This window comes from Ursus arctos, unplaced genomic scaffold, assembly GCF_023065955.2.
Source record: "Ursus arctos isolate Adak ecotype North America unplaced genomic scaffold, UrsArc2.0 scaffold_4, whole genome shotgun sequence".
In the NCBI taxonomy this organism is placed as follows: domain Eukaryota; kingdom Metazoa; phylum Chordata; class Mammalia; order Carnivora; family Ursidae; genus Ursus; species Ursus arctos.
In genome coordinates, this window is record NW_026623056.1 from 77,522,104 (window position 1) to 77,666,282 (window position 144,179).

The 144,179-nt window shown below is 38.2% G+C and overlaps 1 protein-coding gene, 1 long non-coding RNA gene and 1 pseudogene across 2 annotated transcripts; 1 reads left to right on the plus strand and 2 right to left on the minus strand.

Moving 5' to 3' along the window:
- Window positions 1-11,812: 11,812 nt before the first annotated feature.
- Window positions 11,813-111,705, minus strand: CYYR1 (cysteine and tyrosine rich 1). Its single transcript, XM_026517882.4, has 4 exons — window positions 111,244-111,705; window positions 106,016-106,118; window positions 26,171-26,328; window positions 11,813-14,843 (listed from the first exon to the last, which is right to left on the minus strand). Exons 1-4 carry the CDS (start codon window positions 111,314-111,316, stop codon window positions 14,659-14,661), a joined length of 519 nt encoding a protein of 172 aa, XP_026373667.2. The 5' UTR covers window positions 111,317-111,705; the 3' UTR covers window positions 11,813-14,658.
- On the plus strand, window positions 49,317-71,382 carry LOC123000317 (uncharacterized). Its single transcript, XR_006408260.3, has 6 exons — window positions 49,317-52,129; window positions 52,398-52,569; window positions 54,174-54,233; window positions 64,398-64,439; window positions 66,682-66,922; window positions 68,583-71,382. It is a non-coding gene; the product is annotated as an uncharacterized LOC123000317 (long non-coding RNA).
- On the minus strand, window positions 91,697-91,797 carry LOC113257309 (U6 spliceosomal RNA; annotated as a pseudogene).
- Window positions 111,706-144,179: the final 32,474 nt, after the last annotated feature.

Consider the following 144,179-nt stretch of genomic DNA (forward strand, 5'->3'; position numbering starts at 1 on the left):
ACAGGCTGTATTTTGCAGGATTCTGGAAGTCCTGTAGTAGCAAATGAGGTCCAGGATGGGGAAGTACCATTTATTAGATTGCTATGGCCTGGAGAAATCATAAATATTTTAATTTTGACATTGATTCATGTATAACTTCACGATTGGCAAAACTACTTTATTCCTGGATTACTGTAGGACTCTGCTCTTTATGCAGAATTATCTAGAAGACTGTTATTGCCTTTTTCTTATTTAAACATTTTCCCTAACTATCCTAACATATTGCTGTTGTCTAGTTTAATATTTTATTGTTTATATGTATTTTTTTCTTTTAAAATTCTGCAGAGATCTTGAGGGTTTTTTTAAATGTATAACATATTAGAAAACTAATATGAACAAAGTAGACACCAATTTTTACAGTTTTCATTTGTGCTACCAACATTCAGGACTGTCCCTTCAAAATTAGTTAAAAATTCACATCATTTTGCAGATGTCCCCTTCCTTTATCTCTTTTTTGTAAATATTGACTCATCCCTTTGTCCTGGTCAAAAGGAAATGTAAAGCATTGACAGAAAATTCAGATTGGTTTCCATATTGGTGAAAGTCATGCCCTGGGAGATAACTGGGTGAAGGTGTCTGCTGGGACCAGGTGCTGTATCAGAGATAAAAGAGTCCTTTCACTCTCCATCTCATCCACAGTGTACATAAAAACTGAAACTGAAGACTAAGTGATGAATTGCAACAGAAGCCCAAAGGGAAGGATATGAGTCATTAAGATTGTTCAAACACGTATAATCATCCACTTGGAACTCCAGCCATGGAAAGACAGCTTCTGTGACCAGCCACAGGATCACCATGGGTAGCTCTTACAAGCAAAGACTAAATATGGAGGTATTTCCTTGGTCATTAGAAATTTATTCTCACTGGAAGACTTTTTTTAGGACTATAAAGTGATACATTTACAGCTTCTAGATCTCCAAAATGGTAATAATAATACATACACCCTGGGATTGGAAAATTCAATGTAATTAATTGTAAAGTACTTAGAACAGTGCCTGGCACCAAAAAAATTATGATGATGTAAGGTAATAGATTTCTAAGGATCATTTCATTGAGAGTCTTTTTATAGTCGTATTACTGCTTTTCAGAACTTGGATAAGTGCACTGTTGCACTCTATACATAACAAATAATAACAACACAAAAGTTGGTAGCCATTTTAAATCCTATTTCCAGCAGTTTTCCTTCTTTCTTTCTTTCTTTCTTTCTTTCTTTCTTTCTTTCTTTCTTTCTTCCTTCCTTCCTTCCTTCCTTCCTTCCTTCCTTCCTTCCTTCCTTCCTTCCTTTATTTCTTTTTTTTTTTTTTTTGCTTCATTTCTGAATATTCAGTGTTTTGGTTTTTTTTTTTTAACATACCCCAAAGAAATGGCAATGTGAAAACTATGACATCTTACTTTAGTAAAAATGCCTTTAGTGAATCCTTTGGACACTGCTTCTGAAGTTTAAATTACATTGTAATCTGTTCTATGGGAAATATGATTTATGAGGCAATTCTTTTCTGATATTTGGTTGGTATTAGCATCCTTTCTTGATTAAAACTCTCCACAGTGTAGGGACAGAGGGAACATACCTCAATATCATAAAAGCCATCTATGAAAAGCCAACAGCGAATATTATTTTCAGTGAGGAAAACTGAGAGTTTTTCCCCTAAGGTCGGGAGCACAACAGGATGCCCACTCTCACCACTGCTGTTCAACATAATACGAGAAGCCCTAGCCTCAACAATCAGACAACGAAAAGAAATAAAAGGCATTCAAATTGGCAAAAAAGTTAAACTTTCACTCTTTGCAGATGACATTATAATTTATGTGGAAAACCCAGAAGACTCCACCCCAAAATTGCTAGAACTCATACAGGAATTCAGCAATGTGACAGGATACAAAATCAATGCACAGAAATCAGTTGCATTTCTATACAATAACAATGAGACAGAAGAAAGAAAAATTAAGGAATCGATCCCATTTACAGTTGCACCAAAAACCATACTGTACCTAGGAAAAAACCTAACCAAAGAGGTAAAGCATCTGTACTCCAAAAACTACAGAACACTTATAAAAGAAATTGAGGAAGACACAAAGAAGTGGAAAAACATTCCATGCTCATGGATTGGAAGAATAAATATTGTTAAAATGTCTATGCTACTCAGAACATCCACATATTCAGTGTAATCCCTATCAAAATACCATCAATGTTTTTCACAGAGCTGGAACAAATAATCCTAAAATTTGTGTGGAAATAGAAAAGACCCTAAATAGCCAGAGGAATGTTGAAAAAGAAAACCAAAGCTGGTGGCATCACAATGCCAGACTTCAAGCTCTATTACAAGGCTGTTATCATCAGGACAGTACAGTACTGGCACAAAAACAGATACACAAATCAATGGAACAGAATAGAGAGCCCAGAAATGGACTCTCAACTCTGTGGTCAACTAATCTTCAACGAAGCAGGGAAGAATGACAGTCTCCCGATGGAAAAAGGACAGTCTCTCTTATAAATGGTGCTAGGAAAATTGGACAGCCACATGCAGAAGAATGAAACTGGACCATTTTTTTTTACACCATACATAAAAAATAAATTCAAAATGGTTGTAAGACCTAAATGTGAGACAGAAATCCATCAAAATCCTAGAGGAGAACACAGGCAGCAACTTCTTGCTAGACATGACTCTAAAGGCAAGGGGGAAAAAAAGCAAAAATGAACTATTGGGACTTCATTAAGATAAAAAGCTTCTGCACAGCAAAGGAAACAGCCAACAAACTAAAAGGCAACCTACGGAATGGGAGAAGATATTTGTAAATGACATATCAGATAAAGGGCTAGTATCCAAGATCTGTAAAGAACTTATCAAACGCAACACCCAAAAAACAAATAATCCAATCTAGAAGGGCAGAAGACATGAACAGACCTATTTCCAAAGAAGACATACAAATGGCCAACAAACACGAAACAATGCTCCACATCACTTGGCATCAGAGAAATACAAATCAAAACCACAATGAGATACCACCTCACACCAGTCAGAATGGCTAAAATTAACAAGACAGGAAACAACAAATGTTGGTGTAGATGCGGAGAAAGGGGAACCCTCTTAAATTGTTGGTGGGAAAGCAAGCTGGTGCCACCACTCTGGAAAAGGGTATGGAGGTTCCTCAAGATGTTAAAAATAGAGCAACCCTATGACCCAACAATTGCACTACTAGGTTTTTTCCCCAAAGATACAAATGTAGTGATCCAAAGGGGCAACTGCGCCCCAATGTTCATAGCAGCAATGTCCACAATAGCCAAACTGTGGAAAGAGCTGAGATGTCCATCGACAGATGAATGGATAAAGAAGATGTGGCGTGTGTGTGTGTGTGTGTGTATATATATAAACACACACACACACACACACACACACACACTCACGGAATATTACTCAGCCATCAGAAAGGATGAATACTTACCATTTACATCAATGTGGATAGAACTGGAGGGAATTATTCTGAGTGAAATAAGTCAATCAGAGAAAGATAATAATCATATGCGTTTCACTCATGTGGAATATAAGAAACAGGGCAGAGGACAGTAGGGAAAGGGAGGGAAAACAGAATGGGAAGTCATCGGAGAGGGAGAAAAACCATGAGAAACTCTTAATTATAGGAAACAAACTGAGGGTTGCTGGAGGGGCAGTGGGTGGGGGTGATGGGTAACTGAGTGATGGGCATTAAGGAGGGCACACAATGTGATGAGTACTGGGTGTTATATGAAACTGATAAGTTATTGAACACTACATCTGAAACTAATGATATACTACAAGTTGGCTAATTGAATTTGAATTAAAAAAATCTGGCACATAGTAAATGCTAAGTCATCGGCTATTGTTAAAAAAAATGAGCTCAATTTTAATCTGAAGAATTATAAGAGTGCCACTCCCCAACTGGCATGTTGTCTTGTTTCACTGAGTCAGTCAAGATGAGCGTGTTCATTTATTTGAGTGGACATGTATTAATACTGTGCTTAATAACACAGCCCAGCTATATCCGGATTGACATAGATCATCAGTTAAAATCTATGACACTACAGCCTTGTATCCAGTTCGGGGACCCCTATCTTGGATTATGGACCCCACAGAGAATATGCTGCTCACTCTAAACTCTCTTTCTCTAATTCTTCAAAAGAGACATTTAACAAATCTGTGACAAGGTATATAAAAAGGGTACAAAATAGGTAACAAAAGGGGCAGAGGTGAGAATCCGTGAATTCTGACTGGAGAAACATCACACCTCTCAGATGAGCAGGAGTCCACAGAAGAAGTCAGAGGCTTTTGAAGAAGGAAGTTTGTCTTGTGTGTTCAGGTGGTGGTGAGAGACCCAGGGAGGGGGTCTCCAAGTGCATTTTCACAAACAAAGCTGAAGGAAGTAGACTTTAAACTACTTAATTCTTCTGAACTGCCTTCCAGTTCTTCCCAAGTCAACAGAGAAAATAATACACAAGATGTGTGATAATGAAGACACTGACTTACTATAAGATACAAAAGTGGGAAAGTTGGATCATTTGGTTCTATCCATTCTTCAGGTCGTGGAAGTAGGATGAGATCTTATATACTTATTGCCTACAACCAAATGTGATTCAGAAAATGATTCCCCTGCCTCCTCTCCACAATGAGGTGTGTCAGGCAGCACACACTCAAAAGCTGCTCAAAGCTGGGTTGGAAGAGGGGAAGCCGAGCTGTAATGGGAATCAAAGTGTCTCATTGGACTTTTTTTTTTAAACCATGTATTCCTTAAGCCATCCAGAGAAGGCAGAATTCCCAGCACATGTTTCTGCAGTTCCAAACATTCCCTTGGATTTGTTTTCCATTTTTAGTGAAGGTCTTTAAGATTAGGTTAAGTGGCAGCTTGATCCGCTGAACACTCATCTGGAAACTTGTCTCGGAATTCTTTTCCTGATGGAGATTAAATATCTTGGAACAAGGTTGAAACAAAGGTTAGAACTGGGGCCACGTTAAGACTTGTCCATAAGGTATGTGGTGTGTGGTTTTCTTCATTCCGTGCCAAAATGTGGTGTGCTTTAGTGCAGCTCATAAATGAATTTCATGAGAAACACAAACGTGGTGTGTCTCTGTTCAGTATTCCTGGGCGGCACTCCCCCAATTAGCATGGCCCTGTGATGGTCACTGGCTCTGCTCTACCCCTGTCAGTTCACTAAAAGCTATTTGCTCACAGCCAACCTTGGCCCTGCAATTCCTTCAGCTGTTGAGCTGGCATATTCTTGTTAGAGGGAAGATTGCCTGAACTCCAAATAATGGACTTACAGAGACTGAGATAAAATATCCCTGCTGTGGTAGGCTGGCTACTAAGATAGCTAATGCTCTCGCCCCGCCTCCTGGTATTTGTGCCCTCATGTAATCGCCTCCTCTTTTGTGCAGACTTGACCTAGTGACCTTAATCCAAGGAACTGAATATGGCCAAAGTGATGGGATGTCACTTCCAAAATTGGGTTTGTAGTCTGTGAGTCCCCTCTTGCTGGCCCAATATTTTGCTAGCATGTTCTCTCACTTTATGGCTGTTGTTGCTTGCTTGCACTGGGGAAGCAAGCTGACATAGTTCAAGTTGTGGGTAGTCTCTGACCAGTAGCCAGTGAGTAAATAAGGCCCTTATTCCAAAAGCCTATAAGGAATAGAATCCTGTCAACAGAATCCTCCATGAATGTGAGTGAGCTTTGAGGCAGACCTTCAGTTGCACATTGACATGACCATGGCCCTGTGGGAGTCCCCGAGCCAGAGGACCCAGCTAAGTCACACCCAGGTTCCAGGCCTAGAGGAACTGAGATCATTAATGGTGTTGTTGCAAGCGGCTAAGTTCTTAGCTAAGTTGTTACACAGCAATGGTATTTATCTGCTTATAGAAGTGGTAAGGCTCAGAAGTGGGAGTACAATAATTGGAAAGAGAGTAGATATATATATATATTTGTGTCTGTCTGAGTCACCAACCCAGATAGAATCTTTATGACAGATGTTTTCAGTATACTGTTTATAATCATTGCAACAACCTGGCAAGGGTGGTGTTATTCACATATTTTGGATAAAACTGAGGTTATGGCAACCGAGTTACTTGGCTCAGAACACATAGCTAGAAGGTGACAGAGATAAGAGAGAAACAAAGTCTCTCTTACTCTGAAGCCTTTGATCCTTCCTCTGCCTTAACCATCATAGGTGTCGAGGGTGGGGTGGGGCTTAGGGTGGAAATCAGAATCACCTGAAGATGTTTTTTAAAGCTTGTTTGGTGCTTTCCTTTCTGGAGGTCCTGACACAGTTTGAAATGAATCATACCACACGGTGGGGTTGTAGCAGAAGAGCATTGAACTTACAAGTTCAGCAATCCCCCTGGCAGCTTGGGCCTATAATTAGAAAATTAAAATTCCACATTTCAACTACATTCTGACTGAGGATCTGGAAGTCCTTAGCAGCTTCCGTGGCGATTAGTAAGATGATCGTGTGACTTGGATGTTAGGTTGTTTTAATTAAGTTACAAATAAAAAAAAATAGCTCCCAGAGTTCCACTTGTGATGGGCTCCACATGGTCTGATGCATCCTAGATTCTACCTCATGTAGAGTCAAAAGTTGGCGAAATGGGTTTGGCTAAACAAGGACAAGTTGAGAGTAGAATGAATGAATGCTAAGTGCTGCTTTCATATGGTGGCAGGAACAAGATTATAATGGAAATAATGGAAGAGCACACTTCAGTGATGACCTTAAGAAGATATGTTTGGCCCTGGATGCTCTTAGAGTGGCTTTTAGAACTGAGCAGGGCAGCTCAGCAGAATGGAGTAGACTGTGAGCTATCTCACCAGCTCCTGGGCCAGGTCCAGTGTCCCTCTTCTAGATTCAGCCCTTCAGCTCTTGCCATAGCTTCTCTGCTTCTGGCCCTGAGAAGAGACTGAGTGGGCTTCTCAAGCAGATCATATTCTTACTTCCACAGCCGTGGCCTCATCACCCCTATTTGTGGAAGACTTCACAATTAATGACAAAGTGCACAGTTTCTTCCGGACCAGATGACTGTAGTACTGCTTCTTTACCTCCTTCCTGCTACCTTGTTGCATTTTGCATAGATTTTTCTAGAGCAGCATTGCCCAGTAAGCTAGCCGCTAGTTACGTGAGGCTATCGATGTAGCATTTGAAATGTGGTTAGTGAAACTAAAGAAGTGGATTTTTCATCTAATTTAATTTTGATTTATTTAAATTCAAATAACCATATGTAGTTGGTGGCTAACATGTTGGATAGCACAATTCCAGAGGCTGTCATCCTTATGGTATTCTTTTGTTAATTTATTTTTGGCTAATATTTATAGAACATTTCCTGTGTTCCAGGCACTATACTTAGAATTCTGCACATATTCATCCAATTTTCACAAAACCTGATGAACCTCATTATAGTATTTACATTTTCAGAGCAGAAAGTTAAATTTCATGGAGATGAAGTGGCCTGTCTCCCACAATACAGGCAGAAGACAGGATTCAAAATAAAGTCTATCTGGCTTCAGTCCTGTGTTTCTGTACAAAAGAATGAGGCTAAATCAGCAGAAATGAAGGATGAAACAAAATGAGCACAAGACAATTAAAATAGAACCCTTGTTATAATGAGTTAATTCATTTTAATGCTTATTGTAAACACTGGCCACAGAACACACATTAGTTTTTAAATAACCATAATTCAAAGCTTTCACATTATATACTATTTTCCTTCAATATGGATCATCTATGAAAATATCAGTGAACTCCAAAAGTCTATATAGATAATGTGCACATTTATGCTCTTGTGACACTAAAGGCAAATAGGAAAAATAGTCATCGCTTGTAGATCTTTGGGTCTGTGCTATGTCTTAAGGGAAGTCATAAAACAACTCAAAGGAGGAATGGTGTGGACGCAGATGGCTCCCTCTGTGGGTAATGTTTGCAGAACATAGGAGGTATTCAATAAATGTTTATCGATGGCAAAGATGACGAGAATTCAATTTGCACTGGTCTTTTCCTCTCCGTTTTTCTTAAGGAATTTATGGCTCATTTGCAGCCAACATTGTGAATGTCACAGAGACCCCCACATTTTGAGTTGCAGGGCTGCCATGTAATTGGATCTGATCACACTTACAGAAGAGAGAGAAAGCATATGTACTGTTAAAATTGTGCTAAAATTCCAGTCCCTAGAATAGGCTGGAACTCTTGAATGCTTTGTGTCCTTATAAGTCAGAAAATCATCAGTACCTACAAATCAAGCAAGTCATTCAAAACAAATCTAGCTTTTAGATCTCACTGACAGCTAGACCACATTTCGGTCAGATCAGTGTATTTGAAAGAAAATATGGTACATATGAACTACTAAGTTTCCTAACTACAAGGACAGGAACTATAATTTTATACCTTAAGACATTTCTTTTGATTATTTTATTCAGCAGAATTCTTAGCATCTTTTTGGAACTTCACTGAATTATAATGATGATGTTAGATTAAACATTTTAGATTTAATTGCAAAGTGACATAAAAATTTGAACATCTCTTCCCAGTATTTGTTTAGGCATGCAGTGCAGTGTTTCAGCAGACTTGTAATAAAGATCTTTCTAACCAGCTACTAGCAAGTTGTGTTCATCACAGTGTTCTTTCGGTGAAGAAGTGATACACAGTTTTGTTGTTGTTCAGTTTTATTGAGAAATAACTGACATGCATCGCTGTATAAGTTTAAGGCATACAGCATGATGGTTTGAATTACATACATTGTAAAATGATTACCGTTGTAGGTTTGGCTAACATCCATCTTCTCATATAGATACAAAAAAATGCAGGTAAAGAAGAATAAAAGAAAAAAATGTTCTTCTTATGATGAGAACTCTTAGGATTTACTTTCTTAACACTTTTCCTATATATCCTACAGCAGTGTTAACTCTAGTCCTTATGTTGCCCGTTACATCCGTAGTGCTTATGTATCTTATAACTGGAAGTTTGTAACTTTTGACCACCTTCCTCTAAATCCCACTCCTTCCACCCTCCACCTCTGGTAACCACAAGTCTGATCTTTTTATCTATGAGTTGTTGTTTTCTTTAAGATTCTACATATAAGTGAGATCATATGTTATTTGTCTTTTTTTTTTTTTTTTGTCTTATTTCACTTAGTATATTACTTTTAAGGTCTATCCTTGTTGTCCCAAATAATAGGATTTCCTCATTTTTTAATGGCTGAATTACATTCTTTTGTGTAAACACACACACACACACACACACACACTACAACTTCCTTATCCATTCATCTATTGATGGACACTTAGTTTGTTTCCATCTTGGCTATTGAAAATAATGCTGCTGTGAACATGGGGTACAAGATACCTTTTTGAGGTAGTATTTTAATTTCTTTGGATATATTCTCAGAAGTGGAATTGCCAGATCATTTGGTAGTTCTATTTTTAACTTTTTAAAGATTCCTGCATACTATTTTCCATAGTAGCTGTACCAGTTTACAGTCTCACCAGCAGAATCTTTTATGATCCTTTGAATTTCTGTGGTATCAGCTGTAATTGTGTTGATTTGGGTCCTTTCTCTTTTTTTTTCCTTAGTTAGTCTGGCTAGGGTTTTGTCAATTTTATCTTTTCAAAGAGTCAACTCTTAATTTGGTTTATATTTTCTATTATTTTTCTGTTCTCTATTTCTTCTCTAATATTCACTATTTTCTTCTGCTAACTGTGGGTTTAATTTTTTCTTCTTTTTCTAGTTCCTTGAGGTATAGAGTTAGGTTGTTTATTTGGGATCTTTCTTGCTTCTTAATGTAGGCATTTATTACTATGAGCTTCTCTCTTAGAACTGCTTTTGCTACATCCCATAAGTTCTGGTGTGTTGTGTTTCCATTTTTGTTTGTCTCAATAAACTTTTTTTTTTCCCCTTTAATTTCTTCTTTGATCCACTGGTTGTTGAGGACAGTGTTAATTTCTATGTGTTTGTGAATTTTCCAGTTTTCCTCTTGTTACTGATTTCTAGTTTCACACTATTGTGATCAGAGAAGATACTTGGTAAGAGTTCAGTCTTCCTGAATTTGCTGAGACTTGTTTTGTGGCCTAACATATGGTCTGCTGTAGAAAATGTTTCATGTGCTCTTGGGAAGAATGTATATTCTGCTGTTGTTGTCTAGAATGTTCTGTATACATCTGTTATGTCCATTTGGTCCTATATTGTTGTTCAAATCCACTGTTTCCTTATTGATTCTCTGTCTGGATGATCAATCCATTGTTGAGAGTGGGGTATTAAAGTCCTCAACTATTACTATAATACTGTTTATTTCTCCTTTTAACTCTGTTAGTTTTTGCTTTATATATTTAGGTGCTCTTATCTTGGACACTTAATATCTTTGGATGTATTAGCACTTTTATCATCACATAATGACCTTTGACCCTTTTTTTAAAAATACTATTTCTAAAGTCTATTTTGTCTGATGTAAGTATATCAGCAGATATCCCTGCTTTTTTGGGGGGGGTCACAATTTGCTTCAAATGTTTTTTTTCTGTCTGTTCACATTCACTCTCAATCCATGTGTGTCTTTAAAGTGAGTCTCTTTTAGGCTGATATTGTTGGATCTTGTTTTTTAAATCCTTTCAGCCATTCTATGTCTTTTGATTGAAGAATGTAATGCATTTACATTTAATGTAATTATTTATAGGCAAGGGCTTACTATTGCCATTTTGTTAATTTTTTCTCATTCTTTTGTAGATCCATTGTTCCTTGTTTCTTACCCTGCTGTCTTTTTTTTGTGTTTTGATTTTTTTGGTATCAAGATGCTTTGACTTATTTATTGTCTTCTTTTGTGTGTTTACTACAAGATCTTCCCTTGTGGTTACCATGAGGCTTGCATAATATATCTTAAACTTATAACACCATTTTAAACCTATGTTAAGACTATTAATAAATAGAATTTTTATACTTTACATTTTTACTTCTGCCCCTCACATTTTAGATTATTGCTGTTACAATTTATTTCTTTTATATGGTGTAATAACAGATTATTGTATTTATGGTTATTTTTGCTACATTCCTTCAGAAAATCTTTAAACTAGAGCTGTGAGTGAGTGATGTATCACTATTACCATATTGCAGAATCCAGTTACAACTATATATTTGCCATTGCCAGTGAGATCCATGTTACCTTTTTGTGTTTTTATTTCTTCCAAGGTAGGTCTGGTTGTAATTAACCCCCTTAGCTTTTGTTTGTTCAGGACAGTCTTTATCTCTCCTTCATTTCTGAAGGACAGCTTTGCCAAGTATAGAATTTTGGGTTGACAGTTATTTTCTTTCAATATTTTGAATACAGCATCCCATTTTTTCCTGGTCTGAAGAGTTTCTGTTGAGAAATCCAGTAATCTTATGGGCAGATCCTTGTACGTAAGTTCACTCTCTCTCCTCTTGCTGCTAGTAAAAAATATTATGTTCTGGACTTTTGACAATATAATTATAATGTGTCTCAGTGTAGCCCTCTATCCTTAGGTTTAACCTGTTTGGGATTCTTTAGGCCTCATGGATCTAGATAACCATTTCTCTCCCCAGGTTCAGGAAGTTTTCAGCCATTATTGCTTTAAATAGACTTTCTGTCCCTTTCTCCCTTTTTTGCTTCTGGAATTCTTATGATGCAAATATTTTTTCTTTTAATTGTTCTATAATTTCCGTAGGCTTTCTTTGCTGTTTTTAATTTTTATTTCTCCTTTGGGTAATTTCCAATGTCCTATCCTTCAGGTTGCTGATTTTTTTTTCTGCATGTTTGAGTCTGCTTTTGAAACTCTCTGTTGAAATCTTCAGTTCCTTTATTGTATTTTTCAACTCTGAGATTTCTTTTTTTGTTTTTTTTTTATGGTTGCTATTTCCTTGTCAAACTTCTCCTTCTGTTCATGCATTGTTTTCCGAATTTTGTTTAGTTGTTTGTCTCCATTCTCTCAAAGTTCACTAAACTTTTTTTAGAGAATTGTTCTGAATTCTTTGATAGTTTATAGATTTCCATTTTTTTTAGGGTCAGTTGTTGGAGCTTTATTAGTTTCCTTTCATGGTGTCATATTTACCTGATTTTTCATGATCCTTGATTTCTTGTATTGGTATCTGAGTATTTGAGTAATTAACCTCTTTTTCCAGACTTTATAGGTTTGCTTTGGCAGAGATAGCTCTTCACTAGGCAGCTCATTTTGTTTTTCTGGGTGTGTCTGTTGGTAATGTCTTTGGGCAGGCAAGGCCTGCTGTTATGGACTGCTTTGGGCGAGGCAACTACTCAAGTTCTGAGGTCAGGGATGCAGTATTGTGCCACTGGCTAAAAATAGTTGGATATGACTGCTGGCTTGGGTCCCTATCCAAGTGGGGTTGTAGGATGGGGTCCTCACTTGCCTTAGTCTCTGTTCAGACTTACTAGATGGTTGGGACCGGGTCTATATTCAGTAGTAGATGGAGTTATGTTCCCTGCTTCCCTGCTCTGGCAGGGCAGCAGCCAAGGTTTGGGGCCCATAGAGATCATTGTGTGGGGGCTTCAAATCAGGCCTGAGTGTCCACTGTATTCCCTGGTCAGGTGATGCTCTGCAGATGGGGGAAGCCACGGGCTGTGCTCCCTGTTGAAGCACCACTGTATGTAGGGCTGTTAGATGGACTGTGTGTTTCCTGTGTGCTCTGGTTAGACTCTCTGGTCAGATAGCTGAAGGCTATATTCAGCAATGAGCAAGGCCATGAATTAGATTCTTTTCCTGTGTGCAACAGAAGAAGAAGCTGTAAAACTGGTAAAGCTTTTTGTTGTCTTACCTCAAGAAGACCCACGCCTTAAGTTCCCTGGCCAAATGAGGCCAATGGCTCTAGAAAACTACTGGCTCTATCTGCTCTTCTCTCAGCTCAAGTGCCACCCTGTCATAGTTATATTTCCAGTGGCTGAGCCCTGCAATTCTAGTGGTATGAGAGAGTAGGGGTGCTCACAGAGTGACTCACAATGCTGGGGGGGGGCAGTGCTGGTTGCTCCCCCTTGGGTTCTTTTTTCCACTGGAGGAACTGGAGGCTCAGGAGACACCTGCCCCCATGGTGCTGCACTGTCCTGGGGAAGGGGCAATACGATCAACATGCAGTCACTTCTCTTACCCCTCTAATACAGTCTGTCTTTGTCTCTGAATTGCAGGGTGGGGAGGGTTCTTCAGCCTCAGTCCTGCATTCTAGGATTCTCTCAGTGGTGTCTTCTTTTTAGTTGTTAGTTGTTCTTCTTGTGAAGCGGAACAAATTCAGGAATGATGTATGTTGCCATTTTGGTGACATCACTCTCCCCCAATATTTTGTCAATGTAAATTTTAAATACATGAAAGGGCTCACATAAAAATATAAATGTTAAGGTCACTTGCAGCAAAATACAGGACATTAGAATCATTTAGCAGAAAAGTTTATACTTGAAGGTAGGCACTTCATAACATTTGGATTTTGGCGAAAGGCAACAGTTTGATGTCAATATCTTAACCTTTCTATTAACTGCATATATTTTTCAAGGGAACAGATTTTCAAAATATTACAGAAGAGAAACAAATCTGTCTAAGCTACATATGAATGGAATTCCACAGAACAGAATACAAATTTTATTCTCCCTTTTTCTTTTCATAAACTGTTATATATCTTCACCGTCAAGTTCTACAGTTTTACTCCCTGATGTAAAATCCCATGGGAATATGTGGCTTCTAATCTTTCAATCTGAAATGAAGTATCTCTTGCTTGGGGAACCTGATATAGTTTTTTTTTTCCCCCACAGTTGGAATAACCTTTGTCATAATAAAACACTAATTAAAGCCAGATGATTTTTAGGTAGCAGTAGCTAGCACTGAAGGGTTCTTGGCTTCGAGCAGCTGTTGAGTCCCTTTGATCCTGTTTTAACTGTAAAATTAAATAGATAAGATTTAACTATTCTAGTTGTTTTCATTCTTGGAGGCATAGAAATTTACTTTACACTTACCTAACCCATGAGCAGAATGTTTGGGGCCCAGTGGACCCATCTACCATTTGATTTAGCTCTCCTTTCTAGAACATGTCTCTACCAGATAGATTCTGTTTGAAGTCTTGGTAATAAGGAACTTCACAAAGCAATCTAGTCAATAAGGATGCTCCAGCTCCTCTTTCTTATCCTGAAACCAAAGTTCCTTGTTCTTACAGAAACCAAAGTTCCTGTAGCTTCCATCCAGTGCTTTAAGCAGTGAAAGGCACAGAGTAGGCTCTCATGCACTTGAACAGTATTTATTGATGAATAAAAGAATGAATAATTCTAGTTCTGACTTTTAAAGCTACACAGAATATGGTTGTTTCCTTATGTGTCCAGGCTGTTCTCCTCCTCTCTTACATCATTCTTCTCTTTTCCAGGATCAGCATTGCAGTTTCCTAAATAATATGATTTTCATATGTTTTGTCTATCTCATTACTCTTCTCTGAGTGTGCTTGCATTGATCAGTGCATCTCTTCAAGTGTGGTACCATTGACCCAAACAGTACTCCAGATGGGGTCAGCTCAGAGAAGGGTAAAAACTCAGTATTTCTTAGCCTGGATATTCCACTTGACATATTGTTTGACCCAAAAAAGTATTCCTTAGAGCAATCCTTTCCTGTTTCTGAGTAGAGGCATTCTATTCCAGGCAAGATCTCTGATTGGCACATATTCTGTTCTGGGAGAAGGATTGTTTCCTTGAATTTCCAGGGTAAGGAGGGGGTGGAGAACGCTGTGCTGAAGCCTGTGGGGTTGGGGAGTAGGGAGGTGGCAAGTCGGCACAGTATTCCATCTCATGGTCATAACTATAGGGGGGTGGTGCCACTGAAAAAGAAAAAGTAAAGGGCATCAGGCATTTAGCAAATATTTGAGTGTCTACTATGTTTAAACCACTGGGCTGAGTACTTTGGGACGGGACATAATGTTTGCCTGTGGAAATCTTAGTTTTATTGGGTTGAGGACACATGTGTATGAAAGAGCAAGTGCTACAAAAAGTGGTACCATGGGCCAAAATGTTTAGAATTGGTTGCTTAGGGAAAGTTTCTTGAAAATATGATGCTAAAGGGGCAGATAAAGAGAAGACTAGGTTCTAATTCCAGATTGAACAAAAGTGCAGAAACAGGAAAGCACTTTTGTTGAAACCAGAAAGTACATGGAAGGGGGAAATGGGAAGAGTGTTGAGAACCATCATCCTTGTGGGCTTTGACTATCACATAAGGAATGTGTGATGTGCAGTTACCAGAGATTTTTTTGAATATGCTAGTGAATATGCTTTGGGAAGGTGATTTTCTCAGCAGTATGGATTGAAGTGGGCAGAAGAAAAGGAGAGGTGATGTAATAGCATATGTGAAGGATTACAAGGTTCGCGTGGCATTTGAGGGGGGAATCATAAGAGACCTTGAGCAGCTGAGTGCTTCGGTGATGACTAATTAGGTACAGAAAGAGGTGGAGAGTGAAAGAAGGTGTCCAGGTATTGGGCACCCTTTATTGGGCTCCTGTAACTTAGAAGGTCATGGAACCATTATAGGAATAAGAAAAAAAGTGAGGGTGGGCAAGCACATTTATGAATGGGAATGAAGAACTTCATTTTCTAAATATTATTTGAAAATTTTTCTTTAATTATTTTTTTACTGTAATGTATGTCAGTGTGTTTTAAATCACATTTAGTACACTTCATTTTGACTATGTATGGATGTCAATTTTGTAGTGATCTCAATCCCATGTCAAGGGTTGGAAGAGAGGTACCCCTTGAGTATTCCATGTCTTCACGAACCAATCATTCTGTAACATCTGAGCAACCCCTCTGATGATTTGCCAGTATATGAATTATCATCAAGATCATGATTCTAGTTGGAAATTGGCATGCCTTAATTGCTTACTATGAATGTAACCTAAATCACAAGACTAGTGGATGCAAATAAATGGTCAAGCTTTTTAAACATTAGAATGGCAGAAAAGATCAAGCAACATTTCAATTAACTTTTTTCTAAATTGTCTTCTAGGGATGGCTGGCTGACTCAGCTGGTGTCATGTGACCCTTGATCTCAGGGTTGTGGGTTTGACCCCCACATTGGGTGTAGAGATTACTTAAAAATAAAATCTTAAATAAATAAATAAATAAATAAATAAATAAATAAATAAAATGTCATCTAAATTGTGCTCTTACCAATAAGATTATGGTAGTGTTCTGATCACTGTGCATGCACAAACATAGGGCTTCATCCTATATGCGAGCACGAACAATGTTTTTTCTGGATTCCCTTAACATGGCTTGCTTTATCAGGAGCTTGATGGTTTGAACCACTTACTGATCTGCCTGTACTCAGGGATGTGAGGACATAGAATTGGGTCACCTGAGAAAAGAGCAAAATGGAGACAGAGAACTGGGTGGGATGTCCTCTGAGGACTGCTCTACTGAGCAAAGGCTTTGCAAGTCTCCAGTGGGCTCTATAGTCCAAGGGCTCATGACAGAGGACACAGCTGTATCCAGCTTCTCTAAAGCTGCTTTCAACACTTGAGGCTGGACTATCAAAAGCTTTGTTTTCTATAACAAAATGGAACAACTCCTGTGGAGTCTAAACACACTGTCCCTCTGCATTACACCCACTCCTTTGCTTCATTATATCCAGGAGGACAGAGACAAAGAGATTTAGAATATAAATATACTTCATCCAAGCTGAGAAATACAGGCTCCATGTAAAATAGGAAGTTACAGCTGGATACCCATTGAACAGTTTCTTATAAGCATGTGGTTTTAAGCTGTTTTTATGTTGGAGCTTTTCTCTGCCTCCCACTTGCAGAGCACACGCTGAATGATTCTACAGATTGACTTTGCATCATTCTCTGTCATGAAGCCGTGGTGTCTATTTATGCTTTGGTAACAAAGCGTTTATATTTTGCCATCTGCATTAAAACTGCTAGAGGACATTTCAGTGAGATTCCCTACGGTTTATACAGCTGCATGTTGAACATGAAAATTTAAGATATGATTAGATTCATATAGCCTTCTACTCATATAGCCTTTGAATTTTAATAAAGTGATAGTATAATGCAGAAGAGCAATACTTTGAGGACTATCCATCATGAAATAAACATGGCACATCTTTTATAGTATCAGCTACTGGAAGACATTTTGCAATCAGACTTGTGTAACTGTGGACTGTGCTATCCTTCCTTCCTGCAGATAATAAGGTTTCACTAGGAAGTAAACTCTCAAGGTATTAGTTTTAGAAAATTCCTGATTAACTCTAAGAGGTTTTGTTCTTTCTTAAAGGTCAAATCATCTTTCAAAGAAATATGGATGAGGCTGGAATATGGTACCTTTGAAATTCTTTCATCATCAATATTCCAGCTCTCTGATTTAAGTAAAGCAAATATGCCATTTATCCTTAATGTCATTATAGTTTTCTACAATATTACAAAATTTAGGGATGCCATGAAATTCATAGAAGAAATTTAATTTTTTTCACCCACTCAGGCCAACATCTCTGAAGCAAACATAAAGGGAAGATGCACGGTGTTACCAAAACCTATACAACATTCTTTTTAAAAATTTGGAAACAGAGGAAAATCATCCATAATTTCGCCACCACGATTTAACAAATAATATCTTTATATAATCCCTTCTAGTCATTTGTGGTTTTTAATATCCTTGTTGTGTAAAGTGAGTATATGCGTTTTTACTTTGGATTCTAACAGTCTTTTTCATTCTGCTACATATTTTTCATAAACTTTATTGTTAATGGCTGCATATTATTCTGACTGTTCACTTATTTTGAGATTAACAATTTTTATTATTATAAATAATGGAAAGATGATTATCTTTTTACACATAGACTTTTTAATTTTTATTTTGAATTAGTTCTTTAGAATAAAATTCTTATCATCAACTAGCTGGTTATCATTTAATATTTTGGTAATTTAACAGTAAAAAAATAGCTCTTTATTTTACATTTCTTTGATAGTAGCTGGATTTGACATTGTTCTACAACTTGTTTACTGTCTGTAGTTTACTTATGTTTTTCATTTTTAAAGATTTTAATGATGTATTTATTTGTGAGAGAGAGTGGGCGGGGGTGGGGGTAAGGGCTAAGCAGACTGCACTGAGCATGGAGCTGATGTGGGGCTTGATCTCATGACCCTGAGATCATGATCTTTAGCTCATGACCTGAGCCAAAACCGAGTCAGACATTCAACCAGCTGAACCACCCGGGTGCCCCTCCTGTTTGTAGTTTATATTGGGTGATTGTTGCTTGTCTTGGACTGGTAATTTAAAAACTAGAATCTAATTAGAATCAAAATATAATTAAGATAAGATATAAACAAGTATACAAAAGTATGTATCTTTTCTAGGTATCTTTCTAAAAATAACTGTCGAAATGTTTAATTATATTATTTTTACCTTATTGACATACCAAAATTTAAAACTTGCATCTAACAAAATATATGGTTATCTTTTTGATCTCCTCTATTGTTAAACTTAAAAATTTGTCTTCTCTTTTGGATATCTGATTCATAACCCAACTATTTCTGAGCTTTTTTCATTTAAATTTATATATTTAAAGCTTCCTTATATCTGTTCTTTTATTTGGTGTATTTTTGGTCAAAGTTTATTTTTCCTAAGTTTTAAATTTTGCTTAAACCAAATTATCTATACGGTTTCTTAATCCTCATTTTTCACAGTGTTTTGTTATCTCTCCTTTAGTTTGTAAAATTTTAATGTACTAGTTCTGTCCCAATGACCAAGGCATATCTTTTTATACCAACACCTCATTTTAATTATTATTGATTTTAAATGGTTTTAATATCTGGTAGGACAGGAGAATTGCCATGACATTTTTTTAACATGTTTAAAAAATTTTTTTATTGAGCTATAATTGACATATAACATTGTGCAAGTTTAAGGTGTACAACATGTTGAGTTGATATATTTATATACTACAATATGATTACCACCTGTTTAATTAATTAAACAAGGAGCCCATTAGACTGAGGTGGCTCATTGTCATGATAAACAAATCAAAATGTAAGCCTGTAAATGCTTCAAAGTTACAAAATCAAAACACTAAGGACAACCAATCACAAATTACCAACTAGGCTTGAAGCTATAGCCAGTGAAATAATTTCCTTTCTTTGCTTCTACATTTTCTCTGTATACGGCAGGGTACTCCTAACCACTTCCAGTATGGTGCTGTCTGATTCAAATCAATTTTTGCTCAAATAAACTCTTAAAAGTTCTAGTATGCTTCAATTTATCTTTTAATGCACCTTAGCGTTAGCTTATGACATTTTTAAAAAGATCTGTTCATTTACTTTAGAGAGAAACAGAGAAGGAGTGGGAGGAGGGGCAGAGGGAGAGAATCTTCAAGCAGACTCCCTGCTGAGCACAGAGTTCCACGCAGGGCTCGATCCCACAGTCCATGAGATCATGCCTTGAGCAGAAACCGAGAGTCACTAGGGAGCCTCTGCCTCTCCATGGGCTTCTGCTGGTGAAGTCCCAGGAGATAACTTGATTTCTGCACTTCTCAAGACACAAGTATTCTGTTCTATTTGGAACATTGTAGGATATTTATCCTCATAAGTTTTTATTTGACCTAGTCAGATTGGGTATCTATTCTTGGCAACTAAGGGGTTTCTGACTGGAATTGTCAAAGTATAATTACTAAAAAACAAATAAGGAAATCATATGATTACCTCTACACTTTGAAAAGATAATTCTGGATTCTCATGTGCATTTATTAAATTAAAGTTTAAAAATTGTGGAAAAAAAAAAAAAAAAGAAACCAAGAGTCACACGCTCAACCAATGGAGCCACCCAGGCATCCCTAGCTTATGATATTTTTAAAGACAACTTCTAATATTATTGCTAGGAGCAAACCTTCTCCTCCACCCTCCCCCAAACCACACTACTCACAATTTGCCTGAACCTTACTCAGAGCAGAAGCCCACAGAGCTCCCAGCAAAACCTCCACTGCCTCCACACCCACCACAAAGACCCAGTCCTGCCATTTCTCCTCAACAGTGGCCTAAGATGCAGTTCCCAAAAGGATGATATTATTAGAAGCTATCATTCCCCTTCCCCTCAGATAACATCAAGACAAGTCTAGTCATGTTTTACGTTCCTCTGTTACCTTGAGGACAAGCTCTTAGACGTCTTTCATTGTAGACTCTAACTCTGGAAGGCTTTATACACATCAAATCTCATTAATTTTCTAAACTTTCCCCACCCACTTTCACTGTGTTCAGGAGACCACAGTCTGTCATCAGAAAAGCCCTTTGTATCCTCCCCTTTCCATCTCTTCACATGTGACTCTAGCTCAGAATATGAGGAAGTCCTCTTCTAATTGTGTCTGTTTTCCAGAGAAATGAGATCTACTGGGAGTGAGAAAAGCAAGGGTTTTTTTGAGCTTTAAGAAGAGAGAAGAATGCATGAGATAGTTGTGAAAATTTTCTATTTTCATTAAAGTCAGATTTTTCTCCTGAGAGGGCAGCTTCCTCTGCAGCAGCATTAAATCAGAAATATTCTTTCCTCCCCACATCCTACATCCTATAGGGCAAGAAGGTGCACTGGGTATTTTCTGGGGTTCTCATACCCATTTTTCAAACGATGGTCTGTGTTTTCTCCTTAAAAACCTGAGCTCTTTTGTAGCACACACCACGAGATTATACTACTTTCTACTCCTCCTTGTTAATACCTGTGGTCTGCTCTGCCCTAGACTCTCATTCATTGATGATTTAGCATCAGGCCCATTATCTTTCTCTGCAACATGGCTTCTATTAGCATTCTTGATGATTTCAACATTCATAGATTGAAGTAAATTTCAAGCCCCAAGATGGAGCTTGCTCCTGCCCAGGGTGCCACAGCAGCAAACTAAAACTTAGATGACTTTCATGTCCCTGTGAAGCTCCACTTGATGGGAAACTTAGTATATCCAGTCAGCTAATCCCTAAACATCAAGCCAACTCTGAGCTCTATACTTACTTCCTGTTCCTTCTCACCCCAAACAAGGTTAACTATGTGGCCCCAGCCAATCAGATATTTCCTATTTTTCTCTTCTTTGTTTTTTCACTCTACCCTGTAAAAGCTCCCTGCCTTCCACCTATTTTGCAGTTCTCTGCACAAAGACCATCCACTTCATGAAGTGTTAAGCAGTTTGTTTGTATCCCCTAAATTTTCTCTAATCATTTTCTTAACAACCAGACTTTTTTGTGTTAAAAATCTTTTTCTCAACCTTGTTGTACCTATGTAAATCTGACCACCACTCTTGATCTTTCTAGAATACACATTTCAATATATCTTGAATCTCACCTAGATTTCCAGTTTTACTGATGACATTTTAAAAAGTTAATTTAAACTGATGTCACCTCTTTCCTGTCTTCATGTCTTTCTTTATTCAGCTTAGATTTATGGTCCATCACTAAAATTATATCTGTGTATTTATCATCAATTTTCTTATCTCTTTTTCTCCCCGTTACCTGACAAAAGTCCAATCTTGATTAAATTCAACGTTTTGGCTCTCCCAGACTTGTATCTAGGAGCTTCATGTGCCTAGAGAAAAATGCACAATCATACTGACTAATCTCATTTTCAATGAATGACTATATTCTTAAATGTGGAGACTCTTGGCATTGCTTGGAAATTATTCATACCTGTAGGTATTTCACCACCCCTCCATTCTCCGAGATTCCTTACCTACAAGCATCTCCTCAACCCACTTTTCAGGAGAAGACTTGCTTCTAATTTCAGGAAGAATATAAGCACAATCAGAAGAGCATATCCTTGTATCACCAAATCCTTTGGTGAGTAAGTGAAATTCTTCTCATGTTCAGTACAAATATTAATAAGGCCCCCCTCATTTGTGAATTCAGTGATGCGAATAGAATTTTTATTTCTTTTTTTAAAGATTATTTATTTATTTTAGAGAGAGAGAGAGCATGCACATGTGCATGAGTGGGGGAGGGGCAGAGAGAATCTTCAAGCAGACTCCCCACTGAGCATGGAGCACTATTCAGGGCTTGGCCCCATGATCCATGAGATCATCACCAGAGCCAAAACCAAGAGTTGAATGTTCAACTGACTAGGTGCCCCTAGAGTTTTGATTTCTTAATGAAATATTTCCAAGAGATTTTAAAGACTACAGGTCAGTTATTTTATAGAATGTTCCTTAACCTGGGTTTGTCAGATCTTTTTTCATGCTTAGATTCAGGCTGTGAACTTTCAGCAGAATCCTGCACATATGAAGTTGTGTCATCCTCAGAGTTATTAATACCCAGGAGTGCAAGATGTCCATCTGTCCTTTAGTGATGTTAATCTTTACCACCTGGTCAAGATGTTGTCTGGTTTCTTCACTGTGTAGTGACTATTTTTCCCCTTATAACTAGCAACAAACCTGGGGGTAGACACTTTAAGACCATCCAAATGGCCTGCCCCACTGCAACCTCTCCCCCCAGATTTAACACCCATTAATGATTCTTGTCCCAAACTTTTCTTATAATGGTTTTAAAATGATGATTTTTCCAGTTCCACAACTCCTTTCTATATGTATCCTTTGTCATTTTTTTGTTCCCAAGAACCTCCCCTTCTTCTTCATGGTTTACCTAAATCAATCTATATCTATCTATCTATCTATCTATCTATCTATCTATCATCTATCTCTCTCTCTTTCTCTATCAGTCAATCACCAGGGTCTCAGTAATGTACTTCAGATCACAAATTTCTTGATAGCATTGCAATCTCTTGTTTTCCTTTGGTTGTCATTTGATTTTTATATTTTTGCCAAGCCCTCTGTTATGGTCTTTCTGTATTGTTTTCTTTCAAGTGTGTTTCATCCAAACCTATTTTTTTTAAGAAAGGGTTAATGTGGTCACTTTTCTTTGTTTACAGTGAAGTTCTGGAGAGTAGTGGGTGTATAATATTTGACAAATAATTTTTATTTTCACACTAACGGTTTTTAAAATAATTATAATTAAACAAGACACTGTTCATTCTACCCAACATGGCAGGAATAACAAACCGTTTTGGAAGGTCACTGTCTAACAAATGATCAGTGTAGCAGATGAGCTTTTCCAGTAATCTCCTCCCCAGTGCACAGTAATAATATTCATTGTAGGTATCTCCACTGAGCACTTTCACCAAGGCTTTCACCAAGGAATATGACCTTGGCTAAATTATTTTCTACTCATATATGTGGCCCCCAGGCTGAAGGACTATACAATAAACTGGGTTGTTATCTCATTTATCACAAAACTAATTAATTAATGTGGGTAAAATATTTTATATTTCCACAGATGAAAGATTTTGAAAAATATTCAATACTACTGTGTGGTTTTTTTTTCTATCTTTTAAGTAAAAGCTTAATTAGTGACTTCGAGAAGGAAATGAGAAGTAATCAAGCACATTATGCTTTTTTAAGATCTAGCTTTTTTGTAGTAAAAATGCTTCCACCATAAGGTTTATTATGTTTCTCGCATTATTCAGTTCCCAGAACAATGCATTTACTGAAAATGTAACATGCTGCTGTGATCTGCCAGTATAAATGATGCCACTCTAAAGTTTAAAAAACATGTTTCCATGAATGAAATAGAAACCTCCAACCCAAGGAAACATAAGCCCTCACATTAAAATATTTTGAAACTTCTATTCTGATTTTATAAAAAAATATTTTTTAATGTTTTAAAATGTCTAATGTTTAATTTTAACTAAACTTTTTATAATCAAGCAAAAGTGTATCTGGAATTTTATCTACAGAGGGCTTCTCCTTGCCTTCTCTCCAGTTAATGTCTCTGTCTGACTCTCCTCTGTTCTCTTGAGTTATGGGTTGACCAGGTAAAAATAGGGAGATGTGAAGAATAAAAAAAAAATTCCCCCTGTTTTTTCCTTGTACCTTAGTTATAACATCATTACACTAATCCCAACAGTATTTTTAGTAAGTTGGAAAGATTCAAAATTGTGAATTGCTTTTGTAGTGAGTAAAAGCTATATATTCTAGGGTGAAATTTAAGGTAAATTCTCTAGGTTTTGATATATAACTCAATCAGATCTTGTCATGAGTTGTGTTCTTCACTTGTTCAGCTATGTCTGCTGAGTGCCCATTATGTGCCAGTCCTGGTATTATACTTGGGACTTGGGTGGTGACCAGAATAGACTACGATCCCTGTCTTGTGGTGCTAGGAGGAAGAGATGGACAGTGAACAATAAGTATAACAATTGGACAAACTATATGGTACCTTAGAAGATTAAAAGCACTCTGAAAAAAATATATAGAGTAGAACAAGGAGGACACAATGGGGAAGGACATAATACAATCTTAAATAGACCTGAGCAGGCCTCCTTCAGGAGGTGATCTTTGATCAAAAAGTTGAATTAAGTGAGAGAGTCCATGTTCTAAGCTAAGCCCTAAGATGGGAGTGTGCCCTGTTGTGCTCACGGAGCACATGGAGTGTGTTTCTGTGTTCACAGGAGAGTGTAACTGGAGGCAGAGTGGCAAGAGGGAGTAGAGAAGGAAATGAAGCCAGAGAAATAAACGAGGAGCCAATTCATGCATTGCCTTGCAGGCCCTGGTCAGGACTTTGCTTTTTACTTTGGATAAAATAGGAACCACTGGCTTTGACTCTTCTCTGGAGAACATGGAAAGCCATTGGAAGATTTTGAACAGAAGAATGATATAATTTGACATCTACTTTTAAAAGGTTCAGTCTGGCTACTAGGTTTAGAATAGACCCTTTGGGGGGCCAAAGGTGACTGCTGGAAGAGCAGTTAGAATGTTATCACAAGAATGCAGGTCAGAGCTGAGGGTGGCCCCACCAGGGAAAGAACAGTGTGGACTGTGAGTAGTCAGACACTGTACATACTTTGAAGATGGACCTGGAAGTTTTCCTAGTAGGTTGCATGTAGGTTTGACGGAGGCGAGGAGTCAAGGATGACTCAAAGGTTTTTGGCCTGAGCCACTGGAAGTCCAGAGATGCCATCAGTTGACAGGATAAAGGCTGTGAGTGGAGGAAGTTTGGGGGGATAATCAGAAGTGCAGCATCGAACATGTTCAACTTGAGATAGCTATGAGACATCTAAGCTGAGATGTCCAGTAGACAGTGGGATCAAATGCATATGAAATTCAGGAAGGATGTTCAGAATGGAGATTTATAATTTTGGGAGGCATTAGTGTATAAGTAGTACTTAATACCATGAGACCAAAAGATATAACAAAAGAAGTAAGTGTAGATACAGTCTAGAAAAAGACACAAGACTGACCTTTGAAACACTCCAACATGAAGATATTGGAAAATGGGAAGAACTGACAAAAGAGGAACAGGAGAAGTGATCGTTCTCACATTCATCTGGAATTTGCTCCCTCAAGTTGAAGATGAAAGGGAAAAAGTTAAGAGAGGAAGGAAGTTATTAGGGAATTGATACATGGGCAGATTGCGTGTAGAAGGTACCTTCTTTTTCACAGGGGCTGAGGAAGGACATGACTGTGGACAGCAAATTATCTAAGAATACGTTAGATTTAAGGTTTGACTCCTTTTTATATGTCAAATGATACATATACAGACAGGCTTAGAAAACACTACTGAGCAATTAATGCAAAATGCAGTATTTTGTTTATGGAGTCGGATATATTCAATATATTTATATATAGAACTTCTAGCAGATTCTCAACAAACACCTGACAAATTATCAATGTATTACCATTGCTCTTTGTTGAGAATTTTCATATTATATTAAAACTGTTTTCTTCGCATACAGAGGACACATAAAAACGTTATTCAATCGTTTTTTCTTAAGAGTTATGTACCTATTAAATCAGATGCCAGTTTGTTAAGACATGTCACTTACACTTTCTCTATAATTACTTCTCAGAACTCTGGCAGTAGACACAGTGGGTGTGGACTGTCTAAAACTCTGGCTGATTGGGAATTGTAGTCAATAAAACATGCCTTAAAAATATGAATACCTTTAAATGTGAGCTAGATTTTATTACTCGGATCTAAGTAATCTCCATTGAAAGCTAGAGCTTCAGTCTATGTTAATTTAAATGCCCTACATTCTTGGAGATCATTGCAGTGAAAGTCTTCAATGTTTCCTCTCTCTAAGGAGTAGAGCATAACTAACAAATCTTACTCTTCCTTCAGAAGGAGTGAGCAGTTGTGCTTACCAGGATAGGAGGAGATGGCGTTGATGTGGGTGGTCCTGATGACGCCCACCCGGGTCCCACGGTTGTTTTTCATACACATACAGATACATATGGCAATTCCAGCGATGACCCCCATAATGAATACAATTCCAAACACTATGCCAGCAATTGCCGTGCCCCTAAAAAAGGAAGACAAAAGTACATTGAAAAGGCTCATAGGCGTTTCAAATACAGCCCCATGACTGTAAAGCAAATCTTCTTAAGGATAATGTTAAAAAAAAAAAAAAAAGATAATTCCCTGAATCAGTCAAGTAAATAGTCTTGTGTATTTCAATAGATAAGAAAAAGTTATAAGCTTTCAGGGATTCCTCTTCCAGTACAGTAAACCTATCATTCAGATTCTGATTTTAGAAATCCATGTATTTATACAAAACACAATTATTCAGATACGCTCTCTAAAATAATAATTAAAAAACCATTCTGCTGTTTACTTAAACAGCAAAGAATTTATCTATTGTCTGTGAGCACACATTTACTGAAAACAACTTGATAAATGCCAAAATATTAAATAAAATTTAACATTTATCTTTATTAAAACTCTTCACAAAGTAGAACTGGAATTTTTTTTTCTTAACAGAACAGAGAAAAACAAACCAAATGTTTTAAAAAAATTATTCAGAAAACAGTTGCAACAAATGGTATTCTCATTAAATTCAGGAACAATGCAAGCAAAACCTCTGTTCTATTAATGTTATGTTTTTCTCCAGAAGGTTTTATCTCTCACAACAAAATCATAGAAAGAAGAAATACTGCATGAAAGAGTCAACATTGTCATTATGTGTAGATAATATGTTTTGTAGAACTCTATGTTTATCCACATTTGGGAGAGAAATGGAGAAATCTTTGTGAAAAGAAGTAGATTTTCAGCCAGCAGTATCATTTCTAGCAGTGCTTTCTGCTTTCTGAGGAAATACAACACATGTGGGCACAGATAATGCCAATATACTGTTGCTAGTAGCAAGATATCAGAAACACCATAATATCCAAATGACAAAAAAGAAAAAAAAATAATGATACACAAGAGAATGAATCCTATACAGTGATTAAAAAGGATGAAGAGGTCCACATGGATTGAGGTGAAATGTCCATGATACATGGTTAACTTAATAATAATACTACAAATGAAAAGGCAAATATTAACGGAATACCAGTATTAATAGAATGATTACAAGGAGAAAATTATATTTTTATATTTCAAATTTTCAAATGTATATATAGTGATTATCTTATAGATATGGGACAATGAAGAAAATTTTTATTTTCTCATTTGGGTACCCCCCTCCCCAGAAGTAACAATTTCAACTCTTTCAAACATTGTTTTAGTACTTTTTTTTTTTTTTTTAAGATTTTGTATATTTACTTGAGAGAGAGAGCACAGGAGCATGAGCAGGGGAAGGGGGAAGGGCAGAGGGAGAGGACCAGCAGACTCCCTGCTGAGCTTGGAGCTTGATGCAGGGCTCAATCCCAGGACCCTGAGATCCTGCCTGACCTGAGGGGAAGTCAGACACTTAACCCACTGAACCACCCAGGCACCCCTGTTTTAGTAACTTTCTTCCTATTTCTCAGTAATACAATTACATTTTTTAATTTTTATTTATTTTTTTTTTAAAGATTTTATTTATTTATTTGACAGAGATAGAGACAGCCAGCGAGAGAGGGAACACAAGCAAGGGGAGCGGGAGAGGAAGAAGCAGGCTCCCAGCAGAGGAGCCTGATGTGGGGCTCGATCCCTTAACACCCGGATCACGCCCTGAGCCGAAGGCAGAGCTTAACGACTGTGCCACCCAGGCGCCCCACATTTTTTTATTTTTTTAAATTTTGTATTATCTATTGGCTCCTCTTACAGTATTTGGGAATTTAGATCCCAAGACAAACTTTATCCTTTCAGAATTTATATGATCCAAGCAAGGTGCCATGGTTACCTTTCATATCTCTTACACTCACTTTATTTAAGGAATTTCCATGAGTTCCCATCTTTCCACACGTCTGTTGTTACCCCCCTTCAAAAGTCTTAGAAATTTTTCAAGCAATTTTCAGAAGTTCTTAGCATTTTGTTTTTACTGCTAGTATTATGAAATTGCATAATGCACTTGGATTTTGGTTTTTTTAAATTATTTTTCCAGTCCCTTAGGATTTTTCCTGTCTGGAGACTCATTCTTCAGTTCTATAAACTGTGCCATAAATGGATAATTTCCTTTCCACCATTTTATCTGCTTCTCTTTCTGGAAGCCTATTCTGAAAGAACTTCCAGGATGACTTCTCTAATTTTCCTGATCTCTGTTTTCTTGAACTACTTTCTGGGGGAATTTCATTGACTTTACCTTCCAAAGTTTTGTGAAACCTCTCACTTTCAGCTATCATATGTTTAATTTCTGTGTGCTCTATCTTATCCTCCAAGGTACCCACCTCCCTATTTTATAGTGTCCTGTTTTGCTTTCATAGATATAGTTTCTCCTTGTAATCCCTGAAGGTACTAATGATATATATTTTTTAAACTTTCTCTGCTTTTTGTATTTCTTCTGTCCTGTTTAGGTTCCTTTTTATTGGTTATTTTGGTCTGTTTCATGTTTGACATTTTCCTTAAATGTCTGGTGATGCTGAATCTTCTGCTCTTTAAAAAAGAGGCACAGAAGAGCTGCTTGGAAGTTCACTGTGGCCGGCTACCATTGCACAGGTGAAATCCACAGTCTAAGAGTTCCCATGGTTTTTTTTGTTGGGGCTGTTCAATTTTCCCCTTAAAAAGAATCCTCCAGTTTCAAGTACAAGCCAGCCTGACACTTTGCCGGAGCCTAGGCAAAGGGTGTGAACCTTATTTTACCTATAAGGGTATGAACTTCCATAAAATCCTGATGCCCTTAGCTCAGGGACTCCATCTCACTCTGCTGTGACACTGGAGCCATTCAGAAGCAGTCTTCAGTAACAACGTTTTTGTGGTTTAAAAGCATGATTTCTAAAGCCAGACTGCCTGGGTTCCAACCGTTCCTTGTGCAAGTTGCTGAACGCCTCCCACCCCCTAATTTTCTTATTAATTAAATGAAGGTCAACCTGGTGCTTATCTTACTCTCCTCTCAAATTTCGTATCATGAAATAGCTGTACTCCTGGACTCGTTTGTCAGAGAAATAATTTCTTATTTTTGTGCCATATAAATATCTATCTTATGCTTTTCTAAGACAGGTCTGTAGTTCTCATCTCGAACCCTTGGGGCCAGATCTATCTCATAAGTCAGAAATTTTAAGGTATTGGAAAGGGAGTATAGTACATATACCATATTTTGTAGGGTACTTCCAAGGCCAGCATCCTGAGCACACATACATTTACATGTCCACAGGAAAGGTGAGAATATTAACAGCCGTGGATGACATAGAGACCAGAAAAAAGCCCCAGGTTCCTTTGGATCCGGTCTTGCCACCAAGTCAGTTACATAAAACATTTCACTTTCCAGCGTTGGTTGGTTGGTTGTTTTTGAGGATTTCAAAATTGCAGATAGGGAGTTGTGACCCTGTATTTGTACTTTTCACAAGAGATTTTCTTTTTATGACTTTTCCACTCTTAAAAAAACTGATACTGCTAAGAATTCCAATAGACTCTTTTAAAATATTCCTACATGCATTTTAACTATGTAAGTAAATTATGAAAGCAGAAAGTGAGATATATTTGGGTGTGCTGCTATTAGTAATTAAAGAATGGCAGAACCCAGTAGCTTAATATATAAGCCTTTTCAAAAAAAGAGAGATTTATCAAAGGAGATCATTTGGAAGAAGTAAACCAAAAGTAATTTGGAAACCTTTTTATTGTAATTTTGAGGTCCAAATAAGATTGATTTGGAGGGCTTAGTTTATGTTCCAGAAATAATTAATGGCCCAATTATTCAGGCATAGAGTTTCCAAAGTAAGTGTTATGGAAGCTGTTACGATATCAAATTGGGACATATTTATATTCATTAATTCATTTTTTAAATAGAGGAAAGTAGGAAATTAGTCACATTTTGTTTTCCTGTTGGCAGCTCCAGCAAAAGTGCCTGCTTATGAGGTCAGTAATGAGGTTGCAACTAATGTGTTAAATGAGGTTTATGATTAAATCATGATTTTGGTGTCCTTGATCTTTTGATACCCATTAGCAACTGTAAATTAGTTATTAAAGACATAGCAAGTATAACATTTATAGCATTTTTTACTCCATTATTAATTAAAGGAAACAATAAACAAACAGTAACCTTCTGGCATATAAATAATTTGGTTTTGTCAACTGTTGGAAAGAGAGAAGCTATTAACTTGAGAACTTTGGCGTCATAAAAATCTTGAAAAAAATGTAGGGAATGTACTTTTTTTGAAAGAAGGGACTGCAGAGTGTACATATTTTCCTTTTTAAGATTTTATTTTGAAATATTTACAGATTCACAAACAGTTATAAAAAGAGTATAGAGAGGTCCTGTGTATCCTCCTCCCAGTTCCCCAGTTCCCCCCCAATGGTTACATCTTAGGTGTACTACAGTACAACATCAAATTCAGGAAATTGACATTAGTGTAAAGTGTGTGTATCATTCTGTGTCATTTGAACACATGCAGAGATCATGGGATCACTATGGGAAGCAAGGTACAAAGCTACTCCATCATCAAAAAGATTTCCCTTGTGCTACTTCTTTATGGTCACACCCACCGTCCTCCTCCCCGCCATTAATAACTGTTTGAATCACTACTCTGTTCCTCATTCTTGTAATTTTGTCATTTCAAGAATGTCATACAAATGGAATCGTATAGTATGTGACCTTTTGAGGTGGACTTTTTTGTACTCAGCATAATGCCCTTGGAATCTATCCTAGCTTTTGTGTGTACTAATACATTCCATTTTTATTATTTCGTGGTATGGAGATAGCAGTTTGTTTACCCATGACCTATTGCAGGACATTTTGGTTACTTCCAGCGTTGACTTTTGCAGATAAAGCTGCTAGGAACAATCATGTACAGGTTTTTGTGTGAACATATGTATTCATTTCTCCGGGATAAATGCCCAAAAGTGGGATTGCTGGGTTCTTTGATAAGTATATGTTCAATTTTTAAAAATGCTGACAAAGTATTTTCCAGAATGGCTGTACTGTTTTATATTCCCTCCAGTAGAGTATGAGACATCCAGTTTCTCTCTATCCTTGCCAGCATTTGGTGTTGTCATTATTTTTAATTTTAGCTGTTTCAACAGGTGTGTAGTGGTAGCTTGTTGTGATCTTAACATACATTTCCCTAGTGGCCAGGGAGACTGAACATCTTTTCACGGGCTTAGTTGCCATTTATGTATCTTCTTCAGTGAAATGTCTCTTCATGCCTTTTATTCATGTTCTAATTGGATTGTTTGTGTTTTTACTATTGAATTTTTGAGAGTTCCTTATAAATTCGAGATAGAAGTTTTTTATCAGATACATTGTTTGCAAACATTTTCTCAGTCTGTGGTGTGTCTTTTCATCGTCTTAACAGAATCTTTTGCAGAGAAAAAAGTTTTTAAATTTTCATAAAGTCCAATTTTTCAGGGTTTTTTTATGGACTGCTTTTGGTGTCATACGTATGAACTCTTCACCACGCCTTAGGTTCTGAAGACTTCTCCTATGTTTCCTTCTAAAAGATTGATGTTTTATATTAAAACCTATGATCCATTTTGGTTTAACTTTTGGGTAAGGTGGCAGGTTGAGGTTGAGGTGGATTTTTTTACCCACGGATATCCAGCTGCCCCAGTACTATTTATTGAAAACACTATCCTTCCTCAATTGCATTGCTTTTGCACCTTTGTAAAAAATTAGTTGGCTATGCTTATTTGGGAGTATTTTTGGGTTTTGTATATTCTCCTGTTGTTGAATAGGGTGTTTGAGAAATGTTGATTAGCTTCAGTTAGTTGTTCAGTTCTTCTGTATCCTTGCTGATTTTCTGTCCAGTTGTTCCCTAATTGTTGTGGGAGGGATGTTGAAGTCTCCAGCTATAACTGAAGATTTGTCTGTTTCTCCTTTCATTTCCATCAGTTTTGCTCTGCCTATTTTCCAGCTTTTCTGTTCTGTGTGGGCTCCCCACTTGACCCTTGCTGGTAGATATTAGGGTGGGACTGTATTTTTTTTTCCTTAGGTGTTTGGCTGTAGTCAAATTGTTATTATCTACAAGTTTTCTATCTTGCTAGGCTGCCTCTTTCTGGGTGCTGCCACTGGAGAGATTAGGGTCTTTTGGGGGCTTTTATTGTATGTGCCCATTGGTGTTTCTGGGTTACCAATTACCTCCAAGTCTGGGATAAATAGGGCAAGAAGAAAACTTAGGGAACTCACTCTTGTGTTCTTTAGGCCATGAGATCCTAGCTGATCTATCCTCTTCTCTTCACCTTTTAGACTTTTCTCGTTTGTTTTATATATGTCTAGAGTTTTACAGTTGCACTTAGAGGGAAGGATAGGAAAAAGTATGTTACTCTGATAATGTATTTTAAAAAAATAAAATACTGCAAAAAAAGGTATTGTTTAAAATCATGAAGTGTTTTTTAAAGATTTATTTATTTTAGAAAGAGAGAGAATGTGGGCGTGGGGGCAGAGGGAGAGGGAGAATCTCAAGCAAACTCCCTCCTGAGTGCAGAGCCCAATACAGGGCCTGATCTCAGGACACTGAGATCAAGAACTGAGTCAAAATCAAGAGTCAGATACTTAACTGATTGAGCCACACAGACACCCTGTGAAGTGATTTTTTTAAAGTAAAATATAGAAACACCTTTTTAGAAGAGATGAACACTATGATAAATATCCTTATAAAGACACAGCTGTTAATATTACACTTGGGTTTTCAGAGCAAAAATAATATGTCATTCACATACATAGATATGTGATTCCAAATCTTTTCCTATTCATATTGAAGGTGCTCAAAAAATCTTTAATGAATTAATGAATTAAGCTACCTCACTCACATTTATTAAACTATTATGGAAATATTACCCACAAAATTCTTTCTCTGTAATGAAAGTATTTCTTTGTTTAATGGCAATATAGTTGACATACAATGTGACATTAATTTCAGGTATACAACATAGTGAGTAGACAGCTCTGTAGTTATGCTGTGCTCACAAGTGTGGCTACCACCTGTCACCATACAATACTAGCACAATACCATTGACTGTGTTCCCTGTGCTGTGCCTTTTATCCCTGTGACTTACTCATTCCAACACTGGAAGCCTGTACCTCCCACTCCCCTTCACCCATTTTACCCATCCCCCATCTCCCTCCTCTCTGGCAGCCATGAGTTTGTTCTTTGCATTTATGGGTCTGTTTCTGCTTTTCTTGTCTGTTTGTTCATTTGTTTTGTTTTTTAGATTCCACATATGAGTGAAATCAAATGGTATTTTATCTTTCTCTGCCGGACTTACTTCACTTAGCATTCTATACTCTAGGTCCATCCATGTTGTTGCAAATGACAAGATCTTATTCTTTCTTGTGGCTCAGTAATATTCCATCGTATGTATATGTATATACATATATAAACACATAATATACATAAATATTTGATATACATATTATATACAGTATCTATAAATACAAATATATATATCAAGGAATCTTCATACTATTTTCTACAGTGGCTGCACTAAGAGAGCACAAGGGTTCCTTTGGCTCTACAGTCTCACCAACACTTTTATTTCTTGTCTTTTTTTTTTTTTAAGATTTTATTTATTTATTTGAAAGAGAGAGCATGAGCAGGGTTAGGTGCAGAGGGAAAGGACGAGGGAGAAGCAGACTCACTGCTGAACAGGAAGCTCGGTGACATGGGGCTCCATCCCAGGACCCTGGGACCATGACCTGAGCCAAAGGCAGACGCTTAACTGACCGAGCCACCCAGGCACCCTATTTCTTATCTTTTTTTTTTTTTTTAAGTACTTCTTTATTTAAGTAATCTCTACACACAACATGGGGCTCAAACTCACAACCTCAAGATCAAGAGTCACACACTCCTCCAACTGAGACAGCCAGGAGCCCCTATTTCTTGTCCTTTTGATACTGGCGATTCTGACAGGTGTAAGGTGGTATCTCGCAGTGACTGATTAGTGGATGATTAGTGATGTTGAGCATGTTTTCATGTGTCTGTTGGCCATCTGTAATATAGTGGAAGTATTTCTCATAGGAAGCTCTTTATTATTAAATTAAACCTGAAAGGAAATTTTTCTTGAGAAAAGAAAGAAATCTAACTTATTTTTGATGCTGTTAATTTTTTTACCTTTAGCTGCTGATTTCTGGATTATAAAGCACAATTTGGGTAAATTTGTATGCAAAGAGAATTTTCTGTTCTCAGGAAGCTCCTGCAAAACTTTTTATGAGTTCTAAAAAATTTCAGAGGTAAATTGTCTTCTCATGGTATTTTAATAATTGTCTGTGGGGCGCCTGGGTGGCACAGTAGTTAAGCGTCTGCCTTCGGCTCAGAGCGTGATCCTGGCATTATGGGATCAAGCCCCACATCAGGCTCCTCCGCTATGAGCCTGCTTCTTCTTCTCCCACTCCCCCTGCTTGTGTTCCCTCTCTCCCTGGCTGTCTCTATCTCTGTCAAATAAATAAATAAAATCTTTAAAAAAAAAGTAATTGTCTGTAAGCTTAGTATTAAACAAAAACATTCCATTTTCTTGGTTATATACAACAATTAATAGGCAGAACTTCAAGGTTGTTAAAGCAAATTACTCTTTTTAATTATCCATTATAATCATTTATTGTGGTGAATGCTTTTTTACTCAGTTTAGTCCAGGAGTAAGCAAATTAAGACAATGGGCCACATGGGGCCCCCTAGTTGTTAAAGCAAATAAGGTTGTATTGGAATGAAGCCCAACTCATCTGTTTACATGTTGTCTGACTGGTTTGGTGCTATGTCAAAGTTGAGTAGTTGTGAGACCACATGCCTTTAAGGGCTGAAGTATTTACTCTCTCATCTATTGTAGAAAAAGTGTCCTGATCTCTGATTTGATTCACTTGCTAATAAATTAGGTTGCCTTTCCCTAGATGACTTTTTCTAAAAAGTTATGTCACTAATGATTTTATAACAGAGCAAGTGGTTGCATAGGCAGAGCAATTTGTACTGAAAATCTAACAGTCTATGGTATTTGGAAGATCTTTTAATTCTGTTAATTAGAAAGTCACAAGAATTGCAAGGCTTAAATATTCTTTTTGATTACCCCCACTGACAGTCACTGTAGTACATTTCTGATGCTACTCCAATACAAAAATTCCTCATGCTTTGTGGCATAGTAAAAAATAAACATTTCGTCTTTGTCCCAGGTTCCTGGCACACAGCTCTTTTAAAATCCTTAGAATCTCTGGATTGAGAAAAGTGTCTTTTGTATGCTAATGAGATAACTGGTGACTGGAGGCCACTTAGGTGTAACAGGGCTGGTCCCCAGAAAGACCTAAGCACTATTAATGGGTTGGAATTTTCAGCCCCACTTATAACCTCTGGGAAAGGGGGCTGGGGCTGGAGATTAGTTAATCACCAATGGCCAGTGATTTTATCATGTGCACACAAGGAAACCTCCATTAAAAACCCCTGCATGATGGGGTTCAGAGAGCTTCTGGGTTGGTGAACACACTGTTTTGCTTTGGTGGGGGGAGCACCTGAAGAAGGCTTGGAAGTTCTTGAAGTTCCATATCCCTCCCGCCAAACCTTGCCCCATGTATTTCTTTCATTTTATTGTTCCTGAATTGTATCCTTTATAAGAAACTGGTAATAGTAAGTAAAGTGCTTTCCTGAGTCCTCTCAGGACTTTTACTGTGACCTCTAGTATTGATTGAAACCTGAAGGAAGGGGTTGTGGGAATCCCTGACTTTGCAGCCAAGTTAGATGGAAGTGAGGGTAACTTGGGGACCTGATACTTGTGACTGGCATCTGAAGTGAGGGCAGTCTTTTGGGACTAAGCCCTTAAACCTGTGGAGTCTGATGCTGACTCCAGGGACTTAGTGTCAGAATTGAATTGAATTGTACGACGCTCCATTGGTAAGAGAATTGGTTCCTGTCAGGAGGGAGAACACCCACATGCTTCCTTCTCTGTTCTCCCAAAATCTTTTTAAATGTCTATTAGTGTTTGTTATTTAGCTCCATAGGTAGAAAATTTGTACCAAAATGAGACTCTGTAATTAAGATATTAAATGTATTTGTAGTGGCTCTAATGATACTATGAATCTGTAGTTTATAACAAAGCTCAGAGATAATATATTTCATTCCATGAATAGCTTTTCGTAAGCAAAAAAATATTCTGATAATGTTGCAGTTGGTGAAGTAATGCAACACATTTTTAGGCTCAGCATTGCTATACAGCAACTTAATACAAATATCTTCACATGGTTTTACAATTAAATAATGTTTGAGGTAAATAAGAGATGTGAAAGAATACTACTGTAATATTTCCCTTCTTCACTGACACAACCAACTTACAAATGCATTTTATAAAACAGCATAATACAAAGGACTTATGAATAATCTATGCAATAATTTAATTAACACCAGTCCTAATAAAATAGGAAAATAAAAAAGGGACGCAAATATTTGATGCCTGTATAAGATGCAAGCAGAATTACAGAATATTTCCATTAGGAGAAACTTTGCGTATGGACAAAAGAGTTTTTAAGAAGTACGTAAAAAAGAAGTGAGAGGAAAAAATTTTTTGCTTTCTAGAAAAAAAATGACCACAGTTTCAAAAGAAGAGACTGAAAATGGGTCCATTTCCTATTATAATGAAAATGTGCACGTGAAGCTGAGGCATTTTTATGTTTTTATTAAAGAAGGGAATACTAAGTAATCCTATTTATTTCTGATAATCCATATGTGATGAATTAAAGCAATGAAAAAAATATTCCAACTACAGTGCTGAAAGTAAAATGCACACATGAGCAGAATAAAACTTGGCAAAATTTTTTCTTCAATCCATTCCATTTACTCAATAATTGTTCTTTTAGCCAATGCATTAAAATATTGTAGTGCAATATTTTCATGTTCAGAAGACTTAAAACCAATATCTTATTCTAAACCTATTGGCAATTGATAAGGTATATAATTTAGTAAAATTCTGAATTCCTTAATTTAAAAATGATGCATTTTCCTCTCTGTTGCTTTACTAAATTATTACAGAATGGTAAGAATAGAAAAACAAACTCAATGGAGTATGGTTTTTCAGTATAAGAGTATTTACTTCTGTAACTTCCATTCATAACAACAGGACCCCTGATCTACCTCCATCTATGTCTGTATCTCCCCCTAGCTACATATGTATCTATACATAAATAAGGCTACTATAATTTCAAGTGGTTAAATTATTACCAAATATTGTTATAATCCCTAAAATGCTGATTTTAGGAGGGTAGAAATATCAATCCATAAGATTCTCCCAATAAATCTTATGACTTGCAAAAAAATCCTGCAAAATTCAGATATGCCCAAGGTGTTTATTTTGCCTTTTTTCATGCTAGTCCTCTTTACTAACTTCATTCAACATATCCTTGGCGGGGGGGGGGGGGGGGGGACTTTACAAGTAATTTTTCTGTTATCCTCAGAATAATAAAATTAGAAATTAATGTTTCTCTAGTATGTGCTGCTGAAGTGAGCCCAATGTTTCTTTAAATGAATAAATTTACCTGATTTACTGACTCAATCCCTGTATAGATAGTTGTCTTCCTCAGTATCTGTTTTCTACATTTCCCTTGATAAAATAATTTTTTTTAAAAGATTTATTTATTTATCTGTTTGTTTGTTTGAGAGAGAGAGAGTGCGCACACACACAAGCAGGAGGGGCAGAGGGAGAGGGAGAGAGAATCTCAAGCAGACTCTGCACTGAGCAGGGAGCCTGTCCTGGGGCTCTAACCCAGGACCCTGAGATCATGACCCGAGCCAAAACCAAGAGTCAGATGCTCAAACCGACTGTACCTCCCAGGCACCCCTCCCTTGATAAGAGAACTGCTGATGGTCAACTGGGTGCATGCCTACCTGAAATAAATACTATTATATTCCAGATACTCTTAAAGCTAGTTTTTTTTTTTTTAATTGATAAAATTCTGGAAGGTAAGTTGTAAGTAAAATATTTTGTGACATCTCTCAAGAAACCTCCTTAAAAGATTGCTGGAATGGGCTTTTTGTCCTTCCATCCTACCTTCCATCCATCCTGCTTTCTGAAATGAAGACAGCCCTCCTAGGGATGGAGGGAGGTATGAGTTTGATGGACATGCTGTATCATCCTTGAGTTGCCTATCTCTGGATTTCCTTTACACAAGAGAGAAACTATTTTAAAAATTACATTAAAACCTTTGTTATTTGTTTCTCTCTCTCTTTCTCTCTCTCTCTCTCTGTGTGACATGATGCTTGATCTAAGCTTACCTGATACAGCTCCTTTGCCAAGATTACAGTGTAAACAAAAAGAAATCTTTAATATGGAATAGCAGTTTAAGGAGCATACAGATACTCTGAGATCCCCATGAAAAGATTCCAAAAAAAGCATACCAAAACTAAAAATGCATGAGACTGCATGCAACTTCGATTAAATTGGGATCATTCATCTTACATCTTATGTAGAACTAAATTTGTATGAAACAGTGAGAGACCTTCGAGAAATCTCTACAATGCCTAGACATCAAAGAGGATACAAAATGAGAATAACAAATGGTCTTGAATGTGTTGTGACTGGTAGGGTGATCTCCACAATAACATTTTGTCACTGGAGTTCAGTGGTAAATGATTTGATTGATGAAGAAAGCAAGAATAATTCAAACCAGAAGGTACCCTTTGAGAGGTGGTTGGTTTCCAGTTATCTCCACTGACCAAATTTTCTGAACCAAGTGCCCAATTCCTATAGTAGATTTATAAAGTGAGTTCAATGAAGATCAAATTCATGCACTAAAATAATAGTAATATTAATAATAATTTGTAAATCTGAATATACTTGATTTTTTTTTTTTTTTGGAAAAAAAGCAATCTGATGGATGATTTCCTGAACCGTATTACTTGATATGTTCTGTATACTGCATGGATTCCAAGTGTCATTATCTGATTACCTGCCAATAGAGCCTTGGGATAGCACAGCATAATGTACTGTCGGTCAAAGTCTAAATGCAGCAATTCATAGTTACAAGAGTTTCTAGAACCTTTTTCATGCAAATACGTGCACATGTTTCATTTCATTGTTTATTAGACACCAATATTTAGAAAAGTAGTGTTGATCCTCACTTAGATCAGTTTATTTTCCACTCATGCCCTTGAGGTGTTTGATTTAGTTCTCAGTCATCATGCCTGCAATTCTAAATGGCAGTCACTAGATAACAACATTCTTTATTCCACTCATGAAATAGGTACCGAGCCTCTACCATGTGCTAGCCACTATTCTGGGTGCTGAGATAAACTTTGAGTGATACGTGGTACCTGCCTTCAAGAATTTTAGAGCCAATCTCTAGGCATATAAGACTAAGACAAGAAAATAATTATAGAATTTTATCGTACTCAGCAAAAGAGAACAGTTGTTTTTTTTTTTTTAAACAATATGAGTGTCATACACTAAAGAGAGCAGTAGTGATTTCTTAATACCTCTTAGCTGCATATAAAAGGTTTTTGATCTGCAGGGTACTGTTGTGAAATAGAAACAGATCCACTTGTTTTGCAGGTGAGAAAACCAAATCTGTGAGAGGTTAAAATAAAGATCTTTTAGCCAGTTTCATGGTAAAGAATAGAGCTCAGCAGTCCTAATTCCCACAACAGAGCTGGTCCTATTCCAGCAGACTGCCTGCTCTCATTCTCTCATCCATTCAACCAATGTTTGTGGAGTCTCTTCACTCTGTTAAGCGCTAGGCATATAAAGATGAACAAAGTCTCGACAGAAGGCAGAGAGGGAGAGGAGAGAGAGGATTCCTGGAATATGTGGAAAACTGAAGCTCTGACGACTGACTGAATAGGGGAGTAAGCGAGAGGCCAGAGTGCAGAATGTCTTTTGTGTGGGCAATGGCCCCTTGCTGCACCATATGCCGTTCATAAAAATGTGTTGAAATCATGACTCTAGGAGATATGCAATCGTAAGCTAGACTTAAATAGATACAGCCACTGCACACAGGTTCTCCTGCCTTTTGCCTTTCAAAACTAAAAAATTTCCAATTGCTTCTAGATAAAACACTCTCATTTATAATGCTTTGGCACAGTTCACCCTTTGGAAGTAACCTTTGCTGAAACTTCATACTGAGCTAATTACCTTAACTTGCTTATGATAATTACTTTAGGCAGGACTATCATTCTGTTTCTCTACCTTTTTAAGTCATATTTTGAGTAGGAAAAAAAAATCACAAACGAGTTTTTAACAGTGGCTATAAGGATTTCTACTGAAAATCTGTTTGTTGAGATTTGTGTCAGATGTAGGAGTTGAATCTGATTATGAAAATTCATAGTAACCTGTTTTCCTTTTCATTGACTCCAGCATGGAGAGTTTCAAATAAATGTGGAAGCTCACACAGTTATTGACGGGCAGAATAGCAGCTACCCTCCAACCCTAGACATTTAACATTTAATGTTCCCATAGGACTTGGGTGGACGTTGGCAGTTGTAAACCCTCCCAGATCCAGATTAACTGCTGAAGCAGGTAATAGACCTTGATAATGTAATGGGTCCTTGGCAGTGAGCCCACGTGCTGCCCAACCTTGTGTTTCTTCATGTGGTTCTACCAACTGCTAGACTCTACATTGTCAGCTGACCTTCCCACCCAAACAACTGGGATCCTCTTCCTGGACCTTCGCAAGTCCCCACCCTCAGCTGAGACAAGCCTGCGATTGATCATCATCTGCTGGGGCCAACTCCTGTTTTAGGCCTGCCAGTGACTTGCCAATGATTTGCTCAGTTCTGACATTTATTACCTGCAACAGCTCTCAGGAGCCTGGGACTGCCCAGACCCAAGAGCTGCTGTTGGATCACACCTCTCTGAAGGCCTTGCTCACAACTCCACCTGTGCTAGCCTGATGTAGTTGATCAGAAGTGTTACACTTTGGCTTGCTCATAGGATCTAGCCTCATGCTTATTTCCGTGATTCTTAAAGTCATTCACAAGCAATACATTCTTATCATTCCATCAATATCATTCTCTCTCACTGTAGGTGGCTGCCTCTACATAGGTTCAAACAGTTTCTGAGTTTTTTTATGCCTTGCAATTATCCATGAGAGGAAAACTGATTTCAACCACATCTCATTCCAGTACATACAATTCCAGTGAAGGAATGTGATTGGCCCAGCTGCAGTTGGGGACCCACCTCTAAGTGGGTCCACAGCCCAGAATACCACAATTGGCCTACCTTGAGTCAAATACTTGTTTCCAGACCTTCAATATGTAACCAATGGGGAAAGACATGGGGGAAAGAGGTCAATTCAGGAGCAGAAGCAAGGGGTTTGGCATGTGATGACACAGATACTCACATACACTTTAACTTTGTGTAGTTGGCATTATTAAAATTCCAGGTCCACATTTGAATTTATGGATATGCACTACAATTATAAAGAAAGAGACAAATACTCCCAAATCTCAGTTTTGTCTGTCCTCCACCTAAATATATAATTGGTGCCACAAAGTCAAAGAGGTAACTTCAGGCAAGTTTGCAGGTATAGAACTATAAGGATTTCTAGTGGCCATCTATCCTAGCAGACCCGATTCCAAAAAAATCATTTAATCTCAAGGTTGGAAAGAATCATAAATTATGCAACATCAAACACCTTTTGGTGTCTCTTCTAGCTTAGATATGATGTTGGAGATTCAAGAAATACAAAGACTGAGGAAGACACAGACACGCATGTAATTATAATGCACGGCATTATGTGCAAATGGGGAAGCATAGACCAGATTCTATGAGAGCAGAGGACAGTATCTAATGCAAATGTGATAACATGTGTGCTGGCTTGTGTGAGTTGAGATTGGGTGTATGTGAGAGTGTGAATGAAAGAGGGTGTGGGTATATAAGTGTGTTTGGGGGTGGATTCCTTAAGGAGGTAAACCCCTTCCAAATTTTAAAGGAAGATCAGGACTTGGGGCACCTGGGTGGCATAGTCAGTTGGGCATCCAACTCTTGGTTTTGGCTCAGGTTGTGATCTCAGGGTTGTGAGATCAAGCCCTATGTTGGAGTCTGCTTGGGACTCTCTCTCCCTTTCCCACCCCCCCCCAAATAAATAAATAAATCTTTTTAAAAAAATAAAGGAAGATTAGGACTTAAAGGGAATTGAGGGGATTAGAACAGAAGGACATTTAAGATCAAAAGAACAACATATAAAGGCCATAGGGATGTAATATATCATGATATGTTTAAGAAATCATGAAAAGTCAAGGGCTGCTGGAATTGAAAAGAGGTAAAGCTGGAGAGTGAGCCGGGGTTTAGGGGGCAGATCGGGAGGATTTTGATGACACTCTCAAGAACTTGGCCTTTTTATTGGAATTAATGGAAAACAAGTGAAAAGCTGTGAGCACGAGTCAGTCTAAGAGTAATGTGGAGTGGAGTTACTAGGTACCAGACTGTGACCAGGTAGTCCTATGAGATCATTGTAGTTATCTGGGCAAAAGATGGTGAGGGACTGAAACTGACCATGGTGGTGGGGTGAGGAAGAAGGTGGCGAGGAGGGGGTTCAAGAACAACCTAAAAGGTAGAGTTTGCAGTACCTTAAAGTCATCAAGTTCAAACTCCAAAAGGATTATCATAATTCTGTTCCCCCCACCAGTCATCCAAACCTTTTGGACATTCCCAGGACTTAAAGATCATTGAATCTGGAAGCAGCTTATTCCATTGTGGAACAATACCCTGTAAGTGTGTGACACTTCAGTGGGATTTAGTTCACCAGAACTCTTACCTCTCCCAAAGAAGAGACCTGTCATAGGGAAGAAAGGAAGGGTCCAGCCCAGAAGGTGCCATGTAGAGGGCAGGGGATAAACTTTCCTTACCCTTGTTGACTACTGGTCTGACTTTAACAACGTGTGTTTTCCAAAGATGAATATGTTTATAAAGGCATGTCTACTCTTTAATATTGTAATACATAAATTTTTAGTATAATGAACATGCATGGATAGGAGGTTTGCTTTATTTTTATAATCAACGAACTCTTAATTATCCTTCTCTGAAACAACTGTCCTTAAACCTCTGTAAAATGTATGGTAAAAATAATAATCTTCGAGATATTTTTAGATTGCTTCATGAAGTCTGATCTTCTGATTCAGGTCTTTGTGCAGTTAGAATCTAATTGGATCAGATGGTGCCAGAGGTCCCCTCCAGCTCCCTACTACCACAGCCAATTAGCAGAAATTCCACTTTAATAATACAGCTGCTGCAGGTCAAGCAAAGGAAAGCACACCAGAGGTGGAAATCTCAGCCTAATGAACATTGAGAAAAGATGAGAAGAGAGTTAAATTTCAGTGTGATAATTAATTACAGTCCAACAAGAACAGAATTTTATGAATATTGGCTAATTGTAAGTTAAGCCATATTTATTCACACAAATCTTTCCTCCAACATCACCTCCAATCTGAGATGGAAAGAGAATATCTCTTTTCAGTATTTCTTATCTCACTTATTGCCAATATAAGCAACAATCTCAAGTCTATGGAGATGTAATTAATCGTCAAGGTAGTATTACATATGTTACATAAGTAATTATGACTGCATGTACTCGTTCACATTATCTAGTCAGCTCTTAATTAATTATTTCTACTTCGGATAGATATAGTTTTGTCTTAAGCATCCTGACAAAAATGCCTATACCGTGATGCAATAGTTACTACGGAAGATATCTTACATGATATTTTTTTATAAAGAGAATAAAAGATTCAAAAATCAGGGAGATTCTGTGCATTTTTAGGAGTAGCTGTTATAATGTGCTGGAATGTTTCACTGCATTCTTTGAAATTCCAGTAGGTCAGGGGGCTACTCACTTTTACAGCCATGCAACTTACAGGGAGGAATTATGCCTGGTTTGAATGTCTTCACACCATGGTTTTGTCTCTTTTGCATGTCTCAGGCCAACTGCATCTTGTCCCATCTATTACAACAGACTAAAGGGAGGAGGAGTGGCCTCAGAAATAACAATTCTCCTATCGGGAAGAAGAAAATTAGCCAATATAAACTGTGTAGCCTGGCAGAATAAAGCAAACTATACTTATTCAAGTAGCTTATATTGCCTGTGTGGACAGGCAGAATAGCAAATTACAGTGTAAGTGATTACTATAGGTTAAAGATTCTTCTGACAAATCAATGCTGATTGGGCAGAAGGAAGCAGATTTAATAAGGAGGAACCCAGTCACAGGGAATTAAGGGAGTAATAATCTTTAGTTCTGCAGATCACCTAGGGCAGGCAAGTGTGGGCAGCAGGGTTGCTGTAAAAATAGCCATGTGCTCCTTTACATTTCCCAGCTTCTCCTGCATCTTGGAGGGGAGGGACTGTGTGAACAATTCTTCCCAACAGAATATTAAAGGAAGTGATGTGTCACTTCCTGTCAAGGTTAGTTAAGATTTGGTGTTTCTTCCTCACCTTCTACTACCTCACCTTCTACTACCCCTCACCTACTACTACCTTCTACTACCCCAGCCTGTCTGTGTGACCAGAAGCAAAGGATTCTGGGATGGTGAGCCCACAGTATGGAAGGAGTCACTGAGTCATGATTTGGGAGAGGCACACAGGTGAGCTGCTGTTGTGATCAAGAAATAAAATGATGTTGGGCCAAGCCACTGAGATTTCAGGTTTTATCAGTTTCTGCACAGCCTAACTATCCTGATTAATGCATTGGTGTGATTCAGAACACAGGATATGAATTCAGAATACCAGTGTTTAAATCCAGTTTCCATTATTAATGAGCTCTGTGACTTGACCTCTCTAAAATTGAATTTTGGGGGCAAGAATCTTGTTATTAGAATGAGACACTGTAAGGAGTTTCAACTCAGGAAACAAAATGAAGTCCCTTGGTGGGCCCTGGAAATACTACATTCCAAGAGAGATGAAACTTCCAAGGACCCAGATGTGCTTATCAGGCTCCCAGAATTAGAGAGCTGAATAAGCCCCACAGGGCACTTGATTTGGTATAGAATATGAAAGCCAATCTCATTTTGTCTTGGAATGAAGGCTGTAGTCCTCAACTCTGGATTCACATTAGACTTAAATTAAATCACAAAAATACTGAGGCCTGAGCCCTAACCCAAATCAATTAAATCAGAATCTCTGGGGATGAGATCCAGATAGTATTATATTTTTAAAGTTACCCTAGTGGTGTTAATATGAGCCAAAGTGGAGAATCAATGACTTAGAGTAACAAAAAGGGTCTAGAGCTGCTTAAGGGCTTTCTGTCTCAGTTGAAATTGGTTCAGAAGGTGAAGGTCAGAGCCCAGGGGGAAAAAGTCAGGTGGACTTAATTATGTGGAACGGAGAAAACAGGTGATTTTAGCAGCAATTTCTCTACAAAAAAGAGATAGCAGTTTAAGTCAAAACATTTCCATTTGCAAAGCTTACATGGAAGGAATATTGTTATGAATACTATTATTATTGTCTTTTCAGCCCTCATTCTATTTCATATTCTCAAATCTACCAAATGCACTTCAAGTGTAAGAAGAAACCACAAAATTAATATTTAACATAGAAAAGTATTTCTGATTGGTAATATACAAAATTAGTAACAAAACGTTACAGAAACATAGACATTAAACAATGCTTGCAATCTTTTCTCCTCATGTATAACCATTAAAAGATATCTTTGACCATGAAAATAGACAGATCACTGCTTCCCAAATGGGGAGAAAGCTTGGCCCAGCAACCTAAAAACTGCCAGATTGATTCTGACCATTGTTTATCCAGTGCCCTATTCTATTTATGATCTAACTCACATTTAGCAAGGAAGATCAGTTTCCTACCAGGCGTGAATGAATCTTAATAGAAGGTGTCCCTTAATTTCCTTTAGTCATTTATACCTGTTACTCAAATTTCTCCTGTTTTTGGACTGCTAAGGTTCAGTGGGATGACAAACGTGAAAATATCTGCTGGTGATGACAGGTATTGATTGGACAGAAACATACTAATTACTTGCTTGATATGGTAGAAAGGTTACTGAAGAATACTCAGTTTAGGTACACTAAGTTGCATTGGCCTAAGCTTTCTCTTTTTTCTTCTTTACTTGAAATCAAAGTCAAGAGTCTTAATAATTTTGAATGGTCCTTAAAATATTCACATATCTGCTCATATTTAATTTAACAATGATCGTTTCCCATCAATGTACCCTCACGAGGAAATCCAAGTCATAAAATTTTTTTAGGGAACCACACCAATAACTGATTTCATGTAAACAATTTGAGATTATGCCAATCAATTCACCATTTCATGATTTCAAAGATTGTTTCATCAATCTTCTATCACTCAAGTCATAGAACATAAAATAAACCCTTTAACAAGAATTTGGGTTTTATTCTATAAGACAGACAAGGTCATTTTTTAAAGCAAATCAGCCTAGCAGGAGTGCTGTGAGAAGCATGCCAACAGAGAAAAATAGTTATAGAGCCTTTCGGCTCTATTCCATAAATCTTGACCTCTTTTTTCCCTTCTGCTACTAGTGGATAGTTTGCTTCTCGTATCATTCCCTAAGGGAAGTTCTAACACCACATGAGGCTAACAAATATAATTTGGTTTTTTACTATTTTAAGTTCAAGTTATTAAAATGCCATGGACTCAGTGAAGTGTGGCTCATGTCATTTGACAAAGCTGAGAAGGAGTCATACATACTGCCCCCCCCAAAAAAACAATATTATGACAGTGTGAAACTGATAATTGCTTTTGGGGGGATCAATCAATTTAAGATCGAAGTGCTTAAATATTATGTTTCAAAACATAAGAAATACACATTCTTTTCTACACTGAAAGACACGCGAAACCTGGGTTTTTCAGGAGACTCAGGTGTAAATATTGGTTTCATGCTCTCCACTGAATTAGAACTCTGAATCGAATCTCACACTGACTTCCCTTATTTCACTTGTGTCATATAATTTCATTTGGTTTGAAATTTCAAGCAGCTAAATTTGTCATCAGCTTTACAAGATTTCCATCTTTTACATTTGATAAGTTCTTGAAAAAGAGTAAGGGACACACCTCTTCATGTGTTCATCACATACGGATGAAGTACGTATTCAGGTGTGTGTCTAGGAGCTGTGGACACAACGTTGACCTGGAAGGTGTATGACTGGCCTCTCTACCAGGGAAGAAAGACAGCTAAACAACCAGATAGTAAGAAATATTAAGGAAGTGATAATTAAAATTATATCTGAAAGGTGAGTTAGCCACCTTTCAGAAAGTACTCAGGAAGTACTCAGGAAGAAGAGATGACCCGTGGGAAAGCAAGAGAGAGAAAGGGCATATTTTAAGAGAGAAAAGTTCAGTAGAACAAGCATTGTATACAGTTTTGATGGCAGGAAGCTGTCTGACTAGTGCAGATGAGTTTGGTGAACTTAACTGGGATGAGATTATGAAGGGTTTTGAAAGCCAAGGTAAAAGGGAGACTGTAAAGCAAAAGGGTCGGTTGCAGGAATAGTGTTTCAGGAAGATGTCAGAGAATAACGTATCAATCACAAGAGGCCAAAATGGAGACAGGGATGCCAACTGGGAGGTTGCAAAAGAGATGAAGGAAGTCACTGCCAAGTATAGTGGATGGAATGGTGCTCCCAAAAAGATATGTCCATGTCCCAATTCCCAGAACCTAGGAACGTTATCTTATTTGGAAAAGTCTTTACAGATGTAATTAAATTAAGGATCTGGAGATCAAGAGATCACCTTGGATTATCTGGATAGATTCTGAAATCCAATGGCAAGTATCCTTATGAGACACAGAGAGGAGATTTGACAGAAGAAAAGAAGGCAATGTGACCATGGAGAGACAGAGGTTTAAGCATGAGTCCAAGGAATGTCAGCAGCCACAAGAAATCAGAAGAGGCAAGGAAAGATCCCTTTTTACAGCCTCCAGAGGAAGCATGGCTCTGCTGGCACCTTGCTTTTGGACTTCCGCTCCCAGAAATATGAAAATAAATTTCTGTTGTTTTAAGCAACAGTTTTGGTAATTTGTTATAACATCCACAAGTAACTCATACAACAAGGCAAGAGAAAGACCCAGGAGGAGGGAGAGAACACAGTGCATTCGGGACACTGCAAAAGGCCAGGAGAGCAGGATCCAAGGACATTCATGAGTGAGAGGCCAGAAATGAGGTTCGAGAACCAAGCAAGAGATTATATTAGTGAAAAGCAGCTGGGTCTGAATGCACATGGAATGCCAAAATATCAGTGAGTGGATCAGACCGGTGGAAGAAGAATCATGGTCTTGAAGAATGGGAAGAGAAATTGGGAAGGGAGGAAAAAGTAACGAAGGCAATGTTTTCTTGGCAGAGGAGGGGTGTATGGCAGTGCAGGGAGGGAGGGGGAAAGGGCTGGGGATAGGGAATTTGCACCTCAGGCAAATACAGAACCGTGTTGTAGGGAAGGAAGCCCTTTCTCAACAGACCGTTCTGGACCCTGGGAAGTCAAAGATCAAGGTGCTAGCAGATTTGGTTTTCAGTGAAGGTCCTCTTTCTATCTTGTTCCTGTCTTTCTTCTCACTGTATCCTCACATGGCAGGGAGGGAAAGCTCTAGCGTCTTCCTTTTCTTAGCATGACAGTAATCCCATCCTGGGGGCTTCACCCTCATGACCTCTTCTAAACCTAATTACCTCCCAAAGGCCCCACCTCCTAATATCCATATATTGAAGGTTGGGACGTCAACATATGAATTTTGTGTGTGTTGGGGGCAGGGCACAAACATTCAGTCCATAACAGTTAAGGAATTGACTATCTGTGGACCAGTTGTGGGCCATGTAGGATAGAGTCAGCTGGGAGCTATTCTAGGTCCTAAGAAGACCACATGGGGGCAACAAGGCTGTAATAGGGGAGGCTGTTAAGTCTGTGTATGGAATGGTTGATGGAAGGCCAGGAGGTGGTGCAGAGAGGAAGGGACAGTGGCCACCTGAATGAGATGCCAGCCAGTCCACCAAACCAGCCGGGGTGAAGCTCTAACTCCTAGAGACTTCTGTTAGAGGGGCCCAACACAAGGTAGGAGAGCCAGCTAAGCATCAGGAACTGACAGAAACTTCCTGTGCCGTTCTCTTCACTCTTCTGTCCTGCAGCTTTCACACTGGTGGGGCATGCACTGGGAGGAGGGGACCTGCTGGGTGGGAAATGAGTGGGAAAAGAGATCGGTTGTCCACCTTTCTCCCTGTGAACACAGGCGACCTACCAAATATTGTCCTCAGCTAGAAGATGGGGACAAGCCTGGCCTGAAGTCTAAAATGTTCACATCTTAGATTAGACATTTAAAATTTTCAGAGAATGCTTTGGACTTAGAAGACTTAAGACTAAGAGTGAGCAGGAAAGTCACAGATCTGCCAAATTTTCAGCCAGTGCAGCGGGAAAGCTTCCTGTAACAAGGTAGTGGGATAGAGTTGAATTTTGCTTATCTATGAAACATCATGTTTGTTCAATGCACTGTTCAGACGTTCAAAGCAAAGGGCAGACATTTCCTCTGAGAAATCCTGGTAATCGACGTATTTCCTCAGAATACAATCGATAAGGCGGCACAGGACCATTCTGAATAGATGCTTCCCCTATTCCCCAGTGCTAGATTTAGGCTACACAAATCCTGGTGTGGTTCTTAAACAACGTTTTTCCTTCATTTTGTGACATCTTATAATTCATAGAGAAATTTCTGTACAGAATGCATCACATACAGGTTCCATTTGTTCTCTTTGGCCAAGAGAAAAGTCCGTAACCAGGTATATACGAAAGACCCAGGATTGAGAGGTGGAATTTAAAATGCTTTTGCAATCCAGTCACACAGACTCTCCTTTTTCCTCTTGGTTCCCCACTTACTCTTTTGGTCTCATTCCCTTCATCTGTACAGTGGCAGTAATGGATCTCAATTTCATTTTGTTCTCTTGATGGATGGATTCCCACAGTTAGACCAAATGGAAATATGACTAGTAATCCCACTTATCTGCCTCTCTGAAGTACTGGAAGAATTGATGATGGACTGCAAAATGTACTGAAGATGAAGAGCACACCATGAAGAGAGTTGATGAGTATTATTAAAAAGAATCAGCAGATAAGTGTATTTTAACAAATGTGGAAAAAATCATACAGCAAAGGATCTTGGCTTGCTAGCCCTAATATCTCAATGCATTAGGGTAGAGAGGAATATGCATAATATCTAGGGAGAAAAATAAAAGCAATACCACAACCTGACAATCCCAAGACCATAAACACATTAATAGTGAAATATTCTTTGCATCTTAAAAAATCCAGCTAAATTTTTAAAACAAGGCACTGGTTTATATACCCAAGATATAATGTGTGCCTTGAGATTTTAGAATAGTCTGTAGGAAGGCAAGGGACCAAAGACAAAGATGTTCAGAAATAAAACCAAGGCAAAGAGATCAAAGATACTTACCTCCAGGATTCAAAATGCAGCATGGGCAGAATTCATTTGCTATGTATAAATTTGATAACTGCTTTTTTTTGTTATTGGTCTTGCAAAAAGAGATGAAATGGAGATATGAATATTGCTTGCTTTGGAGGATAGTCAGGGAGCAGACGAAAACGCATAGCAAGTTTGACAGGAGTAAGTTACATTTATAGAGCAATGAGAGAGGAGTATGTTATTTATGAATTTGAGTATTTTAAAAGAAAGTTAAAGTCACTGTTTCCTTCCTTTACACTAATTATTCCAAGCTGTAAACCCTCTAGCAAATAGCAAATGGTTAAATTATTTTGGCCCTTAAAAAATTTCTCTTGGTCTTTGCACGTGTAAGGATTAGATGCTGCAGTGCTGTCTTTTCTTTGAGAGGGCTTTGATTCCTTGTATACATAAAAGAAGTGTCCTAAGTCCATTCATGATATATTTAACTCCAAGTTTATATTCTTTTCCATATTGTTTGTCTTTATGTTGTAATACACCAGTGAGCTGTAGCTAACGTTAAAGCTAAGACATTTAATTTAAATTCTCTAATCTTTAATACCATGTGGAACCGGTCGTGCTGTACTCCTGTAGATTAATATTTTTTATGATAAATTTTTTCTTTTTATTCTTTATTCACATGTGCTAGTTTTTTCCCCAGATGTTTATATTTTTCCTTATGAATATGGTCTGAGTATATTTACTCTCATTAAACGTGTCTATTTTATACTTGATTCTGGAAGTAAGTGGACAAGGAAAATAAAAGTAGGAGTAGGTAGATTCTAATTTCAGTAGGGTAATTTTGTCACCATTAAGAACACTTGGAAATACTATCATAAGAGAATATTCAGGGACCTCATTTATTTAGGATTCTAGGGAGATAATTTGGCATCTGCTCCTGTGTGGTTGGACATACATTCAAATATTTAAGTCCTGCCTTCGAAAACTGCTTATTTCAGTCTTTAAAAAAAGAAAAAAGTCACTTGAGCATTTGATCAAATTGAATCAAAATTATATTTTCAGAGTATTTTGGATCACATCTTATTGATAAAAATGTAAATGTTATTAAACAAGTCCCAAACAAATAACTAAGAATTTCATAGTCTGATTTAAGAAATTCTAGATTAAAATCTTTCCTTTTAACTTCTCTAAGACATTAGAAAATTCTGATATATATATTTCAAATACATCTACATTTCTTTCTGAATTCTTCCTTTCCTCAAACTAACCATCTCATCTCATTTATGTTCACTTTTGTGTCCTTTGCAGTAACTGCCGGGAATCCTGTTGCCTGGAGACCACTCTTGAAGAACAGCCACTGCCATGGCCTCTTGGAGATTTAAGACATCTAATAAGGAGCTGACAGAAATCATCAGCTTGCCCCTGAGAAAGTAGCATTTTTTAAAAGTCACAATAAAGCATTTGTCTGGATATTACTTATTTCAGGTAATCTTTGCAACTAAAGTGTAGGATACAAAGGAGAAAAAAAAGTACCTCTGGAAAAAATCTAGATTTTACAAATCCATGCAAAAAGAAGGTGGGGCAAAAAAAAAAAAAAACCAAAAACACCTAAATGTGTACTTTTTTAAAAATGGAAGAACCTTTCAGTTCCCCCCACATTGCTTATTTATTCTAATTTTTAAAACTATTCTGAAAGGCTCCATTTTTAACTGTATTTTTAGCTCTATTATTTGTCTATTAACATTCTCTTTAGCCCAGAGGAATTTTGAAGCAGCAAATTCAATAAAATGACATAAGGTCAACTGTGAAAAAAAATCAATGATAAAGGAGATAAAACACAGCTACAAGAACGCCATATCGCAAAATCAGCAAAATGGAATGGCGACCTACAGAATGGGAGAAAATATTTGCAAATCATTTATCTGGTAAGAGGTTAATATCCAAAATATTTAAAGAATTCATATAGCTTAATAGCAAAAAAGCTAATAATCCAATTAAAAATGGGCAAAGGACCTGAATAGACATTTTTCCAAAGAGGATATTCATATGGCCAACAGGTACATGAAAAGGGGCTCAACATCATTGATCATCAGGGAACTGCAGATCAAAACCACAGTGGATATCACTTTATGCCTGTTAGAATGGTCGTCATCAACATGAAAACAGAAATGCTGGCATGCATGTGGAGTAAAGGGAGCCCGCACGCACTGCTGGTGGGAATGTAAATTGGTGCAGCCACTATGGAAAACAGTATGGAGGATCCTCAAAAAACTAAAAGCAGGACTATCCTATGATCCAGCAATTCCACTTCTGAGTATACACAAAGGAAATGAAATAACTGTAATTAATGCTGTATAGTATTTTTGGAAGTTGATAACAGAGTAGGTCCTAAAAGTCCTCATTACAAGGAAAAATCTTTTGGTAACTATATGAAGTGATAGATGTTAAAGAATGATGGTATTATAGTAATTTTGGAATCTAACAAAATAATACAGATAAATAGTAAAAACAAACAAACAAAAGAACTGTATATCAACTTGGGGCATTCTTTTTTTTTTTTAAAGATTTTATTTTTCGTTATTTTTAGAGAGAGCAGAGGGAAAGGGAGAGAATCTCAAGCAGACTCCCTGCTGAGTGCGAAGCACAAGGTGGGGCTTGATCTCATGACCTCTGAGATCATGACCTAAGCTGAAATCAACAGTTGGAAGCCCAACCAGCTAAGCCACCCAGGCACCCCTTGGAGCATTCTTAATGAGGTCCTAGAGTCCCGCACATCTTAAAAGTGTCCAGGAATTAAGAACAGATAAATATATGGTGGAAGGTGTGCCCTGCTTAAAAAGTTAAGAGGTATTTGAGTCATATTTTGCATTTTTGAAAGATAAAATATTTTTAAGATGTCTATCCTCAAAGGAAAAAATTTCTGTAAACTGGAAATTTTATGTGAATTAAAACACAGCTCAGGGATGAAATTAGAAAAAAAAATGGCCCTTCTTTCTAAACGTTTATTTTCTTAAAGATTATTTATTTTTTTATTTGAGATAGAGATAAGAGTATGAGCAGGGGGAGGGGTACAGGGAGAGGGAGAAGCAGGCTCCTTGCTGAGCAGGGAGCCCCGACACAGGGCTCCATCCCAAGACCCTGAGATCATAACCTGAGCAAAAGGCAGATGCTTAACCAACTGAGCCACCCAGGCACCCAACATTTATAGTTTTGATGCTATTAATTACAGTTTGTTTTTCATCCAATGCATCATGGTCACCACGGTATGGTAAATTATTTAGAATTAATATTTTCTCCAAAAAATCTGTATCCCCAAGCATGTAAAAAGCAATACAAGCATGAGTTGCAATTAAGATGTTCTTCTCCATGAGAATTTGGAAGCTGCTGGGAGGTGGTACATTCCAGAGAGCTTTAGGTTGTGGTTTGATAACAGACAGAACTAAATTTCTGCTATATTTCATGATGTGACCATGCATCGGCTGTTCAACTTCACTAAACTTCATTTTCTTTCTTTTTTTTTTTTTTGCAGGAAAAATGCTTGTATTTATTGTACTTAACTCCTAAGGTTTTACGAGGATGAAATAAGTAGGTATGTAACCAGAGTCCCTGGCACTTTGTAAGTGCTTAATAAACAGGAGTTGTTATCATCATCATTCCTATGAAGTTCTGAGACTGAGTGTGAGGGCAATCACAGAGCCACATAGCTAATTGTGAACTGCTGTTTAAGAAAATAAAAGGAAGTTATTGTCTGCTTAGTGCCATACAAAGTACATTCTGAAGAAAGTAGGCTAAGATGAACAAAAAACAAACAAAAATGTTTTAATGCTTTTTGTAAATGTGAGAGAAGAAATGGAGGTAATACTGCATTCGGGACTAGTTTTTCTTGGGAGAAATACAAAATCAAGGTCCTGCACAGTTCTCTCCCACCTCTGTTTTGTTGGCTTGTGCCCATTCATCCTTAATACACCACCCACTCCCCACTAACAGTCACTCTTTTGCTGATGATATGAGGCTTTCAGATTTCCTTCCTAATCTAGGAAAAGGGCTTATGAGAAATTCAAAGCCCTCATTCTGTCCCCTAACTAGACTTGATTCATAATCCATTGTCTTTACTTCACTCACATTCAGTGTCACCTTGCCTCTAACCGACAGTCACCCTGTCATCAACATGCCCTTCATCTAATTAATCTGCACTATGTTAAGTATTCTCCAGACATGAACAGCTTATGAACTGTGACATTCCTCTGACACTTAGGGGGCTTTCCCTCCACTGTTGAGTTAATGATGTGTCACTGCATTTTTGGATTCACAAACTCTATAAATATTATTCTCAACCCTGATGGCATTGTGTTTTCCAAAGCGTCCTGCGCCAACGCTAAGTAAGGAGACAGAGGAAATCAGTTTTAAACAGGCCGGGAAGGTGAACTGTATGGGCAGCTACATTTTCAAACTCGACTTCCCCAGAGAAGATTTTCTGGTCCTAGTTTGAGTTAAATCATGATGTGACAGCAGAACGAACTTGGTGCTCTTGGTCTGAAGCGGCTTTCCACGTGTTTCTATCATCAGTGTGTTCTGTGTTCTGAGTCTTACCTCAGATATCTGACCCAGGTGCCCATGCTGAGAATCCTTCATTCTAGGGAAGAGAAACTGGTGCAAAAGGTGCATGAACCTTTGTAGGCTCCCTACCCCATCTAGGTGGGTGCTCACCTGCTAAAATGCCTCTGGCCCCTCATTTAAACCCTTGACCACTAATAACTCTATGGGCAAATGAAGCCCATAAAAGCAAAAGATTAAGGTTTATAACTAATCACAGAGAAACTAGAATCATTTCCAATATTATCCTTTTCATAACAGTGCTAGAGAGCTCTAAGCTTGGATTTTGCCACTTGCTGCATGAAAATAGGAACACTATAATATTACGACTGGGAAAAAAAAATCAAATAGTTGCTACAAAAACCCTCAGCCCACAGGTTGCTGTGATTTTCACTTGAGTATGCGCAAGGGTTCATTTTACTTTCGACTTAAAAATTCACACTCAATTTTGACAAGAGACGTATGACTCAGATCTTTACAGTACCAGTCCTGTAAAAACAGATGACTCAGCCACCAGTTATAACAGCAGATTATTGCAGTATTCATCCAGACATGCCTTATGCCGACTAGAGAGGGCTTTCAAGTGAATGAGGCAAAAACAGCAATGTCCCCATAAAACATATGCTGTCCTGTAATAAGGGGGGAAAAAAAAGAACCAAATATAAATACTAAATAATGTAGTATCATTGAAATGGAATCCCTTAAAAAAATCAGGCACCTTTACTTTTCCCATTGTTTGATTATTAATTTTAGAATAGCTGCTCTCTTAAATCAAATATATTTTTACACAAATTTCAGAATTCAGATCCCCGCATGAACCAAGAGACCAGAGGCTGACTTTTCTCAACAGGTTTCCCCTTCATAGCCAAAGCATCCACTGCGAAAGAAAATGAGGTCAGCCCTAAGAAGAATGGTAATCATTCAATAACACCGGCTGTAAGCCAAAGAAGAATTACAAAAATAAGTCAAGCTGGTGCAATAAAAAGCCCAAAAGACCCCCCAAAAACTGACTAAGAACAAGGTCAAAATTAAAGTGCTGTTTATTTTCAACTCACCCATCAAACTGCTGAAAGAAATTACTACATTTTCCCTCAAGGAGGAAATGAGACACGATGCCATTTTCTACCCATTGAGCATCATAGAATGGGCATAGCTTCCTCTTAATTATGTTAATGCCAGGCAACAGACCAGAATGGGAAAGTTATCAACTCATTCAACATGGACTGAGCACCTACCATGTATCTGCTATTCCTCTGAGGGGCTTGGCATGCAAAGGGTTGTGTGGTGGGGGTGACAGGGGTAAGTTCCACGTCACCCCTGAAATAAAGTTACAACTGAGGGGCCCTGGAGGCGGGGTCAGGGAAGCCTTCGCAGATGGCATGACGTATAAGTAGAGGCTGAAAGCAGTAGGAATTTGCCAGTCAGACAAGGCGAGAAAACATTCCAGCAGAGGGCATATGATGTGCAAAGTCACAGATACGTGAAGTAGCTTCGGATGTTTGGAAAACAACCAGTGTTGTGTGGCTGCCGCAAAAATCGCAGTCTAGCTGTGACGAGAAACGTGGCTACAAACGCAGGCAGGAGCTTGATGGTAAGGGATCTGTAAGTCCAGGGAGGTCAGCTCATCCCTTGCAGAGAGGGGAGTGACAACCAGATTCGTGTTTTAGAAAGGTGCTTCCTGGAGCTGTGTGCAGTGAGAGAACGGGGCCTGAGAGATTTGTTAGGGGCTGTTGCGGCAATTCATATGACAGGGTATGAGGGCTGGATTTGAGGACAGGGAGAGAGGGGAAAGGGTGCATTTGTGTAGGACCAAGAACTTTTTAGAAATGGTTACCAATCTCTGGGGTTTCTGACTTGAGCTACTGGGGTCATGAGTGTTTTCTGAGCTGAGAACAGGAACACAATGGGCATAAATTCTGGAATGGGCTGATGTGGATGGGGAATGGTTCTATCTTTGGAGACACTGAGGCAAAAGGTGTCTTTTGAGTGTCTAGAAGGAAAGGACAAAACAAAGAGTTTGTAAGATTGATGTATCCATTCTGCCATTATCTAGGACACTCCAAGTGCCAGTTTCATTTGCTGTGAAATTATATGCAACTATTTTTGATGATTTACAGTGGAGGATCAGGAGAATAAAGACTCTTGCAAGGATTTGTTTGATAGCTTTATGGCAAGTGTTTCAAATAAGGGCACTGCAGCCTAGGGTCTCACTGGGAACCTTGATAGAAGTCTGTCACCATTATAATTTGCAGTATGAGTTAACACCACCAGCATTGGTTTGGTAAGGATTAGTCATGGATCAAAACCACACATCCTGAAGTCAGGATTATATTGCAACAACATCATCCATCATAAATAACTGTTTAGTGTCATAAATAGGCTTTTAGAAAACAATCCTTTAAAAATGTAAATTAAACTATGTCACTACACACTTCCCGGTGGCTCTCACTTTCCCCCAGAGTAAGCGCCAAAGTCCTTGTAATAACCCACAAGGCCCTCCATGATGCACTGCCTTCTCCTTATCTCTCTTCGTTTCTCATTACTGTCCTCCCCTAGTCACTGTGTACCAGCTCCACTGGCACCTTTGCTTCTCCTCACATGTGAGACACTTCACAATCCCTTTTGCTGAGAATGCACTTCCTATAGATTTACTACACGGCTTTGAGTTATTGGTCAAATGTTATCTTTTAAGTGAGTCCTTCCTTGCCCATCGATTTAAAATTGTGGCAACTAAATTTTAACCAATCCCTATTACCTTCTCCTGCTTTACTGTCCCGATAGCACCAAAGAGCAGTTTTTGTACTTCCTCTGAACATCATAGCGGGAGATAATGTAAACGTGTTGACAGCAGCTGTAGACAGGATTGAGATGGGTTGTATTAGAATAGGCTGAGCTTATGCTGCCATGACTAACAAGCCCCAGATCTCAGTGACTTAGCTGAGAAAGTTTATTTCTTCCTCAAAGTCTGCTCAAGTCAGGTGACTCATTGTGATGGCTCTTCTCCATGCAGTGACTCAGCGATCCAGGCTCTTGACATCTTTTGGCCCCACTCTCTCAACATATGGCCTCCATGTTTGCTCCCAAAGGGATTGTGTTGAAAGGATCCACAGAGCCTTTCACTTAACTCAGGCTAGAAGTGACATACAGCGCTTTTGCTCACGGTTCAATGGTCAGCTAGTCCTATGGTCTCACTTAACTATGAGAAGGCTGGTTGGGAAGTGTAGTCTTCTAAGTGCCCTTCAAGGATAGGAAACCTGGACATTGGTGCACATTCCTCAGATTTCACACAGCAGCCAGCTCTGGAATGATCTTCTTAAGATGTAGCATGAGCAATGGAGAGAGCACAGGAGTAGGATCTAGCAGAGCTGAACCCAGATCTGGTTGAACCAATCACTACCTATGTTACCATGAGTAGGTCAGTTTTTACCTCTGGGTCTCTGTTTTCAAATCCACAAAATGGGGAAAATAATACATAGCCTGCTTGTATCAGAGGGATTTTTTAGTTTCAGCTATAAAAGTTTGCAAGCAGAATTACCAAATTTAGGCTAGTATTCAAATGCAAGTACATAAATAATGCAGTATGAAACCTAGAAAGCCTGCCTGGATGAGCTATAATGAATTATACTGTCTTCCATCAACTTTGTTAGAGCTGTAGAGAATGGTACCATTTTCAGTCTTGCTTGCTTAACAGCTGTGACACCTAAGCAGGGAAGTAAGGAGCTGTTGACGTATCAGCATTGGTGTATTTTCTATGTATGGAGCATGAAGAAAATGCAAAGGAAACTGTGAGGTATGATAAACATTACATATGATAAACATGAAAGATTACCCAAAGCATGAGTTTGCAGCCTCTGAAGACACTTTTGTGTTATCACTGCCTTCAAGAGTGAATGAATCCAATATTGGCTGCTCGTGTGGTATCTTATGCTCTGTTGCTGGAGGGTGTCCTCCTGGATCAGCTATTATGCAACAAAGCCAGCCCTATGTTCCAAGGATTGATGCGTAGTTAGAACAAGGTATAATATTGACCAGCTATCACCCATTTGAAAAATTTCATTAGAATGTATTTAAGCATATATCAAAGTCTTTTAGAAACATGACTTTTTATAGATTTGGGTAATTAAGGAATATATTTGTTGTCAGACTTCAAAAAGATACTGAATTTATACATAATTATTTTGTAAGTCACCTCCAGATTGTCAATAATGGCAAAATGTTAATGGTAATGATGGTAATGGTATTCTCTTTATCAGTTTTCTAGATGCAAAAAAATCTTATCAAAAGCAAGTCTAATCTTTTAAATCCATGAAATGTGAAATACTCAAAGGTGTGAATTCTACTATTAAAATATGCTTTGGGTTCTCTGGAAAACTCAGTGGAATCTATAGCATTAGGATAGAAGGAGTCCAAGTCACCTGTTCCAAACCAACAATCTGTCCCTATAGAGAACTTCTTTTTGACTCAACATGCCATTTATTTTCTGAGAAAGCTCATTTCACTTATTTGTATCTATATCTGATGGAATAGTATTTCCTGCATTAAGCAGATTTGCCTCTGTCATGCCTCCACCCATTATTCTAGTTCAGAAGATGCTTTTTTGCTGCTAGTAACAGTACTGTACACTCACTAAACATTAGGAACATCCTGACTGTCATTTAAAAGTCACAGATTGAAAGCCTAGAATATTAAGAGTCCAGAAACCAGTCAGTACTATGGTAACCAAGACACAAAAATCCATATAAGAAGCTTCTAATTGAACTTTGTCATGGAAGTTTTCTGCCTAGTCATTGGCCCACATAACTCCACTGTGATGAACAAAAGAAATGGCTCCAATAAAGCCAGCTGCAAATAGATACCCACAGCCACGTGCCGGAACGCAGACAGCATATCAACAATGAGATACAGCCTTCTGAAGCCGAAGGTCACTGAACCAAGATTTCTGACACATATCCAAGTGTTGGCTTTTAAAATGGAGAGTAACAGAAAGCACAGTGGATTTTATAGGATGTTTTATGCAATGTTATGATAAAATAGGAACAGGTTATTGCAGAGCGAATGTTCCTTTGTTTCCTTTTGCCAACAACTTCTGTGCACTACCGCCTTGACCCCAGGGTCTGGGTTACTTCCCACCCCCCACAAAGATTACAACCTTGAGAATGATTGCTTTTCTTCTTTTCTTCTCTTTAGACACTTCTGCCATCCTCTTTTATAAAAGACATTCAGAGAGCCGGTCACAGTGCCAAGCTGATGGTCATACATTGTGTGGATGTTTTTGAAATAGCGAGTGTAGGAAAATAAATGGTCCAGGTCAAATGTCCCTTTCTACACGGCAGTTCAAAAGCGTGTCAAAAGTAGCCCACATGCACACACAGACACAGACACAGACACGGATACACGCAGCTTGAACTACGGTCTCTTATCTCACATCTGTCTCCCCATGAATCTACTTCTTGTTCAGATTTGACAGTATCATGCTTGTCTTTAATAAACACCATCAATGGTTTTCCTCCATGGCCTGCGTATCATTCACATTGAGTCTAGATTGGGGCTGGCAAACAATAACCTGAGGGCCAAATCTGGTCTGCTGCCTATTTTGTATGCCTTTTTTTTTTTTTTAACATTTTTAAGAGGTTGGAAAAAATCAAAAGAATAATATGTTGTAAAAATCAAATTTCAGGGTCCATAAATAAGGTTTTATTGGAACACATCCATATTCATTTATTTACATACTGTCTGTGCCTTTTGAGCTCAAAAGCAGAGCTGAGTACTTGCAACACAGATCACATGGCCTGTGAAGCCTAAAATATTGACTATCTGGCCAAATAAAAGCAGAAGTTTGCCAACTCCCAGCGTGTGAGAATGGACCTCCTGGGGTTGGATAGTGCCTAGCCTGTGTGGCTATATCCTAAATCTTGATCTCTAATACTCATCATATGAATACTCATCTCTAATACTCATCTAATACTCATTCCCTAGCCAGGCATTTAAGATTTTCCCTAAGCTAGGCCCAGACCAGGTTCTCTCCAGGCTTCCCATCCTCTACTTACTCTTTTCTTGGTGCCCTATGTCTGTTTATGTTGCTTCTGTGTTCTAGCCGTGTGCTCTCCTTTATCTGTTGGTTGATATCCAACACTGAAAGCCCAGCTCAGACGTCACTTTGAACATGGCCGCTCAGAAATGTGCCTACCTAATCTGATTTCCTGCTTCTATGAATTCGCACGGGGTTTGGACGTTCTCTGACACACTTCCCGTATCCTGCCTTGCACTATACCTCGTCATGCACTTGTGTTATTTCCCCTGCTTTGTCATACAATCCTTAAGTGTAAGGACTTGCCTTAGTTACCTTTGTACCTTTTAAGAATGGTGCGGGTGTGGACAGGCCTGGTACAGATTCCTGTAGACTGAGAGACTAGCGCCAGGAACCATGCCAGGCCTCTGCACACACACAATCACATACTTCCTTAGTTGCAGGGTCCAAGGAAATTCCAGTGGCATGGCAAAAGACCCACGTTAGTGCTCTAATAAAGCGGCTGTGGGGAGGGGTGGCTCAGTTCCATAAAAACAAACAAAATCTTTGAAGGGCACAAGCCCAGGACCCAATCCAGAATCAGGAAATACGTTGAATAACAGGCCCTACACATTGGCGACATTCAATACATGTAGCAAGATTCCATTCACCAGACCAGGATCCAGAACAACAGAGCCAATAGGAAAGGGGATAATGTGAAGCAGTGGAGTTTGGCCAGGAGAAAACAGGAGCCAGGTCTGAGAAAGACCGTGGTTCTAAAGAGGTGATTGGGCAAAAGTCCAAAGACAGAAATCACACTCAAGGTCAGAGCTAAGCTGCTACCAGGACCACGACTGGAGCTGCGTTCTGAATATTGGGTAAGGATTCCTTAAATTATTCTTGCTGAGGCTTAGACGTAATTCTAGCACAGAATTCTAGCATAGCAGGGAAAGCTATGAAGAAGGCTTCAGTGGCCCTAGCAGTGGGGGAAGACAAGAGACCCGGAGGGAGGGACAGAACAGCCTGGGAAAGGCCAGGGTAAGAGGAAGCTGAACGAGCACTAACCACCCGTCAGGCCTGTGATAAGGCTTTTCCCTACAGTATCTCATTTGGCATGTGCAGGAGCTCTGCGAGGAAGCAGCACATCCCCATTTTACAGAAGAGGAAGTTGTGGCTTAGAGAGATTATAAATAATTAATGGAGCTGAGGTCTGAAAGCAGACGTGAATGAACCCAAACCAATTCCCCCTGTCCCCTAGCACAACACGTCTTACTTCTTCAAGAAATATCTATTAAATGGTAAAGATAGAGAAATTATAAATGGGCTGTCTTTTTACCACGCAGCATGGCAAATGGGAAAACACACGTGGCTGTGGCCTGTCCTATCACGGGCCCATTGAACTCACAACTCACTCACGGGTACTGTGTCCCACAGGCCAACATGCACATGAAGGAATCTAAGAACATACTGGTTGCTCTCCTCAGTTGCTTTGGATTTCTGGCCTTCCAAGCCTTTCACAGATTGTCCAAACTTCATTTCCAGACTTATTTTAGTTTGCTCGGTCTTCCTGGGCTACCAACTGTCTTCCACTGAACCCTCGTCCACCTTATTCCCTGCCTGTTCCTCAGTAAAACCCTCCTTGATCTCTTTATTCAGAAATGCTGTCTCTTTCTTTCCTCCACTTTGACAGCATTTCTTTCTATGCCATTTACGTGGCACTATACTTGATCTGAAATAAGACTTGCATACATACCTAAACTCCGAGAACTTTAGCGTTTGTGTACATCTTTCTACCCACCCCCCACAGTGCCTTAGAATGGCCTTCATGCAAAAGGTGTTTAAAAATAAAAGTCCTAAAGAACAATGTATACATGACATTTCACTTTCTCACACTCCTCTACCTGGGCATTTTTTCCCTCGAAGGTTTGTTCCCACATTCACCTTATATTGACTTGGTTCTTTCTGGTCACTGGAATTCTTTAGAATGAAGCAGTTGTATGAAATGGGAGAAGATGGCATGTTGAAGGTAGACTATGGCTCTGTTTTATACCACCTGCAAAGCCAGTGTGAGGATCTGAGTCTAAAAGTACTTCTCACTACCATCGGATGTACAGACTTATTGGCATACAATCTGTTTTTCAAAGTCTTTAACAAAATACTGATTTGATCTTATGATCACGTGTTCTTTCTAGAAGTACTATTTAAATAACTGTATAATTTCTTTTGTTATATAATTTATATCATTGTGACAGTCTGAAAGTTCGCAGGGGCCCCTTGAATGCCAGTTTGGACTACAGGGCAAGACTTAAATTTAAGACATTTAAAAAACATATTAAAAGGGATTTTTTTTTCTCATTTGATAAACATTGATGCATTTATCAATGGACAGTCTAAGGGTCCTAGATTATGAAAAAATAATCTTGAGTTTGCAGTGATTACAAGAAAATTTACTACTCAAGCTAAAAATATGAAATATAGTCTTCTGGAAAGTGCACCTTAAATATATTAATGACAGAATATCTAAGGATGGCTTCTGCTGGATGATAAGTTCTCTAGTTTTGATATGTTTACAGAGGCTTCCCAAAATGTAATCAATTTTTAATTATCTGTGTAAATAGACAAAAGTAGCTATGTATGTTATGTAGGATAACGGTCAAGCTTAAAGCCACTTATATTGCCTTCTAGAATGTGTTAAATATTTTAAGGGGTATTGCTTTAAAATTCTTTGCTTAACTTAATATTAAGATTATTCTACAAGCTAGCAAGTAACGAAGGGATTCTAGGGAATAATAAAAGAAATGTTAGCCAGGATTTAAGAATTCACTAGGATAATCTATCCAATTATAAGTTTGACTGCGATTGAGGCTAAAAATAATGTACCTATCAATAAAATGAATTACAAGAAAGAAATAGAACACCCTGTATGGGATTATCTGAGCCAATTCTTTCTAGAATCCATTTTTTACTTTTCATGTTATTATATGCAGTTTTAATATGGTATTACTTCTAATCTTTCAAGTACTGCTGTCAGATAAACCTAATTATTTCCTAGAAGTGGCTTATTCCTGAAAGAAAAACGCAGCAGAAAACTTATTCACCCATTTAGATATATTTAGTTTACATTAAAATATTTTGTTCTTTATTCTTTCGCAGGAGAGGACTCAGGTGGATGAGGAATCAGACATATTGGCAAAGGTAAGAGTAAGGGTGGGTAGAGGAGGGGGAGGGAATCCCCAAATTTGAGATGGTCTAGACAATTCTTCATTAAACCTCTAAGAGACCCCAGAAAATTTTCACACAGGCACATACAGGTATTTCTTGGGGACTGCTATGGACTTGAGAATTTGTATCCCCTCAACATTCATATTTGAAGATCTAATCCCAATGCAATATATTTGAAGGTGGGGCCTTTGAAAAGCAATTAGGTTTAGATGGGATCATGAAGGTAGAGTCTCCATGATGGGATTAGTCCCCTTAAAAAAAGAGACCAGAGAGCTTGCTCTCTCTCCACCGTGTCAACTGTCTTGCTAGCAAGAAGGCAGCTGTCTGTAAATCAGGAAGAGAGGCCCAACAAAGCACCCAACCATGCTGACTGATCTTGGACTTCCCAGTTCCTAGAACTGTGAGAAATAAATGATGATTGATTAAGCTACCCAGTATGGTATTCTGTTATAGTGAACTGTACAGACCATAACCTGGAGGAATGTCAGTGTTCCTCTCACGTGGCCCTGAGTTCTTGGCTGACAACATCAGTGAACCTTTGTGTCACAGCACCTGTGCTGACTGCACACAATTTGCTGAAGACATTGGATCTTTAACTCTGTGGGTGGGGCCATTCTCTGTGCATTTGTGAGGGCAATGCCAAGACAGTGTCTGGTCCTATGAACTCAGGTCCTAAGTATCTGCAACCATCTGAGATCCAATCTAGACACCTGACATGGTTGTTCAGGACACTAACTTCTTGAAGTTATTGTTTTAATTTCATTTGTGAAAAGAAGATATTATGCTATTTTATTCTTTATAGCTCCATACTTTATGATGCTCTCGGACTATTATCCTCCTAATATTCAGCTTTCTGACACACCAACAAATGGTTCCATTTAGTTCCTCATCAAATGATTACCTTAAGAAAGGAAAGGGCTCAGGATCAGGTGTCACTCTGAGTTCAAAAATTAAGCAGTAATTTACATTCTTGAAGGATCATTGAAATCCTTGCAACAGATGTCTTTTCTCCCCAGACTGAATAGATTTGGTAGAACCATCCCTGTTCCTTTACTCAGGGCTGTCTGTGATCAGTGGCAAACATTTTATTATAGATCCTAAAGTCAGAGGCACCATCAGTTAGTTTTTGTAAAGGATCATGTCTTCTTATTCATTGTTGTATCCTCAGGATGAATTAATATGTAAATCTTAGACTGTGTAGTCGATCCATTCACTCATTTGATTCAACAAATATTTATCAACAGCCTACCATGTAACAAGTACTATTTCAGATGTTTGGAATACATTATTATGATACTTGTCCTTGAAGAGATTACATTTTGGAAGGAGTAGGGGAACAAGCAATAAACATAATAAAGTATAAATATTGTCAGAAGATACTAAGTTCTATAAGGAATAAAAGAATAAGTCAGCAGGATAAGGAAGATCAAAGGAAAGGATGCAAGTGAGTTGACACACAAAAACTGGAAGGTGGTGAAGGAGCTGGCCAAGCAGACACCCGGAAAAGGACATTTCAGGCAGGTGGCACAGCCAGCACAGGAGCATAAATTGTGTCTCATATACTCAAGGAAGTCACTGTGGCTGAAGGAGAGTGCCTCAGGGGGAAAATGATAGGAGATGAGGTCAGAGGTTAAGAGGTCAGGTCTAGAGGGACTTGCAGACCATTTAAGAACTTTGCCTCTTGCTCTGTATGGACATAGGGAACTGTTAAAGGGTTCTGGGCAGAGGACTGACGTGATCCAGCATCGGGTTTTGGAAGGAATTCCTCTGGTTGCTGGGCTGCGAAGATACTGCCAGGAGGGAGGGTAAACTGAGAAAGTGAAGTAGGAGACGATGCAGTAATCCAGGTGAGAGGTATTTTCAAGAGCTGAAGTCAGCAACCTTGCTTCTCCATGAATTAACCTATCAATGCTATCTAGCTGACTGAAATTACTTTATATGTATATTAAAGAAATCTAGTTAAATAGATACAGCTCTGCCAATACATTTTTACCTAGAGACATGCTCAGGTATTTTCTTAATACATTTTGTAAGCAGGTAGTACACTGAATGGACATTAAATTCAAACAAATTCCAATAAGAACCATCAGGACTAACTCATCTGAAAGGAACATTCAAAGTCACATCAATTGATAATAGCTAATAATGGCCCTCTTTAATTTGTTCTAATTTTGACCAAGTAATAATATTTCCATCTATTTTTTTTTTTTTAAAGAATCCCTGATGGACTGCTATGTCTGTTGAACTCTTGAGTATATCTCATTCCAAAGAGAATGATCAACAAAATATTGTTTCACTGGATCCTGGATACATGCTTATACATCCTGATAAACCTACTCATAGCTCATCCGTGACATAGCTTCTGAATTAAAGGCAAAGAAGAAAACAGGAAGAGATAGACTAAAATCTTTGTTCATGTTTGGAAGAAATTCAGTTCATTGCTTTAGCAGATTAAGGTAGGATTTATAATGTTTTTCTCTCTTTTTTCTTTTTGGAGCTCCTTGTTAGCTGTTTTATCCTTTGGGAAAGGATATGGGGTGGTATGGATTGAAAACGTTACACTGTCATCATTTGCAAATGAATTCTCTCTGGAATGAAAATTCACATAGTTTTATGTCGATGTTGTATTGTTCTGTGTGGTATTTTGTCAAAACTGTATGCTGTCTACAACAAATATTTACCTTCATTTATTAGCACTTTTAAACCAACCACAGTATTAGACCTTACACTATGAGAATAGTAACAGTTGGCAATGTGAGCAATACTCCAACTATAAAGATTTACAATATATTATTTTTAAAAGTTTACAGAAGATACTTTAACCTATTGTTGATCTATTCCATGAAGGTATTTTAATGGGCTTGAAAACCTCCAAAATTATTTGCAAAGCTGTGCATTCATATGAATCTGTTAAATGATCCAAAAGTTTTTATCACGATTTTAAAGGCACCTGTAACAGCACCTCTCTTTGGAAAAAAAACAAAGAACTTTAAAAAACACTGACTTAGAAAAATGCACAGATGGTATTTTTTAAGGGTTATTTATATATCAGAAGAGTACTCTCCTAATTTATGAGCAGTTTGATTGCTCACAAAATTTAGTTTTGTTTTGACCAAGGTGGACCTTTTGCTTTCACAGCTTGATTTTCTAGAGAAAATACTTTATTTATCTGCTATAAATGTTTATAATGAGATAGGCCTTAATTTATTCCAGTCAGCACTGATGAGCACCTACCATACACGGGGCGATACGATGATGAAAAAAGATAAAAAGAACAGGCTCTTGCCCTTGAGAATCTCACAGTGTATCAGGAGAGATGGAGACGCAGTGATTGGTCATAATTGTGAAAAATATGATCAGGGAAATGAATTCAAGGGCATTTTTATCCCTGGGATAACTGAATTGGCAGGAAGGAACTGGGTTATGGGTACTGGAAAGATGAATAAGTTTTTTTCAGGCCCAGGAAGAAACCTAGAGTGTTTGGGCACAAAGAACAATAGGTATGAAAGTGAGAATATTCAGTTTTGTGAGAATACAGGCTTGGGGGTAGGCATCGGGGGGCTTGGCCAAGAGGAAGTCTGGTAAGGTGAGGCCAGACTATGAAGAGCCTTGGGACCACCCTAAGTGTCTGGACTTGCATATGTCAGGTGACGAAGTACTGAAGGTGTCAGACAGAGGAGAGAGAGAATCAAATTATTTTAGAAATCGAACTCTGGTGGATAAGATAAGGCCAGACTGACAATACCAGAAGCCACTGAAAAAAGATATGCTTGAATTCGTAACAGAATATAGCTATTCTTGTCTCTCTTTTATTTGCTTCTTATTTATACACATTTCTTCTTTATTGTAGCCTATAGAAGGGTCACAACTAGCTTTCAAACCAATTCCATGGTCCAGAGAGAAAGGCTGAGTAGTAGCAGAATGGGCAAGATTCACTTCACTGACATCCTTCCGTGGTTATATCGGATTGAGCTATATTCACTTTCATTATAGAAGTCCAGAGTACCTCCAGTCTAGAAGTTTTCTTTCCCTAACATCGTCCATCTAATCTATCAACAATTACTCTTCTTTCTTTCTCCAAAACATATTCTGAATCTGATGTCTCTTTCTTCCCAGGCCATTACCTGAGGAAAAGTCCCCATCCTCTCTCCTGCTCCCCAAGATGGCTCCAAAGTGGGGTTCCTCCTTTCTCTCTTGCCCTTCACAATCTGGTGGCCACATGGAAGTGAGTGATCTTTTAAAATAAAATACAAATCAAATCATTTTCCAGAGGTCTCAGCCCTGAAAAACATCTGTGTATTTCTATTCCTTTTTTGTCCGTGGAAATCTTCGTCTTATTTTTGAGCCCTGCTACATCTTTTTATTGGCTAAGTGACTGTGTAAGCCCAATGGAAGGCACTTTACATCTTTGCCTCTTGATTTTGTATGTTTATTTCATTTTCATCTTTCAAGTGGTATGATAACTCTTGAGCTTTCTTCAGGGTTCTAGATATCAAAGGAAGGTGAAGGCATTTTAAGATTCAGGAACCCCACTTAGGGACAAATCACATGTCCTCCAAACGCTATGGCCCTGTTAATTCTTAAAATCTGCCTGAGCGAAGACATTCCTCTCTGTTCACAAAATAAGCCAAGAGTTCAAGTCAATCAATCATATGAATTAGGTAGTAGAGTAAGTTGACCCCTTTAGTGAAGAAACTCTGGACTCCTCTATTTTTTTTTCTTGCAAATATTGTGTTTATGACATGAATGATCAGAAGTCGGGGAAAGGCTGCCCCCCCCCCCATAACTTTGTTCTGCCCAGAAAACATAGAAAAGGTCATCTGGACGTTTGAAGCAAATTAGAGCCAGAGCAAAGACCAGAAGCATGGCCAATTTCCCACTTTTCTTTGTCCACAGGCCAAAATATGACTCAAGTAAGTAGTCCTGAAAGTAAACTGGGGCTTGGAATTTGAAATTAGCAAGTACAATTTTCTAAAATATTATGGTGTTTTATTTTGTTTTTTCAGGCATGAAGTTGTGTGAGCTCAGTATATTTTATTTATGTAAAATAACCCAATTTACATAACCAATTAAAGTCAAACCACTTTTATTTTCTCAATGAATGTCATATAAACCTTGAAGGTTAGAAAGTCAACCAACAAAGAGTATCTAATAGGGAGCTCTTTATATCAGCCACGAATCTAGAAATCTTTCCTTTTATGGACAGTTACTTGATTGTTGAATAGTTCTGTTTTCATCAAGTAAAACTGGCCTATGTTGGGATGAATATATTCGATTTCATTGCTGCTTCTGTACATTCCTTTTATTTTGCATGAATATGGCCAGATGAATCATACATAAAGAAAGCTCAGCTCCTCCAGAACACTGCTATTTTACAAAGAGCTCTGCTGCCAAATTCAAAGCTAAATTCAGGTTTTAGGTATCAGAATCTTTTTATAGGTCCCAGGAGAATATTTCGTTCAAATAATAAAACAGCTCAGCGATCAGAGGTTCTGTTCACCTGTTGTGTCTCCAGAAATATGATATTCTACAAAGTCTGAGATAATGAAGGGTAAGGCATTATTATTACCCTTTTTAAAAAAGCTCAGTCGAAGGAATGAACTGTTTTATGAAAACATCATATGGAAACTTCAAGAAATAAACTCTAGCAATTCTATAAAATTTAAAAAGGTAAAGGAAAAACTTAAAAATCTGGAAATGTTCAGAAATCTGGTTAACTATCAATCAAAAAGAAGCAAACCATTTTGGCAGAATAGAAAGAGAAATAATAATTTTATGCCAACTTATCATTTTGTTAGTAACTAAATTTCTGCTTTTAGCTCAAAGGGTTTGCATTTAAATGGCTTTGGTTTCTTTTTAGAAATTCCTGTTAAATAATATCTGCCAGAAATCTGTTGATGCAACTTTGGAAAGACCTAAAATGGGAAAAAAAGTGAAAGTAGAATCTAAGAGTCAGTTCAATCTACTGGGGTGGTACCATTATTTATATAATCAGGGAGAAGCAATTTCCTAATCGGAAATCAATTTGACCTGTTATTGAGGAGCTTGGTTACTGATTATCTGTGGGCATCAGACAAGAAAGTGTGCAAGAGAAGGAAGAACATTCAAATAAATCTCTTATGCACCTTTTCAGCAAAGGGTTTCTGGGACAGGCAGGCTAACACCATAAAGTTTTGTTGGTTTGGTGTCTAGTTCGCAGGTACCTAGTCCATTATTGAGAGCAAACAAAGGGACATAGTGAAATTAAAATAATTGTTGAGTCCTTCCTCTCTGTACTTTACAAAGATACTTTACATATTTTACTTATTTCTCACAACAATCCAATAGTTATGCATTGTCATTGCTCTTTAACATACAAAGAAAGTAAGGCTCAGAGGTGTTTGTTAACTTGCCTAAGGTCCCTGGGTTAGTAAGTGGCAGAGGTGGTGATCTAAATAGGAGTATGCTTAGTTCAAAGCCCATTCTGTGTCCATCACATCAGATTTGGTTACATATGTTCCTTTTGGGTAGTTTTAGAAAGGAAGAAGAGTTTATGAAATAAAGGAGCTTCTGATAAACTGGATATAAATGACCTTTTATAGACTGAGTATATGTGAACATATGACACACATATATAATTCATATATTGAAATAATGAGTGTCATACATTACATTTGTAAAGTACAAAATTCATGAAGAAAACAGGCAACCACAATTTTTATTTAAATCTTAAAATACAGGGGCGCCTGGGTGGCGCAGTCATTAAGCGTTTGCCTTCGGCTCAGGGCGTGATCCCAACGTTCTGGGATCGAGCCCCACATCAGGCTTCTCTGCTAGGAGCCTGCTTCTTCCTCTCCCGCTCCCCCTGCTTGTGTTCCCTCTGTCACTGGCTGTCTCTCTCTGTCAAATAAGTAAATAAAATCTTAAAAAAAAAAAATCTTTAAATACAAATGATCACTCTAGGCTTTGCCTAAAATGGATTAAACCTGTAGAAAACATGGTTTTGCTGGAGCCAGCCGCAACCATTAGCGTGGGTTAGCAGTAAGTGCCCACTGCTGCAGAGTTGGAAGCTGGCTGGACCGAGAGTATGGCAGGTACAGACCCACATCCTGAAGGCACAGGGCCAATATCATCAGTCTCTATTTTACGTAATTTAAAATTATCAGTGGCAGGTAGAGTTGTTGACAGAGTTCATTGTGGTTCAGTGTTATTGGACTTTATCTTATTAAGCACTTACATTGCTTGCTAGAATGACTGAGGAACAGAGGTATATTTGGAGGCCTTAAGAAGGAGTTAGCTCTTAGGCCTTCGGTAATAATGGATCTTCAAAATAAAGCAGGGGCGACTGGCTGGCTTAGACTCTTGGTCTCAGAGCCATGGGTTTGAGCCCCACATTGGAGGTAGAGATTACATTAAAAGATAAAATCTTTTTTAAAAAATGAGGAAACAAAGGATCTTTGAAAGCTCCTTTCCTTTTTCAAAATTAATTTTTTTATTGAAGTATAGTTGACACACAATGTTATGTTAGTTTCAGGTGTACAACATAGTGATTCAACCTCTCTATGTGTTAGGCTGTGCTCACCACCAGCATCTCTCCCATCTGTCACGGTGCAATGATGTTGCAAAACCATTGACTATACTCCCGATGCTGTACCATTCATAATTTTGACTTATTCATTCCCAGACTGGAAGCTGGTACCTCCCACTCCTTTTCACCCATTTTGCCAATTTCCCCACCACTTCCCCTCTGGCAAACCACTAGTCTGTTCTCTGTATGTACGGGCCTATTTTTGCCTTTGGTTTGTTCATTTGTTTTTTTAGAGTCCACATGTAAGTGAAATCATATGCTGTTTGTCTTTCTCTGTTTGGCTTATTTGATTTAGCTTAATACCCTGGGTCCATCCATGTTGTTCCAAATGGCAAGATCTCATTCTTTTTTTATGGCTGAGTAATATTCCATTGTATGTATATACCATTATCTTTATCCATTCATCTATCTAAGGACACTTCGGTTACTTCCATATCTTGGCTATTGTAAATAATGCTGCAATACATATGCGTGAATATATGTCTTCAAATTAGTGTTTTCATTTTCTTTGGGCAAATACCCATGAAGGCTCCTTTCTTGACAATTTCATGTTACTGTACCGAATGGATTATGGAGAAACACTAATATATATTCTCAGGAATATTGACATGTAAGTATTTGTAAGCAGCTCCACAATGATGGTAAATAAATGAACAAACCCACACTGTATCATTTGAGGTACACTGTGAAGCTCAGGTTTGTCAGCCAATTTGCTTGTTTTTGTGTGTTATAAAAGTCATCAGAGCCGAGAAATACTTATGGAATTCAAGCTGTTCACAATCGCCTGAATGATTGTTTTTTGCCATAATAAAGTTATGTTTTATTAATAGAGAAATTTTACTCGTACCTACAAGCTCAGTGTCCTGTTATCTTGTGTGTTTTCTGGGCAATGCTTGGTATGGTTCTGAGAGTGGAACAACTGCAAAAGTGAAAGTTAGCAAACACTAGTTTATGTAACATAGCCAACAAAAGCCACTTACTCTTTCAAGGCAAAAGCTCCAGAAGGTTTTGTTAAGAATTTAGGACTCAGATGTGCTTGCTTTAAGACTGATTCAAATAGGGCACCTGGGGTGGCTCAGTCGGTTCGGTGTCTGCCTTCGGCTCAGGTCATGATCCCTCAGGATCTCAGGGTCCTAGGATCGAGTTCCGTGCTGAGCTCCCTGCTCAGCAAGGAGTCTGCTTTTCCCTCTCCCTCTGCCCTTCCCCTCTGCTTGTGCTTGCTCTCTCTTTCTCTCAAATAAATAAATAAAATCTTTTTAAAAAAGACATTCAAATAATATAAAATTCAGTATCAAATTCTAAATACATGGGGCTTCAAGTAACCATATCAAGGTATTCACCAGTATTTCTGGCACTATGTCAGAATTTGTCTCAAATCAGTTTAAGGAATTTGTCAACCAGCATCTCAAAATAATGACCTTGCAAAATACTTTGTCAATATTTCACTAATATTACTATGATGTATTGTCATTTGCTTCTTTATTGTCTGATTTCTCCATTACAACTCTTTGAAGAGGCAGCAATCGTGTTATTTCTTTGTATGCTCAGGAACTAGCGGAGTTCTTTTACACGATAGGGGCTTCATAAAGGGCTAATGTTGAGTGGGTAAATCAATGAATATGAGTACTGCTTTCTCATTCCATTACACTCAGCTTCAGAGTCGGTGGCCATTCATCGCATCTCTACTATGTGTTAACGCACTGGTTATTTTCTTACCCCTCGTGACCCGCCTTCTGGCTCAGTAGTCAGGAAGCCTGACCCATAACAACTGCATCAATAGACCAACTTGTCTTCTGGCTTCTGCCTGGGTTTAGGCAATGACAGCCGAATGCAGGGGACTGGAGGTTGGAAGGAGAGTGAGAATGATACTCTGGTTCTGTGTGATACTCTGGTTCTGCCTCCAGTGAGTTGCTGCCAATCGGCTGCCTTCCACAGACAGCCATAGTGCTGGTAAGAGGCCCCTTTCATGCAGCTACTCTGTCTGGATTTGGGTAACTGCTCCCCCTCCTTGTGTTGGGGATGCTGTCAGCTGTTGACAGCCTGGAACACTGCACCATCTTTTGTTGGTTTCTCTAGTTCCTATCTGCACCTTTACGAAGGCTCCTTTTATTCAACTCTCTTCAGTTGCTGGTTTGAGTGTGCCATTCCCAGCTGGGACCTTTGGTACCATAATAGCTGTTTGCATAAATCTTAAGTAATTAATTTTACTTTTTATACTTGCAAGGAAAATAGGACTATTCCCATTCTATAGAATGGCTGTGATAGAAACACACCTTACCTGGAACTTATATTATTTTCATTCACTCCTTCACTCTTTGTTCATTTTGTTTCCCTTAAGTCATTGGGAATTTTTGTCAGTTGACATCGCAATGGCTAGGTGTAATTCCTGCTAACCAGAGTGGCACAGAGACAGCCTGACTCAAAGTGAGTATTTCTTTCCGATAAAAGAATAGTTTAAGAGAGCTTTTTTCTGAGTGAGGTCAGAAAGGGGGTGAGGGGAAAGTTATAAAAGGAGGAATGATGGAGGCTCAGCTCAGAGTCCTTTTGCTATTATAAATAACTGTACCATTGACATTTTGTTCATTCTATTCCTTTGGGTGGAGAGAGGCAGACTTATGAGACTTTTAATATGGCTATGGAGGGAAGTCAATGACTTTTAAATCAGGTTTTGTTATAACACCCTCTAAAATTTAAAGGGCTCTCTCATTTCATTTGCATTATACACAAGTTGGCATTCTGAGGCTCTCCTTCTTGCATGTGCCGCCATGATAGATCAGTGGCCACTCTCACATCCCACCCTCTGAGGGCTGCCTCAGTTTCTCCATCAGGCTTGAGAGTTAAGGGAACCCTGAGGTACTCCCCCCTGGAAGATATTTGTAGCTTGTCTGTCCAATAGAACCACCAGTGAGTTTGTATGTGTCATCAAGAAAGGCCACTTAAGACTTAAGTTTCCAGAGAAGCATGAAAGAGAAGGGAGATGTAATATATAGTTGAAAGCCACACAGGCATTAAGCTCTGCTTTTCTGTGAGATGCTTCATTATGCTTTTAACAAATAGGTTTATGTATGATCTATATGAATTAAAAAATAGTGTACATTTCCAAAGGAAGGCAATGTCAAATTATAGCATTTCCAAATGAGGGATGACAGGAACTTCAGACCTTTTTTTGGAAGGTGTAAGTCACCTTACTTAGTACATTTTAAACACCATTTCCTCCACACTTCAGAAGCTCTCGTTTTAGAAAAGCATGGCAGGAGTCACTCTAATGTGATTAGAAAGGGCCTGAAGCTTTGCTTTTAAAATTCAATACTTAGGTAGAAAGAAAATGATAACTTTTCCCCTTTGATTTTGAGTCACTATTTTTATAACACCAGCAGCCCTGAGATGCCTGATGTTACCGAGCACCACTAAACTAGAGCCCTTTAACTGGCTGTTTTCAGCTGGGCTTTCATCTTTATTTCTGCGTTCCCCCAATACGTTATTTCTATATTCTGCAGACTTATTCTCAGCTTTCTTGATGATACGTTCACTTGTTTCTTTGTTCGATGAATATTTGTTGAACACCTACTGTGTGCCAGGCCCAGCCAAAGATTCTGCATCAAAGAGTCAAGCAAAAGAGCCAAGAATTTGTAAACACTGATGATTGTAAACACTGGGAAGGAAAAGTACAAGTATAGGAGCAGAAAGCCAGGGAATCTTACCTGATGTGTAGATTCAGAGAAATTTTCCTAGGGAAATGATCGGAAGGGATTGTGATGGATGAGCACGTTAAATAATTAATTGAAGAGTACAGAAAAAGGTCTAGGGAGAGTTCAGATAGAAAGAATGGTATATGGAGGGACTCAGGTAAGAATATATGCAGTATTTGACTTAAAACCACTGAGCTCCAGGTAACTTATGCATGAGATCGAGGCTCAGCTATTAAAGGGAGCAAGGTGGCTTCCTCTATCCTGTTCTTTTGTGTGGCATCCCCCTTTGGTTCACCACTCAGAAGACATAAAGAGCAGATGCAGGGACATAGACAGTAGAGATGCTAGTTTATATTGCCATACAAATGACCCCAAGCAGTCAGTGCTTAGCCCAATCAAGGTTTATCTAAGTGCTCAAGCTTCAAATCCGACTTGGGTTGGCAGGAAGGGGTTTTTGTCCCATATCAGCACTCAGTGACCCAGGCTAGAAGAGGTTTCGTTGTGTCAGAGAGAAGAGCACGTGCCAAGCCGTGAACCCTCTGAAGGCTTCCCAGAACTGTTGCACATTTCACTGGCCAAAGTAAGCCGCAGGGCAGTGCTTAACTTCAAACTCCAGGAGGGAGAGCAGCCTACCATCATGAGGCTGGTAGGTAGAAAACTAGGACTAGCTGGTAAGCAAGAGTAGTGATCACTACGGAGATGAGCCTACATTTATCAGATGCTCCAGTCTATGGAAAGAGCAAGTTACTGGTGCTCTGCCTCAAACCAACCCATTTTCAGCCCTCTCATGTTCAACCAGCTGTCACTAAATAGGAGAATGGGTGTGGGTGGGGGCATTACAGTGGAGTGAGTGTGCTGCAGTGGAGCTCAGAAGGTGTTTGCTAAGCATGCAATGATTTGTAACTGGAGAATAGGTAGAGCAGATAAAATACCATTTTCATTTCTTTGACTTTTTCTTCTACTTCCTGGAAGAAGGAAAAGAGTAATGTTGTCCTTAATATTATTTTCCGTATATCTGTTGAACTATTTTATTGAAGCTATCTATTTTTTAAAGATTTTATTGATTTATTTGAGAGACAGAGAGAGAGAGCGTGCATGAGAAAGCACAAGCAGGGGGTAGGTGTGGGAGGGTCAGAGGGAGAGGGACAAGCAGAATCCCTGCTGAGCGTGGAACCCGAAGCTGCCTGATCCCTGGACCCTGAGATCATGAACTGAGCAGAAGTTGGAGACTTAACTAACTGACCACTCAGGTGCCCCAAAGCTGTCTTAATTGAGTTTCCAAGAACTCCTTCTTGTTCTTTTTTCCCTTGTATGTGCAGTATCTGGTCTTGTTTTATGGATGCAATGTAGTCTCATAGTTCTCTTAAGATGTTAATTATGATGGTGTTTTCATGCGTTTACACGTGATGTTGTTTTCATGTGTTTACTTTCGCACCACTGTGTTCTTCTCCCTTCTTTGTTTCTTATTTGACTTTAATTTGTTTTGTTCTGGCTCCACCTTTCATAGTAGAGGCTGTCCTCTAATGTCTGGTCTTCCTTAGCTATTAAATCATATTTAAAAGTGAGGCCCAAATGACCAGATTGGGAGGCATGAGTATAGCTTCTTAATCTGTGAGTCTCACTGTAATGTTGCTACTATGGGATTATTCATTTGGCTGGGGGAATCTCTGAATGCCTGTACCCATGGTTTGGAGGTTCTTAACTTATTTTGTGCCATGGCAGTCTGGTGAAGCCTGTAGCCCCTATTTCAGAATATTTTTAAATGCATGAAACCAATTATAGCAAAGTATTAAAAACTAAATTTGTGATACAGTATGTGCTTATGGTAATATTGTGATACAATAATAGTGATGCATCATATCATAAGCTTTAGAGTTGTATCTAGTAACTGTTGAAGTAATGAAGAGTACAAATACTATTTCAGGATATAAGCAATGAGTAATGTGATAAAAAAAAATTACCATGATTCCTATTGGTGACAAAGTTACAGGTACTGCTAGTATTACACTGGTTTGTTACCCACATTCAAAAATGAGAGAGATGCTAACTTTCGGAGGTTAGTGGAAACAAAAAATGAATTATTGTTCTCATTCAAGTTCATTGACCCTCTGGTTAAAATCCTATCAAAGGTCTATACTTTTGAGTGGATCAGTTTTCTTCCAGAAGGCAGTTCACCAATCTCCAACCTCAAGTATGTTCGCTTGGCTGCCATGCAGAGAATAAATCTCCCTTCAGTGGGAAGATTTTCCCATAATCCCTCAGATTTCAGCATAGTAACTCACCCTCCAACCTTAACTATTCTTGCTGTCTCCACATGCAGAGGCTATCTGATAAAACCTCTCCAAAAATAAGACTCCACGTTTTCTCTTGATGGAACCAGGGTAGAGAGGGAAGATGGGAAATCTAACTTCTATTTTAAAGATGTTCAGTCCACACTCCAGTTTTCAGCCCCATTTTTTGCACACCTGCCTGGCAAGCACCAGTTCCTACAGTCTCTGAGGATTTTCGTAGTTTTATGTGAAAATGACTGGCTTTCTGGCTTGCTGCCTCAGCAGACTCGGATGACTATTTTCTCCAGTCTAAAGGAGTTAACAGTGGTTAAACTATTTCCCGGATTTCAAAATGTTACTTTTGTTGTCTGCTGTCTTTTTGTACTTGTGATTTTTTTTCTCTTAATTCCTTTACTCTCATTGCTTTGTGAGGCTTCAGGAGGAAGTTCAGATAGACATTCGCATTCAGCCTATGCTGTTTAACCAGAGCTTTGATGCATTCATAAATTCATAAGCAGCGTTTATTACGTCGGGGACTCACATCTTTTTTTCTGTTCATAATAGCATATCTCCTCTCTGTTTTAATATAAAAGTAAGCGAGACAACAAGGTTGATAATCAATGCCTCTTTAGGAGAGACATCTATTATGTGTTTTAAGGAAATCATTTCTTAAAAGAAATTTTCTTAAACTCTCCCTAATTGCTTTTAGCATCTCTGTTTAGAACACTAGACTGAGTTTCTCAAAGTCAACAACCGGGGATTTGGGCAGTTTTTTCTTCTGGTACAATGGTAAAAGTGGAGTAGTTTCTATGGGTACAATCCTACCACAGGTAACAACTGAATTCTTGGTCAATACAAAAAACAATTCACCAAAGTCACTGGAGAGAAACCAAAAGCAGGCATAAACTGGAAGAGAGCCAAGACTGGAAGAAGAAAATGGGATTGGGTGTTTCTTGTTGATCAGACTTTTTCCCCCGTCAGATTAAGCAGATTCACTAAATCTTGGGATAGAAATCCTTGGAGTGTGCTGGTTTTAAGACTAAGAGGACAGAGATTAGTACTGTCGAAGTAGATGGAAAGTGAGGGAGGAAATCAGGAAAAGGAGAAACTCTGGGGCAGGGGGGAGGGGAAACTTCAAATTGTGCACACAAATTCTAGGAAAATCTCAGGACGCCATCTGAACTATGCATGCATGTAACAAACTGTGAGCAACCCTGAGGCTAAAAGAATTGATCAGAGATTTTAGCAGCTACTCACTGCAGAGGTGATAAAGATTGGAACCTGATAAAACAAACAAATAAACAAATAAATACCTGTGGAAATAACAGAATTCAATCTCTACCATGTATTTTTCACAATGTCCAGGACACATCTCAAATTACTATATACATAATCAAGAGGAAAGGCAATTGGAGAAACTGATCCTGAGGTGACCCAGATGCCAGAATTAGAAAACAAGAATTTTAATTTAGCTATTATAAGTATGCTCAAGGATATGAAGGATAATATATTTGTGAGGAGTGGAAAAACAAAGTCTCAAACTATAAAAAAAGGAGCCAAATGGAAATTCTAGAAATGAAAAATACAGTATCTGATATAAAAATGTCATTGGATAAGCCTAACACCATGTTGGAAATAAAAGAAGAGTCAGTGACTTGAAGCTCACTCAACCAAAATTATACACTGTGGAGAACAAGGGGGAAAAAAAATGATAGAAAAAAAAACAGTCTCAGTAATTAGTGGAACTATATAAGAAAAGCAAATACATGTGGAGTTGTAGAGGAAGATGAGAGACAGAACTGGGTAAACCCAACATTTGAAGAAAGAATGGACTAAAGTTTCCAAAGTTTTACAGATTCAAAAAACTCAGAGAACCCTATGTGATGTAAATAGAAAACAAAAACTTGGAAAGGTGACAGTTAAACTAATGAAAACAAAAGATAAAGAAAATCTTGAACATTTCCAGAGGAAAAAAGGCACATTACATATACAGGACAAAAATATACGTTTCCAATGACTTCTCAGCAGAAACACTGGAGGCCAAAATATTGTAGAATGGCATCTTTAAAGTGTCAAATGAAAACAACAAATTGCCAACCTAGCATTCTCCATGGAGCGAAAATAACTTTCAGGAATAAAGGTGAAATGGAGGCATTGTCAGATGAACAAAAACAAAGATACTTCTCCAGCAGACTTTCCCTTCAAGAAAAGCTAAAGAAAGTTCTTCAAGCCCAAGGGAAATGATTCCAGACAAAAATTCAGATCTTAATTTAAAAAGATATTTATAGGGGTACCTGGGTGGCTCAGCTGGTTAAGCATCTGACTCTTGATTTCAGCTCAGGTCGTGATCTCAGGGTCATGAGATCAAGTCTTGCATCAAGTGCTGTGCTGGGCATGGTGCCTCCTTCAGAGTCTCTCCCTCTCCCTCTGCCCCTCCATGCCCTGCTCCCTCTCTCTCTCAAAAAAAAAAAAAAATCACGACCATTTAAAGTGAAAATCATAGCATGTATAGCTTATGTAATAAACATGAAAACTATAGCATAAATTACAGGGGGTAAAAAGACCTAGAAGATTGTGCTAAACAAAACAAAACAAAAAGATTGCAAAGGTATTACATTTTATGACAACATTAACTTTCAACAGACTGAAAAGTGCAGAACGTTTAGTATAATCTGTAGAGCATCACTAAATAATAGTACAAAGTGGTGAGCAAAAAAGCCAAATAGATAATGAAAATGGAATTCTAAAAGCAATTTCAATGAACTCAAAATAATAGTAGAGGAGGGACAGAGGGACACAAGACAAATGGGACAAACAGAAAACATAGTAAGTAGACAGACCTAAATCCAACCACATCAACAGTTACATTAATTAGAAATTAAGTACTCCAATGAAAAGGCAGGGATTGTCAGAATAGATGAAAAGGCATGAACTATATGCTATCTACCTGGAAGGTACTTTAAATACAAACATTCGGTTAGATGTACTCTAAATTCAAAGACTCACTTAAAGGCAGGGAAGAAAATATATAAATTTTTTCATAATGCTAAAAGGTCAATTCATCAGGAAGACTTAATATTCAGAAATGCATTTGTTCTTAGAGACAAAAGTTTCAAGATCCATGAAGCAAAAATTGGTGAAGGGAGGAATAGACAAATTCACAATTGTGGTTAGATTTTAACAACCTTTATCAGCAGTTAATAGAATGACAACAAAAAGTAAGAAAGGATACAGATTTCCCGAACAGCACTATCAACCACCTTGAGGAATTGACATTTATAGAACACTACACCTAACAAGTGCAGAATACACCTTCTTTTCAAGTGCTCATGGACCATTCACCAAAATAGGCCATATGCTGGGCCAAACACAAATCTTAATAAACTTCAAAATGTGAAATAGTCTAGAGTATGTTTTCCAACAAAAACAGAACTAAGTTAGAAATCAATAATAAAATGATATTAAGAAAACCCCAAATATCTGGAATCAAGAAACACACTTCTACGTAACTGATGAGTCAAAAAAATTTTAAAAAAGGAAGTCATAAAGGAAATTAGAATAGACTTGTATGTCAGTGATTACAAAAGTTCACCATAACATTTATGGGATGTCACTATACAATGCTTAGAGGAAAACTGGTATCTTTAAAATGGCTAGATTAGAAAAGAAGTAAACTATAGCATCAATGATCTAAGCTTCCAACTTAAGAAGCAAGGGAAAAAAGAACAGTGCAAACATAAAATAAATGGAAGATAAACAAGACCAGAAATCAGTAAGTTAGAAAACAACAGAGAATATCAACAAAGCCCAAAGGAAAAAACCGAGGAATGAAGGGCTATATGGACATAGGGCAAGGAGACGTAAGTTCTCTCCAGCAGAGAGGACATGACTGAGATTCAGGTCACTGTTCCTCACATCCCTGGGCCACACTGCCCAAAAAAAGGAAGCTGCCCTTTGCACTTCCTGTTGGCCTAGTTCCTCACATTTCAGTGGGGCCTCCGCCAGGATCTGATCTAAGCAGGGACTGTGTGGATCTCTGGTCCTGGCAGATGTGGCTGCTCAAGAAATACGTTATAATATCACCCTTGCAAACCTGTCTTCAAAAAATTTTTTTCTTCGAAAATACCAATAAAGTTGAAAAACTCCTAGATGAGATAGACTGATTTTAAAAGGGAAGAAAGAGAACAAGAACACAGATTAGCAATTAGAATAAAAGAAGGTTTATCACTAAAAATCCTACAGATATTAAAGGATAATAAAGGAATATTATGAATTTAATAAAATTAAATTTGAAGACTTAAGTGAAATGAATCTTTTAAAATATGTAAGTAGAAATAGAAAATTTAAATAGTCCCATAATTATTAAAAATTAAAATTAAAGTCATTATTAAAAATATTCCCCAAAATAGAACTCTAGACTCAGATGACTTCACTGATGAATTCCATCTGCCTTTAAAGAAGAAATAAAATTCTTCAGAAAATTCTGTCAGAAAGTAGAGATGGAAAGAACGTGTCCTCAGCTGTTAAAAGAGACTAGTATAACCCTGAGCACAAAACTAGACATTTACAAGGAAATTAAATTACAGACCAATTTCCCTCATGAGCACAGATGAAAAGATCCATAACAAATTTTTTTTTAATTTTTATTTATTTATTTGACAGAGAGAGAGAGATAGCCAGCTAGAGAGGGAACACAAGCAGGGGGAGTGGGAGAGGAAGAAGGAGGCTCCCGGCAGAGCAGGGACCCTGATGCAGGACTCCTTCCCAGGTCTCCGGGATCACACCCTGAGCAGAAGGCAGACGCTTAACGAATGAGCCACCCAGGTGCCCCCCATAACAAAATCTTTACCAAATTAAAGTTGGAAACATATACAAAGGATAAAAAAATCATGACTAAGTAGGGATTCTCCCAGGAATGTAAGGGTGGTTTAAAATTTGAAAATCAGGGGCGCCTGGGTGGCACAGCAGTTAAGCATCTGCCTTTGGCTCAGGGCATGATCCTGGCGTTATGGGATCGAGCCCCACATCAGGCTCTTCCGCTATGAGCCTGCTTCTTCCTCTCCCACTCCCCCTGCTTGTGTTCCCTCTCTCGCTGGCTGTCTCTATCTGTCAAATAAATAAATAAAATCTTTAAAAAAAAATTTTTTTTAAATCAATCAATATCATTTACATTACAAAAAAAAATCTAAACATACAATCACTTCAATAGATGCAAAAAAGTATTTGATGAAATTCAACGCAATCATTAGGAACAAAAGAGAATTTTCTCAATCTGACAAAGAGGATCAATGAAAAAAATTTCAGTTGTCATACTTAATGGATGCTTCCAAGTTCTGGAGCAAGGCAAAGATATAGTAACTTCTATCTGATATTTCCCAGGCAATAAGGTAAGAAAAAAAAAAGGCATATACAGATCATAAAGGAAGAAGTATAACTTTCTCTGTTTGCATAATTTTTACATAGAAAGTCCTAACTACTCTGGTGCCTGGGTGGCTCAGTGGATTAAGCATTTGCCTTTGGCTCAGGTCATGATCCCCTTCCTCTCTGTTCCTCTCCCCACCCTTCTCTTGCTCTCTCTAATAATCTTTAAAAAAAGAAGAAAAGAAAAGACTAACTTCTTTAAAAAAAGAAGAAAAGAAAAGTAATTACCAGAGGTACTAAGTGAATTTAATAACATACACTAATTATATTTTATATTCTACCAGCAAAGAGAAAACAAATTTAAAAACAATTCTAAGTATTCAAGTGTTAAGAAACAAGTTACTACTTAGGAATATAACAAAGGCAAGGCCTGAATCATGTTTACCTGTATTCCCATAGTGATTAGCAGAGTTCCTGATGAATAATATTTTTAAAAAATTTATAATATAAAAATAACATATTTAATAAAATAAAATTTAATATTTACTAAATGTTTGCTATAATAGACATTTAAATTAATGTCTTAAAATATTAGAAATGTTTTCCCCCTCATCTATCTGTTACGGAATAAGTGTACCAGACCTCAAAGGTTCACACTCCCATGTCAGGGTCTACACTTCTTTCCTTCTCCACTTGGACCTGAACTACTTTTGCATTCCAGCGAAAGTATGTGCACTGAAGTTGTACTTATCACCTCTGCTCTTATACCATTCGCTGTAAGTTAGTCACATGGTCACACATAGCTAGCTGCAGGGAAGGCTGGGAGATGTAGTGTTTATCCGGGTCAGATAATGTTCTCTATGAAAATTACATTACTATAGAAAAAGAGAGATTGGATATTAGAAGACTATTAGTGGTTTCTGGCACACTAGTCCTATTTAATTATAATATTTTACTGTTCTTCCAGCTAAAATGTTTTGAAATCATCAATGAATTTAGAGCTCATTTCTAATAACTCACTCCCTAGAATACAGAGAAAGTTCTATTCAGCTGCTATATTTATTTAACTGAATTATGTGCAAATTATCACTTTTAATCACCAACATCCTAAAATATGCACGTATAAGACCCAATGGTAAATGCAAAACACTTAGAAAACTGAAAACCTACACTGACCAGGATTTATGAAATACAGGTTAAAACAAAAATTACTAAACAAGATTTATGCCTGATCAAATTATAGATTTTAGCATACTGACTCATAAATCAGTTCCTTGAATCCCAAGGGCAATAAAAGGATTTATAAATCAAAACTTACTTAGGATTTATTAGCTGAATGTCTATCATAAGAATGCAATGTTTATAAATCTATTTTGACTTACAAAACTAAATTTATAAGCTCTTTGTAGTCAGGGTCCTTCTTTAATGACACTTTTGGTGGGTATATATTGTGATGTATGCTGGTGATACTCAGGAGACACTGATTAATGACACTATCAGAAGGAAAGATAATTTTATTAAAATTGGTTAACGTTTAAATAAATTTTGAAGGTTAACTTTGTAATTAAAACATAACATCTGTTTATACATTTTTAATATTATAGAGATATGGATTTAAATATTTAAAGAATAAAATAAATTATAATTTGAGTAAAAAATGACATGAAAAGAATAATTTAGATAAATGACAAAACCATTTCAGAACAAGTTAAATGTTTCAGAAAACATTTAAAACAAAAATTCTGTACTATAAATCTTGGTCTGTGTTTAATTCCTAATTTGGCAAATAATTTTATGTTAAAATTATTGATTTTATTATAGATAAAATATATTTGTACTATTTCAAAATATTTTATTTTTTAAGTTCTGTTTTCTCATTTATCGCATCCTGTTTATGGTCTCCAGATTTACCTTCCACCTGGTAAAATGATATTTTTAAAAAATATTCACATAGCTGGGGCACCTGGGTAGCTCAGTCAGTTAAGACACCAACTCTTAATTTCAGCTCAGGTCATGATCTTCACGGTCATGAAGCCCTAAGAAGCCCTTAGGAGCCCTAAGCCCAGCATTGGGCTCACTCTGCTCAGTCTGCTTGTCCCTCTCCCTCTGCTCCTCCCTGTGCTTGCACTCTCTCTCTCTCTCCAGTAAATAAATAAAATCTTTAAAAAAAATTAAAAAATATATTCACATAGCTGACTTCCTCATTTGGTTTTCTCTCCTCAAATGTCACTTTCTCAGAGACCCTTATCTGTTCATCCCCAACTATCTAGTGTAAACTATCACCCAAGTCACTCTCTGTTATGCTGATTGATTGATTGATTGAAGTCATTCATTCATTCATTCATTCATTGAAAGATACCAAGAAGCAAATGGAGGTTTAATTCCAAGATAGCGAAGTTAATGAGTGATACGACATGCGAACAGTTACACAGTGAAGTTTCTGCCTTCTGGTTAACTGGATACTCCTAATGAAGTTAAAGATGGTTTACCTTATCCACTTTTCAATAATAAAAGCAACAGATAATTTAAAGTACTTTAAACAAGTGCATACATTAGGTGTTTTCTTAGGTGGGACATGGCCCTTGCTACCTTCAGATATTAGACATTTTTAAAACAAAAAACAAAGCAGGAAGAAATTGTTAACTATTAAAACAAAATGCAAGTTCAGTAAATATATCAAGACAATGATCTGCTTAGTTTTTAACTTTAGAAAAAATTCAGATAATATTTCTATGGGCTTTAATTCTCTTGATTTTTCTTACAATATAGTTTTAAAAATATAATATAAAAATTTTAGAATAAAATATAAAACACAAAATCGCTTTAAGAAATCACTTCCTGAGGCACCTGGGTGGCTCAGGTGGTGGAGTGTCCCTCCGACTCTTGGTTTTGGCTCAGATCATGATCTCATGGATCCTGGGATCAGCCTGGAGTCAGGCTCTGTGCTCAGCGGGGAGGTTCTCTCTCCCTTTGCCCCCCATCCCTCCTGCTCTCTCTCTAAATTAAACAAATCTTTTTAAAAAATCACTTCCTCTTATTGAACAGGTCTGGTTAAATATATCCCCTCCTCCAATCCCAAAGTCCAATAATTGTATTGATAATAATACAATAGCAACTGATGTTTCTGCTATAACATGATATATATATTCCTGTGGAAAAAAAACAAGTTCTACATGTCATGAATTAAAAATTAAAAATAATAGGACTTATGGGAAAAACGGAGTAGAAACAGACCAGTTAATCAAAACCAGTGGTAGGTCAGTGTTTCCTGGAGTCTGAAACTTGCAAAATTTTGAGGACGCTTTTTAAAGAAAATATATTTGTTAACTGCCTGATACAACTCAGTAGAATAAGTTCCTATATGTTTTACTATATTTTGTGGCTGCAAATTCTTTGAGCTCCTCTTCGCATGACAATAACTTTGCAATATCTTTTCCTAGACAAAGTGAAAAATAATGCAGTCTTTCCTCTAGCATGAAGAATGGGGCTGTTTAATCATTTGGGGGAGCCATTCCTGTATAGGAATAGCTAACAATAGCTTAACTATGTATAGAAGTGACTAGGAACCACCTAAATCATATACTAAACTTAGACAAAATATATCCACAATTCCACTTACCCCCAGCTGGATCCCTAAAATGGTGCAGCCATTCCAAAGCCCCTGAGGGAGAAATAGTTGCAGTGGAAAGAGACTGTGGTCTTAAAAGAAACAGTCAAAATATCTTACTTTGCAAGTGTTACAAAAATGCACCCTCTTAGATGCAATGAAGGGGCCCGTGCAATAAAAAGAAAGCGTCACTAATGCCACAATGGATTCTATGGGGCTTAGAGTGAGTACTGCAGGAGCAGTAATGGATGCTGAGGAAGTAAGCTGCCCAGCTCAGGGAGGAAGCTCACTGTGGCCGGAGGCTGCCTCAGAGGATATTAAAAAGGCACAAAAACAATCAGGAGGAAATGCCAGCTTCCCAGCACTGAGACAATGCAGATGGAGTGCAATCTGCCAGAAGTCAAGAGCTGAACAAGGCTGAGGGTACGTTTTTCTGATTAGGGAGCCCCGAGTGCAAGTACTCATTTCTATGTTTCTTAAAATTGAGCGAGAAAGGGTCCAGCCTGTGCGGCATTTAAGCTAAGGGTTTTATTCTTTCCTGGTGAAGGCTGTATTTATAGTCCCACTTTTTTGATTCCCTTTGCCAAAGAAAAAGGTTTGAACCAACACAGCTTCCCTGTTATACTTATACCATTCCTTGCCTTGCCCATCATTGGTGAAGTAACCGATAATCATGGAGAATAGATGGTGACGAGAAATTACTGAGCACTAGCTGTTGTTCTAAGTGGTTCATAAATTACTACTAATTTATTCTTTATAGCCACCCATGGAACAGGTTCTAACGTGATCACCATTTTACAACCCTATTTTTGATAGAGGTAAAGGCTTTGTAAATATGACTGTTGAGGACCTACCAAGAAGTCATTGATTGCCCCCTCTATTCAGTTACTTTGATCAAATGTAAATAAATTGTTATAGCCTTTTATTTTCACTCCTCCTGAATATATTTACCACAGTAATTTGAAATAAGTCTTTATGTAAGTTTATAGAAAGGTAAAGAAGCTATAGTTCATTATATGGCAGTTTGATTCTATTTCTTAATTTGATAACTAAACAGGATAATAGGAACCCAAAAATGGAATGTGTTTTGATATAGTTAATTTAGACCATGGTAGCCCAAAGGCTGTTTGTTGGTCATTAAAAATATAGGTTTCTGGCTTCCATTTTGGACCTGCTGAACCTGAATTTCTTGCTTAGGTCCTGGGGAAATGTATTTTTAGCAAGTACTCTTAGGTGATTCTCATGAATACTCAAGTTTAGCAACCTCTAATTTAAACTACTGTAAATGCTGGGAAAAATCTACTTTCCTATAAACAGACAACATTAATGTCTGGTGTTTACCGCTGTAAGACATTTAAAAGCTTGGATGTGATTTAAGAAACGAATAAATATGTTTTAGTTTCTTATATGCTAATATAGGCTTAAAAGTGTTATTTGAAATAAATGATGCAGTGCACGAAAAAAAAAAAACTACAAAGTTTTGCAGATCTTTAAATCATACCATTGATTAATTGAAACACCTGGGGGTTAGTCTTCCTAATAGCATAATCTGAAAAGCAGAACAGATTTTACTGGCTTTGGATAAATCATTTCACGATCAGCTCTTTTCCCTCATGAACTACTTTCCTCCTGCGCCAGGGAAGGAAGGGATTCTGGGGTCTTGCTGTTCCTTGTGAGTTCTCCTTTCTCGTAAATATTTAGATTAGAAGAAAAAAGCCAAGATCATTCTTTTAAATAGTTTAATGAACTTTTTTAAATGCATGAACCTAGTTGGGAAAGCCTGCCAGTGATTAGAGTCTTGGTTTTAATATTATATTCTTTTCCCTTCCAAAATTCTCGTCCACATTTCATGAAATAGTGTATTTCTCTTACTAAACCTAAGTTGAAATTAATTATTTTAGTCATTTTTACCACAAAATTTAATTACTGACACTCTTAATTTTCTGTGGCTTGTGTCTGTCTTCATTCCGTGTCACTCTCAAGGCACACTCTCCATCCAGTCTGCTAAATTAGTATTTCTACTGTCACTGCCATGGGTTTTTGGTGCACTACAAAAAAGCCTATGTGTGGGCCATCCCCTTAAATATCTCATTTCCTAGTTGAAGTGTTTACACATAAAAATGCCAGGGATTGCCAAGTTGTAGATTGGTTTAGAAGTAGAATAAATCGAAGCTTCCATGGTATTATCTGCCATTCACTGACATGACTCATAATTAAAAATAAAGAAGAAAGAGAAAGGGAAAATGCAAATACTTTCATTTAACCCTCCACGTAAGTCAACATGCGCACATATTGTTCTTCTGTTGTAAGATGTGTTTCCGCAAACAAAATAAGCTTCTTTATTTGCTGTTTATAGAAACCAAACATCAAAATTTTGAATTTCTCCTTTTGATTGTTATGTCTTCTTGATTGACTGCCCTTTTCTCATTATTCAATATCACTTTTTATTTCTGGTAATATTTTCTGCTCTGGATTTAGTTTTATATGAACGTAGCCACTCTAGCTTTCCTTTGGTTAATGTTTGCCTGATGCATTTTTTTCTATCCTTTTCCTTTTTTTTCCTTTTCATGGCTTGATAGCTCATTTATTCCCTCCCTCGCAGCTTTATTAAGGTATAATTAATTAAAAACTGTAATTTAAGGTATAGAACTTGATTATTCAGTATATGCATGCATGCATTGTAAAATAATCATGACAATCAAGGTAATCAACACACCTATCACCTCACAGTTGCCTGTTTCTTTTGTGTGTGTTGAGAAAAATTTAAGATCTCTGCTCTTAGCAAATTTCAATTACACAATATAATATTGCTAACTATAGTCACATGGTTTTCCATTAAATCTCCACAGCTTTTTCATCTTGCTGACTGAAACTTTGTACCCCTTGACCAACATCTCCCCATTTTTCCCTCCTCCCATACTTTGAACCTACCAATATCATTGTAGTTGACATGAGTATCGTGTGGATAGGATAAATTTCTGTCAGTTAAAAACAATCCATTCTCTGTCCTTCAGTTGATGCATTTTGACCACCAATGTAATAATTGGTATATTTGGTCTGTCACTTATTATTTTCTTTCTGTTTGTTTCCTTTGTTTTGCATTCCTTCAATCAATTCTCCTTCTCTGCCTTACTTTACGTATATTGTGCTGTAGGTTTTGCAGGGTTTTTTGGTGGTTGCATGTTTGTTTTTGTTTTTCCTTTTAGGGAATGCTCTAAGGATTACAGAACACAGACTTTTCATCATTATGGAAAATCACTTTCATACTTTAGTTAGAAAGTAGAACTTCACCGTCTCAGAGATGGCTTTAGTCTCTTCCCTTTATGGAACAGTTGTGTTATGTATCACATTTACCTCCACTGAAAACACTAATATATAATTTATATGTGTCTACATCCAACAGTCTAACCTATTTTAAAGAACTCAAAAGGGGAAAAATAAGCTATTATATTTACCCAACTATATGCCAATTTTGTACTCTTCTTTGCTTCCTGATATTGCAGATTTCCTTTTGGCATCATTTGCCTTCTTTCTGAAGAGCTTCCTTTAATAATCCTTTTAGATCAAGTCTGCTAGCTAAATATTTTCTTAGTTTTTTTTTTTTTTTTTTTAATTTGAGAATGTCTTTATTTCACTGTTATTCCTGAAGGATATTTTTGCTGGTTACAGAAGTCTGAATTACCCATTCTTTTCTTTCATCACATAAACAATGTGCCACTTCTCTGTCCTCCATGGTTTCTGATGACAAATGTGGACTCATTCAAATCATAGCTCCTCAGTAGGTAATCTGTTGCTTATTTTTACCTGCTTTCAAGATTTCTTTCTTTAGTTTTCAGTAGTTTGAGTATGATGTGTCTGGGTATGGATTTCCTTAAGTTGATCCTTACAGGAGTTTATTGAACTTCTTGCATTTGGTTTCTCTCTTGCCAAACTTGGAAAGCTTTCCTCTGCCCCATGTTCACTCATTCTTTATCTCTATTCTGCTATTGAGCCCATCCAGTGAATTTTTTAAACGATAGCTACTGTATTTCTTGTTCTGAAATTTCTGCTTAGTTCTTCATATTTTCTGTTTCTTTTTTTCTGTTTTGGTCTTTTCACTAATTTCAGGTAGTGTCTGCTTTACTTTTGGGGTCATTTTTCATAACAGCTGCTTTAGAAGTTCTGTCAGGTAGTTCCACCATCTCCGCTGCTTGATGATTGTGTTTGTCTTTTGAGTTGACATTCCTTATTTTGTTTTGTTTTGTTTCGTTTGTTTTTTGTATGCTGGGTGATTTTGAATTGTATCCTGGGCTTTGAGTATTATGTTATGAGGTTTTGGGGTTTTGTTTAGGTGGATGGGGAATTTTGAGATTTTCGTTTTAGCAGGCAATCAACTAGGTTCAATTTAGACCACAAGTTCCAGTCAGACCGGTGGTTGTGGTTTTAACGTCAGTTCCATTTTCAGAGGCTTTGCAGTCAGGTTTGGATCTGAGCCATGTGTACACCACCCAACTGCCAATCTGGGAACTGGATAGCTGCCTATCCTGTATTCAGTTCTTAAGTTCTATGTATACTCTTCAGGGTCGGATCCACACACGTGCAACTTGAGATGAGCCCAGGAAGTCACAAGGAACCTTAGGTCACTTTCTTGAGCTCTTCTATTTTGAAGATCTCACTAGTTCATTCTCTTTCTCCTCTTTCTTTCTTTCTTTCTCTTTCTTTCTTTCTTTCTTTCTTTCTTTCTTTCTTTCTTTCTTTCTATCATGTAATGCTTCACCAATTTGCACGTCATCCTTGTGTAGGGGCCATGTTAATTTCTCTGTATCATCCAATTTTAGGATATGTGCTGCTGAAGCAAGCATGAAGATCTCACTAGTACTTTCGGGTTCCCTGGGGCAACACTTTTGGTTCTCTGGTCAGAAGAATGGGCTTTAGGGGCGCCTGGGTGGCTCAGTCGTTAAGCATCTGCCTTCGGCTCAGGGTCTGATCCCAGAGTCATGGGATCAAGCCCCGCATCAGGCTCCTTGTTCCACTGGGAGCCTCCTTCTTCCTCTCCCACTCCCCCAGCTTGTGTTCCCTCTCTCGCTAGCTCTCTGTGTCTCTGTCAAATAAATAAATAAAATCTTTAAAAAAAAAAAAAGAAAGAAAGAAAAAAAAAAAGAAAAATGGGCTTTATTTACTTTGCTCTTTGCATACTTTGAAAATGGGATCATATCCAGGATTGAACATTAGGAGGACAAAGACAGAAAAAAACACAGTGGGGATTCACCCCATCCTCCTGGCATTACATCATTCTGATCAGAAAGGAAGATACCCCAGTTTCAGAATTGTAGGCTTCTGTCATTGTCACTGCCACTGCTGAGGCAACCAAAAGATCACTGGGAGCTACACAAGAGAACAGAGAAGAGAGGAAAAAATCGGGGTATTTTCCCCACTGTCTTTCAGCATGAAGAGACCTTGCTTATTTAGCCAGAAGGATTGCCCTGTATCTCTCTGTGTCCATATCCTGAAAGCCTGCGTATGTGTTTTGGGCTGCGTTTAGTCCAGAGTGGAGGAAACAGAGGGAAAAAACACTGGTAAACTCTTGGCTCGTTAGGCAGTACTTTGAATTTTGGTCTTGTTCCCCAATCCGCTTGCTACTGTTTACTTTCCATATACCTGAAATAGCTGCCTCGTGCGCTCCACCCAAATTCTATAGCTGCATTCAGTGGGAGGCAGAGAGTGGAGCATACTTTCTCTGTCTTACCTAGAACTGGAGCCAATCCTTGCAATGAAAGGTAATGAGACAAAAACTATTTTTCCACAAACACTAAGCAAAATATATAGCATGTACAATAAGCTGGCTGTTTAAGGCCAACAAACTGAGTGTAAAGAAATGCATTTGAGAATTGATAGACCTCAGCGGATCCTTGCTATGATCAATGACTTTTTATTCTGCATGCCATCTGGCATTTATTCGCTACCACTGAAAATATTTTCAATCTGGCGATTGTTGCAAAATGTAGGTTATGTATAATATCATCAGAGGCAAGTCATTGCCTTTTTTATTCTTGTCTTATAAGCACTGACTTACATCGAGAGAACTGCTGATTAAGACATTTTTTTAAAAAGCCTAATCAGGGCATTTCTAAACTTCTACATGCAAAGGCACACTCAAATCTATAGAGTACTGTGATCACTCTGTTGAAATGGCCAGCAGTTAGAACACTGTTTTGTGCCTTGATTACTGACATATCATCAATGGAGATGCACCAGCCTTATGTACAATATATATTTCTGCAAAGTTGTGAATAAAATAAATTTTGAAAGGCGAATTAATTGGAACTCTATAATGAATCGTTTGGTAAAACAAATCATTGCCCTCTTGATATTTGCTATTACATATGTGATTTTTTTTAACAAATCAGGTTTATATATTTTTATTTAGACTTGTTTGCTTATTTTTGAGTTGGCTTCTCTAATTCATAGGTCAGCCTAGGGCAACATGGCAGATTTGTCTATTTAATGCACGTGACTTTCTGGGCTGTATTATGCTTTTAGCAATTGCTGGGCAGCAGAACACAGGACTTAATTAGCTGCTTTTGCAGTTTTTAGACTGCAATCCCATTTGATTAAAAAGGTCGTTTATTTTACTCAATGCTGAGGGTGCTATCCTGAGGAGAGAAGCCCATGTTTTGGCCTGGAGGACCAGGGAAGGCTCTGCACCCAAAGTGGCATTTGCTCTGCGCATCCTTCATGGATTTCTGGATGACCTTGGAGAAGTCGCTTTGCTCCCCCCACCTGTCTCCTCTTTTACAAAGCTCCAGACATTTTCAAAGCCCAGTGTTTTCATTAATGACAGCAAAAATGTGCAGAGCTCTTCTAAATGCTTTTATGAACAAATATTTTCTTTAGCCAAATTCTGAGAGGTAGGCAAGTGGTTACTGCTGTTCCCCTTTTACAAATTAATAAACTGGGGCTCACTGTTATTAGCAGAACAGAGTTTACACAGCATAAAAGAAAAACTCAAACGCATGTTTTGGGAATCTGAACATTCTTGGTTTTTCTTCTATGACTTCCTATCACTAAGACTACTATTAATTAATAATAGAATCACAAAGAATTATTTTTTGTTTAATTCCACCTGGCAATTTACTTAATGTAAGGATGGGAATTGTTTGAGATTGCAATCGCCATTCACTTGATAAATGTAAATTCAAGTAGTTCTCTATGTGTAACACTTGGGAGGTTGATCGTCTATTATTCCTGGTGTCTGAGAGGGAAAATGTCTTATCAACGCTGTGCAGGTGGTCATTTGCAACCACAGGTAGCACTTACTTTTTGCAAAATGCAGCATAGGAAGGATAGAGTTCTGCTCACCTTTTAACAGCATGAATTCATACAGTGTATGTTTGAAGTAATTTGTCATATTTTTCTCTATTTTTGGCAGATTTGTGCAGAGGCATAAAAAAAGCCTTCTTCCTGTTACCTGTGAGATCGATCTCTCTCTTTCTTTAAACATGAATATCGAAACTCCAAATTCCATTGGTCTCTGAGTTACTATGGGTTAAATAGCCAAGGCTTTCACCCGTGGCACTTTCAGATGGAATCCTATTACACTTTATGAGGTTATTATTGCCCTCTGAAATTTTCATTAGTTATGGGTGTGTTCATCTTAACATTTTGTAGTTGGGAGACAGCTGAAAGACATTGTGTTCTGGCCGGTAGCGCCCCCCTACCCAGCGTTCTCCCAATAGAATGCAATAAAAATCACTCTGTGTGCATAATTCTTCCCTCCTCAATTTTATCAACAAAATATTTTATCTCCAAAACTTATGCAAGTGAATAGAGCTGCACAGGAGGCCGTTCCCTTCATAATCACAGGCTGGCAGATGACACGGCATCACTGAAGGAGCATGGTCACTCCAGAAATGCAACAAGAGGTGAAATCATTATAATCAAATTGGTCTTTGAAGTCTTATCCCTCTCATCTGATTATAATTTATCCTAAACTGTGTGACTGGAAAGTGATGACTGGCTACACAGAAACCATGACATGAATGATCTGTGATTTATCCTCCATGAAAAGAGATTCTCTGAAATCAACATTTTCCAATTATGATTTGATTTATTTAAACAACTATTTATCTAGGTGATACCTATTTAGGTAGAACCCACAGAAATCTCAGGTTTTTCATGAGTAAATGGAGGATTGACCTACATTAAACAGTCTGTTATGGATCATACAGTTCGTTCCGCCCCATGCCTTCAATGCTAAACTTTACACTGGCTTCCTGGCCTCTCCAGGTCTAGAGTACGGAAGGGTGAACAAATAATTTAGGAACTGGAATAAAGTGATAAATAATACCAGAGTAGAGAAAGGATCATATTATGGCACATAAGGGAGGGAATTTAATCCAAATATTAAGAATAAAAAAGGGCTTCCCCCAAAATATGGTGTTTAGGTCTTTATAAGGTCTTATAGCAATGAATAGTTTCTATTCAACCCTTTTGAAATCTTCAGATCTTCCAGAGCCAGTGGGGAGTGGCAGAAAGAGGTCAAGAACACAGTTATAAGTGCTTGCTCATTACATGGTAGCTATAGAAAATTAGACAAATTACTTAGCTCTGAGCCTTGACTTCCTCATCTGTTCGGACAAGAATAATAATACCTCGGTCATGAGGGCTGTTTTGAAGATTAATAAACTAATATATTTTTACTCACGTGGAACAGAGAACATATTAAATAAAGGGTAATTCCTTTCATTCTGATAATACTTGCCACCACCAAGCCCAGTCTCTCTTACAAGAAAGACCAAACTCAGGTTTCTATCTAATGTAGGTAGCCTCTAAAACCGGGGGTATATGACCCGATTGAGTCGATTCTGTTTGGACAGGGTCCGAGTAAAGAAAGATGTACCAGCACATAAATTGCTTTGTCATGACAACATATTCCATTCAGAATGAACTGAAAAGCCATGAATCCTATCTTTTAGATGACATAAAACACAAAAAGCACATAGAAGAAAATAAAGGCATTTACTGTTCCTACCACAGAAGGTTTATTCAGGCTGATTAGTGAAGAACAGATCAATTTTCACAGAGGCGCAGGAATTTTGAAGGGATAGAAAATACTTTAAGGGAGGCTGAAATAGATGTAGAACACTTTTCAAAAGGCTGATTAAATATAGAAAGGGAAGAAATCACAGTGTCTTTCCGAATTTCCCTGGGGCTCCGAGGTTGGCTTGCTCTTCTCTTTCATACACCTGTCTTCTACACCTATTTCAACAGGCACCTCTCGGCTTTGTACTCTCAAATCTATCTGTGAGTGCTCCGGGCTTCCCACTGAGTTCAGATTAGTACATTTCACCAGTTGAAGGCCCACTGAACTAGGCCTATAGGCTAGAAAGCCCATTACCACTGCTCCCCCGCTTCTCCGCCACTCAACATAATTAAAAATGGAATTAATTCCCCTTTCTGAACCTTCTTGAATATTTCGTATTAGTTCCCAGCACACCATCCACCCAATCATCCAAAGTGAAAGCTCCAGAATTAAATTTGGGCTTGTTCCTTTCTTTTAGCCCCAGTTGCTGGCCCCACATTCTATCAGTCAACAACTCCTTTCTCTCCTACCATTTCACCCCCTAGGATAGGACATTGTCACTTGGCACCAGGCTTGCCCACCCAAGTGTGCTTGGAGGATGGGCTGCCTGGCCATTCCCTGGCAGTTTGTTCAAGTTGCAGAATTTCAGGTCCCACCCCACCCGTACCAAACCAGAAGGTGCATGTTATTAAGATGCTGTGATACTTACAAGGAGAAATACGCATTTGGTCTTCATTCTATTTCTGGCACAGAGCTCCTAAAACCCTTGAAATTTCCTAAAGGTGTCTTTTGTTACGTTAATGAGGTAACTTTCAGAAAGCATCTGAGGATGGGGGCTGGTTGCCAGGGGAACCAACCACGTGATTAGAGGTTTAGAACTCTCAGTCCCACCCACCAATCTCTGGGGAGGGGAGTGGGGCTGGAGATTGAGTTCAGTCAGACCTATGTCATGAAGCTTCCATAAAACCCCAAAAGGACAGAGTTTGGAGAGCTTCCAGGTTGGTGGACATGCAGAGATTTGGGGAGAGTGGAGTGCTAGGGGGACACGGAAGCTCAGAGCCCTTTCCCTATGCCTTGCCCTAGGGATCTCTTCTATCTGGCTGTGGCTGAGTTCTTTCTTTTAATAATAAAATAAGTAAAATATATCTCTGGGTTCTGTGAGCCACTCCAGCAAATTAATCAAACCCAAGGAGGGGGTCTTTGGAATCTCCAATCCTATACCTGCTCGGTCAGAAGCAAAGGTGACAACCTGGACTTGCCATTGATGGCTGAGTGGAAGGGGGTCTTGGAGGACTGAGGCCTTCACCTGTGGGATCTGATGCTGTCTCCACAAACAGGGTCAGAACTGAGTTCATCGCTTGGTGACACAGGAAAACCCACACAACAGAATTGGGCTCAGAATCATAGGTGTCCAGGTGATTCATTCCAGCCATCATCAGGCTTCCATTGCTTCCTTCTTTTTTATTGAAAGATTTTCAAAGATAGGAATTACGGATAATAATATAAAACACCCCCATACCCCCATATTCCCCACCCAGACTCATTCCATGTTAGTAATGTATATTTACTTCAGTTGTTTAATTTTTTTTAGTAATAAAATACTAGAGTTCAAAGGCCTCCTCCCTGTTCTTCTCCCTAGGTGACCGACTTGTCCCAGTTTGCCAAGGACTGTCCCCATTGTAGCAGTGAAAATTCTGCATTCTAGGAAACCTCTCAGTCCTGGAAAATCCTAAAACTCATGCATACCCTTCTTTCCCTCAGATAATTACACATTTACCACATGCCCACGTTTCCAGTAATACACAGAATTATTTTATGTGTTTAACTCTGTACGAATAGTATCATGTTTTGTACATTCTGTTTCGGTTAGCTCTTTTCCACACAGCATTACCAGTTTTGAGACTTACTACAATGATACATTCTCATGCACTGATTTATTGTCATTGTTGTATCCCATTCCATCGTATGAACGTACTCTATTTATCCATTTCCTTCTGATGGAAATTTAGGTTGCTTCCAATGTTTTGCTAGTTTAACATGTCCACCAATATGATAAATACCACCTTTTGCAGATCTGGGAATTTCGCAGGGAATATATGTGGGAGAGGAATTGCTAAACCCTAAAGTATGCCCATCTTATTCTTGACTGCATGTGGTCAAATTGCTCCCCAAGTGTTGGTAACAGTTTTTCTTCCTCCACCAGCAGTGTGAGTCCCCTTCACCTTGGCTCACATGTCTCAGTACGGTCTCACTTAAGAGCACTGATAGCCTGACAGGTGTGAGATGGTATTGCAGGTCCTTGCTTAACTAGCCAGCTGAAACATCTTCCATATGTTTATTGCCCTTCCACTTTTCTGCTCTGTTACTTTTTTTGTGTACACACATTGCCCATTTTCCTATTGAGCATTCTGGATATTAACCTTTTGTGAGTCATATGAATTGCAAGTATCTTCCCCAAGTGGGGGATTTGCCTTATGCTTTGTCTATGGAATTCTCTTGCGTTATATACTAAAATAATTTTTTTAAAGATTTATTTATTTATTAGAGAGAGACAGCCAGCGAGAGAGGGAACACAAGCAGGGGGAGTGGGAGAGGAAGAAGCAGGTTCATAGCAGAGGAGCCTGATGTGGGGCTCGATCCCATAACGCCGGGATCACGCCCTGAGCTGAAGGCAGCCGCTTAACCACTGTGCCACCCAGGCGCCCCTAAAAAATTTTTTTAATGGAGATAGAATTCATATACCATAAAACTCACCATTTAAAAGTATATAGCTCATGGGGGTGGAGACGGATGGAATAGATAAAGGGGATTAAGAGATACAAACTTCCACTTATAAAATAAATAAGTCACAGAGATAAAAATCTTTGTTAAAAAGTATACAGTATATTGGTTTTTAGTTTTAGTAGTTTTATTTGTGCTTTTATCTTTTATTTTAGAAATCTTTCCTATACTGATACCATAATGTCATTTTTTCCCTTTTTAAAAAGCTGTAAATGTTTGCTTCTGGCATTTATGTTATTAATCCAATAGGAATAGGCTTTTGGGTGTGGTGTGATGGAGTGATCTAGTTTAATGTTTACCCATATGGATAACTAATGCACCATTTATTAAATAATCCATCCACCTCCCCTGGTTTGTAATGCCATCTGTTATCTATCAAATTTCCATATATACATGAGTCAGTTTCTAAGTTCCACATTCTATCCGTTTATCTATGAACAATATCACACAATTTATTTTCTATAACTTTGTAATAAATCTTGATGTCTCCAAGGCATGTCTCCTCACTCTGTTCTTTCTCATATCTGTCTTTTTTTTTCCCCTACTGTCCCACATAAACATTAGGCCCAGTCCGTCAAAGTCAACAAAAAAATGGTCCAAAACATGGGTATTGATGAGAATTCCACTGAATTTACATAGAGTTCAGGAAGAACTGCCATATCACAGTATTGGCATCCTTACTATATTCCCATCTACAATTTCACAGATATCATAATTTCAAGTGTCTCTTTCAAACTTTGAAATTTTTATATATTTCTATTACTCCATAAATGCCATGCATATATTATAGCTTGATTTCTTACGAGGTATCTTATAGTTGTTGATGTTGTAAATGAGATTGGTGTACTACATAAATATTCCATTGTCTGAGCGTTGCTGATATATAGGAATACACTAATTTTTGTACACTGAGCCTGGATGCTGCAATCCTGGTGAGTTCTCATTCATTTTTATAGTCCGAGGAGTATAGGCAATCATATCATTTAAAAATAATAATAATTTGGCTCCTTCCTTTCCAATTCTTATCACCTCTTTTTAACTTATCTTGTTCGTTACACTGACCAGAGCAGTAGGATGCTGAATAGAAGGGCTAGAGGCTAGCTTGCCTTACAGTTGCCTTTAAAGCGAAAGGTTCTAATATTGTATCACTAAGTCTAGTGTTTGAGGTAGGGGTGGTTTTTTGGATTTTTGTTTGTTTGTTTGTTTTTTTAAGATATTTATAAGGTGAAGACATTTTCCTCTATATTCTTAGTTTGCTGAATGTTTTCTTTTAACTCTAAGTAAGCGATGAATCTTATCAATTGCTTTTCTTTTCAAGGTTAATCTAGAATTACTCTCCTTTAAGAACCTTTCCTAGGACCCTAAAGTTGGACTAAAGGCACCTCCTCTCTAATTCCACTGCATTTTTTGCTCTCCCTGGTAGATTGAACTATCTCTTATACATCTATGCTCCCCGGTAGCTTATAAACAATTCAAGGGCAAGAGCCATTTTGATTCAAGGCTGTATCCCCCAGAACCTGGCGTAGAACATAGAACATCTCTATACATATTTACAGATATAATTTCCTGAGAACATGTTGTAGAAACTTCATTTCTTCTTAAAAACAAATTATGTTTCTGACATTTAAACTTAATTTACAAAGGCAATTATGATGAAATAGAATATAAATTTGACTAAGAAGAGTTTTAGATTTCTAGATGTTTACATTTGCTCTTAATAAAATAACCCATAAAATATAAATGGCTTCTGAGAAACACTGACTTAATTCTTATATTAAACATAATTTGTTACTACATTTGAAATCAAATTAATATTTGTTTTAACATTATATTAATTATTTATCTTTGTGTCATGATTAAAAATAAGACCCCCCACAAACTTCTATTTGCTCAGTAAGCACCTTCCAGAGTTGTGTTTTTAGTATCTAAGTACTAAGAATATTTTAAGTTAATTAATTTAAATGATGTTTTTACCAATACCAAAAGCCTTTCAAAATACATTATGTTCCAGTCAGTATTTGAAGGGCCTCATGTGTTTTATTTAGAATGCTCAGCTACGTAATGAGTGTACGACTTCAAATGCCATTTGAAAATATGAAACCTTTATATCTTTTAACTTGGTTTTGCTTCCATGCATAACATGGCTCTAAAATCACGTGGTGATATTTATTAGCTGTCCTGACAAAACTGTGGGCAATACATCTTTCACATTTCATTGAGAAGAAAAGAAACTTCATCCCCCCAGGATCTCCATTATTAGTTCTTCTTCTTGATTTTTCCCCCATGGGAATTTTGTGTTGGCCGGATGGTGCTCTGAAATCCCTAGACAGAGCTGTCTTTTACAGAGGCAAACTGGAAGAGCAAAAATCTATTTTTGAGCAAAAGGATTAAATCTTATATCTTGTTATCTGGCTCACTAAGTCCACCCTAGGCATTATTGGGTTCATATTCAATATTGGGCAATGCTCTTTTTTCCTCACATAGCAGTTTCCCTTCATTTCCAGTAAGGTCCTGTTTTTACTTTGTTCCATTACTAACAGTAATTAGGCACTCAATTACCCCCTCTCTCCCCTTGAATTCTTCTAATTCTAAAGAGTACTCTACAACCACATCTTCCTGCTGGATCCTCTCTCTCTCAGGAATGTCAATTCAACTTCATCAGCAGCAAAAATTGAAATATCCCTTTCCATATTCATCACAGATGTTTATTTTTCATGGGCAAGAGTGGCTGAATGAAATATTTGAGAATCAATTTGATGAGAAATTGTTTACTTCTTGAGTTGGCCCAATCCTCACTTTCAAGCATAGTAAGGCTTTTAATCTTCAGGTAGTCACCCCTGTGATGAAAAATGTCAAAAATGGAGAAATAATTCCAAGGTCACATAATCTGTCATGTTGTTCTAAATAGTGCAACATTACAAAGTGTTTATTCCAAATCCATTCTCTATGGCATGAAGAAAATAATGTCCATGTGGCATCTTCTCACCTGTGTCCTTTGTCATGGCAATGTCTAAGAATGTGTCATTTCTATATAAAACCAGCTATCTTATTTCCAGAAAAATAATGGATTATTTTGTTTCCGTTTTTCTAGGTATGGTCAATAAAAGTATGTAATCTACCAACAAAAGTATATGAAAGTCAGGACTTATCTTTTGTCTTCCCTACTTACTCATTTTCCATATTCAAAGTTTAACCTTCGCTCTCCAGCAACAGTGAACGACATGGGTTTTCCCAAACTGATCATCTCCTTTCTTGTATCTTTGCCTTTGCAACTGAGAGTCTCTCTCTTTCTGGAATGTACTTGCCTTTCTTTACTGTCCATTTATGTAAATATCTACTCTTCCTTCAATACTCTGATCCAGTGTCATGTTTATGAGACTTTCTCTATACATTTCCTTCTAAACACACACACACACACACACACACACACACACACACACACACACAAGACATAGCTGTTTTCTCTCTTCCTGGCCCTCCAGTGACACTTTATAGATTAATTCATTGAATTAGAATTATTTGTTTACACTTTCTTCTCTTATTAGATTGTGAAATCCTAGAGGTCAAGGTATATCATTTATTCGTTTTTGGATCCCAGAATCTCGGTACTGCCATGGTAATTGAAGGGCACTCCTCATGTGTTTGTACATAACTGATTGCATAGTATATGCTGACTTCTGTAAAAGCATTCTTAAATTCTGAAAAATGGTACTATTTTTCTATATTGAGCTTATTATCTGTAACCATAATGACCAAAAGTAAACATGCTATTTTAAATAGACTTCTGTTAAATAGACTTATTGTGGTGATCATTTTGCAATATATACAAATACTGAATCATTATGTGGTACACCTGAAACTAATCTAATGTTATATGCCAGCTATATTTCAGTTAAAAAGTTGATACACTATTTTAAAAGTTGAATTTTTAAAATTCTTCATGAGACATAAGTAAAGTTAAGAATGTTTAACTGAAAGGGAAAGGAAAAGAAAAAAATGGGGGGATGTATAATTTGAATTTATTTGTCAAAATTAACTCATATTTAGAATATAAAATGTCTATAAGGGAGGGGCCTGAGTAAAATAAGAGTTTTCAACTAAAAGGTAAGTTGAAAGTTTGCTCTTGTGATCTCTTTAAAAATGAGCCTTCCTGGTTAATTTGCAAAACAGAAAGGTGAGCTGAAGTAAACAGAGTTAAGGGCTAAACATCTTTATTCTGATTATTTTAGAGGGGCCTCAGCAATGAGGATTGAGTATACCTTACCTTAGCAATTTGTGAGCGGTCTAGAATGACCCAAATTGTATTTTGCCCTCTTTTTAGCTCATTTTAAATGGAGCCAAAATATCTTCTATTTTGAAAAATAAATGAAAACAGAAACCAAATTATAAACAATTTATAAAATTAGTAATTTAGGATACATAACATTCCGTTATGTTTATTGCTTTCTTCCTTATTACTTTTCTAATAACTACAAAGATTTAATTTTCTGTTAAGATGATTAAAATGATTTTACTAAGAATGTGCCTGGATACTTGGAAGAGAGGAAGTGTAGTTTATGAAGTCCAAAATAGCAATATTTGAAAACATGTGCATGAAAGAACTTTTGTAAGCATTCTTGGAATGACTTTTTTTTCCTATCTCCTCCCCCCCCCAACCCCAACTTAAAAAAAAAAAAAAAAAAGAAAAGCCTTGGGTGGAGTTAAGAACTCTTTTCAAATCCTAAACAATAAGTGGAAATCCTGAAAATGTATTCTCCTTTATTCAGTAGGGAAAACACTTTAAAGCTTCTCTCTCTCTTTTTTTTTTCCTCCTAAGAATTGTTTAGCAAAGGATTTACTTAGTGGCTTCTATTTTGAACAGAAAATTCAGTTTTAACAGCCTGAAATATAATGCCATCTGTGTTTTTTCTTCTCCCCCTACTCAAAACACAATTCCTTTTTTCAAACATAACAAGTACATGGCCCAAATAACCCAGATAAATATATCAATTCAATGAATTCTTTACTTTAACCAAGGGTATAATTAAAGAGTTAGAGTATGTGCCATAAAAATGTAAATGTGGGGGCGCCTGGGTGGCACAGCGGTTAAGCGTCTGCCTTCGGCTCAGGGCGTGATCCCGGCGTTCTGGGATCGAGCCCCACATCAGGCTCCTCCGCTATGAGCCTGCTTCTTCCTCTCCCACTCCCCCTGCTTGTGTTCCCTCTCTCGCTGGCTGTCTCTATCTCTGTCAAATAAATAAATAAATAAATAAATAAATAAATAAATAAAATCTTAAAAAAAATGTAAATGTGAGTGCAAATATAAAACATACAAAACACATCTGTACATTTAAATTTTTTAAGTTCTAATTAAGTAATTTTGTCTTCTCTCTGTATTTACCAGGGTAGAGGTAGCTATGAGGTGAGAAGTTAAGGGCACAACAGAAACCATGGTGGACATTAGCAGATGGGACCAGGAGCCAGGGGACCAAAGAATCACAGAATCCCTCTGAAGTCAGTTTTCCCAAATCCATACCACCTGCTGGGCCCACTTACACATCTACCGGAAACAGCAATAGCTGGCATGTGGAATTCACTCAAAAATAGAATTGAAATTCAGTAATAATGTATTTTAAACTACTTTAAAAGTGAGAAGTGATATACAAATGTGAAATATCATTATATATTTATATTCAGGGTATTCTGAGCTGATTAATTCCTGTAAATATCATTTTGATTGATCTCTAATGTAAAAAGGGGACTTAATCCCTTTTCCAACAAGATTCCCATGAGAAAAATTTCAAACATTTTATTTAGGATTTATTTTGCATTTCAAAGAATGCTTAAAATTCCACTCATCAATCTTTATTACAGCCTGACATTTCTTATATAGCCATGATAGACTTCAAGAGTATCTCGAAATATGATTCCTTTTGGCTTTATTCAGAGAGACATGATCTCTAATATCAGCCCCAACTCTGATTCTAGAAAGTTTATGTGGTGCCAGGTTTTCTATCCTCAGAACGGAGGATGAGTTATAAGCCATGTCAGTGGACATATTCCTAAAATAGCAGGCACATTTCCCTTCATGCCTAATCTTTCCTGTTTCTACTAAAGCCTTCACAGGCCAGGGGTTAAGCCACAACAGAACGGTTTCCAAATCATCCTGATATTCACTTGAAAAGTAAAAACTAAGGAGCTAGTCTGAGAGGCTAAACTCTTACTGTTATTGGAAAGCCATGGGTGATTTGTGGCTCCAAAAATTCTTAACATTTCTAATTTTCTGATTTCTCGACTTCAAGATTGTGTAAGTAGAACTGAGATTTGTACACCTTTCAGACATACAACCTTGAAAGCAGTCCTTGTTCTCCATTTCTCTTTGCCCAGAAGCATCTCCAAAACAAATTCTTTCCTTTCCTTTTTTCTTTTCTTTTTTCTTTTCTCTTCTTTTCTTTTCTCTCTTCTTTTCTTTTCCTTTCTGTGGGCTCTACACCCAGGGTTGCACCCAACGTGGGGCTTGAACTCATGACCCCGAGATCAAGATCTGAGCTGAGATCAAGAGTCAAGACATTTAACTGACTGACTCACCCAAGTATCCCTCCAAAATAAATTCTTAATTTGTTATGGGGAAATGCTCAACATATCCTGTGTGTGTATGTTTCATTGACGTTTGTAGTTGGTTACCACTTCACACTGTTGATGGCCTTTCTTGGGCTCTAAACTTATTTCCTGAAGTTGCTTAATATGCATCATGTAGAAAATCGACATTTCATATCTCAAGTGTTTTCCATTCATAATGTCTCTTTTCCCTGATATCTACTGAATGGGTTAGACAAATACATGGCAAAATAAACTAGCCATAATTAAATGACAAATTCTAGCCTACAAATCCTTCAACAAAGCAGACAAAAGCGTATAATTTACAATGTTAAAAAATAATCAATGATATGAATGCAGTCGACTAAAACCATTATTATTCTGGAACACAAATTAAGCAGTAAAAGAATATTTTTTAACTCCCTTCTAATAAAAGCAGCTTATTTTGCATATCAATTTGCACATTTTGTCAAATATAAAACACTAGGTAGTGATGAGTGTTTAGTATCTCCGTGAAGATTTCATGTCAATAATGACTCTCAAAATTTCTTGCCCCTACCTATAACATAGTACTTTCTGAAAACATAACTGAGCAATGGGAAGAGCATCAGTATTGCCAAATCTGACCAGTACTCACGAGAGGATATTCCCAATATAAGCGTAGTAGGAGCAGCAGTAGGGCGTGGTCCCATCACAGCAGTAAGATCTGCAGTCTTTCCCACACTGAGCAAGGCAATCCTCTGCAAAATAAAACCACATATGTCCTTCACAGTTCTGAAATCACAGCTTCATGAAAAAGTCTTCTATTTCATATCTCACCCAGTCAACGATCACTCTTCAGTGCCTTTAGATATTCATTTTATGTACTCAGAATTCCAAGACACGTGTAAGCATCTAAACTAGTCTTCCTTCCCTCCTGGACATTAATCTAGAAGAGGCAAAGATCACTATTTTTTGAATTTCCTGGTCAAGCACCATAATTGATAGTCAGAATTGTTGAATGAGACAGTGAAAGGAGAAATGAATGATCCAACGAATGAGTCATTCAGTTTTTCAATAGAATTCTTATAATTTTGAAATGATAAAAGTCTTGACTTGAGGGTAGTACTCCCAATTAACTTCATTTTATGGAAAGTGTTATTGACATATATATCTCAACTGGAGATAATTTTAAAATGATGTATATTTTCATGACAGTGTATTAATGTTATCCTTTCTCTACATTTTTTTATCTTAATAATTACAGTTTGCACACATATGGTAACACAAATGAGTCTGCATATCCTGTCAATCCATCTGGATTGGAAGATAATGAGTTAGTTGTAGGAAGAGGTTCCTGTAGATAACTAACTTGTAAATACTTAAGAATTTATTTAATGCCAGATTTAAGAATCAATAAGTTATGAAACAGCACTGTGGGAAGGGGAAAATGTATTTTTCTGAGTAAAAAGGACATGTTGGAGCTGATAAAACCAAATTACTGTCTTTTTTTCTGTATGTTTTTGGTAATGAAAAGTAGACCCAAAATGCTGAATAAAAGTTACCCTAGCTTTTAAAAAGTCTTTGGGCCACCTAAATGATTTATGTTAAGATCATTTCGTTATAATCAGTGGTATAAATTATAATGGATATGTGCGTTTTGGGTACATGATGAGGAAAACACTAAGTTATAGGCTGGTAATGTAAGTTATGTGTTTAAGAACCACAAAATAAGCCCTTTCCAGCTCATTCTCTACAGGTAACATCAACTATGATCTAAATTATATAATTCTTTTGCTTTCCTGTCAAATCATAACTGAAAAATGCACGATGTTACACTGTATCTGCATGTCCATGTGCTTGATTTATCTAGAAAGGAAAATTCAGATTTTGTTTTTAAATCACCTCCCTGGCAGGATGATTTTTGACAAATGGATGTGATTAAAAGTTCATTCACCTTTGTCAATACTGCATGGCTTTTGCAGAGCAAGTGAAAATATTCATATTTTTCCCCTTAATTTTATTTCTACCTTAATGTTTTCTTCTGAGATGTCATAAGAAGAAATCAGAGAAAAAAATAATTACCCTTGTAATACTCAGTAACTGTACTTAAAACTACTGTTAAAATTTGAAGACAGAAACACTCTAATGATTTATTGACAGTGTATGCTTTTTCCAGAGTACATCACATTTTTTAAGGTTATTTATTTTTTCATTTTCTCAGTGAGTTTCTACAGCTCTCATTTTTAGTGGTGTTTAGTTCATTCAAATATTTAGACTAGTTAGTTGTCTCAAGAGGCTTCACAGTGATGTTTTGCTTCGTGTTTTTAAAGCCATTCAGATAGTGGGGAGCTGAGGTCCCCACTTCTGTCTAAGCAGGACAGCCCCTATGTAAGTAGTTTCATGGAGTGCGTTTTGTTTTGTTTTGTTTTGTTTTTTTAAGATTTTATTTATTTATTTGACAGAGAAAGACAGCCAGCGAGAGAGGGAACACAAGCACGGGGAGTGGGAGAGGAAGAAGCAGGCTCCCAGGGGAAGAGCCTGATGTGGGGCTCGATCCCAGAACGCTGGGATCACGCCCTGAACCGAAGGCAGACGCCCAACGACTGCGCCACCCAGGCGCCCCTTCATGGGGTGCGTTTTGAATGACACCATGATAGTGACATCTTACTCAGCTCTCCATGAATATTAAAGATCCAATTACTATTATTGTATTCCAATTACTACTATTATAAGGACATGGTGTTATCAAAATATTTTGAACCAATGTTACAGGAAACCAAGCCCATTATCTTGTAGCCAAGAAGCTGGATTATACCTGCAGCAAACATCAAGATCATGTCACACATTGTTCATTTTTTTATGGCATTTTCCAGTGCTCCTGTCAACTTCCCAGAATTAAACAACTGAAAAGGGCAGATTTAATAGTACGGCAAATACATTCACAGTCACATTTCCAAACTGAGGTTTTGACCACACCTCAAATCTTATTTTAATATGTTAGTTGTTTTCTCCAGTTTATTTGAGAATAATTCTATGAAGATCAGATTTGGAAGATACCAGAGCATTTTCTCACTTGTAAAGAATGGAACATTCCAATTGTTTCAGAAGATAAATGTATTACTTCTAATATTCAAGTTAATATCCTTGAAAAATAGCTAGTTGAAATTTCCTCAGTGACTTTAATTAAAGGCATGGTCTGGAAGAAGGTTCTCCAACCCTCACCCCGCCTTAAGGAATGTGTAGCACAGGAAAAGCAACATCTGGCTGCAAGCACTTGCTCAGAAATGGTTCTTGTAAGCTACAGCTGAGGATAAGAGAGGAAGGAAAGGGCGGGGACAGAAGTCACTGGCTGAGGCCAGGAAGGTAAAACCTTGGCCAAATCCTGTCTTTGTCGCCTGCAGTGGGAGTTGGATAATATAAACTTCACTGGGTCTCTTTCCAAAGGTGGTTCCACAGCAAAACATGATGCTTCAGGCAGAGAAACTCTGCTCTTACATCCTTAACGAATGCAACGTGAATTTAATGCATTTGCTTTGGGGGAAAATAATTCGGGCGATGGGCAATGCATCTACTTAGGTTTTTGTCCCATTAAAGCTGGCAATTCATTTAACAGGGTGTCTCGACTAGTATAGGTGCATTGTCTCCCCATCTAACTCCACTCCTCTCTTCCAGCCACATCTCTTGGTTCCAACCAAAATGAATTCTGTATTTTTGTAAATAGGTATCTCATGATTTTTGCCTTTGTTCACATTATATCCTACTCCATTCCCTTATGTCCAAAGTTTCCCTATCAAAGGTCTAGTTCCTAAAATTCCTCTTTAATTCAATTTCTCTGAGCAAATATTTATTGAGCTCTTCTTGTGGGTCAGGTATTTTGCTAGTCTCTGGATATTACGCTGAACAAAACAGACAGACATTATCTTCATAGAGCTTACACTCCTAAGCCAGAGAGGAGGTCCCCTCCTGTGAACACCTATAGCACACAACTATACTTTCCGACGACACAGCCTTCTATACATTGAAGTAGGCCCACCTTATCTCCCAGATAAGACTCCGAGCATGGCTTCTGTCCTATACATCACGCAACACACCTCACTCAACAAATATTCGGTAAATAAATATGGCAAGCATAAAAGGGCTTCTGAAGCAAAGGGTTCAGGAATTAACACCAAAGAACACATTAGCTAAACATTTCTTGTCAGACAGTAAGTAGCTCATTATTACTGGCTTGTGATTACTTTGTAGCTTACTAGGGAGGGATGCGGAAGGAGCGAAGAAATGCATGGAGGAAAACTTTCTAAACTAACCAAACTTGTTGCCGGCCAGCTCTTGGATTTCCTGACGTCCGGCGACTGTGCACCTAGCACTGGGGGCACAGGAGGAAAGGAAGGAAAAGTGTGCACATTAGAAGCTTTCAGTTTACCACAGGGAATAAAATAGACAAAAGAATAAGTTGTTGTTCAAGGGTGTGACTGAGTAAAGACGAGTGAGGTCCTATTCTGTTTTCTAATTTTTGTTTTCTTTGGATAAACAGAGGAGGTGGAAAGAATCATTGCTTCAAATGAACTAATAAGATTTTAATATAAAACTAATATTAATGCAGTTGTTTCTCTCAGTCTCTCAAATTCTGAAAACCTCACACACTGTAATTAAGAGAAATAAGCATTGTAAACAGGTTAGAATGTGGTTTCTCCTCATTGAATGGGAAGTACTTTTCTTACTTTTATAAATTTTTGTATTTGAAAGTCAGCATTTTCCTTGCAATAAAGTATCTTTTAAATAACTTATAGACAGCCACTAATTTATATTTAAATGTACACATTGAAAATTTCTATAGAAGTTTAGGGAGTCATTTCTGGCAAGGTTGAATGAATTCAATTCTCTTGGTGTTCAAGTAACAATGTTGAACGTCTTCGTTTCTGTTGCAGTATCTTTGTAAGTATCAAAAGCTAAGTCAGTGCTATGTAAATTTCCTGCTGCCTGTGATTTTTATCCTAGGAAGTGAGAGACTTAAAAACATTTTACAAACAACTTTGCTTTTAGAGTGTTTTATGAATACAAAGCAGTGGCGAAACCACACATGTAATTAACTTTATATATGAATAACCAATGAAAGGCCATTTTGAGCTCCAAGTCACAAAACAAGAAAACCGCTTGGCTCCATCAATTATCAGCAATTCTCAGGAAGAATAATTAGGAGGAGGGAAATGAAATCCCTTTCACCTATAAACAGAGCTTAACGAAATCAATGAAAAGAGATTAGTCTCTGGGTGAATTTACGCCCCTTGAAAACCTTATATTTGAACCCAAAGCATCCAGTTATCCAGACTACTACACTTGAGAATGATCTAAAGAAAAAACCCAAAGGTCTGAAGCTTTTTATTTCGAAATATTCAGAACGTGGGGGTGGCGGGGGCAGTGGGTAGCCTATCCTGAAATGGAAAAGTCACATTAGTTTATTTTAAAACTTCAGCAAATACCTCTAATCTCAGGTGCTTTTTAAAGATGCTTTTCTCCCACCCCTCAGCCTCTGCCCTTCACCCTCAGATTCCGGAGTGGTGGATAGGATTCGATCAATTTTAGGCTACCCAAAGAGTAAAATTCCCTAAATGTGGGACTGGGGTTTTTAAGCTGCTTGCGGAGAGAGAAAGGAGGCGAAAAGGAAGAAAGGGAAAGTTAAAGAAAAGGAACAAAGCAAAACCGCGTGGGGGTCGAGCCGAGGGTCCCTGCGCGCCGGCTTCTGTGGCTGCCCAGCGGGGACCACACAGTCTTGGCCCTCCCACAAAGGTCCCCGTGCGTCCCGCCCAACCCGCGTAGCCCCGAGGGCGACCCAGGCTCAGTCCCAAGTCCCCTTCCCCTCTCCCGCCACCCCAAGCCACTGACCTGCGCAGACAAAGAACAGGACCAACTTCGGAAGCAAGATCCCTGGACACCCGGGCAGCCTCCGCGCGTCCATGCAAGCCGGTGGCCGGAGGTTGCGCGCCAGGACAGACGGACAGACAGACTGGAAAGAGGGCTGGGAGCGAAGGGAGAGCCCGAGACGCGGAGGGGCTGGAGGGTGATCAGAGGGGGAGGGCAGCACTCCCGAGATGGGGGTCGCGGGGAGACCGGGCCATTGCCCTGGGAGCCTTCCGAGGGGAGCCCGGGCTGGCCCGCGCGGGGCTGCGCTGGGACGGGTCTCTTTGTCTCTGCCCGCAGCGCTCAGGCGGCAGACGAGGCAGCCCGCTCCTGCGTCCTGGGCCACCCGGGCTCACATTTCATCTCCGCGGGTGGCACCGACGTGGGACTGGGGGCGGAGGTGGCCCCGACTCCTCCCCACCCTCCGGTCCTTCCTTCTGTAGAGGGACTCCCTCAGCTAGATGGAACTTTTTCTAACCCTATGTTTTGGCTATTGCTGTGTAGTTTAGCAAGCTCCTTTTTCTTCTTGCCCTCTACTCCAGTTTTTCCTTTAGAAGCAATAGGTGAAGAAGAATTTAGTTTTTTGTTTTTGTTTTTATCTTTAAACGAATGCAGAGAATTTTCAGGGTTGAAGGTACGGGACTAAGAAAGCCAATAAGGAAAGCCCAGGAGAATTAGAAAGTACAGGAGTGTAGGGTATCTCTGCTGAAAGCTGATATAAAGTTTATTTGTTAAACATCTAAGGCATTGCCAATAAAGTCATGGAAAACACAAAAAGAATGCACACTGTCATCACTATTATTTGACACTTCTGGAGTTACTGGCCTATGCAATTAGACAAGAGAAAGAAAGAAAAAAAGAGTTATAAAAACCGGAAGCAAAATTTTCATTTGCAAATGATATGCTTGTATATGTGGAAAATCAAACAGAATCAACTCTACAACTCTTAACGAGAGTTAAGTGACTAAAGAATCAATCATTTTCTTTCATGCAGAAAAAAATCAGAGAGTTCTCAGTTTTATGCATGAAAGAAATAAGTGAATAAAGATAATTCTCTTATTAAGCAAAATCCAATATCGTAAAGATAACCAATTTCTCTAAATTAATCTAAAAAGCTGGGAATTAAACTGAACTTAATAGAAATACCAACATGAGCTTTTTTTTAAACCAATCTGATTCTAAAGTGTATGTAGAAAATAAACCTCTAAGAATATCTATTAAAAAACGAAAGTGATGAAAAAAATGAAAGTGATGAATGGGATAAGCATCAACAGAAAATATATTATAACATCACAATAATTGAAACAGTTTTGATTAGCACAATAATAGATAGGCTCAATGGAACAGAATGGAAAATATAAAAATAGAGATACATATGGATAGAAATTTAATATATAGTTTTAAAAAAAGATAGTTTTAAAGCAAAATAGGAAATGATGGGTTATCCAGTGAATTGTGTTGGGGCCTTAAGTAGGCATCTGTGGGTTCTTATCTCCTTTCATCAATATCAATTTCATATGAATTAAATATATAAGCTTGAAGATGCAATTATAAAAATATTAGATAAAAATGGGAGGATGGCACATAAATAACTATGAAAAATTATGAAAGTCTTTTCTAAGCATTATAAAAAACTCAGAAGTCATAAAAGAAACAAATTGATCAATCCAACTCCATATGAATTAAAACTTTCTATATATGACAAGCCACACATTTATTTATTTTATTTTATAATTTTTATTTTGTTATATTAGTAACCATATAGTACATCCCCAGTTTTTGATGCAGTGTTCCATGATTCATTATTTGCATATAACCCCCAGTGCACCATGCAATATGTGCCCTCCTTAGTAACCATCACCAGCCTATCCCAGTCGCCCCCCACGCCCCTCCCCTCTGAAGCCCTCAGTTTGTTTCCCAGAGTCCACAGTCTCTCATGGTTCATTCCCCCTTCTGTTTACCCACCCTTCATTCTTCGCTTCCTTCTCCTACCGATCTTCCTATTTCTTATGTTGCATAAATGAGTGAAACCATATGATAATTGTCTTTCTCTGCTTGACTTATTTCACTTAGCATAATCTCCTCCAGTCCCATCCATGTTGCTGCAAATGTTGTGTAATCGTTCTTTCTGATGGCTGAGTAATATTCCATTGTATATATGGACCACATCTTCTTAATCCAGTCATCTGTTGAAGGGCATCTTGGCTCCTTCCACAATTTAGCTATTGTGGACAATGCTGCTATGAACATTGGGGTGCATATGGCCCTTCTCTTCACTACATCTGTATCTTTGGGATAAATACCCAGTAGTGCAATTGCTGGATCATAGGGTAGCTGAATTTTTAACTTTTTAAGGGACCTCCACACTGTTTTCCAAAGTGGCTGTACCAACTTTCATTCCCACCAACAGTGTAAGAGGGATCCCCTTTCTCCACATCCTCTCCAACATTTGTTGTTTCCTACCTTGTCAGTTTTTGCCATTCTAACTGGTGTAAGGTGGTATCTCAAGGTGGTTTTGATTTGAATTTCCCTGATGACAAGCCACACATTTAACTGGCAAAAATATTTAGAATGCATAGGATAGACAAAGTCCTGATCTTCTTTATATGTAAGGAACTTAAAGAATCAATAAGGAAAAGAAAACCAATAGAAAACTGAGTAGGGATATTAATAGATCTATCTATCTATCTATCTATCTATCTATCTATCTATCTATCTATGTCTAGTCTTCTAAACATCCTGAGTCCCCAAAAAGAAAAAAAAGTAAAAATCAAATCGACAGTGAGACATCATTTTCTCATATATCAGATCAACCAAAACCAACCAACCAACCAACCAACCAACCAAACAACTTTTAAGGAGAGCAATGTGGCAATATGTATCAAGATTCAAATGCACATGCAATTTAATGTAATCAGTCCTCCTCTAGAAACTTAGTCCTATAAATATGCTGCTGCATGGGAAAGAGGATGGGAGAAAAAAATCACCTTCAAAATAAATACAACCTGAGATCCCTGGTGTGTTCTATGCCTCAGTAAAGTCTTAGCCATCCAGCAGTCCAATAAGAAGCCTGGTCATCTCCTTCTCTCTCTCAGTCCCAACAGGGGATCTATCACCAAGTTTTACTGATTGTGTACCTGAACAACACTCAAATATGTTTACATTTTGCTTCTATCTCTGCTCTAATCTAGGCTCTTAGAGTCTCCGTTACAACCAGTCTCCCTGCCTCCAACGATATTCTCCAGACTGAAGCTAGAATATTTCTTCTTAAACTATGGATTTTATCACATTCACTCGCCTGTTTAAAACCCAGTGCATTCCTCTTGCTCTTGGGTTAAAATCCATACATTTTAATCCATGGTTTTCAGAAACCTTATCACTAGGTCCTGTTGCTCTTAATCTGATCTCGACATTCTGCTGAGGAATTTCTGAATAACTGTGAGAATTTTAAATAGCTGGGAGAATAGCTGGAGGAAGTCTCAGACATACAGGATTTTGAGTTCTAGAAGAAGATACAGGTGTAAGTCAGTGTTTGCAAAGCTGGAGAATGATACTGAAGGTTTTTGGAATGGAGAGATGCTTGCCTCTGCAGAGGAAGGGGGCTGTAGAGGGAAGAGCAGGCATCTAGTGATGAAGGACAGGACTACACCTGCCCAGTTGTTGCACACAGCTCCGAGAGAGGCTGCCCGGTGCCACTGATGCCAGTAGGAAGTTGATCAGAGTAGCCTCTTCCAGCTTACTTTTGAGAACAGAGAGCCTTCTCTTCATACGCTTCAATGAAATGACCAAGCAAGCTTATCTGCTGGTTCACCACTACAAAAGAAATTCTACCTTAAAGTACTCAGGCGCTTAGCAGACCTAATTCAATTGCCCTCCAAAGACAAAGAAAGATCAAGCCATTTAAGGAAATGTGGTAGCTTAAAAAAAAGGATTTGGAAAAAAAAAGAAAAAATATGTAGGTATGGATGGATGGACATGTATACACAAAGATATGAGATGAAAAACCTTAAGACACAGCATTAGAGGACAGAAAAGAGTTTCCGAAAGTTAAAATAAAACTTGATTTGAGATTTTTAAAATATCACAGAAAAAGTTGTAAAATTGTCACAGATGAAAAAACAACTTAGGCTGTTAGATCAAATAGAGAGCATATTTCATAACATAGAAAAATATGCAATGAAATAGATGATGAATAAAAATATAAGAAATGCTAAGGCACATAGAAGAGACCAAATATGGAAATAATATGCAAGCTAGAAGCAATTTTAAAAGAAACAAAAAGTGAAAAAGCAAACATCAAAAAGAATATTTTTTAAAATTCTGAGCTATAATAAAATTTGAATTTTCAAATTTAAAGTGGTGAGTGAGGAGTGCCTGGGTGGCACAGCGGTTAAGCGTCTGCCTTTGGCTCAGGGCGTGATCCCGGCGTTATGGGATCCAGCCCCACATCAGGCTCCTCCGCTGGGAGCCTGCTTCTTCCTCTCCCACTCCCCCTGCTTGTGTTCCCTCTCTCGCTAGCTGTCTCTCTGTCAAATAAATAAATAAAATCTTTTAAAAAATAAATAAATAAATAAATAAATAAATAAATAAAGTGGTGAGTGAGTTCCAAGAAAATTTTTTTTAAAAAGAGGCATGCAGGGGGGATGGGCTAGATAGGTGATGGGGATTAAGGAGGGCACTTGTGATGAGCATTGGATGTTGTATGTAAGTGATGAGTCATTGGATTCTACTCCAGAAACCAATATTGCACTGTATGTAAAATTTTAACAAAAAAAATAAATTAAAAATTTTAAAAAGAGACATGCATATATGCTTATCCTAGAGACCTATTTGAACTAGTATAAATTTAAAATCATATACATTTTTCTATATAATAAATTTTTCTGAGGAAGAGAATTAGACATCAGACTTCTCATTTGCAACCTTAGAATTTAAGAGAGAGAAAATATTTCTATACCTTTGAAAGATAAAGACTATAGCCCAAGAATCCTATTTCCAAATCAGATTCCAATATGTTTATAACAGTATTTATTGTAATTTTAAAACATGATAAAGAGCTTACCTATGCAGCAGAAGTCGAACAGTTATGTGAATTAGGATACATGAATATTATGGATTAATATCCAATACTTCAAAATAATGAGGAACGTCCTTATGATATACAGTTAAGAGGAAAAATGGGAGAGGAAAATATCCAAGGGAAATAACCCATGGGTAAACAAACATATTGTGCTATGTATCCGCTCAGTGAGACACTGCTTGGCGGTAAAAACAAGTTTGAAAAATGTGCAACAGCACGAGTGAGTCTCTGGAAGAATATGCTGGCAAAGAAGCCAGACACAAAAAAATCACTGCATAATATTGTTTATGTGAAATTCTAGAAAGGGCAAAATTAATTTATAATGACAGAAAGCAGATTAGTGGTTGCCTGGGAATGGGAGTAGGAATATAAAATTGATGGCAGAGGGGGCGCCTGGGTGGCACAGCGGTTAAGCATCTGCCTTCGGCTCAGGGCGTGATCCTGGCATTATGGGATCGAGCCCCACATCAGGCTCTTCTGCTGTGAGCCTGCTTCTTTCTCTCCCACTCCCCCTGCTTGTGTCCCCTCTCTCACTGGCTGTCTCTATCTCTGTCGAATAAATAAATAAAATCTTTTAAAAAAATTGATGGCAGAGGGTCACGAGGGAACTTTTGGGGGGTGATGGCAGTGTTCTATATCTTGGAATGGTGGCCATCCCCCCAGTGTTTGCATGTGCTGAAGCCATGGAAATGTACCTTAACAGGACACTTAAAATATGTATGTCTCAGGAAGTTGTATGAACTCAAGGCAGTTGAGTTTTTTCTTAAAGATCTATTTTAGAGAGAGAAAGAGATGGGGGGGGGGCAGAGAGAGAGAGAGAATCCCAAGCAGAGTCCCCATGGAGCGCAGAGCTCAACATGGGGCTTGATCTCAGGATGAGTTTATGACCTGAGTCAAAATCAAGAGTCAGCCACTCGACTGACTAAGCCGCCCAGGCGCCCCAAGGAGGCTGATTTTTTAAAGCTATCACTAATACATATGTGGGAGATAAGAGTACAGACAAATATATAAAAATAGCTATTTTTTGACTGCTGGAATTCTAATTAATTGTTATTTCATGGCTTCCCCAAATTTTCACATAGCTGTACATAGCTCTTAACATCTAATAAACGTACCTCTAAAAAGATGCATCCATCTTTTGCAATATTATTTTCATCTTTTAACTCATGTCTGTGGAGAAGATTTAATAATACAGAAAAATTTCATGGTCTCTCTAAGGAAGAAGCAAAACTGCATTTCCTTTGAGACCCTAATTTAGTGAATACATATATATGTACTTCTTTATTCTTGTTTGTATGTTTTGCAAATACTTCATAGTAAACATGTATTCTTTTATAATGAGAACAATGTGTTTTTAAACAAAAACCTTTATTCTGATCATGTCAATTAGAGTGGATATTTCCTAACAATTAATATGAAAGTAAGTACTATTGCATTTTGGAAATTGACCAGTTTTATCTAAGGCACATAGAAGAGACCGAATATGGAACTAATATGCAAGCTAGAAGCAGTTTTAAAAGAAACAGAAAGTGAAGAAGCGAACATTAAAAAGAATATTTTTTATTTGAAGATATTTTAATTCCTGCCATAATTCTGAAACTTTAAGATACATATTCATCAATGAACATGTATTAGTATATCATGTAATTTGGTGCTGCATTTATATTATAGTTCTGCCTTTGGATGACGTATAGAACAACATTTTAAATATCTGAAGATGACTAAAAGCTAGGTGATATATGAGAGGTGAGTAATTTTAACCTATAGTCTTATTTAGAACCAGAGAGTTAGAACAGAACAGGATTTCACAGATTGTCCAGGTCAATTTCCCTGTTTCATAGATGAGAAAACTAAGGGCAAATTACCAAGTCAGAGGCTCGGCAAGTTCCCGTGCAGAGAGATGTCATATCAGATTTTGCTATGATATGATAGAGCATGCCTGAGTTTGATGACGAGTCCCTTTAAGTTCTTCTGACCCACACTCTCTTCAAATAATTTATTTCACCATATATTCTGACTAGTATAACTTCTCACAATTAGTTACTCATTAATAAGTTTTAAAAAAATCAAGTATTTTGTGTACATGAAAGTCTTCTACTTGTGGCTGGTCTTTATCTTCACTAGAAGATGTGTGGATGCCAAGAAAAGTATGACTCATACAAAGGCAAAAAGTCCAGAAAAACGCAAGCCAAACCACCACCACCACCACCACCACCACCATTGCAACACAAAGAAGAAAAAGGGAGATGACCTAAAATATGGCAAATAATGGCATAGAAAGAATATTGATTGCTTACTTTGTGCCAGAACCATTTCTAGGTTACTTAAAATTTTAATTAATACTTTCAACATCCTAATGAAGTGAATACTATCATTATCAACCTTGTTGTGCGAACAGAGTCATTGAGACCCAGCATGAATAAGTAACTTGGCCCAACTTCACACAACAATGAGTGGTGCCCTGATTACATAACTTCAGAGCAGAGCCTCTACCCTAAACCAGAGAGGCTAAGTTATCTTTCAAAACTAAGAGCTTGTTTGGATTGGAGTGAAGTTCAAGATTCCCAGCTTGGCCATATCACAAACAAGAGACAAAGTACTTGCTGATGAGCTTTCTCAACAGCAATTATTTCAGTTAGTTTCAATAAAGCTTAATGAGCATCTCTAATGTGCAAGACCTAGTACCAACTGTGAGAAGGCTTAAACAAAGGGCCTTCTTTCAAGCTGTTTGGCAGAGCGGTTTGATAAAAGCACAAAGTACTTTTGGTTGTAGGACTTTTTTTTCTCCCTCAATTCTATGTCACACAATAATAATCCTCATTATGATGGAATGTTCCTTACATTTTAGAAAATCATCCCCATGTGTGTAGTATCTCGTTTAATCAACCTATAACCCTAAAATGGACTGTATGACTTTTATTATTTTTTTTGCTTTGTGTTACTACAAGTATGTTATAGTGTAGAAGTACAGTTCTGAAAGCCTCGTGGGTTTCAGAAAGACCTGCAAAGTCTGTTAAAACACAGATCTCTAGGGGCGCCTGGGTGGCACAGCGGTTAAACGTCTGCCTTCGGCTCAGGGCGTGATCCTGGCGATCCAGGATCGAGCCCCACATCAGGCTCTTCCACTATGAGCCTGCTTCTTCCTCTCCCATTCCCCCTGCTTGTGTTCCCTCTCTCGCTGGCTGTCTCTATCTCTGTCGAATAAATAAATAAAATCTTTAAAAAAAAAAAAAAACACAGATCTCTAGACCTATCCCTGATTCACTATGTTTAGGCAAATCACCCTTTAAAAGTCCTCATTTGGGGGCACCTGGTGGCTCAGTTGGTTAAGCATCTGCCTTCAGCTCAGGTCACGATCCCAGAGTCCCTGGATTGAGCCCCACGTTGGTTTCCCTGCTCAGCAGGGAGTCTGCTTCTCCCTCTCCCTCCTCCTGCTCCCTCTCTCTCTCTCTTTCTCTCAAATAAATAAATAAAAATCTTAAAAAAAAAAAAAAAGAAGTCTTCATTTGTATGTCTCCCAAGGATATTTCATGGGCATCTCCAAATTCAAAGTGGGCTTTGAGTTTGGGGGTGTGTCCATGCAATATGGCCGTACCAGCTTTTCAAAGGAAATTTGGGAGAGAGTTCATGTAATAACCATATGCTTTAAAATAGTAATTTAATTTAAAAAGTCTGTCTATAGGGAAGTAAGTTCACTGAATAATACATTCTGGAAATCATTCCAAATCAGTTCACAGGGATAATCTTCATTCATTTTTATTGCTCCAGGATTTCTGGGAAGATGGCAGAGTAGGAGATCATAAGTTCACCTCGTCCCATGCACACACCTAAACAGCCATCAGTGCTCCCAACTCAGAAAACGACCCGAAGCCTGGTGGAACAGACCCTCCACAGTTAATCACAGAGAGGAAGCCACATCAAAGGGATGAGAGGGGTGGAGAGATGGTCAGGAACTAAATTCCTAGGGAAACTACCCACAAATGGGAGGAACCCCACAATCACAGGGAGGGGAGAGGGGCAGACCCACACCCGGCACCCCGGGCACTGGGGACCCGCGCCGGAAGACAAGTCCTCATAGCATTTGGCTTTGAAAACCAGTAGGGCTTAACTCTACAAGTTTTTATAACCAGTGGTTCTTACCATCAGGGACTTTAGAAATCAATGGACAAGAGAAAACCTGGGAGAGAAGGAAAGTGGTAGAAAACAGTCCCCGCCCGTAAAGACCCAGCCTAACAGACTGCCTGCCAGGAACTGGATGGAGACAGCAGTTGGAGAGGTGCCTGGGGTATAGGGAAGGAGATTTATGTACTAAACTCAGAACCAGCGCTGGAGGGACGGGGATCTTTAGGAAACTTCTCCAAGAACAGAAGAGCTGGTGGGCACCATTCCTCCCTACCCCTCAGCCTAGATACATGGATACCCACAGCAACCAGCACAAATACTGTCCATCAGTTTTTCTTGCTCTATAGTATTCTGTTGTGGGTGTGTACCATAGTTTTCTAATATGCTAGGGCATTACAGTGTCCAATATTTTACAATTATAAATAATGCTGGGATAAATAGCCCTGGAAATATGTATTTTCTTATTGCTGTATTTACAGGGTAAATTCACAGAAGTGCAATTGAAGGGTAAACATGTATGTACTTTTGTTAAATATTGCTAAATTCTCTTATAGAGAGGATGTACCATTTTTCCATTTCTACCAGAAGTGCATGTGAGCGCCGATTTCTCCCCAGCTCTGCCAATATAATGCATTGCTAAGCTTTTGAGTTTTTCTGTTTTGTCAGTTTGATGGGATAGGCGTTATCTCTTGCATTTCTGCTATTATGAGTGAAAATGAACCTCTTCATAGGCTATTTTTAATCATTTTGTGGATTATATATTCAAATCTTTGCCCATTTTTCTATAGGAGTTTGGTGGGTTTTTTCTTCATTTAATAAAATTCTTTATGTGTTAGATCTTTTAAAGTGACATATTTTGCAATTTTCTTTTTACCAGTTTTTCTTTTGTCTTTTGATTTTGCTTGTGGTGCTTATGCCATGCAAATTATTTTAATTTTTAAGAGGTCAAATTTTTTTTATTTTAATTTTTTTTATCTGGCTTTTGAAGTCATGATTAGAATGCCTTTTCCTACTCTAGGTTATAGAGGAGAGCACCTTCAGTAACTGTCCTTGCATGCTTTCCTTTTATACATTTAGATCTCTTTGTTGTTAGGGGCATAATTCACTAGGGTAACAGGATGTAAAATTAGCATGCAACAATCGTTAAGCATTGAAGTACACAAATCATAACTAGTTAAAAGCTATTATACTTGTCTTTGTTGGTGGAGGTTATATGTGGAGATTTGAAATCAGATGACCACCATTGTCTTGCAGTTGGAGACCTGATGCATTTATTTTTAACGGAATTTGGATTTTTCAAATGGATAGTATCTTCTTCCTTGTATAGTGCAGAGACTGATATAGAAGAACTAACCTAACGTCTCAGTAGTAAAAACATCAACGGAAACTCACTCTGGAGGGTGAAGCACAAATGCAGATGTGGCTCATGTGATCACCAATTTTATCTTCTGGGCTGATAAGATCTCACCTTACTAAGAGGGTAGCCAAGAGAAATCTTTCAATTCACTGAAGGTAGTTTCTCAATTTATGTTGTTCTAAGGTAATATTATGTTAAGTTATTTTTTGGAAAAGGAAAAGTATCATCCATGTTCCTGCTAGTTTTTTCTTCTTTGCGGTCGGCGGGGTATATGCTCGTTTAGTCTTTGTATACGTACGTTAGACTTTGTTCACATAGTTGGAGGGTAGTGTCTGCTCAATTTTGTGTTCCGCGTTTGTGTCAGTTGACATCGAATTCTAAACATTCTCAGTATTTGGACAGTCTTCATAATCATTATTGTCAGTAGCTGCTTAGAATTCCATTAGATCATTTTAGCATATTTGACTTAGCGCTCCCTTCATCCTTGCAATAGCCTTCTTCCTGTTCCGCCCGTTTCCACTTTGCTCACATTCGATCTGTTTTCCAGGTATTAGCTTGAGAAGTCCTGTAGGAATGTTATCAGATTCCCCTATTCCACTGACTGCAATTCTTTCATGTGTTTCCTTTGCACTTGGAATAAAATTCAGACTCCCCTACCAAGACCTACAGAGCCGTGGCAATTTGGTTCCCACGTGCCTTTCTGATTTCTCGCCATGTTTTCATCCTTCCGCCACAGGACCCTCTAGGAGCTTGTCAGAAATACCAATAATTTTCTTGCATCAGATCCCACTTCATGCTGTTCTCTTTGTAGCAGTCCTCTTCCCAAATCTTCAACTTCAGACCTCTTCTGAAAGGTCACTTCCGTTTTTCACCTCCTCCTGTCATTCTCAATTAAAACACTATATTTACCATGCCTTCCAGGTAATTCTGTCGCGTATTAAAATTTGAGAGCCATTGGTCTGTCCAATAAAAACATAACATGAGCCACATACGTAATTGAAAGTTTTCCATAGCCATGTTAAAATGAAAAAGGTGAAATTAATTTAAAAATATATTTTATTTACCTTGCTCCAAAATATTATTATATTATGTCATCAATGCATAGTATTAATAGTAATGAACTGCAGTATTAATGGGATATTTTACATTATTTTTTAATGAAATCTTTAAAATCCTGTGTGTTTTTTATCCTTAACAGCTCATTTCAATTTGGATACTAAATTTCCATCAGAAAATCTGATCTGGATTTTGGCTTCATAAAATTTACAGTTGCAAAAGTAGATACACATACCAAAGTTGTTCCAAATACACTTAAAAGCCTTCCAATAACTAAATGAAACAGCTGTTTTAAAATACTAATTTGAATTAATTTTAAAATTTAGTTCATCAGTTGTGTGAGCCACATTGTGAGAGCCCAATAGATATACCTGGCTATTAGCTACCATACTGAATGGCACAAATCTAGGAAGCGCCATATTATATCATAAGGTTGCTTAACTGGGGGCACCACATCTTGGGCACTAAATACTATTATAAGAATCCCAATAAATCATCCCTCTCTGGCCTGGATGACTTTGCAGAGCCATGCCACTCTCACAAAAAAATAGATTCTGTTTATGCCTTCATCATCATCATGCCTTCTTCTGTGTTTTGTATCTTAACAATGTATGTGATCAGAAGGGCACACTCCTACGCCTATGCTTTAGTTGCATGAGAGGCTAGAATATTGAGTTTTTGGCATCCTCCTTGGGGAACCAGACCGACTTATGTGAAAAATTTGAAAAATATGGGAAGGGTGCTCAAAGAGTTCTTGGCAGTCACAGAAGTATGGTAAATAACCACTGCATGTCCCCACTACAATGTAAACTCTTAAAGGTAGGAATTGCATCTATTCTGTTTGTGAACCATAGTTTGGCTCAAATGGCTGTGCAACAATTTTTTATTTAATACATGAGTGTATGATTCACACCAGAGAATGTGAACTAGGAAATAGAAAATATATGTTCATTTCAGCGTCCACGGAAAATCAGTTTCAATCTTACACTGTTGTGAGGAAGCCATATACTTATCTTTTGCTTTTAACCTCTGCTCCTGCCAGGACGATTTTTCTGACATCTTCCAGGGACTTCTCCGGATGATAAATTAAAAATGGAACATGAATGACAGCACAGTTGAAGGGTAGAGTGACCTTGAGTACATAGCAAAGGACGATTCAGCTGGTAATTTTAGGAGATATGTCAGGAAGCTTGCTTACCCACCAGCTCTTTAAAAAGAAACTGACTTGACTACATTCCTGCTCTTGAGAAACTGCAGGCAGGCCTTCTGATGCTAACTGATCTTTTTCCGTCAGAGACTTGGTAAGATTAGGAAAGGATATCTGATCTACAAGTCAATCCCTGGACTGGTGAGCAGTTTATGGCATTACTTGGTACAAAAAGAGAAATTCAGCCCATTACATGATTTCAAATTAGGAAATACCACAATAATGAGGCAGGTAATAGTGGGAGCTGAAGATGGAGGAGGTGATACTAGGAGGGAGCAGGAAACTCTTGATGACCTTTTGCTGGCCTATGTCAACGAGGGAGGAGGTACTGTGAATGAACAGAAGCAAGGAAATAGAAGAGTTAATTTAAATGGATACATATATATATTTGTGCATAGGGTTTTCATCTCCTTAGGCTGCTATAACAAATGCCATAGACTGAGTGGTTTATTAACAATAGATATTTATTTCTCATGGTTCTGGAGGTTGGGAGGTCCGAGATAGAGATGCTGGCAGATTCGGTGGCTGGTGAGAAACTGCTTCCTAGCTGGCTGTCTTTTCACTGTGTCCTCACATTGTGGAAGGGGCTGGGGAGCTCTGTGGGCTCTCTTCTGTAAGAGCACTAATCTCATTCCTGAAGGTTTCACCCTCATGACTCCAACACCTCCCAAAAGCCCCTCCTCCAAATACTATCACCTTTTGGAGGTTAGGATTTTAACATACGAATATTGGGGGGACACAAACATTCAGATCATGGCACATGCATGCACACATATATACAGACATGCACGCCCACCTACATATGGCACTGCCTCTTTACTTCTAGATTTTTCTTTCTAGGTCTTCATATGGGAAACCTTTAATTATCTCCTGCAATTGTGTTCTGAGTTTTCAATGAGATGTCATCTCTTTAGCGGGTCTTCCCCAATTCACCAGTCTAATCTTGCCCCCTCTGCTTCTTCTCTTACTGCCATTCATTTCTAACACATGATGCTCTCTTATTTTCCATGTAGCATTTATCACCACCTGAGTTGATGTATTCATTGATCTGTTTACTATTTACTATCAGTTGCCTGGCATGAATATAAGCCCCGTGAAGATAGGGGCCCTGAATGTCACATACACTTTTGTATGGGCAATGCCCCCAGTGGTCTCTGACATATTGAGGGCATATTCATTCCTGCTTTTCCTGGAGTCTAATTTCTTTTTCCTGAGATCATATGATAATTTAGTCAAAAGAATTTTTTTTTATTGAGGTATAATTGACATATAACATTATATTAGTTTCTGGTGTATGACATGATGATTCGATATTTGCAGACATTGCAAAATGATCACCACCGTGTCTGGTGACATCCACCATCACACATAGTTACAAAATGTTTTTTCTTGTGATGAGAACTTTTAAGATCTACTCTCTTAGCAACTGTCAAAATATACAACACAGTTTTATTAACTATAGTCACCATGCTGTACAATAGTACACCCCTGTGACTTATTTATTTTATAACTGGAGGTTTATCTCCTTTTGATAAGGTGACAGTATGAGCATATATCTTGCTGCAAGGTTTTCCAAGTCTTATTTTTGTTGATTAAATTAAGGAGTAGAGGATCTTTCTTGTGTTTGTCACCCTCTCTTCCTTAGCCTGGTAACAGTGCTCCAATTTTTCTCTAAATCAGTGATTCTCCGTCAGGGGAAATCTCCCCCCACTGCACCCCTCCCAGAGAAATCTAGTAATACCTTGAGACATTTTGTTTTTAATGACAAGGAGGGTGGGTAGTGACCAGAGATGCTGCTAAACACCCTACAATGTGCAGGACAGCCCCCATGACAAAGAGTTAACCAGCCCAGTGTCACTAGTGCTGAGGTTGAGAAATGATGCTGTAACCTATCACCCCATTCATTGTTCTTATACAGATGACATCATGTTTACTTTGCTTCAAATCCAGGCGTTTTCTGCCACTTATAATGGAAGAGTTGGAACAGAGAAATCAAGTAAATGGTGGGGATACTTTCCACAAATCAGGCAGATTGATTACATGCATGTATCTACTCTCACTCCCAAACTTCACTAAGGAAAAAATTAAGAATTAAAAGTGTAGCAACTGATGAGGTCAAACAGAATAGGAAAGAAGACATCTGTGGAAGAGATCTATGAATTTTGGAAGCTGGAAAGTCAGTTAAAGAAGCACCTGACCTAGCAGAGAGAAAAGACAACTTAGCTGAAGTATCTGCAAAAGGTAACCCAGTTTGCAAAGCTCAGAACTTGGAGGTATCAGGTAAACTGAGGGCAGCAGTAGGAAGCAGGAGTGAAACAAGAAGGGTTGGGTTAAAGTGGTTATATAAAAGTGGGTGCATTCTATATCTCCATGCAACCATGAAATGCCACTTGCTTTGCTTCCCTTCTCTCCCTCCCCCTCCACTCCTCTGCTCCCTACTCTCACAAGCATCTCATTTTTGGATTCTGGACAATTTGAATGAGAGAGTTTCTGGAATCACTGACTTCAAGCATGCCTGGACTAACATAAGTGGAGGGATAATGGTACAAGATGGTGGTGTTGGACTCAAGACTCAAGCCTCATTAGTTTTGGTAGATCATAGTGAGAAGCTCAAAGTTCATTCTTTTTTTTTTTTTTTAAGATTTATTTATTTATTTATTTGACAGAGAGAGAGAGAGAGACAGCCAGCGAGAGAGGGAACACAGGTGGGGGAATGGGAGAGGAAGAAGCAGGCTCCCAGCAGATGAGCCTGATGTGAGGCTCGACCCCAGGACTCTGGGATCACATCCTGAGCCTAAGGCAGACGCTTAATGACTGAGCCACCCAGGCGCCCCTCAAAGTTCATTCTAAATATGGTAGGAAGACTGAGAGTTTCAAGAGGAGGAATGGTGTGGTTTGATTTATCTTTTAAAAAAATGACTGATTGCCACATGTAGAATGGCTATAGAGTAATGATGATATAAGTAAGGAGATAATTTTGGAGGCCATTTTTTTGTCTTCCATGGTGATTTGGACCTGTATGGTGGCAGAATAGATGAGAGAAATGGATGATTCTACTCCCATCACGGAGGTTGAAGAATAAGAAAAAGCTGTTAACGGGGTGTATGTAGGAGATGAGGGTAAAGGAGGAACAACAGATGACTCGTGGATTTTTTTAATTGAATGATGAGGCAGATGTTAACCTCACACACTGAGATGAGGAAGGCTGAGAAAGGAAAGGCTTGGGAGAGGTGGAACAGTTGATAAGTTTTACACATGTCGAAATGCCTATTTAGATTTCCAAGTAGAGAAGCCAAGTACACAATTGGGAAATCACTCCGGATCAATACTAAAGATACCAATTTGGAAATCAGAGTATATGGATGTTATGATGGGTTGAACTGTGCCCTCCAAAAAGATATGTTGAAGTCCTAAACCTTAGTACCTTAGAATGTAAACTTTTTGAAAATGTGGTCATTGCAGATGTAATTAGTCAAGGCAAGATGAGGTCGTACTGAAGTAGGATGGGCTCTAAATCTAATATGACTGGTGGGTGTCCTTATAGAAAGTGGAGAACAGACACAGAGATAACAGACACATCGCGGGAATGCCACATGATGTTGATGGAGGCAGAGATGGGAGTGATGCGGCTATAAACCCCCCAAAAGCTAAGGATTGCCAACAAACCACCGGAAGCTGGAAGAGGCAAGAATGGATTCTCCTGTACAGGGGAGAAAGGAGCTTGCCCCTGTGGACTGACACCTTAATTTTGGATCTCTATCCTTTAGAACTGTAAGACCATAAATTTCTGTGGGTTTAAGCCACTTAGTTCGTGGTAGCCATCTAGACTATGGCAATGCCAGGAAACTAGGAAGTTGGTATTGAAGGGCAAGGACCTGGATGAAAACATTCAATGACAGAATATATGTGGAATATATACAAAGAATATACATAAGAACTGAGCCATGATGCATTCCATCTGGGAGATTCTATGGTGTTGCCCCAGTTTCTGACCGGTTTCTGACCCCAGCATTGTCTAAGCACTTCTGCCCACATAGACAAACTTTGTGTTATCCTACCTAGACTCTCCGGACAATTTTATCATCCTATTCCCTGATATTGTCCTTGCACTTCTGTCTTTTACAGTGACTCAAACCAGTGCTGCCTCATGGAGATGAGAGAGAGAGATAGAAAAGCTGGCAAATGTGTGAGGTTCCACTTTTATTACCGTCTTGTTCAAGGGGTTTTGAGACGTGTCTAATTCACAGGTAATAAACAATGGAGCCAGAATATTAAGATAACAGGACTTCAAAGCTTATTCTCTTTCCATCATAGCTTACGCCCATTCTGAGAGCAGGTAGCCTTTCCTGCACGATGAACATGGTGATATTCTGGAATCTCCTTCATCACAACTGGTGCAACGAGGAGAGAATCTTGCCTTTTGTCTGCTGCAATTAGCACCTCTGCTCTAATTATCCAACAAGCATTCGAAATTTCTCATATCTATTCCCTCTTGCTCATGGACCAGATATTATATACCTGAATGTGGGTTTGCCATCTTCTCTTTCGCTATGGCCACGCATTTGCTATTTCTGTGTCTTAACGTGACAAATAAGCAGCGATGCAGTGATATTTCTCTTTCATGAAGTTAATTCAAACTCAGAAGGGTAAAGAGGCTTATTAGCTAACCGCCCAGGAGTTAATTGTGGAACTGAAATAAATCTGCTGTTGTATTCTTTCTACTCCCCGGATCATATTAGAAGTTTCCATTTCAGGTTGGATTCTTTTCCCAGACCTCTATTCCCAAACCTCAACCAGCTTTACCTTCTTTCCAAGTTTATTTCATCCACTCGTGTTCTGACTTCCATCTCATTCGATTCCCTAATTATAGTCCTCCTAAGAGAATTTGTTTTTTTCTGCACGTATCTCTTATTCTGCATTTTAGCATCTCTTTCCTCTTTGGCTCTTTTCCTCAGTATGTAAACATGACTGCAGATGTTATAAACTGAGAAACTATGTAGTCTCTTTGGTAATTTTAACTGTTGTGCATAAGTTTTTGGCAGAGCTATGTCTCTACAGATTTTGTTGCTTCTTTGAGAGATGTGTTTCTGCTTTATGAATATATTTATAATGTAGGATGCTTGTATACTATAATTTATTCTTTGAGATTGCATGTATTCTTGCTTGAGCAGCTGTTTTCTGGAATGAGAATCTCAGATGAAGAGGACTTCAGGAAAGAGATACAGACATAATTTTCAACTTGAAAGAACTGGAAAGAAACCAGCAAAGGAAGGACATTTGTTTTTGTGTGTGAGCATTTTTGTGGACCTTTGATTTCTTAGCGATGGGGTGGTCTAAGACTGGATGACCTGAATGCTGAGAAGTGATTTCATGCAGGGCTACTGTTTTCCGATATGATCATCCTGTTAGGGCCAGAGGAAAAGGCTAGATCTCTGTGAGGAATGTGTGTATGGGGGAATGTCTCTCCTTGAGTGAATCAACCAGGAACACTAGTTTCTAGTTAATCAACTAGGAAAAATGGAGAACTTGTGACAAGAAGGCAAAGCTCACAGTAGGGTTAGAAGGAGAGTGTTCTTGGGGCCCTGGGTGGCTTGGTTGGTTAAACACCTGCCTTAGGCTCAGGTCATGATCCCAGGGTTCTGGGATCGAGTCCTGTGTCACACTCCTTGCTCAGCAGGGAGTCTGCTTCTCCCTCTCCTCCCTGCTCGTTCTGTCTGTCTCTCTCTCTCAAATAAATAAGTAGAATCCTAAAAAAAAAAAAAAAAAAAGAGAGTGTTCTTTCTTTTGGGACAGGAGAGACTATACTCAGAGGTCTGATGATAGCCAGGACAGTCTGTTAGAGATGTGAATTGGCCCTGCTCTGTTGAGTGTGGCCAGTAGTTAAGAATGCTATCTGACTCTGAGAATGGGCATAAACCCAGAGTCTCTGAGGCCATGAATATACAGCAGACTCTGACGGTTATTCTCTATGTTGTAATTTCTTCATTATCAGTCCAGGATGGCTGAGCCTGGCAGAGTGGCGATCTTATGCCAAAGCCGCAGCCGCCAATCCCATGTGAGAGACAGCAAATTTAGAAAGGATCACGGAAATGGAGCTTGGGTGGCTCAGTCGGTTGAGTGTCTGACTCCTGACTTGGGCTCAGATCATGATCTCGGGGTCCTGGGAGTGAGCCCTGCATCAGGCTCCCGACTCGGTGAGGAGTCTGCTTGGGGATTCTCTCTTTCTCCTTCTGGCCCTTCCCTGCTTGTGCACACACTCCCACTCTCTCTCTCTCCCTCTAAAATAAATAAATCTTTTTAAAAAATCTTAAAAAAGAGAAAGGATGGAAAACTCATAGGTATAATTAGAATATTATTAAGTCTCTAGAGGGTAGATATGGGCTCAGAGTTGTGGCCTTTGGGGCATTCAGAGACACGTGACCTTCAAGCCTGGTGAATACATCATTATCTTCAATAGTTCTTCACATACCTTCCTGTCTCATAAGAAAGAAATGTCTTTCCTCTAACCCTGAGAATATGCAATGAAGAAATAATGATTGCATCTCAATCACTGACATGCTGAACGTTAAAGTGATGTCAAGAAAAGTGTATTAACTGTTTTATTTGAAAAATTTCACTCCATTTTCTTTATAAAATACTTTATTCCTCCTTTAATTACATATAACTTAAAGAATCATCTTTGAAAGGAAGATCTCTGAGAGAGAATGTATGGTGCAACCCTGTGTGACAGAAGGCTTATCTATTTCCGTGGTGGTATGAACATCTCACTAACTGCCCAAAGAAATGAACAAAGGAAAAATGGAGAAAGAAACAGAGAGGGAGATGTGATTTCTCTTTGGACAATAGCTGGTTTGGGACAAAACGTATTTTGTGATACCATGCATTTAAACAATGTTTGTGGGACTCTACCTCAGGGAAACATGCAGATGACCAACCTTATCCAGCAGTGCAGAAGCACAGATGAAAACCCTCTTGGGACAAATCACCGTTACCGGTAGTTCTGTGAAAGTTTTGTGACCTGCTTTGTTTTGTTTTGTTTTTTAAAAAGGAAGATTCCCATCAAACCTAAGGTGCAATGCGAACGTGTAGAGATGGGCCTCTTTAGTCTGTCAAGTCACAAGACTGGGGATAGAGCATCTTGGGTATATTGCTGACTGCACTTGAGTTTCGCCGCTATTCTGGGAGATGAAGTCTGTGTAGATGATGTCATTCCTTACATTTAATTTTGTGACTATTTTGCTGTAGATTCAAGTCATCTGCCTTTTATTCACTTGGAATAAATATATCCTGAATGATCATCTTGATTCCTGGAATCGTTACTGATTGTTATTGATTCTTAAAATGGCTGCAATTTTATTAGTCTTAGAGATCCAGTATAAATTGAACTTAATGGATGTTTTACGCAGGAATGTGTTGACCAGGTGTCCATTTTTGTGGTTACTACATTTTTAAACAGAGGTAGCTTTCAGCCTACCTCTCCTCATTCTCAGTCAGGCAGCGAATAGGGAACTAAAACTAATTTTAATGTTACACAAAGCAAAGCATAATTAAGAAAATGTGTAAAAAATTAAAAAGCTGCAATTTTTATAATGCAGTTCGAAGCTAAATAGAAATGATTTTTTAATTACATGCTCGTGTGAGTTATGTACCACAGCTTCCCAAGAGAGATGCTTGTTTAAATCCAAGTACCGACCTCAGTATTTCATTATTACACCATGTGATGGTGTAAAAGAAACGCACATCGCCCCTCCTGGTTCTTCCTTCTTGTCCAGGCCTGGGGATAGAGTATGATGAGACCATGACTCCCGCTGTTCTCAAGCCAGACTCTTCTCCAGAGTGTGCTCAATTCTGGGGTGTATAGTGGGGGAAGGATCGTTGTCCAAACTGCTTCTTACAGAGAATCTCAACCATCCCTCCTGTTTTGAGACACGTCTGCCCACCACATCCAGTTCCTTGGCCTTTTTGTAGTTCTGTGGGGCCAACAGATTTTCTTTCTGGGAAGACAGGTAGCTTTCAACTTTCTCCAGCCACTTGAATGCTTTATCATTCATCTGTCTCTTTTTCTATTTCTATTTCTAGATTTTTTTTTTTTGACCTGTCTGCTCTTGTCTTTTCTACTACTCTCTTTATCCTTGCGAGATTGTGGCTTTTACCTTTTTTTGGTTTCGGTGCTGTCATTTTGGTTAGATTCCTGAAGGCAGCATAAGAAAATGCATCTGTGCAAGCTGCCATTCTTAAACAGATGTCCCTGAGACAGTATTTAGAACGAGGGGGAAATATGTCTTTGCTCTTCACCTTCCTCTCCACATCTTCCTCCTATTTCCATCTCACTTATGCCTTGAAAGGTGCCTGTAAAGTTCTCAACCAGCTGTCACTTCATCTCCATCAAGACATTAGTTGATAGCAGCTTAAAGAATTAGCCTCTCCAGCAACACTGCATGTATTGTTTTCATACTCTAAAAGGAATGCATTCTCTTTGCCGCAAGAAAAAACAAGACAGACAGGTACAAAGAAAGAGTGGAATTTCTTTTAAATGGGAGTCTAAAAGACCAAAAAGACTTTTAGACTACCAAGAAATAAACCTTGATTGAAATTTCAGGTTGAGCCAATTGCTTAGGGATAGAAGATTGTCTCCAATCTAATCTGATTAATCTGGGTCAATTCAAATAACTGCCCCTCTCTAAGAGTCTGGCAGCTTGTATGATATTAACCAAAAATTACCTATTGGAGATAAACAACTGAGTGAATAATAATAATAAAAAAAATCATATGAAGGAGCACATCTTTTCCCAACAAAGTCAGTATATAAACAGCCTTTTCCCCAAATTTCTAAGTATCAGTTCAATTTATGAAAAAAAATACATTTCTAAAAGTGTTGCAGTTGAGTGCATAAAGAGGTGAAGAAAATAATTGGTTAGTCAGTTGTGTGAGATCTCTGAAAAGCAGCTCTCTTTTGAATGACTATTTATACTCCCTATGCCTTAAAGCCTTGGTAACTGGAGAGATCCTGGGACCAACATAAGACACAGGTTCTTTTTTTTTTTTTTTTTTAAGATTTTATTTATTTATTTGACAGAGATAGAGACAGCCAGCGAGAGAGGGAACACAAGCAGGGGGAGTGGGAGAGGAAGAAGCAGGCTCATAGCGGAGGAGCCTGATGTGGGGCTCGATCCCATAACGCCGAGATCAGGCCCTGAGCCAAAGGCAGACGCTTAACTGCTGTGCCACCCAGGCGCCCCAAGACACAGGTTCTTAAAACTCCTGAAAAATAAATTGCGTATGTTATTTCTTCATAAAGTAGACAGAAAATGAAACAAACCTCCCAAATCCCAAGGAAAAAATAAGCAGTAATTAAAAATCTATTATTAAACAGTGAGAACAGCAAAAATTTATTTTTATGGCTCTCTGGAAATAATAAAAGTGTTTTTTTTCAAAGCTATATGTGTAACAATATTTACTATCAGCTAGCTACATGTACAGAATGCTCCCAAATGAAAATTTTAGAAATTTTATCTGATATTAAATCTTTTAACAAAGAAGATGATATAGTTGTGTTAAGTCCTCCTAGGAAAATCACATTGTTCAGGCTTTCATCCTATTTTACCTTAAAAAGGAAATTTTCTAGGTTAGATCATCTTTTTAGTTTTCATCTAAGGTTAAAGAAAAAGTTTGCATATTGAATGCCATCATTTAATGACGGTAGATGTCTGGGGTGAGGATCTGAAGGTAATGAGACACAAAACAAAAATTCTTTTCTAGTTACAGTATTTCCCACATTATTTGAGATTTTCATCTTATCACTAAGTATTTCTTAATTTGCCTTTAGGAGTAAACCTCAAACAGGTCTGAAATATGGCTGGGCTTGGAAAAGGGCCTGAAAAATTGACTGCTGCCTCTCAGAAAACATTTAGCCATGTGTTTGGGGTTGCTTTACCCCGGGTTCATGCACTTGCCGAGTAGCCAGAGTCCAACTCAGCCTTTCCAACGATTCAAGAGACCCTAACACCTGTAGGTAGATGTGGGAGGAACTCCTCTCACTGAGTTGTATTCTTCCTCCTCACAGACAGAAGCATGCACACTGCGCATCCCTATCCCTAGATCTTTCCATGATAGTCCTGGGAATTGAGAAACTGCAGCTGTGTGTGTAATCTCCCCCATATGTAACCAGGTCCACACATTTCGGTATCTCTTGCTATTAGCTTCTCTCTTTTAACAGAATTTGTCGACTTCATTCTATGAAGGACATCATCATTTCATTGTGGTAACAATATACTATCTCCAGTTTAGAGTATTGGAGACATTAGAGCATTTCATTGGAAACATCTGCTTTTGAGGAGAGGACTTACCTTCTGGAATGCAGGAAAGTTGTAAACTTGTACTTTTAGATCAAAAATGGGGAATACTCTTAACTTTCTCTATTAAGATACTATTCTTCTACCCTTTTCTTCCAGTGTATTTACTGAGGCACTCTGTATTTGTGTAATCATTGGGAAAATCCTGTATCATTGGGCAATGGGTGACTTCTGTGTCAGACCTCTCTGATCTCTAGAAGTCTTCGGTGACGACTCTCTCTTTCCTGAATATGCCAGAGCCTGCTCATACTAGCCAACTGTACACATCTCTTCCCAACTTTGCATTCATCAAAGGCAAGCTGGTAGCGTAGATCAACCATGGCGGGAGTGATTACACCACTGGACTTGACCATTGCTGCAAATCCCTTGTCCTGTCCCTTAAACAGCTTGCTCTCCTGGTCCTTAAGCAGCTTGCTAAACATTTACCAGCATACCACTGTCCCCAAATAATCTTTATGTTCATATTCTGATCTGATTAAATGTTATGTTTGAGCACAAATAGTAAAAAGGACCAAACAGAAAATGTCTTTTCAATGCAACTTCTCCATTCTTGAGAAAAGATCAGACACCCTTTAAGGTTACCCAGTTTCTCACTCATCATGCTTAACTGTTTGCAATGCTGATTCAGAGAATCAAGAATCTGAAAGTTCAGCTGCTTCCGTGTCTCCCAAACAGTCTGGTTTAAACTCTTTTTATTTTAGCATACTTTCTGAAAGGTCCTGTTAGGAATTTGTTGAATCATGGGTTCACTTCTGAGTGGATTAGTACCATGAAAGAAAATTTGTTATTATTAAATATTTTAGAGATAATACAGAACATAAGAGATATGATAATTGCTCATGTATCCACAGCCCAGTCAAAAAAAAGTAGTTGAGGGGCACCTGGGTGGCTCAGTCAGTTAAGCGTCTGCCTTCAGCTCAGGTCATGATCCCAGGGTCCTGGGATGTAGCCCTGTGTCAACCTCCCTGCTCAGTGGGGAGTCTGCTTCTCCCTCTCCCTCTGCCACTCCCCCTGCTTATGCTCTCTCACTCTCTCTCTCTCTGTCAAATAAATAAATAAATAAATAAATAAATAAATAAATCTTTAAAAAAATTGGTTGAGGCTTCTTCTTATCCTCTTTTCATTTCTGTGGAGGTAGCTAAAATCCTGCATATGATAGTTACCATTTCTATTTATTTCTTGATACATTCTCTACATATATGCTATTCTTTTATCCCTTCAACTATCTGAATAAAAAATATCATAACATCTTTTAAACTAGCTTTTTTTTTGCTCGATATTATATTTGTGAGAATTCTCCAAGTAGATACAAATAGTTCATATTTAGTCGTTTTCATTGCTATATTACATCCAATTTAAGGATATATATCAAAATTTATCCATTCTGTTGATAACACATTTATGCTCTTTTGACTTTTTTGGTTTTTATAAAAAATGCTGCTATGAACATTTTTGTAGATGTCTCCTTATGCATCTATCTCAGAGTTTCTTTAAAATGTATAAATAGGAGTGGAATTACTGGGTAGTGGTGAATGTGCCCCTACAACTTTCTTAAATATCACCAAATTGCTCTCCACAGTGATTACAGCAATTTACATCCCATCCAACAGAATGTAAGGGTTCTGGTTGCTACACAGTCTGCCCTAAATATGCTCCTCATAGACTCAAATTTTGGCTGGTATGATGGGTAAGAAATTAACAAAGTGGTTTAACGGGCGCCTGGGTGGCTCAGTCAGTTGGGCGTCTGACTCGCAATTTTGACTCAGATCATGATCTCAGGGTCATGAGTTTGAATCCTATGTCAGGCTCTGCACTCAGCACAGGATCTGCTTCTCTCTCTCTCTCCCTCTCCCTCTGCCCCCCCCAACCCAGTTGTGCTCTCTCTCTCTCTCAAATAAATAAATCTTTTTTTAAAAAGAAATTAACAAAGTGGTTTTAAGTAAAAGCATAGTAGATCAATATATTACTAAACACAACATAGCAAAAGAACCAAAAACTGGAAAAGTCCAAGTGTACCTCAACAAGAGAATGGATAAACAAATAATGGTATACTCGTTCAGCAGAATACTGCTTAGCACTAAAAAAGAACAAAGTACTACTACATGAAAAATATGGATAAATCACAAAATGATTACAGAAATTATCAAACTGGTTGGCTCTACCGATTGTGGGCAACTGGCTGACAGGGGTACAAAGGAGCTTTCTGGGTTAATAGAAATATTCTATATAGTTTGAATACTGTGAACACAGGTGTATGTATTTGTCAAGACTCACCAAACTGTACATTTAACATCTGTACATTTTATAGACTGTAAATCATAAATTAATTTAAAAAAACAATATTAGGAGAAAATTATCAAAGAAAAAATATCAAAATGAATATTCATAGACTTTATCCTCTTCCCCATTAAAAGAAAGAGTCCTTTATTGCTTTGAGCAGCTCCCGGGGGTGCCTTCTTATTTTATATTATTTTACATATATAAGTAAATCAGAAGCATGGAAGCAACTGCAAAGATTTAGGGAGAAAGAATTCGGAGAAGTGAGGTGAAAAAAGAGGAGGGAGATAAGGAGCAACTGCCTTGCCACGTTGTGTGAGATACTGAAAGAGAGTCTCAGATACAGAGATTTTAAACACATTTTGCACAGAGTTAAAAATATAGTCCCTCTTTAATGCTTTCCAAAAGCAGCAGTAAAAAATTTAAATTGCCTTCCAGTTTCTCTTGGATGTCGCACTGGCGCTTCATCTAAATGTATTCTCTCTGCTGAGATAGACCCAGGAAACAGTGTCTCCTGAGACACATTGGTGTAATATGTTACATTTCAGTAAATTTTTATGACTATTCTTAAGACCGGTGAGTTTCAGGCTTTTTTACCAATGATAAATGACATCTACCTTCTAATTTATTTTAAATTAATTATACAAGGAAAGTGTGATTTAAAAATAAGCAAAAAATTAAGTGATGCATTTATTTTGGATATCAAATGTTTATGGAATATTAAGTATTTTGGTATTAAATGCACACAGAAGCAGCTTTTATTATCTGCTGTTGGGAAATCTTGCAATTTGGTTTTTTTTTTTTTCCCTCGTAATTTTGTGTTTTGTTTTTAGGTGAACAAACAGGAGAGGCCATTTAAAATTATTTCAGTCACGATTTATAAAATGCTTTATAAGTGAGTTTAGGTAATCATTATTTCTGAAAAGGTGAAGGTCGAGTCAGATATATTCCATCCAGGTGTTTTGTCTTTTTAACATTGGTTTTTAAGCTCAAAGAATACTTTTAAAATGCTAGTTAGGAAAATTTTTTTTTTTTTTTGAAAATTGTGGTTTGGTTTTTCTTTTTTTCTTTTTTTTAATTTAATAATATTTTTTTATTATATTACGTTAGTCACCATACAGTACATCCCTAGTTTTTGGTGTAAAGTTCCATGATTCATTTCTTGCGTATTTATTTATTTCAGTGAGAGAGAATGAGAGCGCTCTGTGGGAAAGGGCAGAGGAGGAGGGAGAGAGAAACTCAAGCAGACTCTGTGCTGAGCACAGAGCCCAACGTGGGGCTCGATCTCATGACCCTGAGATCAGACCTGAGCTGAAACCAAGAGTTGGACGCTGAACCGACTGAGCCACCCAGGCGCCCCACTAGTTAAGAATTTTGATCAACTAGATCTAGTAAAGATTACCATGAAATGAAACTTTAGATTTTTGCCCTTCATGTGCCTTTCATTATATTTCATTCAAAATTGTTCTTTAGGCTCTCTGCTTTTAATGAATGGTCTAGTATGGGTAAACATTACACAGGATACAACCAAAATTAAAAGTAGTAAAAAAATATTAAACCATCGTGCTCCTCAAAGCTACCTTGGTGCCCAGTCAGGTCCAGTTGAGTCGTACATCCATGAGGGATCCTCAAAGGCATAATAACACCACTCACTGATCTCTACCAGCTCACTCCATGTTCCATTGTAAAGAAAACGTTTTAAAATGTTGTTTCATGAATTGATTAACATTAGAGAAATGGAAATAGTTGTTATGAACTCTCTGGAATGCTTTGACATCCTGCTGGCCGTTTACAAATCATAGATTGTGAAAAGCTGTTCTAGTTCATGCCTTTCATCTTGGGCAAGATCAAATCAGCCCTGTAAATAATAATCTCTACCCAGATTTGCTGAGATTTATAACAGCATAACGTGCAAAGATTGTATTGTAAACAGAATCCAAATGAGTATATTTTAATATTTTCCAATTGATCAGTAAGGATGTTAAGGCATGTATGTAAGTAAACCAGTGAATGAGACAGTTCATAATAAAATGCACTTCTGTGTATGTATCCAAAAGAATTGAAAATAAGATTTTGAAGAGATGTTTGCATTTCCCTGTTCATTACAGCATTATTCACCAGAGCCAAGAGGTGGAAACAACCTAAACATCAATCAGTGGATGAATGGATAAAGACAATGTGGCGTATACACCACAATGGGATATTATCCAGCCTTGGACATGAAAGGAATCCTGTCACACATGACAACATGGAAAACTTTGGAGGATATTATGTAAGTGACATATATCAATCACAGAAAGACAAATCTGTATGATGTCACTTACATGAGAGATCAAAAGTTTTTTTCTAAGATTTTATTTATTTGAGAGAGAGCGAGAGCACAAGAGAGAGCGTGAGTGGGGTGGGGGCAGAGGGAGAGGGAGAAGCAGGCTCCCTGCTGAACAGGAAGCCCAATGTGGGGCTTGATCCCAGGACCTTGAGATCACGACCTGAGCCAAAGGCAGCCACTTAACCAACTGAGCCACCCAAGTGCCTCTAAAGCAGTTAAACTCATAGAAATAGAAAAGTAAGTTGGTGGTTACCAGGGACTGGGGAAACTGGGAAGTGGAAAGTTGCTTCTTGGAATGGGTCATGCAAGATGAAAAAGTTCTAGAAATCTGCTATACAACAATGCTCATGCTGTTAACAATTCTGTACTTTTCACCTAAAACTTTGTTAAAATGGTAGATTTCATGATTCATATTCATATCATGATTCAATGGTAGATTTCATGATTTTGTATTATCACAATAAAAATGCTGAAATATATACAATAAATATGATTTCATGTTCATTATTTGTAGGCAGTTGTTTACATGAGTTTCAGTAGCTGTCAGGGAGCAAAACAGCTCCATTTAACATGGGTAGCTTTACGGAGAGTTTGGGATTTCAGGGAAAGCGGGGTATGTTATGGACAGCTTCCCCAGGAAGCTGACTCTGAGGCCGACTTGGGAGTTCAGGAAGCTGCCCCTGGGGAGTGCTCTTGGGATTAACATTATAGGACAGTGAAGGAAGTGGAACTGGAGAGGGAGAGAAGCCCAGTTCCACGACTGCAACCACAGCCAGGCCTCTGCGGGTTGGCGGGCAGCTGGAGCTGGATGGTCCTTCAGAGTCATCCCAGCTAGAATCAGGGTTCAGGGCCTCCATACCCGCATACCTACCGTCACCGAATGCCGGCAGCCCCTGAGAAGGGGACATGCCTTTGATCAAGGTGGCCTTCTTCTTTGAAGAGTAACCACGTGGGGGATGGGGGAGCACTCAGTACTGGGGTAGGATATCATCAGTCAGGAAGGGGGATCCATGAGCCAAACCAGAACGACTGTTAGCCAGGGTCAAGGAGTAAAGAGGTGAAAGGGATGTAGGAAGTGAGATAGGAACGTGGGAAATGGATAAGTGGGAGGCAGATAGTAATGTTGCCCCTTTGAAGAACAAACATGTGGGTTGGAATCTAAGACTCTATTTCTGAGTCCAAAAAGAAGTTTGCTCTAAATGAGAGTTTATTTATACACACTTCTGTATTTAAAGTTGTGGTATTAGCCTAGAATTTTGGTTTATCTGAATGTGGTTCAGCATGTGTCATAAACACAATTTATTATTATTTTTGGAATCAAATGCCATCACCTATTACTTTAGTGTAACTTTCTGCCTTTAGACCTACAGTGGAATATTTGTTATTGTCTTGATAATTATCCGTCTCCCTTATGCATGTTTTACTTGTACCACTGGGTTCTTAATGAAAAATTCTCTTTACTCTCTAATCTCCTCTTGGAGGTTATAATGGCAATTATATATCCTTCTTGCTCATACATAATACATGAATCCTGCAGAAGTAGGTTATTGATGTATTTTACTTATCTCCCACATCACCTTTTCAGCTGATGTGTAGTGAGTAGAAATTTAATATACAGATGTTTTTTCCACTTTTATGCCCCAATTGCAAATCTAGGTTAGGTATACATAAAAGAGAGTTTGAAGGCATTAATTTTTGGAATAAACAGTGTACTAGATGGGGTTTCGGTCCTGGCTCTGCTATTAACTTTGTGTGAGACATTGACCAAGCAGTTTGATGTCTCTTGGTCTCATTTATTATTTGGAAAGTCCAGTTTTGGATTGCGTGCCCAGCCACCATTCATTGCCCATTGAATGAATAGATAGAAATTTTCTATCTATATATTATATTCATTTTTTTCAAAGAAAATGAATTTTTCCTTATTCACTATAGCTCAACATACACATATCATTTTGGTGCACAAGTAACTTTCAAACATTACACCTTCACTTGGTTTCATAAACTTATGTCTAGTTCAAAGCTGTACTAGGATCAATTATGTATATCTATAAACTCATTATGGTATAAAGTGTAATAGTTTCATTATTTTCCGTAATTGATCAAGAATTCCTAAAAACCTTCCATTGCCACTGAGCACAAGAAAAAGTCAAACTCCCTTCCAGGCTCATATCTCTGTTCCCCATCCTATGTCCCAAATGAAAAGATAGTTCCCATGTTTCCTTGAGGACAAGGGAGGGCATCCCAGATTTATGTGTGAATTGTTGTGTGTCCTCAAGACTGTCGTGGGTCTTTCGTCCAGCGGGGCAGCTGCTCTGGTGTGTAGTGTGGAACAGCTGGCTGTTCTGGTAATGTGGCGCTCTGTGTCTCTGGGGATGTCTGGGGATTATGGAACTTCTCTGTGGGCTCCACTCTCCTGTCTCTGGAGCTCTGACTTTGGGCTGCCGGTTCCTTGGGAGGCATGATTGACAATCCTCAGGTAACCATTAGCTGGGCATCTTGTCCACAGCTTCCTGGAGCTGGGGATCCAGCGGAGTCCCATTGCTACCTGTACCTGTACCTCCCCATCATTTGCAAGGGATCCCAGCATAGCCCCTCTGTGGGAGTCTCTTGCATTCCTGGGAGATTTTTTGGAGAGTCGGCCCATGTCTGAGCCGTCTGCTTCTTTCTCTCGGCATATGGGAAACTAGGAATTTCCACCACATTGATTTCAGATCTAAGAGAAATCAGTTTGATAATCTTTGTCTTCTTCCAACACATTTTGCCCATCAGCCATTTCCAGCCTGATTGGCACATTGTCATATATGTCCCTCATCGAAGATGTCATAAAAATACCCCAGGATGTGTTGGGGGAAAAGAAAAACCTACTGTTCTGAGGTCTCTCAACTTACTGGCTGCTTTTAGCAAATTCACCCGTTTCATGAGCCTGAACATGAGCGTCTGACCTCCTGCACGTTCTTACTCCTTCTCTTCCCTCAGGCTCCAGCTGGCACCTAGAAAGTCTCTCCCGCTTCCCTTTCTGTCTACCAGGGACTCTCCTGTGTTAATTCTTTCCTCCGACTTCCTAGGGTGGGATTCATCTCCCACCTTCCCTGTCAGTAAGGAAGGTATTTTGGGTAGTATTTGAAGCGTGTCATTCCCACTACTAAAGAACATGGTTAAATCCCTTCAAAGTGAAAGATAAGTTGCCGCGTATTGTGTTAGAAGAAAAAAAAATGCTTCACCGGCCCCTTTAATTTTGATGGCAATGTTTATCACACGGGGGAGGGGGGATGGGGTGCCGTTCTGAACTACTTACTGGGTGACCCCGTGGGCTGCCAAGCTTAAGTGTGGCCCAGAGAAGCTCCTTCCGCAGGTCCTGCAGGGCAAGCAGCTCTGCCATTGGGACCTTTTGAACTAGCAGAATCAATTTCGCTTGAACTTTCTGTAGCTGATTGGATTGTTCTGTGGTTCTTCTAGCAAATCCCAGTAGAATTCCTGTGAGGCCTCTAGGGCAGCATGTTTCAGACTGTGCGTTGTGACCCATTAGTGAGTTGTGAAATTCATTTAACAGGTCTTGAGCAGCGTTTTTAAACATGAAAGATGATGGAATAGGAAGGAAAATATCAGAGTACATTGCCTGTAGTGAGGGCAACATTTATTAAAACTTGTTTATTTTGCTCGAGATCTTCTGAGCATGTCATAGTGGATTACAAATTAAAATGCATTTCTTACAGAGTCCAGAGGCCACATTTTTGAAAGCCACTTCTTTAGGATATTTGAGCAAAGTCATGCCTGCTTGGTCAAATAACTTGTTTTCTTTCAAGAAACAGCTCTTGGCGCGGTACCGGGAGCTGGAAGATAGAGACTGAGTCCCTGATGGTAACCCTTGAGGACCACAGCACTCTTGTGAACTAGATGTTTTCTGATCCACCAGTCCATAAAGGAGGGCCTGCCCACGCCACCGTGTCATCGAATGGGAACGGCATATATGGAATCAGGTACTGCCTGATTGAGAGCACACAACTAAACCATGGGAATAGAATGTTCTCACTACTAGCATACAACTTGCTGCCACCTGTTCCACAATCCACAGCTAGAGTCTCACGGGAAGTTCCATTTGAGCTGTTGGCTGAGGGAAAAAACGAGACTAAATCCCAGTTTACAGATGGTTCCTCCCCAAAGTCTAAAATTGGCTCTAAGTAGATATGCAACATTACAACCCTAGCAAGTATGACCCTGATGGACAGTGCAGAATGAAATTCTTTCCAGAGAAAGGAAAGTAGGCAGAGCTTTCCACTGGATGGTCCATTTTGCCTGGAAGAAGAGCCTAAAGTGAAGGTTAACATTATTTCCTTAGTTTTGTTGTTTGGTCTGGATTATGAAAATTGGGGAGAAAGAAGAGATATATGGATGATACTCAAGGATGAAGTTATTTGTGTTCCATGTGAATGCTCACTGCTTAATGGACTGAATTTTTATGTCCCTCCCCCCGACCCCCCCCCCCCTTTATATGTTGAAGCCCTGATGTGATGGTATTTGAGGCTGTAACAAATGACCATAAGCTGGGTGGTTTAAAATGAAACAAAACAAACAAAACATTTTTTCTCTTACAATTCTAGAGGTCAGAATTCTAAAATCAGTGTTCCAAGGCTGAAATCAAGGTGTAGGCAAGGTCATATTTCAGATGCTGTTGGGGAGAATCAGTTTCCTTTCCTTTTCTAGATTTTAGAGCTACATTTTTTTTTCATTCCTTGCCTTGTGCCCCCTCACTCCATCTTCAAAGCCAGCAGTGTAGCATCTTCAAATTTCTCTGTTTCCTCACATTGCCTTCTGTCTTTGAGGCCACATTTCCCTCTGTCTCCTACTTATAAGGACACTTGATAATTATAATTAAAGTCCACTTGGAAAATCCAGAATAATCTTCTATGTCAAGATCCCCAAACTTAATCATATCTGCAAGGTCCATTTTTGCCATGTCAGGTAACATTCACAGGTTCTAGGGATTAGGACCTGAATATCACTGGGGGTCATCATTCAGCCTACCACATTGGGTGTTCATTCTCTCACTTGCATCTGAAAACTTTCTAATTGATACCCCCTTTAATATAGAACCATACATGGGGAAATACCAGGAATTTTCCAGGCTCCAGGTTGATTACTTT

Coding starts and splice junctions, on each gene's coding strand:
- CYYR1 (XM_026517882.4), bottom strand. CDS start 111,316: ATGGACGCGCGGAGGCTGCCCGGGTGTCCAGGGATCTTGCTTCCGAAG. Junction 106,119..111,243: donor CCTGTTCTTTGTCTGCGCAG/GTCAGTGGCTTG, acceptor TTTATTTTGCAG/AGGATTGCCTTGCTCAGTGT. Junction 14,844..26,170: donor CGCCATCTCCTCCTATCCTG/GTAAGCACAACT, acceptor TTTCTTTTTCAG/TGGCACCACCCCCCTATAGT.